Source organism: Microcaecilia unicolor, chromosome 1, assembly GCF_901765095.1.
Source record: "Microcaecilia unicolor chromosome 1, aMicUni1.1, whole genome shotgun sequence".
Classification (NCBI taxonomy): Eukaryota; Metazoa; Chordata; class Amphibia; order Gymnophiona; family Siphonopidae; genus Microcaecilia; species Microcaecilia unicolor.
Window position 1 is genome coordinate 643,964,088 of NC_044031.1, and position 144,179 is coordinate 644,108,266.

The 144,179-nt window shown below is 44.0% G+C and overlaps 2 protein-coding genes across 2 annotated transcripts; both read right to left on the reverse strand.

Annotated features, from left to right (window-relative positions):
• Positions 1-4,889: 4,889 nt before the first annotated feature.
• On the reverse strand, positions 4,890-5,834 carry LOC115461358 (olfactory receptor 6N1-like). The gene has a single exon (XM_030191111.1). It carries the CDS (start codon positions 5,832-5,834, stop codon positions 4,890-4,892), a length of 945 nt encoding a protein of 314 aa, XP_030046971.1.
• Positions 5,835-20,310: 14,476 nt separating this feature from the next.
• LOC115461366 (membrane-spanning 4-domains subfamily A member 15-like) lies at positions 20,311-113,993 on the reverse strand. The gene is made up of 7 exons (XM_030191124.1): positions 113,850-113,993; positions 97,981-98,100; positions 88,216-88,272; positions 79,814-79,930; positions 67,969-68,085; positions 43,771-43,815; positions 20,311-20,499 (listed from the first exon to the last, which is right to left on the reverse strand). The coding sequence occupies exons 1-7, from the start codon at positions 113,991-113,993 to the stop codon at positions 20,473-20,475; spliced, it is 627 nt and encodes a 208-aa protein (XP_030046984.1). The 3' UTR covers positions 20,311-20,472.
• Between the last annotated feature and the right edge of the window lie 30,186 nt (positions 113,994-144,179).

Genomic DNA, 144,179 nt, shown 5'->3' on the forward strand with positions numbered 1-144,179 from the left:
GAGCTTACTTCTAATTAGCTTGTGTTTTAAGTTGGGTGGCTGTCGGAAAGCCAGCACTGGTGGGGATGGGGATATCTCTTTCAGTAATTCATCCTCCTGGAGTAGAGGCTGCAGATCTCTTATGATTTTTCTTAATTTTTCCAGCTCTGGGTTGTATGTCACTATAAAGGGGATTCTGTCTGTGGCTTTTTTTCTTTGTACTGTAGCAGATTTTCCCTGCGTGTTTTGAGGGAGGAGGCAATATTCTTGGAGATTATTTTGGGGTTGTAGCCTTTCTGTTTGAAGGATGCATTCAGGGTTTCAAGGTGTCTGTCTCTGTCCCCTGGGTCAGAGCAGATACGGTGGTATCTTGAGGCTTGGCTGTAAATAATGGATCTTTTTGTATGTGAAGGGTGGAAGCTGGAGTTGTGGAGGTAGCTGCATTTGTCTGTGGGTTTCTTGTATATGGATCTATGGGACATTTTGGTTACAGACACGCCCAACTGATTTTCAGTTTTGCTATAACTTAAAGGAACCAAAGTTCCTGGCTCCTCAGTTTTTTAAATGGCTATGAAGCGGCTAGGTCACACCCCATTTGGGCACACACTGAAGGCCATGTACTGTGGTAGGGGCTGTGATTTAAAAGCGTAGGCTCACTCACATTTCTGGCTGTGCCTCTGTCCCAGACACTTCACTCATTTGGATTCCACCAAGGTTGTTCCTTGCTACTATATCTTTCTGATTCTGCCATAAAGGGGTATCTTCTTCTGCTGGTTCATTGAAAATTATGGGGGGGGGGTGGTTCTGGAAATCTGAGGTTGATTACTTCTACCTCTGCAGTAATGCCTAAATAGGTTTCCAACATGGATGGAACTGACAAACTGGAACAGTTGTGCTGCCTTTCTGGGGACCCAGTGATTACATTTAATCCTTTGGAATTGGAAATGGGAATGATTAATCATATCCAAAATAATAAGAGGCACAAATAGATCTGCTCAGATACAAGTGACAAAAAAAGCAGAACTCTCAACTGCATTGTAGTGTGAAGATTTTTGATAGTAACAATGGGGTCCTTTCAATGGGGCACTGAAAAATGGCCTGCGGTAGTGTAGGCACGGGTTTTGACCATTTGCAGAATCATTTTTCAGCGCACCTGTAAAAAAGGCCTTTTTTGCCGAAAATGGACTTGCGGCAAAATCAAAATTGTTGCGTGTCCATTTTGGGTCTGAGACCTTACCGTCAGCCATAGACCTAGTGGTAAAGAATTTGGGTGTTAATGACCTATGCATATCAGATGCCACTTGGCGCGCGTCTGCTATGCGCACCAGAAAAAAATATATCTTCCAGATGCGCATAGCAGACACGTGCCAAAACCTTTGGGTGCATTTAGACGCTTACGCGGCTTAGTAAAAGGACCCCAATGTTTTTAAGCTATTTAAGGACTACAAAGTTATGGAATCGCATGTCGCACGGAAAATAGCACTGCACTTTAGCTCCACTGATACATAATTACTTGTCTGTTCTATGTAAGTAAGAACATTTACATGTTATTTTCCCATATGATTTTATTATTATATGTATTTTGCTTAAATTATTGCTTGTTCTGTATATAACAGTTGAGTATGAGGATTTTTTTATATATGTTCTTATACTTGTTTTTATTTTGTAGTTTTACCCCTGACACAGCCTGAGGGTGAAACATGGCCACATCAAGTAACCATTTTAATAAACCACTTCTTTTTATCATTATTTTATTAATTCTGCTTTTTTTTGTCACAATGGGAATGATTAATGCAAAGATTCAATCAGTGAATCTAAGTGTAATGGAGTTAAATTAGTTCAAACTGCTCGGTAGGAGTAATTTTTTATTGGAAAATATGGTGGTGGGGGGGGGGGGGGGGAGTTGGAGAATACTAATCGTTGTAATAATTTTTGAATTTTCCCAAACCTGGTCCTGGAGGCACCCCAGCCAGTCAGGTTTTCAGGATAACCAAAATGAGTATTCATGAGAGAGACTGGCATGCAGTGGAGGCAGCGCATGTAAATATCTCTCATGAATATTCATTGTGGATATCCTGACTGGCTGGGGTGCCTCCAGGACCAGGTTTGGGAACCACTGTTCTAAATTAATTTTGCCTAATGAGATGTTAATGAGACATTTCTCTGACATTTTATGGTTGGACCCTTCTCTACATCTAGTCATTTCTAGAGCCTTTTTTTGTAGAAAGGTCATTTAAAAGGCTAAAGAAACTACAGGGCCCTTTTACAAAGGCGTGCTGAAAAATGGCTTGCGGTAGTGTGGACGAGTGTTTTGGGCGTTTGCAGAATCATTTTTCAGCGCAGCTGTAAAAAAGGCCTTTTTTTTTTCATTTTTGCTGAAAATGGACGTGCGACAAAATGAAAATTGCCGTGTGTCCTTACTGCCAGCCATTGACCTAGCGGTAAAGACTCACATGGTAACTGGGCAGTATTGACCTACACGCATCAAATGCCACTTGGCGCATGCCTGATACGCGCTTCAGAAAATAAAAATTATTTTTCAGACACGCATATCGGACGTGCTCCAAAAATGAAATTACCACAAGAGCAAAGCGGTAGCTGGGCAGTAACTCCATTTTGGTGTGTGTTGGATGCACAGAGACGCTTATGCGATTTAGTAAAAGAGCCCCTACCAATTCCATGGAAGTGTTTTCTTAAGCGTAAAGAGAGGAATGATGTGTTACTGAACCCAAACATCTGGAAGAGTCGATAAAGGTACAAGAGCAGAATTTGGATGAGGGTCAAGGGCATGGTTATTTAACTAGGTCCTTATAAACACTACTATCTTTTTCTTGTTTTTGTTTTTCCATTATGATTACTTTCCACCATGTTGTGGTTTCTAAGAGAATGATGCCTATTTTTTTCCTTTAAGTTTTGTATGATCATCTGCCTCTTAATTTGATATTCAATATAGTTTTGATTCTTTTTGTTGCTTATTATGAATTGAATAAAAAAATTTAATGGAAAAAATTAGAATCACGCAGGCTGATATTCAAAATGATGTAACTGGCTGGAAACAGCGGCCAACTGGTTGACTCATTCGTTTGCTTCTATCCGGTCATTTTCAGCTGCACTTGACCTCTTATCTTCACTGAAAATGACAGGTTAGTGCTGAATTCAAAAGCTAGTAATTTGTGGGCATTCTAGGGGCAGAGTTGGATTAAGAGCCTCTGCATAAATAACAGTCCTAGTTTTCAGCAGTTTGGCTTATGCGGCAAAGGCTGAATATTGACATAATAAGTAACATCAAAAACATTTTGCTCTAGAAAGTTAAGAAAGGAAACACTGGTAATAACTACTTATATTTAAATAAATAAGCCTCAACTGCCCCGGGAGTTATCCAATCCATCTGAGCTCAATCTCTTCGACTTAAAAGAGGGCCTGCAAAAACTGCAGTGGAAAACAACTCCTTCAAATGGAGAAAAAAACCACTACAGAAAAAAAGCAGTTCGAAAGGATAGAGCATTGTACGCCAAAACTGGTTCCACTTATCTTTGTATGACAATGTCCGGTTACATCAGCATCCACTTTGTAATAATCCAATATTGAAGTTCTGAAAACTGAAGGTTGCTACCTGCTCAAATCCCGAACCTCAACAAGGTGCAGAGAAGGGCAACGAAAATGATAAAAGTGATGGGACGACTTCCCTATGAGGAAAGGCTAAAGCGGCTAGGGCTCTTCAGCTTGGAGAAAAGACAGCTGAGGGGAGATATGATAGAGGTCTATAAAATAATGAGTGGAGTGGAACGGATAGACGTGAAGCATCTATTTACTCTTTCCAAAAATACTAGGACTAGGGGACATGCAATGAATCTACAAACTAGTAAATTTAAAACGAATCGGAGAAAAGTTTTCTTCATTTAATGTGTAATTAAACTCTGGAATTCATTGCCAGAGAATGTGGTAAAGGCGGTTAGCTTATCAGGGTTTAAAAATGGTTTGACTGGCTTCCTAAAAGAAAAGTCCATAGACCATTATTAAAATGGACTTGGGGAAAATCCACTGCTTATTTCTGGGATAAGCAGAATAAAATGTTTTGTACTTTTTGGGATCTTGCCAGGTATTTGTGACCTGGATTGGCCACTGTTGGAAACAGGATGCTGGACTTGATGCACCTTTGGTCTGTCCCAGTATGGCAATACTTACGTACTTATATACTTATGGCCCCCTTGTTTCACCAAGCTGCATCAGGAGGAGGAACTTTGCTTTTCCATTAAATACTGTTGTTTACATATGAATATTGTAAACTGCACAGTTCTAGCGCTTCCGAGCAGAGATGCAACGAACTACCGTACCCTGAAGCAGGTCTCTCGAAACGACGGCCATCGTAGGTCGGGGTTCGACCAGTCAAATTTTGACTCTGCCCGAAGCTAAGTAGCTAATTAAAACACTAGTGCTAGTTCTATGTTATAAGAAATAACGATATTTAACTATGATGCTTAAAAGAGGTTTTTTGTAAGCCGATGATGAAGTCCAGCTCTCCATAGTGAAATACAAAAACAAATAGTATTCACTGGAGGCTTCTAGAGGCTTTTTCCTCTTAATAAGCATTTTATCTTCATAAATGTTAAGACTAAATAAATAGAGTTGTTTGATAACGCCATATATAATTATCCCCCTATTGTTGATTTGATATAAGTTAAACTCAATTGATTTTGGGAGATAACTTCTTTCTATGATTTAGTTTAATATCTTACATATGAATATTGACATGGCCAGCTATGTGTGTTAGTTGGCTCAAAAAAAATCCAGATATTCAATGCCAAAGCCCAAACAGGGCCTTGAATATCTGGGAATAACGTTGGTGATGGGCAGCAAAACACTCACTGCCCCCGGCTGAATATCAGGGGAATAGAGATTAATAAATATCATCAGAAAATACTTCTACTCATATTCAGCAACTTTCTCAGGGCTTCTTTGATCTCCTTGTTTCTTAGGCTGTAGATAAAAGGATTTAAAGTGGGAACTATGACTGCATAAAGTACAGCTATCACTTTGTTCACACTGGACTCATTTTCTGTCTGCTTCAGGTACATACTGAATATGGTAGTATAGAAAATGATAACAACAATAAGGTGGGAGGCACAAGTGGAGAAAGCCTTGCATTTTCCATTGGTTGATGGGATTTTCAGTATGGTGACAATGATAAAGAAGTAAGACACCTGCGTCAGTAGGAAGGAGACCAGTATCACTGTAGAGGAGAAAATAATATCTACTGTTTCCTGAAGGTAGATTGAGGAGCAAGATAGTTTTAGAAGTGGTAAAGCTTCACAGAAAAAGTGATCTATTATATTGGGACCACAAAAGGGAAGTCTTGTTATGAGTAACACAGGAATAAAAGTAGTCACAAACCCCCCTGTCCAAGCAGCAACAACTAATTTGATGCAGACTTGACTCCTCATTATTGAAGAGTAATGTAGTGGGATACAGATGGCAACATAGCGATCTAGAGACATCAACCCAAGAAGAAAAAATTCTGTAGCTCCTAGGAAGGTAAAAAAATAGGTTTGTATCAAACAACCTGAATATGATATTGCTCGAGATTTGCTAAAGAAGTTGGCCAGCATTTTGGGCACAGTAACAGAGATATATCCAATCTCTAAGGAAGACAAATTAGCCAAGAGAGCATACATTGGTGTGTGAAGGTGATGGTCTATGATAACCAGAAGCACTATAGTAGCATTTGCCATTATTGACGTTATGTAGATGATTAGAAACAGAAAGAAATATAGAACTTGCAGATTCGGGGATCCCGGAAATCCAACAATGATGAATTCTGTCACTGTGCTTTGATTTCCTTTACCTGCATCACCCATGTCTTCCAACAGATTTTGCCTGAAACAAAAAAGTTTAAAATAGCAATTATGATAGTAATAATAGATCTGATCGTCATGCAAAAATATGCAAGACATTGAAGGCCTAGTTTTATTGCAGGGGATCTATGTGTCACCCAAAAAGTTGCCTATTTTAACTCTTGTAAAGGTAACATAGAGGGGCATTTTCCATATGACATCTAAGTCTGACTTTGGATCCTTTGAAAACGTCAAAAATCTGAATAGGAAAGAAGATCATTTTCAAAAAAGAAAAATGTCTATCTTTTTTTTTTTTCAAAAATACTGTTTAGAACAAGGTTTTGTGATTTGGTCCATTTTTGAAAAAAAAAAAAAAAAAGGTCCCAGTTCAAAACGTACAAAATCAAGCCATTGGGATGTAGGAAGAGTCACCATTTTTAGTACGCTGGTCCCCCAGCCATCCCAGGAAAGCAATAGGGCACCCTAGGGGGCACTGCAGTGGACTTCATAAAATACTGCCAGGTACACATCTCACTGTTGCTCCCTTATCTTATCTGCTGAGCCCCCCAAAACCCACCCAAAACCCACTACCCCTACCGTACACCACTACCATAGCTCTTACAGGTGAAGGGGGCACCTATATGTGGGTACAGTGGATTTCTGGTGAATTTTGGAGGATTCACAATTCCCTCCACAAATGTAACAGGTAGGAGGAGGTATGGGCCTGGGTCCACCTGTCTGCAGTGTACTGCACCCAAGACGAGACTACTCCAGGGACCTACATGCCGCTCTAATGGACCTGAGTATTACATCTGAGGCTGGCAAAGAGGCCGGCAAGTAATGTTTTAAATCACATTTTGGGGGGGTGGGAGGGGGTCTGAGAGAGTAAGGAGAGGTCATCCCTGATTTCCTCCAGTGGTCATCTGGTCATTCTGGGCAAGTTTTTGTGCCTTACTCGTTATAAAAACAGGTCTAGCTCAAAACATCTTAGTTTTAGTCCTGGACAGTTTTGTTTTGTTCCATTATGGCTGAAAAACATCCAAGTGTTAGGAACACCCAGATCCCAGCCTTAATACACCCCTAACACGCCCCCTTGTGATTTGAATGCACCTCTGATGGACTTCATAGAAAAATGTCTACAAATAGGTTTTGAAAATACCTATTTGGATGTATTTGTGAGAAAATCATCTAAATGCAGATTTATGCCACTTTTGAACGTTTTTCACTTTTGAAAATTAGCTCCATAGTCACTTAAGTATTTTTTATAAAACAATATTCAGAAGCAGACCCTGTGCAGTATAAATGGTGATACACACATTTACATCCTGCTGTACTAAAGTTTTCCAGATGGTTTTAAGGATAGCGGACTGAATGTTGATGTTCTCCATAGAGTTTTCCTGAACACTTATGTTCCACTCTAACTTCACCCTGACTCTATGCAAATATTGAGGTGGTCTCTAATGATTTTCATCTGCATTGACTGTGGCTGCTGTTATCCAGACAAGAGAATTTGAACACTGACCTGCTTATTGGCTGAATGTGAATGTAAAATGTTCCGTTCATTTACTTCTTTTTCAGTTTTCTGGATAGATTTTGAATGTGTAGAACTAGAAGCTATGATGAGCCTGTGTAATAAGGGTTAATGCACACCTAGGCTATTTTTTATGCATTTGGAAGACAGCACATACTAAATCAGTTCATCAAATAAATGAAGGAATATCAAATACAAATTATTCTCATTTTTACTGTTCCCACTCTAAGTGTGCACCCAGTGTACTATTATCCTTCATTCACTCAGATGTAAAAGATGAGAAAACAACAGACAGCATGGTTAAAAGGTGAAGTGAAAGAGCCAAAAGAATGGAAAAAGGACCCAAATGAAGAAAATAAGAAGCAACATAAGCACTGGAAAGTCAGATGCAAAACATAGAAAGAAGGCTAAAAACGAATATGAAAAGAAACTTGCCATAGAGGCTAAAACTCACAGTAACAATTTTTTCAGGTACATCAGAAGCAGAAAACCTGAGAGGGAATCTGTGGGACCATTAAGCCATAAAGGAGCAAAAGGGGCACTCAGGGAGGACAAGGCCATAGCGGAGAAACTGCATGAATTCTTTGCTTCGGTCTTTACGGAAGAAAATGTAAGAGATCTACCTGTACCGGAAATGGGTTTTAAGGGTGATGATGCAGAGGAACTGAAAAAAATCTCAGTGAACCTAGAAGATGTACTGAGCCAAATCAACAAATTAGAGAGTAGTAAATCACCAGGAATGATTGGCAATACATCCAATGGTATTCAAAGAACTCAAGCATGAAATTTCTGATCTGAAATATCTGCTGTTAGTAATACAGTATATAACCTGTCATTAAAATCGTTCATAGTACGTGAAGATTGGAGGGTGGCCAATGTAATGCCGATTTTTTTTTAAAGGGTTCCAGGGGTGATCCAGGAAATTACAGACCAGTAAGCCTGACGTCAGTGCTAGCTAGGTAAAATAGTGAAAACTATTATAAAAAATAAAATTACAGAACTCATAAAAAAACATGGTTTAATGAGATAGAGTCAGCATGGGTTCAGCCAAGGAAAGTTTTACCTTACCAATTTGCTTCATTTCTTTGAAGGCCTGAATAAGCATGTGGATAAAGGTGAGCCGGTTGATCTAGTGTATCTGGATTTTCAGAAAGCTTTTGACCAGGTTCCTCATGAAAGACTCCTGAGAAAATAAAAGAGTCATGTAGGAGGCAATGTTCTGGGGTGGATTAGGAATTGGTTATTAGACAGAAAGGGTAGGGTTAAATGATCATTTTTCTCAATGGAGTAGGGTGAATAGTGGAGTACCACAGGGATCAGTACTGGGACCGGTGCTATTTAAAATATTTATAAATGATATGGAAATCAGAACGACAAGTGAGGTGATTAAATTTTCAGATGACACAGAACTATTCAAGCTTGTTAAAAAACATGCGGATTGTGAAAAATTACAGGAAGACCTTAGGAAATTAGAAGACTGGGCTTCCAAATGGCAGATGAAATTTAATGTGGACAAATGCAAAGTGATTCAAATCATAGTTACCTGATGCTAGGGTCCACCTTGGGGGTCAACACCCAAGAAAAAGATCTAGGTGCAATTGTAGATAATACACTGATATTTTCTGCTCAGTGGTGGTGGCGGCCAAAAAAGCGAACAGGATGCTAGGAATTATTAGGAACTAGGAAAAAAGGCCCTTTTCTGACACAAATGAAATGGGCGCTAGCAAGGTTTTCCTCGGAGTGTGTGTGTTTTACAGTGTGTGTGTGAGAGTGAGTGTGTGATACAGAGAGAGTGAATGTGTGAGTGTGTGTGACAGAGAGAGCGAGAGTGTGTGTGTGTGTGTGTGTGTGTGTGTGTGTGTGTGAAAATGAGATTGTGTGCCAGGGGCCCCTCCCATGCTCCCACCCAGTTTCAGGGTCCACCCGCCCCCCCTCCAAGTTCCAGGGTCCGCCCTCCCTCCCACCCACCCAGTTCCAGGGTCTTTCCCCCCTCCCTCCCAGTTTCAGGGTCCGCCTGGCCCCCCTCCAAGTTCCAGGCTCCGGCCCCCCTCCCACCCACCTAGTTCCAGGGTCATTGCCCCCTCTCTCCCTCCCTCCCAGTTCCAGGGTAGTTGCCCCCACTCTTCCCCCCCTCCTCCCCTCCAGCCACCCACCTGCAACGTTGTGAAGCTGACTCCGTGGCTTCACTGAAGTGAAGGGTTCGTAAGGATCGTTAGGTTCGTTGCTCTGTAACCATCTCTCTCTGCCCCTCCCACGCGCCTCTGATAGGTCCGCCGCCCTCGACTTGTCCTCATTGGTTGGATGCTTATAAAAATTCCTGTAAGGACCTTGACAACCACTATTCATTCCCCCAGTGCCCATATTTATAATGGCTGCTCCACACAGCTTGCTCTTTACCATTTAGGAAGCACAATGCAGTCATATCAAGACTGGAGTGTAGCTGCAGCTTCATGCAGATTAACCTAGTGTGTCATTTCCATCCTTTTGCTATCATGAATCTTCATTGATCCCATGCTTTTTTTATGTTGCTGTTTATATCTCCACCACCACAACCTTACAATGGAAAATATTTTGACATTGTTTCTAAGTCTACCATCTTTGAGCTCTTTGTTGTGAACCCCTAATCCTAGAACTTTCTATTGAAAAAGTTTGCTTCTTGTGCATTATTAATATGTTTCAAATATTTAAATGTATCTACCATATCCCCTCCCCCTTTCCTTTCCTTAGAGTGGAGGAGTAGCCTAGTGGGTAGTGCAATGGACTTTTGATCCTGGGGAACTGAGTTCAATTCCTACAGCAGCGTTTTGTGACTCTGGGCAAGTCACTTAACCCTCCATTGCCCCTGGTACAAAATAAGTATCTAAATATATGTAAACCATAGTTGCAAAAACCTCAGAAAGGCAGTATATCAAGTCCCATTTCCCTTCCCTTAAATTATTAATTTTTACATCCTTGAGTCTCATATTTATTCTGATACATTTCACTCAACATTTTGGATACCTTTATCTGGACAACCTTTAGTCTTTTCTGAAATGCATCCTGTAGAACAACACAATTTTCTAAGTGAAGCCCACCTGTTGAGGAACATAATTACTTCCCATTTCTGCTGGCTGTACCTCTCCCTATATATCCTGGCAGCATTTTGGGTCAAGTGGTTACCTTGAGATCATCAAACACTATCATCTCAAGTGCAAAATATTCTCATTACTACTTTTTACTGTTTATCTTCAAAATAGGCCTATTTAAGTTGGAGTTATCAAAATTTGAATTTAATCACAATTCAAATAAATTCCTCATGCCATTTAGGAACCTTTTAAAAAGCTGTGCTGAAGGGTGACCTGCACTATTACTAGCATGTGGGTTTTCCACACACTTTGGCCACCTTTTAACATGGGGATGTATTGGCAAAAATGGCCACACACTAATTACCAAGTGAGCCCTTAACTACGCCTATTTTCTAAGTGGTAAGGGTTCACACGCTAAGCTCATGCTAATGGGTTAGTGTGTAGAAATCCCACATGTTAACCCATGAACTATGAACAAATCCCCTCTCCAGCTTCAAATATATGGGAAGCATGCGTACATGCCAAAACTACCACTGGATGGCTCAGCTTGCCCTATAGTAGGTGTTTTTAACCTGTGGTAAGCATTTTACTCTTTTTTTTCTTAAAGTCAAATTTTAAAAAGTGATATTAATTAAAATGTATTTATTGCCCAGTCAATTCTATTCTATTTCTTCTAATTAGTCCAATAAAAAAGGTATCATCTTCCTTTCTTTTTTGCTTTGTTTTATTTCTATTTATTTCTTCTAACAATACTGAGAACTGTTAGACTTACTGCACTGGTTAATTTAAGGCATGCTTCTTCTGCAGTTCCAGGATTATTATCTTAGCTGTATCAGCTGCAGCTTACTTTATTGAATCACCTCTGGGATATTTTCCAAGGAAAACCTCCAAGGTTATCCTACCAGCCAAACTATCATAGGACTAATTCATGACTCCCTATGATCTTAGGGGATTTGCATAATGCAATTTGAATTATCAAGTTTGTTCCTGTCCTTTCTCTTCAGACCAAAATGATTTAGAATTGTAAGACCATAATTGTAGTATTGTGAACGGCTTTGGTGCCCTTTGGGTAAATGTGATATATCAAATGAATAAATCAAATCAAATATGTAGAGGACTGTATACAGTGGGGGAAATAAGTATTTGATCCCTTGCTGATTTTGTAAGTGTGCCCACTGACAAAGACATGAGCAGCCCATAATTGAAGGGTAGGTTATTGGTAACAGTGAGAGATAGCACATCACAAATTAAATCCGGAAAATCACATTGTGGAAAGTATATGAATTTATTTGCATTCTGCAGAGGGAAATAAGTATTTGATCCCTCTGGCAAACAAGACCTAATACTTGGTGGCAAAACCCTTGTTGGCAAGCACAGCGGTCAGACGTCTTCTGTAGTTGATGATGAGGTTTGCACACATGTCAGGAGGAATTTTGGTCCACTCCTCTTTGCAGATCATCTCTAAATCATTAAGAGTTCTGGGCTGTCGCTTGGCAACTCGCAGCTTCAGCTCCCTCCATAAGTTTTCAATGGGATTAAGGTCTGGTGACTGGCTAGGCCACTCCATGACCCTAATGTGCTTCTTCCTGAGCCACTCCTTTGTTGCCTTGGCTGTATGTTTTGGGTCATTGTCGTGCTGGAAGACCCAGCCACGACCCATTTTTAAGGCCCTGGCGGAGGGAAGGAGGTTGTCACTCAGAATTGTACGGTACATGGCCCCATCCATTCTCCCATTGATGCGGTGAAGTAGTCCTGTGCCCTTAGCAGAGAAACACCCCCAAAACATAACATTTCCACCTCCATGCTTGACAGTGGGGACGGTGTTCTTTGGGTCATAGGCAGCATTTCTCTTCCTCCAAACACGGCGAGTTGAGTTCATGCCAAAGAGCTCAATTTTTGTCTCATCTGACCACAGCACCTTCTCCCAATCACTCTCGGCATCATCCAGGTGTTCACTGGCAAACTTCAGACGGGCCGTCACATGTGCCTTCCGGAGCAGGGGGACCTTGTGGGCACTGCAGGATTGCAATCCGTTATGTCGTAATGTGTTACCAATGGTTTTCGTGGTGACAGTGGTCCCAGCTGCCTTGAGATCATTGACAAGTTCCCCCCTTGTAGTTGTAGGCTGATTTCTAACCTTCCTCATGATCAAGGATACCCCACGAGGTGAGATTTTGCGTGGAGCCCCAGATCTTTGTCGATTGACAGTCATTTTGTACTTCTTCCATTTTCTTACTATGGCACCAACAGTTGTCTCCTTCTCGCCCAGCGTCTTACTGATGGTTTTGTAGCCCATTCCAGCCTTGTGCAGGTGTATGATCTTGTCCCTGACATCCTTAGACAGCTCCTTGCTCTTGGCCATTTTGTAGAGGTTAGAGTCTGACTGATTCACTGAGTCTGTGGACAGGTGTCTTTCATACAGGTGACCATTGCCGACAGCTGTCTGTCATGCAGGTAACGAGTTGATTTGGAGCATCTACCTGGTCTGTAGGGGCCAGATCTCTTACTGGTTGGTGGGGGATCAAATACTTATTTCCCTCTGCAGAATGCAAATAAATTCATATACTTTCCACAATGTGATTTTCCGGATTTAATTTGTGATGTGCTATCTCTCACTGTTACCAATAACCTACCCTTCAATTATGGGCTGCTCATGTCTTTGTCAGTGGGCACACTTACAAAATCAGCAAGGGATCAAATACTTATTTCCCCCACTGTAGATGAAGGGGAAGAGGGTTTTGTTTTGGTTTTTTTTAATCTTTGGGCTCATGTGATGCAGGGAAAGGAGGATTCTTTCAACTACACTACAGGTCCCCAGATTCAGTGGTGACACAAAAAGCAGAACAGACGAAGAAATCTATATGAAGATGAATTTATTCAACCAACAATGCCCAACACAGGCTGTGCTTTGCCCATACATGGGCTGCCTCAGGGGCAAATTATGTTGAGAACTGGATAGCTCTTCACATATGTGTTGTAATTCATATGACTGCAATCATATGACTGTTTCTCTGCTGTTTCCTTCTGTTCAACTATATTTTGAGGCAAATCCTTTTTCTTAGGTGTGGGATAGCACCCGATGGGTCTGGAGAATTCTGGTGACTGTGAATGGTTTTGCTGATCTTCTCCTGCTGCAACTTGGATTCCCCTCCAAATGTCCCTTCAGACAATGGGAAGCAGAAGAGTGTAGACAGCTCTCCAGTTCTCAAAATAATTTGCCCCTGAGGCAGTTCATATATGGGCGAAATACAGCCTGTGTCAGGCATTGTTGGTTGAATAAATTCATCTTCATATGGATTTCTTCGTCTGTTCTGCTTTTTGTGTCGCCATCTTGGATCTTGCAGATAAACTGCCCTGTTGTTTTCTGGGACCCCAGATTCAGTGAACACATATGCTGCACTCAGCCAAATGAGTCCACACTTTCAGTTGAAGTGTAAACTAAATAAAAACTAAACCCCTGGGTTCCATATACGACCATCTACCCATGTTGAAGAGCCATCTCTTCAAGAAAGCCTACCCTAATGACCCAACTTAACTTTTTTAGCCCACCCACACGATTCTTGTCCTGACGATTATTATACCTTAGACCATGTCTCCCAATCTCCTTATGCTCATCCCCCAATCTTTTCTTCTCCATCCTTCCTACACCTTACCCCTCCCAATCTCTTTTCCTTTTGCACATCCTATCTTTGTTTACCTCTCCATGTTCAATTTATATATCCTTAAAACCCCACTATTACTATGTTTACTACAATTTGTAATTTTCTCCTTCAAGACTTTGTAATTTTATTTACTATGTAAGCCGCATTGAACCTGCTATGTGTGGGAAAGTGTGGGGTACAAATGTAATAAATAAATAAATATATATATATATATGTCATCTAGCATTGCACACCTGATTTTGAGCACGCACCCAAGACACATGCAAATTAATTGAGTAAAGAGCACGTAACCATCAACAATTGGGTGCTAACAAACAATTGTTAATTAGCACTCATTAAAATTTACAAGTGCATCCAAGTACTTTATTTATTTATTTAAAAACTTTTATTCCACGCAATCCAAAGTTGTTGGCAGATTACAAATCATACATACATAAATAACTGTTAACATAACATAGAAACATTGTACGCACTATTCTCTAAGGCATGGCGCCTAATTCTATTAGCTTATAACTCAAAAGGGTGTGTGGCCATAGGTGTGTCGGGGCTGTAGGATGAAAATAAGTAATTAGGGCAATAATTATTCCCTGATAATACTTATTACAAGGTTCCCGCTCAGCCTAGGGGAAATATTATAAAGGAACCTTGTTGCTGGCACCCTGCCAGTGTTTTGTTCTTCACCAAACAACCAAAGCCACGTCACAGATGATAATTATTATTTTATTTATTACAGGTAGAAAAATAGACACTATGCAATAGCTTATATGCAATATATCTCTTACTGATATGCACACTAACAAAATATATTGTCTAACAACACTCTGATTATCCTGAGACTACGTACAGTAATGATTAGAACAGTACAAATGATATCCTAATGATCCTTATGAAAACTTATCACATCTTATGCAAAATACACATTAGCAGCTTTCCCTGACCAAGAGCTGACATAAACCAGTCGTACTTAGATAAAACCACTGCCTAACCCCAGACTAGGAAGTATATCACTGTGATCTCACTCACCACGCTGTCCTGATGACGGCTTCAGATGAGACCGGAGCAGAATCTCCCCAGACGCTATCTCAGCTGTCTGTGTCTTATGTAGTGCAGGTCTTTCTCAGCAAACAAGCAGGTTACCGTCTCTCCTTTGGTTATCAGAGCCAATATCTCTGCCACAGGTATTTGCACCAGTTATGCAGGTCACAAGGTTGGTATCATACTGTCTCTAGCTCACCCTGAGCTTTGCTGGATTTCTCAGTTCCTTCACAGGTACCCCTCCTCCGAGGGTCTCCGACTAACTCTCTCTTCCACCCTTCCAGCGTTCTTCCAGACCTCTCTGTCGGGTGATAGCCTGGACCAATTCTCTTCTTGTACAGTCCAGTGCATGGGTAAGAAGAGTTCTTTGTTTTGTGACCTTGAAGATGGTAACTTCTGGTGCCATGAGTATGACTCCCTTCCCAGCGTCTCAGAGATAGAAGGGGGATGGTTGGAACACAGAATGTCCTTGGCTTCAGCAAGCCTGTCAGTGATTTTCCACAAGCTGAAGCTGGATCTTGCTGACACAGAGATGTGCAGGTCAGAGAGTTGCAGCAGCCATCTTATTGTACCAAGATGTCATAGGCTTGTATAGGCCAAGACCAGCTCAGGCTAGATCACAGGGAAATACCCCTACAGGGCATTCTGAAAAGTTGCACGTGTAGTAATAGCATATGATCTCAGCACGTCTAACTTGGGTGCCAGCATTTATATCAGGTTTCAGCAGGCACAAGCCTGGCACCTAAAGTTAGGAGAGGGAATTCATGCTAAGTGCATTCTATGAACTGCACATGCCGTTTATAGAATCACGCTTAGCATCAATGCTTTTCTAGTGCTAAATTTTGAATGCCATTTATTGAATCCAGCCCAAAGTCTTTACTGGGTGTTGGCTGAGAGAGTCAGCACACTATTCTCTACATCTCCTGATCTCCTATGTGCAGGTTGATATTCAAAGCAATTTAACTGGCCAGAAATGGCTCCTGGCCAGTTACATCACCTGTTCATCATCGCCTGTTCACAAATTTTCAGTGGCACTTAACTGGTTAGTGCTGATGAAAATAACCAGTTAGCAACAAACTGAAAAGCTGGCTATTTTGGGGGCGTTCTGAGGATGGAGTCAGCACTTGGCCAGTTAAGTACTGATATGCCACCTCATTTCCACACATGCCTGACACCACCGACAACACCCAGCACAAGCTATGGCACAGGAACAAACATGTGGAGGGGCATTTTAGATATGATGTCCAAGTCAGACTTTGGACATTTTCTGATAAACGTTCCAAATCAGAATAGGAAATATGACCATTTTTGAATCCACAAAACATCTATCTTTTTTTTTAAATACCATCTTTTGCGCTCTGTGCATTTATCTTTTTAGGCCATTTTTGAAAAAAAAAATCTCCAAGATCAAAACATATATAATTAAGCCATTGGGATCTAGGAGGGGCCACCATTTTTAGTAGACTGGTCCCCCAGACATCCCAGGAGAGCAGTGGGGCTCCCTAGGGAGCACTGTAATGGACTTCATATAAATGCTCCCATGTATATATCTCACCTTGGCTCCCTTATCTTGTCTACTGAGCCCTCCAACACCCACTGCCCCCAACTGTACACCACAATTGCCCTTATGGGTGAAGGTGGCACCTATTTGTGTGTACAGTGGGTTTCTGGTGAGTTTTAGAGGGCTCAGGGTTTCCAATACAAGTGTAATAGGTAGGGGGAGATATAGGCCGGGTCCACCTGTCTACAGTGCACTGCAGTGACCACTGGATTACTCCAGGGACCTGCATGCTGCTCTAATAGACCTGTCTATAACATCTGAGGTTGTCATAGAGGCTGGTAATATTTTTCTCGCATTTTGGGGGTGAGAGGGGGATCAGTGACCACTGGCAGAGTGAGGGGGTCATCTTGTCATTTAGGGCACCTTTTTCTTCACCCTGGACGTTTTTCATTAGTTCAGTTATGACTGTAAATGTCCAAGTGTTAGGCACGCCTTAAGCCCACTCTAAGACTGCCTTCAAAATGCCCCTGACACCCCCCCCCCCCCTTGTGATTTGGATGCACTGTAGAGGAATTGCATAGGTTTGCAAAACAGATTTTGAAAATACAAATATTTTTACGATTTGAAAAGAAATTTGTCCAAATGGTGCTTTATGACACTTTTAGACATTTTTCTCTTTCGAAAATGAGACACGTGGAGGGGCATAATCGAACGGGGCGCCCAGGGTTTCCTGAGGGCGTCCTCGCAGGACATCTCTGCGAAGGGGCAGGGAAACCTGTATTATTGAAATAAGATGGGCGGCCATCTTTCGTTTGGATAATACGGTCGGGGATGCCCAAATCTCAACATTTAAGTTGACCTTAGAGATGGTCGATATAAATGTTGAGATGGTCGACCTTAGAGATGGTCGTCCCCAGTTTTCGGCGATAATGGAAACCGAGGACACCCATCTCAAAAACGACCAAATCCAAGTCATTTGGTCATGGGAGGAGCCAGCATTCGTAGTGCACTGGTCCCCCTGACATGCCAGGACACCAACCGGGCACCCTAGGGGGTACTGCAGTGGACTAACTGATGCACTAACTGAACGGAAAAAGCCCTTCCCTTACCGATCCCTTAGCAATTCAGAAAGGAACAGGAATGCATGAAGGAAATCACATGCAAATGAGCTGCTCACTGTTAGCTCATTTACACACGATTTCCTTCCTAAGGAGGGGAAGCCAGTGCAGAGCAGCCAAGCATTATGCGTGGCTGCTATGCACATGCCAAAGACGGCTTCGTACATGCAGACAAGCTGCGTGTATAATAGCCATCTACAACCTTAAATAAATTGCTGTCTACAACCTTAGAAAAATACAACCTTTTCTACAACCATATTAAAATGCAAGTCCAGGGGAAAACGTCCAAGTGTTCATCAGGGACATCTTTTTTTTTAGATTATGGGTGAAGGACATCCTTCTGCCGTTGCAGGGACGGAGGCATAGTGAAGGAAGTCCCTGCGATGGCAGTTGAGAATGTCCAAAATGTGGATGTTTCTGTGAGAAGGATGTCCTTGCCTTTGCTATGCCTCTGACACCCTCTTTAGTTGGATTTTGGATCACAAGTAGCTGCAGTGGGATTTGAACTGGCCACCTCTGGCTTGCAAGACCAGTGCTCTAACCACTAGGCCACTCCTATCCTTTGAAATTTTACCATCCCTGTGGGGGGGGGGGCAGTTCAGGACGTCCAAAATGTTTGAAAGAAGGACGTCAACGCCTTCACTATGCTTCCACTGACACATACATACCTCCCCCCCCCCCCCCCTCAGGGACCTGCATACTGCTGCAATGGACCTGAGTATGACATTTCAGGCTGGCAAAAAAAGTTTTGGGGGTGGGAGGTGGTTAGTGACCACTGGAGGAGTCAGGGGAGGTCATCCCCGATTCCCTCCGGTGGTCATCTGGTCAGTTCGGGCACTTTTTTGAGGCTTGGTCGTAACAAAAAATGGACCAAGTAAAGTCAGCCAAGTGCTCATCAGGGACGCCCTTCTTTTTTCCATTATCGCTCGAGGGCGCCCATCTGTTAAGCATGCCCCAGTCCCGCCTTTGCTACACCTCCAACACGCCCCTGGGAACTTTGGTTGTCCCCATGACAGAAAGCAGTTGAGGGCACCCAAAATCGGCTTTCAATTATGCCGATTTGGACAATCCTGAGAGAAGGATGCCCATCTCCTGATTTGTGTCAAAAGATGGGCGCCCTTCTCTTTCAAAAATAAGCCTGATTGACAAACAATGTCAAAGTGACACACTCAAACCCACATTCACACCCACACACAACTTGGCACAGAGAGGGAGAGAGAGAGAAAGAGAAGACAGAGTCAAAATGGGGTCTGGAGAGAGGGGATGGGTGAACAGGTGATTTGGGGGGTATTGAGGGGGTTATGGGGAGAAGGCAATATGGGATCAGAATGAGTAAAAATGGGACAACAGAGAGTTCCAAGAGGGCAGAGGCCGATGTTTAGAAGATGATGAAGGACAGACTATACACTGAGACACCAAATAGTGGCATGGCATACCAATAAATGCTTCAGGTCAGAAAGGACATCTTCTCATGCTAGAAGTTATAAATAGTACTACTACTACTACTACTATTTAGCATTTCTATAGCGCTACAAGGCATACGCAGCGCTGCACAAACATAGAAGAAAGACAGTCCCTGCTCAAAGAGCTTACAATCTAATAGACAAAAAATAAATAAAGTAAGCAAATCAAATCAATTAATGTGATTGGGAAGGAAGAGAGGAGGGTAAATGTAAGTATGTTCATTTAGTGACATTTGTGTGCCTGACATTTATGGAACCAAATTCACACTAGTAGAGGCGATCTCAATGCAGGGGCAATAATCACATCCAAACAATAATCCCAACGCTTGTAAGGTATTTCTTTCTTTATTATTATTATCAAGAAAGAACTACTCTACATGTGTGGTTTATAGAATAGCGCTTACGCCTGGGACTTGCGCCTAACTTTAGGCGTAAACATTGGGTGTGTATCCCCCGTATTCTATAACAACATATGTAAATGCTAGGCATGCCCCCGTTCTGCCCATGGCCCTCCTATTTCTGCGCCCCTTTTTTTTACTCACATGTAAAATTTAGGCGGGGATCCCATACCTAAATGTATATGCATAAGTTCCAATTGAATCTAATTGGTGTCAATAATTGCTTCTTAAAAAGCCAATTATTGGCATTAATTAGCTCATTTGATTGCATGCGCAAACTGGGCACATGTCCAAATTTGCATTGGCAATTTTTGGTGACTTTTCTAGCATTAGGGGGTTACTGTCTGATGGTCTGCTTTTCAGTTGAGTTTATTTTGGGACAGATGTTTTGTAGTATAGTATATTTATACTATACATGCCTAAACCTCCATGCTATCCAAGCTTTGCCCTGGGAATACCTACGATGCTTACAAAATATAAAATTAGGTTCACTACTCCAGCCTCAGAGCAGGAAGGCAATTTTATAAAGGTACACAGGCGTAGATATTGCCTTTATAAAATAAATACAACAGATGTACGTCTGTACCTCCCCTAACCTAGACACCTGTTATTAAACAACTCTGCACAGGATATGGTAAATCCGTTTTATGACACAGAGGTTCACAACTGTGGAAACAAATAGATATATTTTTATTTTTCAATAGTTCTGTTGTTTGGAAAGATGTTTAGGAAATCCTTTGACTGTTTCCAAAGTTCCCATTGTCACAGAAGACGTTCAATCTCAGGTTCCTTTTCATGATAAGATAGTGGTGGGGTGTTTACTGTAGCTGGAGCTGATGTTGACGCTAGTGCTGAGCTTCTGCTTATGGTGAACTCTGAGATCTGGATTCTAAACGCCTTGAACAACAATGACAGACTGTAAAACAAAACAAGCCTGTGTTATCCTCACTTTAACCAGCATTACCAAGAGGCAACAGGAAAAGAGCTTCCTCACCATCATCACAGTCAATATCAAACTCTTTACCGATATCACTAATCAAGAATTTATCATTATCATCAACTGGGAAAGTGCACAGCAAAATAATTCAGTTCAGTTTGTTTTCAGATTAAGCCTTCATTTGGTTCAGGGGCGTAGCTAAGGGTGGCCCTGGGTGGGCCCAGGCCCACCCAATCTCAGCTTAGGCCCACCCAGTTTTCCCTGCTCCTCCAATCAATGCACATAACCCCGCAGCTGACTGTGCCGACAGGAAAGAGCAGCTCTCCAAGTCCAAAATGCATTCTTCTTTCTTTCCTTCCAACATCGTGGCACCAGGTATGGCCCCCCACCCCCAGACCTTCCAATCCCCCGATTGGGGGAAAGCAGTACACACACTGCTTTAGACCTGCCCCCAGAAGCCTTCCTTTCTCCTTCAACTTCCTGTTCCTGTGTAGGCGGGAAGTTGTAGGAGAGAGAAGGGCTTTCAGGCAGGGACAGGTCTAAAGCAGTGTTTGTACTGCTTTCTCGATGAAGCTGCCGGCGACTCAAGGGATTGGAAGACTAGGGGGCAGGGATGATACCGGGTTGGAGGGAGAGCAAGAACTGAAGACTCCAGTGCTGTGGTGGCGGGGGCGGAGGAGTTGCTGGAAGGAGAGTGGGAGAGACGGGGCGAGAACAGCCGGCAAAAGGTTTAAAAAAAAATGAAACCACCGGGGGTGGAGGGGGAGAGTAAGAGAGAGATGGAAAAGGAGCAGAAGATGGTTGGGACTAGGGGGTGTGAGGGAAGGGAGAGGGAGCAGAAGATGAATGGAACTATGTGGAGGAGAAAGAGGGAGCAGAAGATGGATGAGACTAGAAGGTGTGGGTGGAGGGAGAGAGAAGAAGCAGAAGATGGATGTGGCTAGGGGTGTGGGGGGAAGGGGAACAGAGCAGAAAATGAGTGGGACTTGGTGATTGAATGGGAAAGGAAGACGACAAGAGGAAAGAGAAGAAATGGAAAAGAATTTAGAAGACTGACACATGGAAAGTGGAAGAAAGTGGGACCAGCCCAATCAGAAAAATAAAGTGCTCAGACAACAAAGGTAGAAAAGAAAAAAAAATATTTCTATTTAATATTTTTTTAAAGATTGAGATGTGCCTGCTTTGTGAAATGTACATTTTATTTAAAAAAAATTAGTTTTGTACTTTGCAGAGTACAGGAGAAAAAAAAATTTCTGTTATTGCCCTGCTTTTACAGACTGGCTTTCTTGGGTGGAGAGAAGGGGGTCTCCATTTCAGTTTTTGTCTAAATGGTATTTTTTGTTTTGTTTTGGGTTTTTTTTTTTTTTGTGTGAGTGTAATATTGGAGGTGGGCTCTTCAATGCCTAGAACAAAAAAGGTATATTTCATCTTTTTTCCCTAGGCAGTGAAGAGCCTACCCCCACCAATAATGTTGGGTTTTGGAGTGGGGTGGTCTCTGCAGTGCCCAGGTTTAAAATTAAAAAAAAAAACAAAACATTTATATTTAATGTAGACAGGTTCCTGGGTGGGGGTGGCCTCTGCAGTGCCCAGGACATTAAAAAAAAGGTTTTATATTTAATGCTGGTGTGCTTCAGGGTGGCGGGGGGGGGGGGGGGGGAGATGCCAGACTATGGAGAGGGGTGGGGCTGATGCATACCTATGGGATGGATGATGGGGAAGGTAAGGGCTGATGCTGGGCTATGGGGGGGGGGGGGGGTAGGGAAGCAAAGTTTGAAGGATATCATTTCTGAAATTATACTGTAGGATCCTGTCATGTGTGTTGAGATGTTTGCCATTATAGTAGACTTACGCCTGGTCAAGTTTAAGATGTGGGATAGTGTAAACTATATTTTAAAATATTGGTTTTTCCATATGTTGATGCTGGGCATACTACTTAGAAATTCATCATCAAGTGCATTCTAATGCATTATTTTGTAGCAAGAAACACTACTCATACCTATATACACAGTGCCCACCCATGTGAGCTCTGGGCCCACCCAAAATGTTAGGTCTGGCAACGCCACTGATTTGGTTTGTATTCAGATTCAGAATTTTTTTTGTTTCTTTATAAATCTAACAATAGGATTTACATCCATTTTCAGTGGCAAATGTGTTCGCAAGCATCTTCCCTGGAGGTACAGAGGGCCCAATATTCACCGCTATTTAACCAGCCAGAAATAGCTCCACTGAATATTAGTGCTTAGCAGCTAGCCACTAATTAGATATGGGGCTCATTTTCAAAAGAGAAAAACGTCCAAAAAGTGACATAAATCTGCATTTGGACATTTTTCTCACAAAAAAGTCCAAATTGGTATTTTCGAAACCAGTTTTTAGACGTTTTTTCTATTAAGTCTGTCAGAAGTGCATTCAAGGGGGCGTGTCAGGGGTGTGTTAAGGGTGGGATCTGGGCATTCCTAACACTGTGACATTTTTCTGCCATAATGGAACAAAATAAAACATCCAGGGCTATAAGTTGGACGTTTTGGTCTAGACCTGTTTTATTAATGAATAGGCCACAAAAACATGCCCCATATGACCAGATGACTACTGAATGGAATCAGGGGCCTTACTCCCCCAGTGGTCACTAACCCCATCCCAACCCCCCAAAATGTGATTAAAAACATTACATACCAGACTCTATGCCAGCCTCAGATGTTATACTCATGTCCATTAGAGCAGCATGCAGGTCCCTGGAGTAGTCTAGTGGTGGGTGCAGTGCACTGCAGACAGGTAGACCCAGGCCCATACCCTTCCCCTACTTGTGGTAGAAACTGTAAGCCCTCCAAAACTCACCAGAAACCCACATATAGGTGCATCTGTAGTGGTGTAAGTTGGGAGTAGTGGGTTTTGGGGAGGCTCAGCAGACAAGATAAGGGAGCAATGGTGAGATGCCTACCTGGTTCCCCATTACTCTCCTGGGATGTCTGTGTGGCCAGTCTAGTAAGAATGCTGGCTCCTCCTACATCCAGTGCTTGATTTTGTGCGTTTTTCACTTGAATTTTTTTTTTTTCAAAAATGGACCAAAAAGATAAATGTAGAGAGCACAAAAACATCTAGCAAGTAGCCATTTTCGAAAAAAAAGACGTTTTTCTGTTTTGAAAATGGCCAAATTCCCCACTTGAATTTTTGACGTCTTTAACAAATCGTCCAAATTTGGACTTAGACGTCATATCAAAAATGTTCCTCATTGCCATGCAACTTAGGTGGTTACGTGCGAATATTCAGCGCTAACAGGCTAAGTTTTATATTTAAGATAGGTCTAATATTATTATATTTATGTAGCCTATCTTTAACTGCTAAGCAGTTGATGCTGAATATCAACTTTACCAGCTAAATTGCAGCAGACAAAACTGAAACCAGATATGGCCTGCTATTAAATATCTGGGGTCAGCACTGCCAGCGCCAGCTGACCACACTGCCTGCCGCCACCTGAATATCAGGGAAAGAGATATCAAAACTGGCATGAAGACTGCACAGCATCAAAAGAAGTGAACCCAAGCTGTCCTGAAAAAGGCAAACTGGCACAACAGTAGAATGAAGACCCCAAGGCTCTGGGAGAGGAGCCCACTGGCATCACTATTGGTGGGAAAACCCTAAGACCTCTGGACGGGGAACAAAGAAGCACCAGCAGGGTTAGATTAGAGTCAGAATTTTGTGTTGAAATGAGCTCACTTGACAGGTTTGTGAAGAAGTAAATGATTGTCTCCATAGGTTTGCTTGGGAAAATTTAATGGCAAGAGCCAACTTTGTCATACTGGCAGAAAGATTAATAGTAGCTCTTTAGTGATACAGGACAAGTACAAATTAAACTTTAGGCTGCTTTACAAACTTCCTTACAAAGCAGGAGCCCTACTTTGAAAGGACAATTGGAAAGTGGCCTAAAATTTCATCTGCAGTGTTCCCCTGTCACAAAAGAACTGCTAGACCTGTTCCAAACAGTTTCTAAGAATGTAACATTGAAAGTGATGGAGTTTCTCTTCACAGTAGCTTTCCCACCGTTGCTACTTGGAGTCTAGGATAGAGTTCCAAGCCCTGTATTAGCACCCTCCTCTGAAACCAGCTCTAGTGGATGGCATTTGTGAAAATGATGGATTCATGCCACTGTTGGAAAGATGACTCAGTAGGTTTCCTCTAATAGCCATCTGACAGTAAAATACATTCTGCAAAATGCTGATTCCCAAGCACTGTAAAATGTCTCCATATCTTAGTTTTATTATGTGGTTCTCCCTGCATCCTGCTGCTTCTGGACCAGTAGGTGAGAGGCATGGGAAATCCCTTTCTACTACTACTACTACTTAACATTTCTAGAGCGCTACTAGGGTTATGCAGCGCTGTACAGTTTAACAAAGAAGGGCAGTCCCTGCTCAAAGGAGCTTACAATCTCTATCCACTGCCTGCTCTTTGCCATGGTAGTAACACGTTCTACCTCCTATTGCGGCTCTCCACCTGTCATGCTAGCAACTAGCTTATCCAACCCATTCTCAGCTTCTAAACATTTAGAGGTCGATATTTAAACCAGTTTACATAAGAACATAAATATTGCAGTACTGAGACAGACTGAAGGTCCATCATGTCCAGCATCCTGTTTCCAACAGTGGCCAATCCAGGTTCAGGTTACAAGTACCCGGCAAGATCCCAAAACAGTACAATACATTTTATGCTGCTTATCCTAGAAATAAGCAGTGGATTTTCCCCACGTCCATCCTAATAATGGCTTATAGATTTTTCCTTTAGGAAGATATCCAAACCTTTTTTAAACCACGCTAAGCTAACTGCTTTTACTACATTCTCTGGCAACAAATTCCAGAGTTTAATTATTCACTGAGTGAAGAAATATTTTCTCCAATTCGTTTTAAATTTACTACTTTATAGCTTCACTGTGAGCCCCCTAGTCCTAGTATTTTTTGGAAAGAGTAAACAAACAATTCACATCTACCAATTCTACTCCACTCAATATTTTATAGACCTCTATCATATCTCCCCTCATCCTTCTCTTCTCCAAGCTGAAGAGCCCTAGCCACTTTAGCCTTTCCTCATAGAGAAGTCATCCCATTCCCTTTATCATTTTTGTCGCCTTTCTCTGTACCTTTTCTAATGCTACTATATCTTTTTTGAGATGTGGTGACCAGAATTGCACACAATATTTGCGATGTGTTTGCACCATAGAGCGATACAAAGGCATTAAAACATCCTCATTTTTGTTTCCCATTCCTTTACTAATAATACTTAACATTCTGTTCGCTTTCTTAGTCGCCGCTGCACAGTGAGCAGAGAGTTTCAACAAATCTTCAATGATGACACCTAGATCCCTTTCCTGGTCGGTGACTCCTAGTGTGGAACCTTGCATTTGTAGCTATAGTTTGGCCTCTTTCCCATATGCATCAGTTTGTACTTGCTCACATTAAACATCATCTGCCATTTGGATGCCCAGTCTCCCAGGTTTGTAAGGTCCTCATGTAATTTTTCATAATCCTCTTGCGATTTAACAACTTTGAAGAACTTTGTGTCATCAGCAAATTTAATTACCTCACTAGTTACTCCCATCTCTAGATCATTTGCATTTGACTTGCCATTCCTTATGCTGTTTCTTATTATTTTCATTCGGATCATTCTTCCATATTCTGAAAGATTTTCTGTTAGCTGTAATAGAGGGGCATAATCGAACGGGGCGCCCATCTATAAGGGCGCCCATCTCTAAGGATGGCTCCGTAAAGGGGCAGGGCAACCCGTATTATTGAAACAAGATGGGCGCCCATCTTTTGTTTCGATAATATGGTCGGGGCCGGCCAAATCTCAACAATTAGGTCGACCTAAATGTTGAGATCGCTGACCTTAGAGATGGGCGGCCTCGGTTTTCGCCTATAATGCAAACAGAGGACGCCCATCTGAAAAATGACCAAATTCAAAGCTTTTGGTCGTGGGAGGTGCATGCATTCGTAGGGCACTGGTCCCCCTGACATGCCAGGACACCAACCGGGCACCTAGGGGGCACTGCAGTGGACATCACAAATTGCTCCCAGCTGCATAGCTCCCTTACCTTGGGTGCTGAGCCCCCCAAAACCCACTACCCACAACTTTACACCCCTACTATAGCCCTTAGGGATGAAGGGGGGCACCTACATGTGGGTACAGTGGGTTTCGGGTGGGTTTTGGAGGGCTCCCATTTACCACCACAAGTGTAACAGGTAGGGGGGGATGAGCCTGGGTCCGTCTGTCTGAAGTACACTGCACCCACTAAAAACTGCTCCAGGGAACTGCATACTGCTGTGATGGAGCTGGGTATGACATTTGAGGCTGGCACAGAGGCTGGCAAAAAATGTTTTTTTAATTTTGTTTTTTTGGGTGGGAGGGGGTTGGTGACCACTGGGAGAGTAAGGGGAGGTCATCCCCCATTCCCTCCGGTGGCCATCTGGTCAGTTTGGGCACCTTTTCGAGGCTTGGTCGTGAAAAAAATTGGACCAAGTAAGGTCGTCCAAATGCTCGTCAGGGACGCCCTCCTTTTTTCCATTATTGGCCGAGGACGGCCATCTCTTCGGTACACTGGCAATACGGCCCCTTGAACTTTGGTCATCCCCGCGACGGAAAGCAGTTGAGGGCGGCCAAAATCAGCTTTCGATTATGCCGATTTGGCCGGCCTTGAGAGAAGGACGCTCATCTCACGATTTGTGTCGGAAGATGGCTGCCCTTCTCTTTCGAAAATGAGCTGGATAGCGTCCTTCACTTTTTAACTATGCTAGCTGTCATTTGGTCTTCCTGCCTCCTTTTTTAATACATGGAATATATTTGGGCTGGGCTTCCAGGATGGTATTTTTGAACAGCATCCACCCCTGATGTAAATGTTTGACTGCAGCCGCTCCTCTTAAGTTTTTTTTGCCGGTCATCTCATTTTATCATAGTCTCCTTTTTGAAAGTTAAATGCTAATGTATTGGATTTCTTGTGTGTACTTCCTCCAAAGCCGATATCAAATCTAATCAGAAATGCTCTTAGCTAGTTAAATCACTTGTTTGGGGCTAACCACTCTACCAGGGGCACTTAACAAGTTAGTGTCGCTGAAAATGTCTGGTTAGTGCCTAACTGTCGGACTTGTGAGTTCTTGTACCAAGTAGAGCACTGCTGAGCCTGGTACTCGGACCAGGCTCTGCTTGGCAGCCAGACAGCCCCAGGTTTCACCTGCACTGACCGCTGTTCCCCAGAGGTTGAGCCCCTAGGTGCAGGCGGCCTGCAGGACTTACGAGACGGAGCAGGAAGCGGGATGGAAACATAACGACCAGGCAGCAGGCAAGTGAGTGATCCAGGTACTGGCAAAGTCAATAGGCAGGCAGCAGGCAGGGAAGTAATCCAGGGATAGGCAATGTCAATAGGCAACAACAGGCAAGAGAGTAATCCAGGCACAGGTAAAATCAATAGGCAGGCAGCAGGCAAGAGAGTAATCCAGGTACAGACAAAGTCAGTAGGCAGGCAGCAGGCAAGAGAGTAATCCAAGTACAGGCAAAATCAATAGGCAGGCAGCAGGTCAAGAGAGTAATCCAGGTACAGGCAAAGTCAGTAGGCAGGCAGCAGGCAAGATAGTAATCCAGGTACAGGCAAAGTCAGTAACGAGGGACAAAGTAGAGAAGAAGCACACTACTGAGCAAGTAACACCTATCAAAGTAGAAGCCGAAGCATGGAGTCCAGGAAGAGCTCAGCTGATAAAGTGCTGGCATCTTACATCAGCAGGAACCAGCAGGGAGAAGGAGCACAGCCATAGGACAAGAGCAGGGGAAGGAGGAACCGGAAGACCAATAGGAGAGAAGCAAGGGAAGTCAGGCACAGAGAGAGCAGACACAGGTGTGTGGAAGCAAAGCAATCAAGGTGCCTGGAAGCCAGGCAGAAAGAGAGCAGACACAGGTGCATGGAAGCAAAGCAATTAAGGAGCCTTCAGCCAGAGAAGAACTACACACACATGGCTCAGGGCTGTGCCAGTCAAGTGTGCGTGTCGACAGGACCCCGCGCAGCCTGAGAACGCTGCTTGCGTTGAGGTAGGGGACATGACACTAATGCAAAACTGGCTATTTTGTGGGTGTTCTGGGAACTGACTCAGCACTTGGCTGGTTAAGTGCCGATATTCAGCGCTTAACCGGCCAGGGTAACTGCATAAATTGGACTACATAAAAGTCAGTCCTATCTTTATATGGGTCATCAAAGCTGGTTAAGCGCTGAATATCATGCATAATTGGCTATGGATTAGCCAGTTCCAAAAAAAAACACAAAATTTCAATGCCGGAGCCTGGACATGGCCTGGCATTGAATTTCCAGGCATGACGCCAGCAGCGGTCAAGAAAACGCTGAGTGGTGCCAGCTGAATATTGACTCCTCTGTTTCTTCTGATTTTGGAAATAACTCACATGATAATTTGTCCAATTCTGTAATTTCCCAATCCTGTTCCATATACTTCTTAGGAAAAACTGTGTGTGCCTACTGTTGCACACTGCTAGCTTTACCTACTGGTCTCCGGCCCTTCCCATCCTGCACTGCCTCTGCTTTCTATTGCTCCTATGAGAAGATGAAAGTAAACAATGGGCATCTGAAATTTTCACTATCTTGGCTGGTAGACTAATAGTAGTGTTGCTTCTGGCCCTTGAGGACCATCAAAGGACCATCTTTCAGGATATCCCTAATGAATATACATGAAAAATATTAGCATATTTCCAACAAGGACTGAAAGTGAATACCAAGGCTCTAGAAGATTAACTACCTTTCCTCCTCTAGCTCTCTCAAACTTCCCACCTCTATTAAATACTTTGCTATTAATGTACATGCCCTACAGAGTAGAACCATTCCCTTTGCAGTCAACAGCCATGAGATTTAACAGAAGTTAAGTTTGGGATAGGTTTATTTGACTGCTTATCAAGCAGTTTTCATTTCTGTTTTTTTCTTGTCCTTTCTCAAGATGACTCCCCTTTGGTTCTTAGGATCACCAGGGACTGAACCCATGATCTCCAGAAACAGAGGCTGAAACCTCTGAAAGAACGAATGTAGAAGCCAGTGAATATCTACTATCTGGGCAGCAGAAGGTGAGATGTCCCTTCACTCCCCCCCCCCCCCTCAAAGAGCCCATTGGGCCAGCAAGGGGTATGTCCTTGATTAGTAGTTAAAGCTGCTCCAATGGGCTCCTTCAGGCATATCTCACCTTTTACTGCCCAGAGATAACTATTTATTGGCTTCTACTTTGAATATGCAGCTCCTCTGGCTTTAGCTACAATTCACTAGTCTCATTCAACAACTCACAGATTTGAGTCCAGTGAGTCTCACACTGACCATGTGTTCTTTCCTGGTCTCACACAATACTGTAACGTGGAGGGGCATAATCGGGCCATCTTTAAGGCCGGCCCTGTAAAGCAGCGTCCCAACCGTATTATCGAAACAAGATGGCCGGCCATCTTTTGTTTTGATAATACGGTCGGAGCCGGCCAAATCTCAACATTTGGGCTGGCTTTGGAGATGGCTGGCATTGGTTTTCAGCGATAATGGAAACTAATGGTGGCCATCTCAAACCCGGCCAAATCCAAGGCATTTGGTCATGGGAGGAGCCAGCATTTGGAGTGCACTGGTCCCCTTCACATGCCAGGACACCAACCAGGCACCCTAAGGGGCACTGCAGTGGACTTCAAAAATTGCTCCCAGCTGCATACCTCCCTTACCTTATGTGCTGAGCCCCCCAAATCCCCCCCAAAACCCACTCCCCACAACTGTACACCACTACCATAGCCCTAAGGGTTGAAGGGGGGCACCTACATGTGGGTACAGTGGGTTTTGGGGGGGAGTTGGAGGGCTCCCATTTACCACCACAAGTGTAACAGGTAGGGGGGGATGGGCCTGGGTCCACCTGCCTGAAGTGCACTGCACCCACTAAAAAACTGCTCCAAGGACCTGCATACTGCTGTCATGGAGCTGGGTATGACATTTCAGGCTGGCAAAGAGGCTGGCAAAAAAATGATTTTTAATTTTTTCTTTGGGTGGGAGAGGATTGGTGACCACTGGGGGAGTAAGGGGAGGTCATCCCCGATTCCCTCCGGTGGTCATCTGCTCAGTTGGGGCACTTTTTGGAGGCTTGGTCCTAAAAATAAATGGACCAAGTGAAGCCGGCGAAGTGCTCGTCAGAGCCGGCCTTCTTTTTTCCACTATCGGCCGAAGCCGGCCATCTCGTAAACATGCCCTCATCCCGCCTTCCGTACTCTGCTGAAATGCCCCCTTGAAGTTTGGCCGGCCCTGCGACGGAAAGCATTTGAAGCTGGCCAAAATCGGCTTTCGATTATACCGATTTGGCCGAGTTTAGGAGATGGCCGGCCATCTCCCGATTTGTGTCGGAAGATGGCCGGCCTTCTCGTTCGAAAATAAGCAGGATAGTAACATAGTAGATGACGGCAGATAAAGACCCGTATGGTCCATCCAGTCCCCCCAACAAGATAAACTCATATGTGCTACTTTATATGTATACCTGACCTTGATTTATCCTTGTCACTTTCAGGCCTTAGACTGTAGAAGACTGCCCGGCACTTGCCCCGCCTCCCAACCACCGGTGCTGCCACCCAATCTCTGCTAAGCTTCTGAGGATCCATTCCTTCTGAATAGGATTCCTTTATGTTTATCCCACGCATTTTTGAATTCCATTACAGTTTTCATCTCCACCACATCCCGCGGGAGGGCATTCCAAGTATCCACCACTCTCTCTGTGAAAAAATACTTCCTTTTTTTTTTTTTGAGTCTGCCCCCTTCAACCTCATTTTATGTCCTCTAGTTCTACTACCTTCCCGTCTCCGGAAAAGATTTGTTTGAGGATTAATACCTTTCAAATATTTGAATGTCTGTATCATATCACCCCTGTTCCTCCTTTCTTCCAGGGTATACATGTTCAGGTCAGCAAGTCTCTCCTTATATGTCTTGTAAAGCAAATCCCATACCATTTTTGTAGCTTTTCTTTGCACTGCCTCAATTCTTTTTACAACCTTAGCAAGATACGGCCTCCAAAACTGAACACAATACTCCAAATGGGGCCTCACCAACGACTTGTACAGTGGCATCAACACCTCCTTTCCTCCTTTCTTCTACTGGTTACACCTCTCTATATACAGCCTAGCATCCTTCTGACTACAGCCACTGCCTTGTCACACTGTTTTGTTGCCTTCAGATCCTCAAATACTATCACCTCAAGATCCCTCTCTCTGCCTGTACATATCAGAATCTCACTCCCTAACACATATGTCTCCCATGGATTTCTGCTCCCTAAGTGCATCACTTTGCATTTCTTTGCATTGAATTTTAATTGCCAAACATGGTGAAATTAGATCTTACCTGCTAATTTTCTTCCTCTAGACCCTCCAGACCGGTCAAGACGCGTGGGTTATGTCCTCCTACCAGCAGAGGGAGACTGAGAAAACACTAAGCTTTTGAAGCCTGTATATATAACCTGTGCAGAACCTCCACTAGCCAGTATACCCCTGACAAAGCAGAGAAACAAAAAACACTAACAACAACTAGCAACTCTGTACGTGGTCACAGTAAACTGCAAAAACAAGAAACATCTTCCGCTTGCTCTTACGGAAACATGTTCCTTTGCCTTTGATAAAACAGTTGGGCTTCTACAGGTGGACTATCAAAGAAGAGCCCCACCTGTCCCGGACTCCTATCACAAACAGAAATAAACAGTCTGCAATTAGAGAAACAACAATTTACAGCAGCCAAGAATTATCCAACAAACACACCTCCTGGCCTCCAATACAGACAGGGCGGGCTCTTGACCGGTCTGGAGGGTCTAGAGGAAAGAAAATTAGCAGGTAAGATCTAATTTCACCTTCCTCAGCGACCCTCCAGACCGGTCAAGACGCGTGGGACGTACCAGAGCAGTAACTAACTTATGGGAGGGACCTACTAAGGCCAGAGGTCAAAATTGCTGCCCCAAAGCGCACCTCGTCCTTTGCATGCACAGGAATCCTATAATGCTTCACAAAGGAATGCAACAAAAACCAAACCGCAGCCCGACAAATATCTAACAGAGAAATCATACTATTCTCCGCCCACGAGGCTGCCATTCCCCTAGTGGAATGAGCAGACCAGCCCCTAGGCACCACAGGACCCTTCACCAAGTAAGCAGATGCAACCGCCTCCTTCAACCACCGTGCTATGGTCACCTTAGGAGCCGTTGCACCCTTCTTTGGGCCACCATGAAGAACGAACAAACGGTCAGAGGCTCTGAAGTCCTGAGTTCCAGAGAGATAACAACTCAAAACTCTCCTGACATCCAGCTTGGCAATACCACGCTGCTCCGAATCTCCAGCCATATCACCCAACACTGGCAGAGAGATGACCTGATTAACATGGAACTCGGAAACCACCTTGGGCAAAAAAGGAAAGCACCGTCCGCAACGAAACCTTTCCCTCAGAAAGGACAAAAATGGTTCCCTAAAAGACAAAGCCTGAAGCTCTGAAACACTCCGTGCTGAAGTAATCGCCACCAACAAGACCGCCTTTAAAGATAAATCCTTACAAGATGCCGATACCAGAGGCACAAACGGAGGCCTGATCAAAGCATCCAAAACTAGCTTCAAATCCCACGGAGGCACCATCCGTCACTGAGGCGGACGCAGCAACTTAACACCCTTCAAAAAACGCACTACCTCAGGCACAGACGCGAAGGACTTTCACTGAAGCTTCCCACGAAAACATGACAAAGCTGCCACCTGAACCTTCAGTGTAGACAAGGCCAGACCTCTATCAACACCATCGTGCAAAAATTCCAAAACTTCCGCCACCGAAGAGTGAAACGGCCGAACTCGATGGTCTTCACACCAGTGCTCAAAGATTCTCCAAACCCGGACATACGCCAAGGAAGTGGATCGTCTACGGCAACTCAACATCGTAGCAAAGCCACTGGACGAAAGCCCCTTCTTCTTCAACTTGTGCCGCTCAAGAGCCAAGCCATAAGCGAAAACCGAGCCGGATCCGGCATGATTATCGGGCCTTGACACAGAACTGATCCCAACAAAGGCAGGGCCGCCGCCCCTGCCAACCGCACCAGGTCTCCATACCATGGTCGACGCTGCCAATCCGAAGCTACCAGAATCACCCGACCGGAGTGATGTTCGATGCGCTATATTACTCGACCGACTAACAGCCACAGAGGAAACACATACAGTCACTCCCGAAGCCAAGGCAACAGAAGAGTGTCAATTTCCTCCGCTCAAGGGTCTCTTCAGCGACTGAAAAAAAAAAAAATCTCTGAACTTGCGCATAGCGAGCCGTTGCCCTAAGATCACCGAAAGTCCCCAGACCGACACAACTCACTGGAACACTGACCGAAGAAAAGACCACTCTCTGGGATCTAGAGTGTGCCTGCTGAGATCATCTGCATCTATGTGACCTACCCCGGCCACATGCGCTGCCAAGAGAGCCTGAAGATGAGTTCAACTGCGCCGCCAAGGCTCTTTGTTCCCCCCTTGACGGTTGACATATGCTACTGCCATGGCATTGTCACAGAGCACTCGGACTGCCTTGTGGCGAACCACCGACGTCAAGGCCTGGAGCGCCACCCGAATGGCCCGAGTTTCCAGCCGGTTGATGGACCACTCTGCTTCTGCCCGAGACCACCGGCCTTGAGCTACCTGACTGAGACAATGTGCCCCCCAACCTTGCAGACTGGCATCCGTGACTATTACCAGCCCCTGTGGGGACTCCAACGGCATTCCTTTCCCAAATTGCGCGGACTGAGCCACCAGCGGAGACTGAGACGAGGGGCCACCGACAGCGGACAACACATTTCCAAGTCCTGCGACAGAGGGGACCAACGACTGAGCAGAGCTGACTGTACCTGACGCATGTGCGCCCTGGCCCACGGAACTACCTCTATGGTCGCCGCCATCAGGCCCAGGACCTGACGATAAGTACGGGCCGTCGGCGCCTTCTCTGCAAGGAACCGACGAATCGGACCCTGTAACTTGGAACCAAAAGGCTGCACAAAGGAAAGTGAAGATAAGCTTCCGTCAAATCCAGGGAAGTGAGAAACTCTCCTTTCCTGACCGCACCAGTGACCGACCGCAACATCTCCATCCGGAAAGAGGGCACCTTGAGTGCCGCATTGACCCTTTTGAGATCTAAAATGTGACGAAAAGTGTCCTCTTTCTTGTGGACCACAAAATAGATCAAATAGCACCCTGAGCGTTGCTGATCTGAAGGAACAGGAACCACGGCTCCCAACGCGAGCAGCCACCGCAGAGTGTCCCTCACTGCTGCCCTCTTGCTCCAAGACCGACAGAGGGATTCCAGAAACACTTCGGGAGAACAGCTTTCGAATTCCAGCGCACATCCGCCTCGAAACACCTTGAGAACCCACTGATCTGACCTGATTTGGGCCCAACTCTGGTAAAACAGACTCAGCCAAGCCCCAACATGCACCAGAGCCTGAGCCCGCACACCTTCATTGGGAATTGTGGCCTGAATACTAACCTCCCGCGGAAAAGCCACGCCCTCCGCGACGACTCTCACGAAAGAACTGTGTGCGCTGGAAAAACCGACCCCTAGAGGTCCTACTACTATTAAACATTTCTATAGCACTACTAGACTTATGCAGCGCTGTACAAATTAACATGAAAAGACAGTCCCTGCTCAACAGAGCTTACAATCTAAATTGGACAAACAGACAGCTAGGGGTAGGTCCCACTCGATCTGCCCGGCCTATACCGCTGAGCCTCCCTAAACCGTCCCCGAGAGGAACTAGTTCTGGCCCCTGCCTTGAACCGAAAATCTGGAAGCCATAGAACCTTGGTATCACTAAGACCTCACACTAACTTGTCCAAATCTTCTCCAAAGAGCATAGCTCCCTTAAGTGGCAGAGACCCACAACCATAGCCATATTTTTTGTCTGAAGTAGGCAACAAATCATAAAAGCCTCAGACAAAAAGGATGAACCCATGTCCAAGTCGGCTAACTCCTGACCCCCAGAAGAACCAACATCTACCGAATCATCCAGGAGCTTCTCGGCCCAATGAAAACATGCCCAAGCTACCAGACCCCCACAAACCGAGGCCTGCAGGGCTAGAGCCGACAAAACAAAACTACGCTTGAGAAAAGATCCCAACTTCCTATCCTGAGGATCACGGAGAGCCGTTCCTCCATCAACCGGGATAGCCGTAGCTATAATTACTGCCGTCACTACTGCATCTACCGTGGGAGCCTTAAAGGAATCCCTATCATCCTGAGGGAGGGGATAAAGCCTCGCCATTGCCTTTGCCACCTTACACGGCAAATCCCATTCCTGACAAATCATCTCCCGGAGATCCTTGTTCATAGGGAAGGATCACGCCTGACGCTGAATGCCCTTCACCAACGGATCCTGGACAGTTTCCCCCAACGCCACCTCAGGACCAAACTGAAGGGTGGACGACACCTGATCTATGAGTTCTGACAGCTCATCTCTATGGAAAATCCGCACTACTGAAGGATCCTCTCCAGGAATCCAACAATCCTGCTCCTGAGAGCCGTCAATTCCATCTGACTCCCCCAGATCACTAAGCGCAGCTTCTGCAGCTACAGGAGAAAAACATTGCCTGTCCTCTGACCACTCTAACCGTGGTCTCTCAGCCAAGACGGAAATAGCCCCCTCTTCCAATTGGGGGGGGGGAGGGAGGGGGTCCCGATCTCCAGGCCTGATACCGCGTCCAGACAAAATCTGGAGGAAAGCCCACCATTCCTGGACCGTCATTAGGCCCTTTTGTGCCAAAAACGGAGGCCGCAGGCCCAAAACCAGCCGGCTCCATGGGCCGCGTCAGACTCAAGATGGCGGCTGTTCCCGCCGAAACTGTTCCCGCTGACAGCGGCCCTGCCTACGCTCCCGCTGACCCGGAGACTCCCGACACCATCGATCCCTCCGCGGTCAAGTCGGGGGGTGCCGCAGCCACCTTTATAGGTGCACCGCAAAGCTACACTGATGCGCCCGGCGCCTCTACCCCTCGCCACGAGCACGCGCGACATCGGAGGAGCTGGGCCGCCATAAACCACGAGGGAAGGGAAAAGCTGTTCCGCAAACGCGCCAAACCAAAAACTCACTCACACTGCAAAAGCACTGGAGAAAGCGCTGCTCTCTCGTTCCAGCAAGGAATCAAAACCCCCGTTCGGTCCGCTGAAAATAAAGAAATAAATGCCCTTAAAGGCACAGTACTCCAACTCTGGCAGCTGGAAATTGTAAGGCACTCAAGGCTACAATACTGAGAAGCAGCGAGGCACAAAGCTGCCAAGCAAAACGAAATAGAATAACTGACCTTAAAGGCACAGTACTCTAATTCTGGCATCTGGAAATTGTAAGGCACTCAAGGCTACAATACTGAGAAAGCAGCCGAGGCACAAAGCTGGCAAGCAAAATGACATAGAATAACTGACCTTAAAGGCATCGTACTCTAACTCTGGCATCTGGAAATTGTAAGGCACTCAAGGCTACAATACTGAGAAAGCAGCCGAGGCACAAAGCTGCCAAGCCAACAGAAATAGAGAGCAGCACAGGGGGAGGGACCCAAACATAGGTGTAACACCCCAGGGGGAAAAACTGGGCCCCACCAGACCCAGGGCCCCAAAGCACTTTTTTTTTTTTTTTTTACACACACGTACAGGGTACTGCAACAGAATAAAGTTTGGAAGGAAAAAAATCCTACGACCCAATGACAAACTACCTCACCAGATTATTGGAGACTGCACAGGCTGTCAACTGCTACCTCTGCTGAGACTGAGAAAATACTGGCTAGTGGAGGTTCTGCACAGGTTATATATACAGGCTTCAAAAGCTTAGTGTTTTCTCAGTCTCCCTCTGCTGGTAGGAGGACATAACCCACGCGTCTTGACCGGTCTGGAGGGTCGCTGAGGAATAGACCATTCTTATAGCTTCTGTAGATCCTTTTTCATGTTTTCCACTCCCTCCGGGGTGTCCACCCTGTTACAAATCTTGGTATCATCCGCAAAAAGGCAAACTTTTAAAGGCAAACTTTACCTTCTAACCCTTCGGCAATGTCACTCACAAATATATTGAACAGAATCGGCCCCAGCACCGATCCCTGAGGCACTCCACTACTCACCTTTCCCTCATCTGAGTGAATTCCATTAACCACCACCCTCTGGCATCTGCCCGTCAACCAGTTCCTAATCCAGTTCACCACGTTGGGTCCTATCTTCAGCCTGTCAAGTTTATTCAGGAGCCTCCTGTGAGGAACCGTGTCAAAGGCTTTGCTGAAATCTAAGTAGATTACATCTATCGCACATCCTTGATTCAGTTCTCTGGTCACCCAGTCAAAGAATTCAATGAGATTTGTTTGGCACGATTTATCTTTGTTAAAACCATGTTGTCTCGGATCTTGCAACTTATTGAATTGCAGGAAATTCACTATCCTTTCCATCAGCATCGCTTCCATTACTTTTCCAATAACCGAAGTGAGGCTTACCAGCTTGTAGTTTCCAGCTTCTTTCCAATCACCACTTTTGTGACGAGGAACCACATCCGCTGTTCTCCAATCCCACGGAAACAAGTCTTTAAGAGGACCTGCCAGAACCTGTCTGAGCTCCTTCAATACCCTGGGATGGATCTAGTCTGGTCCCAAGGCTTTGTCAACCTTTAGATTTTCAAGTTGTTCATAAACACTCTCTTCTGTGAATAGTGCTGTATCCGCTCCATTCTCATATGTACTTTTGCCAGTCAATCGTGGTCCTTCTCCAGGATTTTCTTCAGTGAAGACAGAACAGAAGTATTTGTTTAGCACATTTGCTTTTTCTTCATCATTATCCACATAGCAGTTCACATCATCTTTCAATCTCACAATTCCATTTTTAGTCTTCCTCCTTTCACTAATATACCTGAAGAAAGTTTTGTCGCCCCTCCTTACATTTCTAGCTGTTTGCTCTTCTGCTTGTGCTTTCGCCAGACATATAGCTCTGTCTTGGCTTCTTTCAGTTTCATACGGTACTCCTCTCTCTATTCTTCTTCTTGAGTTTTTCTGTATTTCATGAATGCCAACTCTTTAGCCTTTATTTTCTCAGCCACTTGCTTGGAGAACCATATCGGTTTCCTTTTTCTCTTGCTTTTATTTACTCTCCTTACATAAAATTTGCAGCCATATTTATAGCTTCTTTCAGCCCGGACCACTGCCCTTCCACTTCTCATATGTCCTCCCAACCCATCAGCTCCTTTCTCAGATATTCCCCTATTTTACTAAAGTCAGCATGCTTGAAATCCAGGACTGAGTTTTGAGTGGCTGACCTCCACTAAAGCTGTTATATCAAAACAAACTGTTTGATGGTCACTGCTGCCCAGGTGGGCACCCACTCGGACATTTGACACATTTTCCCCATTTGTGAGCACCAGATCCAGCACCATTTGTCTGAGTAGAGCACTTTGAAAAGCACCCATGATCTCTCTACTTCTTTCCGATTCCACAGATAGAACTTTCTAATCCTCATCTGGTAGATTGAAATCTCCCAGCAACAGCACCTCTCTTTTCTTTCCCAACTTTTGGATATCTGTGACCAGATCTTTATCTAGTTTCTCTGATTGTGTCGGAGGTCTGTAGACAACACCCATGTGGACAGAGGTTCCATCATCTCTTTTAAGGTGATCCATATCGCTTCTACCTTTCCCCAGGCCCCTGTCATTTCAGTTGTTTCGATATCATTTCTCACATACAGAGCTACTCCTCCATCTTTATGACCATCTCTATCCTTCCTAAATAGATTATAGCCTGGTATATTTGCATCCCATTCATAGGAATCATTGAGCCATGTCTCCATGATTGCAACACTGTCTAAGTCTGCCTCTAACATCAGGGCTTGTAGGTCATGAACTTTATTGCTGAGACTGTGAGCATTTGTGTTTAAATGCCTAGAAACATATTGTCTAAATTTCTCCCTAAGGATTTTTTTTTCCTGTCACAGTGAGATGCAGCCCATCATTACAATATAGTCTTTTGTTTTTCCATTTATTGCCCCATCCTCCTATGTACCTAAAATCTTCTTTGTGATACCAAGCTTTGAGCCAGGTATTGAAATTTTCAGTACTTCGCAATCTTTTCTCTCCCTTTCCAAAGGTAGGTAGTACTTCTGCTCCATACAGGGGAATATGATCATTGTCTAGTTCTTCCAAAGCAGCCCAGCTAGAACCCACCCATCACCGCACATTTTCGCACCACCTTTTTATTGGAATTCTCTCCCACTTACTGTATGCTCAGAATTACCTCTCAAAAATTTGAAGACAACTCTAAAAATGTAGGCCCCCTTTCACTAAGGCGCACTCACGTTTTTAGCACAAGCTAAAATTGTGGGCGCGCTAAACATTAGATATACCCATAGAAATGCATTGGCGTCTCTAACATTTAGCGCGCCCACAATTTTAGTGCACGCTAAAAGCGTAAGCGCGCCTTAGTAAATGGGGGCCATAGTTATTCAAACAAGCATCAACTTGGAAGGTTAAAAGGGTTGAGAGCAAATTGTTTCATTTTTCACTGTCTGTTCCCTTCTCCCTTGTCCTCTTCCAAAATCCCCTATCCCTCCCCCTCCCCAGTTACCTTTTTCCGTCTGACCTTATCTCTGTTTGCTTTTCTGTTGTGGGTTGATTGTTCTGCTGCTGGGTGTTAAATCCTTTCCTATCAAATATTGTACTTCCTATCCCCCTCTTACAATTTTTGTTATTTTAGTCTGTAAACCACCCAGATCTGCAAGTTAGCTTGGGCAGTATAGTAAGTTTTAATAAACTATAAAGAAGTTGAGACACTGAATGTCTGCAGAACTTTCTACTCTAGTGGAAATCATGTCTACAAGCTTCTTTGCCATCTACAATGTTCCTGCCATACCTTAAACCTTGTGTTTATTACTTATGCCAACAATAATAAAAGTTATTTGATCCACAAGAAAATTTCTTATACTGAACATGTGAAATACCAAGGACTTGAGAATAAATATAGAAGATCTCCATTGGCTGCCAATAAAGTAATTGATTGGGATACACCCGAGGGTGCTTAAGGAACTTGGAGAAGTTCTGTCGGCTCTGCTGACGGATCTCTTCAATGCCTCCTTAGAAACTGGAGGGTCCCTGTGAACTGGAGAAGGGCGGATGTGGTTCCTTTGCACAAGAGTGGAAGTAAGGAAGAGGTTGGGAATTACAGACCTGTCAGTCTGACCTCGGTGGTGAGTAAGCTAATGGAAACGCTTCTAAAAAGGAGGATTGTAACATTTCTTGGACTACATGGAATGCGAGACCTGAGGCAGCATGGCTTCACTAGTGGCAGGTTGTGTCAGACGAATCTGACTGTCTTCTTCGACTGAGTGACCAAACAGTTGGATGTGGGAGGGGCGCTTGATGTGGTATACTTGGATTTCAGCAAAGCCTTTGACACAGTTCCGCATAGGCGACTGATAAATAAATTGAGTGCCCTCGGTGCGGGACCTAGAGTAACTGGAAAAAATTGGTTGAATGGTAGGAGACAGAGGGTGGTGGTTAATGGAGCTTGCTCTGAGGAAAATGAGGTCGTCAGTGGAGTACCGCAGGGATCGGTCCTAGGGCCGGCTCTTTTTAACACCTTTGTGAGTGATATTGCGGAGGGGCTGTCTGGTAAGGTTTGTCTCTTTGCGAATACTAAACTCTGCAACAGGGTGGACACCCTGGAGGGTGCGAATGACATGAGGAAGGACCTAGCGAAGCTAGAGGAATGGACCAATATTTGGCAACTAAGGTTTAATCCCCAAAAATGCAGGGTCATGCACTTGGGTCACAAAAATCCGAGGGAACGGTACAGTATAGGGGGTGTAGTGCATCAGTGTGCGAAGGAAGAGCGGGACTTGGGGGTGATTGTGTCTGACGACCTTAAAGCTTTCAAACAGGTAGAAAATGTGACGGCCAAAGCCAGAAGGATGCTTGGGTGCACAAAGAGAGGCATGACAAGCAGGAAAAAGGAGGTGATAATGTCGTTGTATAAGCTCTGGTGAGGCCTCATTTGGAGTACTGTGTGCAGTTCTGGAGACCGCACCTACAGAAAGATATAAACAGGATGGAGTCAGTCCAGAGGGCGGCTACTAAATTAGTAAGCGGTCTTGAATGCAAAAATTATAGGGACAGGCTTATGAACCTCAACATGTATATGCTGGAAGAGAGGAGGGAGAGAGGAGACATGATAGAAATGTTTAAATATCTCAAGGGCATTTATGTACAGGAAGAGAGCCTTTTTCAAATGAAGGAGAGCTCTAGAATGAGGGGGCATACCACAAAGTTAAGAGGGAATAGGCTTAGGAGTAACCTAAGGAAGTATTATTTCACAGAAAGGGTGGTGGAGGCGTGGAATGGCCTCCCGGTGGAGGTGGTGGAGTCGAGGACTGTTCCAGAATTTAAAAAGGCATGGGATAAGCATGTGGAATCGCTTAGGAACAGGAAGAATTAGGGGTTACAGAGGATGGGCAGACTGGAGGGGTCATATGGCCTTTATCTGCCATCATGTTTCCATGTTTCTATTTAGACTGGACCTCAAGAAACCAAACCAGACACGATGAAACTCTGTATATCTGCCTGTTGAGAGACTTATTCGATTGGCCCATCAGCATAGTGAACATTGAGTTGATGCTGTTTGCTCTAAAATGTTTTTGGGGATAAAAATGAGGAGCCAAGATGGCATAGGGAGCTCAGAAGCTGTGTCATGAGTTCTACAGTACTTGCATTAATGAAGAAGCAGACGGCAAGACACTTCCTTACCTGGCAAAGAGTTAACTTGCTGAAGCTCCTGTTATGGTTCAGGCTTCCATAGAGAAGTTTGTGATTTCAGTGCCAGAAGCTGGTTTGTACCAAATCCGGGACTGTCAGCAGAATGGAGGAGACACTGGTCATGGCAACTGTGAGATGTTGCTTAGCCCTGAATTATGCAAGATTCCTCCCCCCTCCCCCCCATTTAGGGTTGTCCTCAGTGAGTCAATCCAGAGCTGTTGTGGTGGAAGTCACAGTGGCAGTCCCCAATGTGGGCAGGTCCTCACCAATGCCAAGTGTTGTTCCTGGAGTCGAAGTATCTACTTTGGGTGCTGAGAGTTTGCCATCTTGGAGGAGGAAGAAGACAACAGAGGAAATAACACTGGATGAAGTTTGGCAGGCAAAAACATTCAGTACTAACTCGATAAAACTGTGGAAGGCTCCCTGGAAACCCAGGTTATCCAACAGGCTGAGTGTTTGACTATTTATCAAGTCAAGCTGGAAACTATGAAGAAATGCAGAAGTATCAGATTGAACTGATTAAGGATAAAAACTTGGTTCATCAGAGGTTGGAAGCAACTAATTAACTTTCCTAAGTCATCCATGCTTTCTGCCGTTACTTTTGATTTACACTAGCTCATTGTGTGATTTTACATTCTGACCGTATACTTTTTGTCCTAGATTTCTTCCTGAAGTAGGATGACTTGTGATTCAATTGTAGATGTCACAGACTTGCTTGGACTCCTGATGCAGGCAGGAATGATGAAGCACAGTCCTGGTCGAGTCCCGCATAGGAATTCAGTAGCATTGGTTTAAATAAAGACTGTGCCTAGGACTTTGGCATGCACATCTTTTTTGACAATTAGACATTGGTTATCTCTACTATTTGGTGTCTTTCCATTGACATGATTATGAAATATTTTGTGGAAGTTTGTCAAATATTTAAAGATTCTATTCCTTCATGAACTTTTTATGTTGCTATTGGTTATACTGGGGACACTACCTTAATTGTGACTTTTGTCCCCGAATCTATTAGAAATTGAATTCTTCAACTGTATTTACACTATAATCAACAGATTTTTTTGTAATTGTGTTTCCTGACTTACCTAGAGTTGAACAGTCCATATGTAAGGTCATTTTGGCCAAGTGCATGTATAATGTATTTCCTGCAATTTTCTTGTAAATGTATTGTGAAATATCAGGATAGTACTTACATTTTCTTTGATCTATTACACTTAGATAAACTTCTAGATTGTAAAGTTTTTGCTTCTATACTTGCCTTGTCCTAACCTATTGTACTCACTATAGTTAATAAAAGAATGTATCTTCCATTTTCCTTAGTTATTTCCTGACTTGAGGGGCTCTGTTTCCTTTTAGCTCTCCTGTGTTGTCTTGGAGTCTCCTTATTGTGGTTTCCTGGTATCAATATTTGTTTTGCCTTAAATTTGTTTCTTATTATATTACTTGTATTGATATATACCTTTTCTGTGTCAAGCGTTGGCTTGCTTATTTTCTTGTAAATTTTCTGAAAAGCATAAATAAAAAAAATGTTGGGATAACAATGTTAACAGTAGTTGCATTCATTATAGTTACAGTACTTTTACTTTCACTCAAAAATACATTAGGCAATAACTTTTTTACTTTCACTTAAGTTTTAAAACATGCATTTATTTTTACTTTTACTTAAATACTTTGATGTAGTACTAAGAACAACACTGACTATCTGTGTCTTTCCCCCTTTACGCCCCCACTGAGTGTACTAGTACTGCGCCTTCTGCCTTTTATATCTGGCTCTGCCTGCCCCTCAATAATACTAGGGTGGCACACACCACTGGGCACTGCCTATGCCTCAAGCTGAACTAGAAAGAAACAAATCACAAAGAGTACTGTGCCTGCTTCTTATGTAAAGAAGAAAGACTGCCACGGGTTGTCTTGAGTGGCATAAACAGCTCTAGTAGACTTCTCCCTTTCCATCTGCACTCCCACTGATGGGCAGATGATCAGAAACAAACGCGGGCACTAGAGGCTATTAGCACCATACTAGCACCTGCGTATCCTACCGCCCTATGATCAGAGCCCCCGAGCACTGAACGCAACTAGCATGGAAATGCATGCTAAACAGGGCTCTTAGCACAAGTAGCATGCAAATGCATGCTAAACTTATTCCTCCCCAATGATCAACGAGCAGCACACCAAACATTGGCGCTCTGTCAATGGCAAACCCTACACCAGCTCGGAGCTGGTGTTAAGGTTAGCAGACCATTGGGGAGGAATGGTGAGCTCTGTGCAGCATGCATTTGCATGCTAGCAGGACCCCCATTCCCCCCAATACAACCCCTCCCTGCAGAAGCAAAACCCCGACCCCCCTAGCCAGTGACATGGGGGCTGGAGGTCCAGTGGACCTTCAGTCCCACTGACACCCCCTGACACAAGTTTGGAGGGAGCTGCAGATCCGATGGGTCTCCAGCCCCCCTAACCCCCCTTGCACCCCCCACCACAAAAGCCCTGGTGGTCCAGTGGGCCGCAATCAAACCCCCTAAACCTGGTGGTCTGAGTGTACTTCTATTCTGCCTATTGCCTTCTATATCTGGCACTGCCTACCCCTCAGTAATACTACTGGGGTAGCATATACCATTGGACACTGACAGCAGGGCACTGCCTGAAGCTGAACTAGAAAGAAAAAGACGTCACACTGGGTGTACGCTGGCCTCCTCTTGTGCAAAGAATTTTGTTACTGGAGCAGCACTGTTAAACAGTTCCAGTAGATCTATCCCTTTCCACAAGCACTCCCACTGAGTATATTATTTGTAGTTATACTCTGGCTGCTTCCCTCTAGATCTGGCTCTGCCTACTCCTCAGTAGTACTACTGGAGGGGTATATATCACTGGGCAGTGTGGGCAGGGCGCAGCCTCAATCAGATCTAGAAAAAAAAAGAGACAAGTCACATTCCACGGATTTTATATATGGCACATAAAATTGTGTGTGCAAATTTGGACATGTGCCCAATTTACGTGCACAATTTAATTGAGTAACAAACAAATTAGTGCCAATAATTGGGTGGTAATCAATTATCAGCACTAATTGGCATCTTCCTAAGCACTATTCTAAAAAGATGTGCATGTAAATTCTTATGTGCTGATCCAAAAAGGGATCATGGCAATGGGAGGGGCTTGGGCAGGTCATACGTGTCCAGAGATTTGCACGTGGAGGGGCATAATCGAACGTTGCCGGCCAAATAGTTCGCTGGTGATCTATTGTGGTGGCAGCGCTACAGCTGGCCGGAACCATATTATCAAAAAAAATGGCCGGCCATCTTTTTTCCAATAATACAGTTTAGCCCGGCCAAATGCAAGGGTTCGCCGGGGTTGAGATGGCCGGTTTTGTTTTTCAGCGATAATGGAAAAAAATGCCAGCAATCTCCAACCCGGCAACATCCAAGGCATTTGGTCGTAGGAGGAGTCAGCATTTGTAGTGCACTGGCCCCCCTCACATGGCAGGACACAAACTGGGCACCCTAGGGGTCAGTGCGGTGGACTTCAGAAAACGCTCCCACATGCATAGCTCCCTTACTTTGGGCGCTGAACCCCCCAACCCCCCCCCCCAACCCAGTACCCACAAATGTACAACACTACCGTAGTTCTTAGGGGTGAAGGGGGCAACTACATGTGGGTACAGTGGGTTTTGGAGGGCTTCCATTACCAGCACAAGTGTTACAGGTAGGGGGGGATGGGCATGGATCCGCCTGCCTTAAGTGCACTGCGGTACCCACTAACAGTGCTCCAGGGACTTGCATACACGTAGGCCTCTAGGACTTGTTGCTGCTGTATAACCTTGGCACACCAGTTGATACCTGAAGACTAATCTCTTTGGAAAAAGTCCTTTATTTGAATAACCACGTTTACTCACAGTTAACTGCAGATCAGAGGTTGTGCCCCACTGGCAAAGAGTCTCCCTGGTACTGAGATTAGCAGTAGGTCAGAGCTGGCAGAATGGTGTACAATGCCCTCTTTCAGCAACATTCAAGGTAATAACTAAGTTCTCTAACATAGGTAACACATGAAAGGGATCTAAAACTGGCTTACAAAAATGGCCACTACCTCATGGACTACCGGAAACAAAACAGGGCACACTCTGACCCAGTTAGCAGGGGGAAAAGCACCGTGGGAGTAGAGCCCACTACCCTACACCCACCACAATGCATTGCTGATGTGACTCTGCAGTGCACCTAACAGAAAAGGTGTCACACTCACCCGAGAGCCACATCACAACCAGGGAAAGGCTGTCAGAGGATAGAACACATTCTGCTGTCATGGAGGTGGGTACAGCATTTGAGGCTGCAATAGAGGCTGGCAAAATATGTTTAGATTTGTGTTTTTTAGGGTGGGAGGGGGTTGGTGATCACTGGGGGAGTACGGGGAGGTCATCCCCAATTCCTTCCGGTGGTCATCTGGTCAGTTGGGGCACCTTTTTGAGGCTTGGTCGTGAAACTAAAAGGACCAAGTAAACCCGGCGAAAAGCGAATGCTACATACCTGTAGAAGGTATTCTCCGAGGACAGCAGGCTGATTGTTCTCACGGATGGGTGACGTCCACGGCAGCCCCTCCAATCGGAATCTTCACTAGCAAAGTCCTTTGCTAGTCCTCACGCGCTCGCGCGCACCGCGCATGCGCGGCCGTCTTCCCGCCTGAAACCGGCTCGAGCCGGCCAGTCCAGTATGTAGCAAGACAATACAAGGGAAGACACAACTCCAAAGGGGAGGTGGGCGGGTTTGTGAGAACAATCAGCCTGCTGTCCTCGGAGAATACCTTCTACAAGTATGTAGCATTCGCTTTCTCCGAGGACAAGCAGGCTGCTTGTTCTCACTGATGGGGTATCCCTAGCCCCCAGGCTCACTCAAAAACAACAACCATGGTCAATTGGGCCTCGCAACGGGCGAGGACATAACTGAGATTGACCTAAAAAATTTACCAACTGAGAGTGCAGCCTGGAACAGAACAAACAGGGCCCTCGGGGGGTGGAGTTGGATCCTAAAGCCCAAACAGGTTCTGAAGAACTGACTGCCCGAACCGACTGTCGCGTCGGGTATCCTGCTGCAGGCAGTAATGAGATGTGAATGTGTGGACTGATGACCACGTCGCAGCTTTGCAAATCTCTTCAATGGTGGCTGACTTCAAGTGGGCTACCGACGCAGCCATGGCTCTAACATTATGAGCCGTGACATGACCCTCAAGAGCCAGCCCCGCCTGGGCGTAAGTGAAGGAAATGCAATCTGCTAGCCAATTGGATATGGTGCGTTTCCCTACAGCCACTCCCCTCCTATTGGGATCAAAAGAAACAAACAATTGGGCGGACTGTCTGTGGGGCTGTGTCCGCTCCAGGTAGAAGGCCAATGCTCTCTTGCAGTCCAATGTGTGCAGCTGACGTTCAGCAGGGCAGGAATGAGGACGGGGAAAGAATGTTGGCAAGACAATTGACTGGTTCAGATGGAACTCCGACACGACCTTTGGCAAGAACTTAGGGTGAGTGCGGAGGACTACTCTGTTATGATGAAATTTGGTGTAAGGGGCCTGGGCTACCAGGGCCTGAAGCTCACTGACTCTACGAGCTGAAGTAACTGCCACCAAGAAAATGACCTTCCAGGTCAAGTACTTCAGATGGCAGGAGTTCAGTGGCTCAAAAGGAGGTTTCATCAGCTGGGTGAGAACGACATTGAGATCCCATGACACTGTAGGAGGCTTGACAGGGGGCTTTGACAAAAGCAAACCTCTCATGAAGCGAACAACTAAAGGCTGTCCTGAGATCGGCTTACCTTCCACACGGTAATGGTATGCACTGATTGCACTAAGGTGAACCCTTACAGAGTTGGTCTTGAGGCCAGACTCAGACAAGTGCAGAAGGTATTCAAGCAGGGTCTGTGTAGGACAAGAGCGAGGATCTAGGGCCTTGCTGTCACACCAGACGGCAAACCTCCTCCACAGAAAGAAGTAACTCCTCTTAGTGGAATCTTTCCTGGAAGCAAGCAAGATGCGGGAGACACCCTCTGACAGACCCAAAGAGGCAAAGTCTACGCTCTCAACATCCAGGCCGTGAGAGCCAGGGACCGGAGGCTGGGATGCAGAAGAGCCCCTTCATCCTGCGTGATGAGGGTCGGAAAACACTCCAATCTCCACGGTTCTTCGGAGGACAACTCCAGAAGAAGAGGGAACCAGATCTGACGCGGCCAAAAAGGAGCAATCAGAATCATGGTGCCTCGGTCTTGCTTGAGTTTCAACAAAGTCTTCCCCACCAGAGGAATGGGAGGATAAGCATACAGCAGCCCCTCCCCCCAATCCAGGAGGAAGGCATCCGGTGCTAGTCTGCCGTGGGCCTGAAGCCTGGAACAGAACTGAGGGACTTTGGGTTGGCTCGAGATGCGAAGAGATCCACCAAGGGGGTGCCCCACGCTTGGAAGATCTGGCGCACCACTCGGGAGTTGAGCGACCACTCGTGAGGTTGCATAATCCTGCTCAGTCTGTCGGCCAGACTGCTGTTTACGCCTGCCAGGTATGTGGCTTGGAGCACCATGCCGTGACGGCGAGCTCAGAGCCACATGCTGACGGCTTCCTGACACAGGGGGCGAGATCCGGTGCCCCCCTGCTTGTTGACATAGTACATGGCAACCTGGTTGTCTGTCTGAATTTGGATAATTTGGTGGGACAGCCGATCTCTGAAAGCCTTCAGAGCGTTCCAGATCGCTCGCAACTCCAGAAGATTGATCTGTAGATCGCGTTCCTGGAGGGACCAGCTTCCTTGGGTGTGAAGCCCATCGACATGAGCTCCCCATCCCAGGAAAGACGCATCCGTGGTCAGCACTTTTTGTGGCTGAGGAATTTGGAAAGGACGTCCCAGAGTCAGATTGGACCAAATCGTCCACCAATACAGGGATTCGAGAAAACTCGTGGACAGGTGGATCACGTCTTCTAGATCCCCAGCAGCTTGAAACCACTGGGAAGCTAGGGTCCATTGAGCAGATCTCATATGAAGGCGGGCCATGGGAGTCACATGAACTGTGGAGGCCATGTGGCCCAGCAATCTCAACATCTGCCCAGCTGTGATCTGCTGGGACGCTCGCACCCGCGAGACGAGGGACAACAAGTTGTTGGCCCTCGCCTCTGGGAGATAGGCGCGAGCCGTCCGAGAATCCAGCAGAGCTCCTATGAATTCGAGTCTCTGCACTGGGAAAAGATGGGACTTTGGATAATTTATCACAAACCCCAGTAGCTCCAGGAGGCGAATAGTCATCTGCATGGACTGCAGGGCTCCTGCCTCGGATGTGTTCTTCACCAGCCAATCGTCGAGATATGGGAACACGTGCACCCCCAGCCTGTGAAGTGCCGCTGCTACTACAGCCAAGCACTTTGTGAACACCCTGGGCGCAGAGGCGAGCCCAAAGGGTAGCACACAGTACTGGAAATGACGTGTGCCCAGCTGAAATCGCACATACTGTCTGTGAGCTGGCAGTATCGGGATGTGTGTGTAGGCATCCTTCAAGTCCAGAGAGCATAGCCAATCGTTTTCCTGAATCATGGGAAGTAGGGTGCCCAGGGAAAGCATCCTGAACTTTTCTTTGACCAGATATTTATTCAGGGCCCTTAGGTCTAGGATGGGACGCATCCCCCCTGTTTTCTTTTCCACAAGGAAGTACCTGGAATAGAATCCCAGCCCTTCTTGCCCGGATGGCACGGGCTCGACCGCATTGGCGCTGAGAAGGGCGGAGAGTTCCTCTGCAAGTACCTGCTTGTGCTGGAAGCTGTAAGACTGAGCTCCCGGTGGACAATTTGGAGGTTTTGAGGCCAAATTGAGGGTGTATCCTTGCCGGACTATTTGGAGAACCCACTGATCGGAGGTTATGAGAGGCCACCTTTGGTGAAAAGCTTTCAACCTCCCTCCGACTGGCAGGTCGCCCGGCTACGGACACTTGGATGTCGGCTATGCTCTGCTGGAGCCAGTCAAAAGCTCGCCCCTTGCTTTGCTGGGGAGCCGAGGGGCCTTGCTGAGTCGCACGCTGCTGACGAGAGCGAGCGCGCTGGGGCTTAGCCTGGGCCGCAGGCTGTCGAGAAGGAGGATTGTACCTACGCTTGCCAGAAGAGTAGGGAACAGTCTTCCTTCCCCCGAAAAATCGTCTACCTGTAGAGGTAGAAGCTGAAGGCTGCCGGCGGGAGAACTTGTCGAATGCGGTGTCCTGCTGGTGGAGCTGCTCTACCACCTGTTCGACTTTCTCTCCAAAAATGTTATCCGCACAGCAAGGCGAGTCCGCAATCCGCTGCTGGATTCTATTCTCCAGGTCGGAGGCACGCAACCATGAGAGCCTGCGCATCACCACACCTTGAGCAGTGGCCCTGGACGCAACATCAAAGGTGTCATACACTCCTCTGGCCAGGAATTTTCTGCACGCCTTCAGCTGCCTGACCACCTCCTGAAAAGGCTTGGCTTGCTCAGGGGGGAGAGCATCAACCAAGCCCGCCAACTGCCGCACATTGTTCCGCATGTGTATGCTCGTGTAGAGCTGGTAAGACTGGATTTTGGCCACGAGCATAGAAGAATGGTAGGCCTTCCTCCCAAAGGAGTCTAAGGTTCTAGAGTCCTTGCCCGGGTGCGCCGAAGCATGCTCCCTAGAACTCTTAGCCTTCTTTAGGGCCAGATCCACAACTCCAGAATCATGAGGCAACTGGGTGCGCATCAGATCTGGGTCCCCATGGATCCGGTACTGGGACTCGATCTTCTTGGGGATGTGGGGATTAGTTAAAGGTTTTGTCCAGTTCGCAAGCAATGTCTTTTTTAGGACATGGTGCAAGGGAACAGTGGACGCTTCCTTAGGTGGAGAAGGAAAGTCCAGGAGCTCAAACATTTCAGCCCTGGGCTCGTCCTCCACAACCACCGGGAAGGGGATGGCCGTAGACATCTCCCGGACAAAGGAAGCGAAAGACAGACTCTCAGGAGGAGAAAGCTGTCTTTCAGGAGAGGGAGTGGGATCGGAAGGAAGACCCTCAGACTCCTCGTCAGAGAAATACAGTGGGGGAAATAAGTATTTGATCCCTTGCTGATTTTGTAAGTTTGCCCACTGACAAAGACATGAGCAGCCCATAATTGAAGGGTAGGTTATTGGTAACAGTGAGAGATAGCACATCACAAATTAAATCCGGAAAATCACATTGTGGAAAGTATATGAATTTATTTGCATTCTGCAGAGGGAAATAAGTATTTGATCCCCCACCAACCAGTAAGAGATCTGGCCCCTACAGACCAGGTAGATGCTCCAAATCAACTCGTTACCTGCATGACAGACAGCTGTCGGCAATGGTCACCTGTATGAAAGACACCTGTCCACAGACTCAGTGAATCAGTCAGACTCTAACCTCTACAAAATGGCCAAGAGCAAGGAGCTGTCTAAGGATGTCAGGGACAAGATCATACACCTGCACAAGGCTGGAATGGGCTACAAAACCATCAGTAAGACGCTGGGCGAGAAGGAGACAACTGTTGGTGCCATAGTAAGAAAATGGAAGAAGTACAAAATGACTGTCAATCGACAAAGATCTGGGCTCCACGCAAAATCTCACCTCGTGGGGTATCCTTGATCATGAGGAAGGTTAGAAATCAGCCTACAACTACAAGGGGGGAACTTGTCAATGATCTCAAGGCAGCTGGGACCACTGTCACCACGAAAACCATTGGTAACACATTACGACATAACGGATTGCAATCCTGCAGTGCCCGCAAGGTCCCCCTGCTCCGGAAGGCACATGTGACGGCCCGTCTGAAGTTTGCCAGTGAACACCTGGATGATGCCGAGAGTGATTGGGAGAAGGTGCTGTGGTCAGATGAGACAAAAATTGAGCTCTTTGGCATGAACTCAACTCGCCGTGTTTGGAGGAAGAGAAATGCTGCCTATGACCCAAAGAACACCGTCCCCACTGTCAAGCATGGAGGTGGAAATGTTATGTTTTGGGGGTGTTTCTCTGCTAAGGGCACAGGACTACTTCACCGCATCAATGGGAGAATGGATGGGGCCATGTACCGTACAATTCTGAGTGACAACCTCCTTCCCTCCGCCAGGGCCTTAAAAATGGGTCGTGGCTGGGTCTTCCAGCACGACAATGACCCAAAACATACAGCCAAGGCAACAAAGGAGTGGCTCAGGAAGAAGCACATTAGGGTCATGGAGTGGCCTAGCCAGTCACCAGACCTTAATCCCATTGAAAACTTATGGAGGGAGCTGAAGCTGCGAGTTGCCAAGCGACAGCCAGAACTCTTAATGATTTAGAGATGATCTGCAAAGAGGAGTGGACCAAAATTCCTCCTGACGTGTGCAAACCTCACCCATCAACTACAGAAGACGTCTGACCGCTGTGCTTGCCAACAAGGGTTTTGCCACCAAGTATTAGGTCTTGTTTGCCAGAGGGATTAAATACTTATTTCCCTCTGCAGAATGCAAATAAATTCATATACTTTCCACAATGTGATTTTCCGGATTTAATTTGTGATGTGCTATCTCTCACTGTTACCAATAACCTACCCTTCAATTATGGGCTGCTCATGTCTTTGTCAGTGGGCAAACTTACAAAATCAGCAAGGGATCAAATACTTATTTCCCCCACTGTATCTGGGGTCTTCCTCTTCTTCCCACGAGGCCTCACCTTCGGTGTCAGACACAAGTTCACGAACCTGTGTCTGCAACCTCGCCCGGCTCGACTCAGTGGAGCCACGTCCACGATGGGGGCGTCGAGAGGTAGACTCCCTCGCCCGCATCGGCGAAGCTCCCTCCGCCGACGTAGTCGGGGAGCCTTCCTGGGAGGTGGCCGCAGTCGGCACCGCACGCGGTACCGACGTCGGGGACCTCACCCCGGGTGATGGGCCAGCCGGCGCCACGCTCGACGGTACCGGAGGTGCAAGCACCGCCGGTACCGGAGGGGTAGGGCGCAACAGCTCTCCCAGAATCTCTGGGAGAACGGCCCGGAGGCTCTCGTTCAGAGCGGCTGCAGAGAAAGGCATGGAGGTCGATACAGGCGTCGACGTCAGAACCTGTTCCGGGCGTGGAGGCTGTTCCGGGCTGTCCAGAGTGGAGCGCATCGACACCTACCTGAACAGAGGGTGAGCGGTCCTCTCGGTGCCGATGCCTGCTGGGTGCCGACTCCCTCGGCGACCCAGAGCTCTCGGTGCCGACGCGGGGAGGAGACCGGTGTCGATGCTTCTTCGACTTCTTCCGAAGCATGTCACCGGAGCTCCCCGGCACCGACGAGGAGGACGTAGAATCCAGCCGTCGCTTCCTCGGGGCCGAGGTCGAAGGAGGTCGATCTCGGGGGGGCTGTACCACAGGAGCCCTCAGGGTAGGGGGAGACCCACCCGAAGGCTCACCGCCACCAGCAGGGGAATGGACAGCCCTCACCTGCACTCCTGACGATGCACCACCGTCCGACGACATCAGCAGACGAGGTCCCGGTACCACCGACGTCGATGCAGCTATCCGATGTCTCGGCACCGATGCAGAGGGCCGATGCCTCGATGCACTCGATGCACTGGCGGCCGAGGATGAAGGTCTGGACGCTGACGACGTCGATGCACTCGATGACCTTGGTGTCGATGCCGACGAAGAGCCCGAGAACAAAACGTTCCACTGGGCCAATCTCGCTACCTGAGTCCGCCTTTGTAACAGGGAACACAGACTACAGTTCTGAGGACGGTGCTCGGCCCCCAGACACTGAAGACACGACGAGTGCCTATCAGTGAGCGAGATTACCCAGGCGCACTGAGTGCACTTCTTGAAGCCGCTGGAAGGCTTCGATGTCATGGGCGGAAAAATCACGCCGGCGAAATCAAAATCCGAAATGACGAATTTGAGCACCAAAACGTTTTAGGGAGAAAATCTCGACCGAGGCCGAAAAGAGGCCTACCCCGACGACGAAAGAAAACTTACCGGGGCAAAGACTGAAAAATACGGGAAGGGACAAACGAAGCCCGGGGGGCTTCCGGAGCACTTCCCAACAATTTTTTAAAGATTTTCCGAAGAAAACACACGTCAACGAAAAAAGGACGCGCGAGGTCGACTTTCCGGGGCTCGACACGGCGAAAACACGACCGTACCGAGTGCGGACAAAAGAAGACTGGCCGGCTCGAGCCGGTTTCGGGAGGGAAGACGGCCGCGCATGCGCAGTGCGCGCGAGCGCGCGAGGACTAGCAAAGGACTTTCCTAGTGAAGATTCCGATTGGAGGGGCTGCCGTGGACGTCACCCATCAGTGAGAACAAGCAGCCTGCTTGTCCTCGGAGAATACTGCTTAACGCCGCTTTTTTGTTTTCCATTATCTGCGAAAGCCGGCCATCTGGTAGCCACGCCCATGTCCCGCCTTCGCTAAGCCACCGACACGCCCCCTTGAACTTTTGCCAGCGAAGCAACGGGAAAGCGGCGATGCTGTCAAAAACGCCACTTTCGATTATACCGATTTCGCCGCTTTTAAGAAATCGCTGGCCATCTCCCGATTTATGTCGGGAAATGGCCGGCGATCACTTTAGAAAATAAGCCTAATAGTATTACAGAATACGCCAGATTGCACCTAATTTAGGTGTGGGGATTTACACCAGGTTTCCTAAAAATTATGCGCAGATTCCAGTGCTAGGCACTTTTCTATAAATGGTGCCCAAATTGGACTGTCATTTACAGAATAGCATTTAGTGCTCATTTTTTTTTGGTGCCATATATAGAATTTGGTCCAATGAGAGTAATTTGCCTGCTTCTTGTACCTAAGTTTTTCAACTCTGGTTTTTAAAGGGAAAATGGCATCAAACAACATGGGTTATGCCATTGACATTTTTCAGATTGTTTCTAAAAACAGCCCCATCCTTAACAACCAATATAAACACAAAGCTGTGGGGAGATATGATAGAGGTCTATAAAATATTGAGTGGAGTGGAACAGGTAGATGTGAATCACTTGTTTACTCTTTCCAAAAATACTAGGACTAGGGGGAGTGCAAAGAAGCTACTAAGCAGTACAATTAAAATTAATCAAAGAAAATATTTTTTCACTCAATGAGTAATTAAATTCTGGAATTTGTTGCCAGAGAATGTGGTAAAAGCAGTTAGCTTAGCAGGATTTTAAAAAGGTTTGGATAATTTCCTAAAAGTCCATAAGCCATTATTAAGATGGACTTGGGAATATCCATTGCTTATTTCTGGGATAAGCAACATAAAATCTGTTTTACTGTTCTGGGATCTTGCCAGGTACATGTAACCTGGATTGGCCACTGTTGGAAACAGAACACTGGGCTTGATGGACCTTCAATCTGTCCTAGTATGGCACCCTTTATGTTCTTATGAACACAAATATACTGTTCATTATCAACATTAGTAACAATGTATAGTTAGTTACCAATACCACTAGACTGCACAGTGGCATGGTAATTAACCATCCAAATCAAATCAATCTCAACTTTACACAGGCGGAAGCTACCAAGTAAAGCAGAGATACCTACCTGTAGCAGGTAGTCTCTGAGGAGAGCAGGCTTCATATTCTCACAAGTGGGTAGACACCCATCCATGTCGCCCAGTCTGGCATTTATGCCATAGTAAAAAGAGCTTTGTGAAGTGTGAGCCGCGCTCCACTGCGCATGTGCGAGTGCTTTCCCAACTGCCGTGTGAACGCGGTCCCCTTAGTTCAATATTAAAGCAAAAATCAAAAATAGAAATAATGGAGACAACTCCAAGGGGAGGTGGGCGGGATTGTGCGAATATGAAGCCTGCCGTCCCCCGATACCGATGCACATCGCTGCATAAGGCCATCCAGCAGCTCAGGAAGCAAGGGGGATTGTGAGAATATTTATTTATTTATTTGTTGCACTTGTATCCCACCTTTTCCCACCTATTTGCAGGCTCAAAGTGGCTTACATAGCACCGTGCTGGCGATTGCCAGTTCCGGTATGACAAATACATAGTGATATCATGATAGAAGTCGTGTGTGACAGACACATTATGGATAAGAAAGAAGGAAGAGTTATGTTATGTCCATTTCGAGTATTAGAGTTGTTGTGTTGCAGGACTCAGGCATTTAAGTTGGATCATTCAGGTATGCCTTTTTGAATAGGTAAGTTTTTAGTGACTTTCGGAAGTTTAATAGGTCTTGCGTTGTTTTCACGGTGTTTGGTAGTGCGTTCCACAGTTGAGTGCTTATATAGGAGAAGCTGGATACACAGGTTGATTTGTATTTGAGTCCTTTGCAACTTGGGTGGTGAAGATTTAGGTATGTCCGTGTTGATTTTGTTGTGTTTCTAGTTGGTAGGTCAATGAGGTCTATCATGTATCTTGGGGCATCACCATAGATGATTTTATGAACCAGAGTGCAGATTTTGAACGCAATACGTTCTTTGATTGGGAGCCAGTACAGTTTTTCTCATAGGTGTTTGGCATTTTCGAATCTCGTTTTTTCTAAATATAAGCCTGGCTGCAGTGTTTTGAACAGTTTGGAGTTTCTTTATGATTAGTTCTTTGCATCCCGCGTAGATTCTGTTAGAGTAGTCTAGGTGGCTTAGTACCATTGATTGTACCAAGTTGCAGAATATTTCCCTCAGGAAGAAAGGTTTAATTCTTTTGAGTTTCCACATTGAGTGGAACATTTTCTTTGTTGTAGATTTTGCTTGGCTTTCGAGCGTGAGGTTTCGGTCAATTGTAACTCCGAGAATTTTCAGGCTGTCTGAAACGGGAAGGGTGTAGTCTAGGGTGCTTATATAGGTGGGTTTGTTCATGTTGTATTGGGATGAGAGGATGAGACAGTGTGTTTTATCTGCATTAAGTTTTAATTGAAATTCATCCGCCCATGAGTACATGATTTTTAAGCTGAGTTTGATTTCATTAGTGATTTCTGTTAGGTCATGTTTGTAGGGGATGTATATCGTGACATCATCTGCGTAGATGTAAGGGTTGAGGTCTTGGTTGGCTAGGGATTTGGCTAGTGGGATCATCATTGAAAAGGATGAAAAGGATCGGTGATAGTGGTGATCCTAAATGATACGTTCGAGTGCGATTTCACTTGATATGTTCTAGTGGTTAAGAAACACTTAATCCAGCTAAGTACACTTCCACCAATCCCGAAGTATTCTAGGATGTATAGTAGTATTTTATGAAGTATTATATGAAGCCTGCTGTCCCCAATACCGATGCAAATCTCTGCATAAGGCCATCCAGCAAGGCCTGGATGCGCTTATCGAGGGCCAACATCGGGAAAAGCTGAGGTGCTGGCTGGGGCGCAGGTTGCAGAACCGCTGGGGCTGATATGGGAGCAGGATCTCAGCTGCATTGGCACCTCCTATATGGCGGGAGAGCGGTCCTCCCGGCACAACACTTCTCATGTGCCGAATCCCTCGACGCCCCGGAGCAAGCCTCGAGATTAAAAATGCAGCTACTCCTCACGCGGAAAGAACTAAGGGGACCGCATTCATGCGGCGGGCAGGAAGGCACTTGCGCATGCACAGTGGAGCACGGCTCACGCTTCACAAAGCTCTAACTTTTTACTATGGCATAAATGCTGGACTGGGCAATGTGGATCGGTGTCTACCCACTTGTGAGTATATGAAAGCCTGCTTGTCCTCAAAGAAATATCTTTTCCAATCCCAGAGCACATACTCTTAAATAAATACTCTTCTTGGTACAAGCAGTCTTAAACAGTCACATTCTTTTTATTAATAAATATTGGGACTTCAAGTAACTTCTCTTAAGCAATTACAACAAATTCAATCAGGACTAGCATCAGCATGGCCACGTTTCACCATAGCTGCAGCAGGACAACGGCTCTGAAAAAATACTGTAATACAAATATTAAAATATAATTTTTTTTAGTCTTAGTATTTTTATTGATTTAATTACAGAAGAACAACATAATATAAACCAGTAAAAGTATGTACATACTTTAAAAAGCGTAAAAGAAGGGAGGAGAAATGGAAAAAAAAACGCTTCTCAACATGCATCTTTAAAGTAAGTCAGCAACAAATACCACTTCTTCTTACACAAGATAAAATGAGGTGATTTTTTAGCAAGGAATTTTTCATATTTATAAGTTTGAAATACTAGATTCCACCAGTCTTGATGTGTGGCTTGGTTCAAGGTTTTCCAGTGCGCAAAAACTACCTTCAAGGCTAAAGTAAACATGGCATTAACAAGCATGCATTCATTAGATTTTAACTTAGGTCTAAAACATTGGTCTCTAAGCAATATATATTTATGCAATATGGGACCAGTAAAATGAAACACTTCTGTCAGAGTGAGCCATATGTCATTCCAGAATGCTTTAATACACACACACTCAAAGATAAGATATTTGATAGTACCTTGTTGGGCATGACAGGACCAACACAAGTTGGAAACGCCAGGGTTAATTGTATGTGACCTGAGGGGCGTCCATAAGGATCTATGCGTAAAAAAATAGAGGGGCTGTGTTATGGCAGCAGACTTGGAACATTTAAACAGTGATCTCCATATCTGCTCCCAACTTTTATCTGAAATAGATTGCTGTATATCCTCTTCCCAGCACCTACGCACACCCATACAAGTAATGGGCATTTACTTAAAAAGAAAGTATAAACATGTGATGCAACATGCCTTGTAGACTGAAGACTTTTAACTAAATCAATAAGCTCAGGGGAATGATGCATCTTATCAATTTGAAATTTGCCTTTTTTTCAGCATAGAACTAAGTTGTAGCCATTGATAGAACTGAGTATCTAATAATGAAAATTCAGCCTTCATAACTGAAAATGGTTTCCAAGTATGATTATTCAGATCTACAAAATGGCTAAGATCCCATATACGTATGCGTTGCCAATGAGACAAGGAAACTTGCTTTCTGCCAATTGTAAACTTGGGGTTGTTCAATATGGGCGTACATAAAGTAGATGACCAGGGAATGTTTAATAACTTATTAAAAGAGGACAATAATCTATGGGTAGTATTGATGATAAGATTAGAGGCAATACGCTTGGGGAGCTGCATACCCACTAAATAAGAATGCATTAAAGGATCTATAATGGATTGCTCCAATAGCATCCATCTAGGTGAGAGACCTGCGTTAACAGGGGCAATCCATTCTAGACCTTGATGAATAATAAACACTTTATGATAGGATAGAAGATCAGGGAGTCTCACTCCACCCTGCAATTTAGATAGTTTCAGCTTTCTTAAGGAAATTCTGGGCGATTTTGAATTCCATAAAAAACCAGAGAGTAACTTTTCCATCTTTCTGTAAAAAGCAGCAGGAAATAGGAGAGGAATCATACTTAAAGCATATGTAATTTTTGGAACTACCATCATTTTAATAGAATCAAGTCTACCCCACCAAGTTAAATTGAGTAGGGACCAGGACAAAAGGGAATTTTCAACCTTAGGAAAAATTCTATCAGAGTTCATTTTAATAGTAGTGTGAATATCTCTATCAAAAAGAACTCCCAAATACTTGATAGAGGAGACTACCCATTTAAGGGAGTAGCCAGGTATCATGAAAGGGGTACAGGCATCATTTAAAAGCATTAGCTCAGTTTTGTCCCAGTTAATTTTATAATCGGACAGTTTTGAAAAATGAGAAATTAACTGAATAAGTGCATTCAAAGATGCCTTTGGGTTGGTAAGATATAACATTATATCATCAGCATACGCTGAGAGCTTGAACACCTCCCTACCCACAGAAAAACCAGCGATATCATCAGAATTCCGAATAGCTACCAAAAGGGGTTCAAGCGCTAAGTTAAACAGTAAGGGAGAAATAGGGCAGCCTTGTCTGGTACCTCTATGCAATTCAAATGGGGCAGAAATCTCACCGTTGGCTACTATTCGTGCATTCGGAAGTGAGTATAAAAGGTGTATCATGCTCAGGAAACTTGATATGCTCAAGCACACCAAACAGATACTTCCACTCCACCCGGTCATAGGCTTTTTCAGCATCTAAGGAAACGGATAAAACAGGGAAATCCATAGACCCAGTGGAGTGAATGAGATGACACAGTAATCTGGTGTTATCAGCACCATATCTATGTTTTACAAAACCAGCTTGATCTCTATGTATGAGTGATTGAAGAATAACCTCCATTCTACAGCTCAAAATCTTCGCATAGATCTTATAGTCCACATTTAGCAGAGATATACAGTGGGGGAAATAAGTATTTGATCCCTTGCTGATTTTGTAAGTGTGCCCACTGACAAAGACATGAGCAGCCCATAATTGAAGGGTAGGTTATTGGTAACAGTGAGAGATAGCACATCACAAATTAAATCCGGAAAATCACATTGTGGAAAGTATATGAATTTATTTGCATTCTGCAGAGGGAAATAAGTATTGATCCCCCACCAACCAGTAAGAGATCTGGCCCCTACAGACCAGGTAGATGCTCCAAATCAACTCGTTACCTGCATGACAGACAGCTGTCGGCAATGGTCACCTGTATGAAAGCCACCTGTCCACAGACTCAGTGAATCAGTCAGACTCTAACCTCTACAAAATGGCCAAGAGCAAGGAGCTGTCTAAGGATGTCAGGGACAAGATCATACACCTGCACAAGGCTGGAATGGGCTACAAAACCATCAGTAAGACGCTGGGCGAGAAGGAGACAACTGTTGGTGCCATAGTAAGAAAATGGAAGAAGTACAAAATGACTGTCAATCGACAAAGATCTGGGGCTCCACGCAAAATCTCACCTCGTGGGGTATCCTTGATCATGAGGAAGGTTAGAAATCAGCCTACAACTACAAGGGGGGAACTTGTCAATGATCTCAAGGCAGCTGGGACCACTGTCACCATGAAAACCATTGGTAACACATTACGACATAACGGATTGCAATCCTGCAGTGCCCGCAAGGTCCCCCTGCTCCGGAAGGCACATGTGACGGCCCGTCTGAAGTTTGCCAGTGAACACCTGGATGATGCCGAGAGTGATTGGGAGAAGGTGCTGTGGTCAGATGAGACAAAAATTGAGCTCTTTGGCATGAACTCAACTCGCCGTGTTTGGAGGAAGAGAAATGCTGCCTATGACCCAAAGAACACCGTCCCCACTGTCAAGCATGGAGGTGGAAATGTTATGTTTTGGGGGTGTTTCTCTGCTAAGGGCACAGGACTACTTCACCGCATCAATGGGAGAATGGATGGGGCCATGTACCGTACAATTCTGAGTGACAACCTCCTTCCCTCCGCCAGGGCCTTAAAAATGGGTCGTGGCTGGGTCTTCCAGCACGACAATGACCCAAAACATACAGCCAAGGCAACAAAGGAGTGGCTCAGGAAGAAGCACATTAGGGTCATGGAGTGGCCTAGCCAGTCACCAGACCTTAATCCCATTGAAAACTTATGGAGGGAGCTGAAGCTGCGAGTTGCCAAGCGACAGCCCAGAACTCTTAATGATTTAGAGATGATCTGCAAAGAGGAGTGGACCAAAATTCCTCCTGACATGTGTGCAAACCTCATCATCAACTACAGAAGACGTCTGACCGCTGTGCTTGCCAACAAGGGTTTTGCCACCAAGTATTAGGTCTTGTTTGCCAGAGGGATCAAATACTTATTTCCCTCTGCAGAATGCAAATAAATTCATATACTTTCCACAATGTGATTTTCCGGATTTAATTTGTGATGTGCTATCTCTCACTGTTACCAATAACCTACCCTTCAATTATGGGCTGCTCATGTCTTTGTCAGTGGGCACACTTACAAAATCAGCAAGGGATCAAATACTTATTTCCCCCACTGTAGGTCTGTAGTTCTGTACAAGGGTACAGTCTCTGTTAGGCTTTGGAAGCAGTACAATGTTAGCGTCTAAAAAATTACCTGTTGACGATGAAGCCAGTAGCTCTTGATAGTAAGATAGCAAGCATGACGAGATAGAAACCAAGAATGAATTGTAAAATTCCACTGGTAGCCCATCAGGACCTGGTGCTTTAGATGAAGACAATACTTTAACTGCAGATATTATCTCATCTTGAGTGATGGGTTGACTAAGTTGACTTATTTGTTGCTCAGAGAGGCGAAGAAAACTCAGTGAAGAGAGGAAATTAGAGATTTCAGAGTCATGAACCACACATTCTGAAGAATACAATGTCGAATAAAAAGATTCAAAAGCTTTGAGAATTTGAGGAGAGGAGGTCAGGGAAACTCCTGTGGGTGACAGAATTGAAGTTATGCGTTGCTTAGTTTTCTTGCCTTTAAGGTAAGACACAAGTAATTTGCCAGCCTTATTTGATTCTGTATAGTATATAGCGTTTTGCCTAAATGTAATGACATTGGTAATACTTGACAAAATGGAGTTATACTGCATTTTGAGGTGCCTGAGCTTTTGAAATAAATCTCTAGATGAAGATGTGTATAAAGACATTTCAAGATGACGAATTTCCTCCTTAAGATTGGAAGATTGGTAATACGAATGCTCTTGGTTTTACAAAGATGAGCTGCATAACTAATTATTTCACCTCCCAGCCAAGTCTTGAAGGCTTCCCATAATGTTATATACGAAGATACAGAGCCCTCATTGTTAGCAAAAAATTCAGATGATTTCTGAGAGATGTGCTGCAGAAATGCTGAGTCTGAGAGCATTGAAGTGTTAAGTCACCAGAAAGTAGATTTTGTTTTCACATGAGACCAGTTGAAATCACAGGATACTGCTGCATGGTCAGAAATAGATAGTTCACGTAACTGAGCAGCAATTAGCATAGGAATCAAGTCTTTGGTACCCAGAAGATAATCAATTCTTGAATAAGTGTGGTGTGGAGCGGAGAAAAAGGAGTATTCTCTGGAAGTTGGATAAACTAGTCTCCATAGACCATCCATTGGATTTCATAAGAGTGCTGAGCGAGCTTCTAACCTTGAGTTTAGCAGGTCTACAGTTTGAAGATCTGTCTTTATAAGGATCAATTGGAAAATTAAAGTCACCTCCAATTATGGTATGACAAGCAAGAGCATTCGTTCTAGAAGTATTAATTTTGTAGAAAAAATTTGGATCATCAGTATTAGGAGCATAAACATTAATTAATATTATGGGTTTGTCCTCTAGAGTGCCTTCCAACCGAGACCAGCTACCATCACTATCAGTGACATGAGAAGTTAATTGAAAGCGTATGGATTTCCTTATAAGTGTGATTACACCGTTTTCCGGCCTTTTGCTGGACTAATGAAACATTGGTCAAACCATTTACTTAAAAGTTTTGAACCCTCTTGCACATCTAAATGAGTTTCTTGCAGAAAACAAATATCAGAGTTTTTCTTTTTCAAGTAGAGGAGAAGTTTCTTTCGCTTGATGGGATTAGAAATCCCTTTAATATTAAGGGATAAGACTCGTATCTTCAGCATTGATATTGCAAAAATTCTGAATTTAATTGAATGGGCCAGTGTATAATTGCATGAAGAGAAGACTGCAAAACGCTGCAGAGCTTGAGATCCTCAAAGTGAGTAAAAAAAATAAAAAGGGAACTAATCTTAAAAAAAGAGAAAAAAAGGAGAAATAAAATAAAAAGACTGTTTGCACAGTAGATAAAAAGGGGAAAAAGCACATTGTGGGGTACATGCGACCAGAGTACACTCAGATAGAGAGTCTGAGCCAGCCAAGAAAAACAATATATTGGCACACATAACAGCAAAATAAGTTATGAAGAACCATCAAAAAGCCTTTGCAAATGATATACTAAAAGTTTCCCTTAAATCTTAACAAGAAAATGAGAATGATAACAGATGCCATTAATACAGAACAAACCTGTATAATGAAATTCCTAATTTTAAAGGAAACACAAGAGGTAAGAAAATACAGTGGCAACACCTGATGCCAATTGCATTATCTCATGACACTCTCATCCAAAATCTTTTGCAGTTCAGCAGGATCTCTGTAGTGCTTGGTGTTATTCTGAAAAGTTACTCTCATAATCGCAGGATATAGGAGACCGTGCTGAGCACCAATAGCTTTAAGCCTGGGGCACATGCTTTGAAATTGCTGACGTTTTTTAGCTGTTGGTTTAAAATTCAGGCACCAAGAATATCTTCGCTCCAGCATACATCAGAGGAGATTTAGACCGGGAAGCTTTCAATAAAAGCAACAGCTGATCATGCCTATTGGTCTCAGATAATTTTTCCCAGGAGCTGGCCTGAACGCAACATGGAAAGCCCGTTCTATTTCAAAAATTGTGTCGGTTGGGAGAGCAACGATATTAATAACGAATGATTGTAGAAACTGAACAATGTCTTTACCCTCCGTTTGTTCAGGCAATCCTAGCATACGTATATTATTTCTCCTCATTTGATTAGACAGTATTTCCAGCTCCCGTTGTATAAGATCAATTTTATTTCATTTGCGATCCATTTCCTGATGAGTGTGTCATGAGCAGACATACGATCCTCCAGAAGTTCAATTCTGGCATTAAATTGGACTAACTGAGTAGCGATTGATGCTAATTCTGATTTGACCTTGCAGGTGGCATCGAGATTTTGTTTCATTAAAACGTGCAACGCTTTAATATCATCTCCGAGGAGATCCGCTTTTTCGCTGGGCAGTGGCAACTGCAGGGCCTTCTCAGGCACAGAGAGGTCAATTTTGTTTCTTTGCTGAGTGCAAAACAGAGCCCTCAATCCTAGTGGATTTAGACGACATGGTGCCACGACCCCAGAAGAGAATCGCTCAGCTGTTATAATGGTAACTCAGATAGATAGCTGGCAGGAGACAGCACTCTACGCATCCATACTGGAAACAGCCATGTTTAGAACCCCTAAAAAACAATTTTACCATCACACAACAATTATTAAATAGTATGTACATATAGACTGCGTACCTGTTCCAAAATGCTCCTCTTTCCAGTGTTTAGTATGTCAGTTCAAGATGGTGACCTAACGCCTTCATTTAATACTTAATGACCAACCTCCCGATGACGTGTACACGCTACTCCAATCAATTTCCCCACTCGCATCAAGGAAGCCCAATCAAGTTCTAGATTCACCCCCCCCCCCCCCCAGGTGTACCACGTCTAAAACAAAAATCCATTTCTGCCCTTTAAAATTAAAGAAGGCTCTCAATATTACCCCCTTCCTGAACCACCTGAATTTGTTCAAAAACATGCCATCGCAAATCTCCCAATATGTGCTCTTTCTCTACCCAATGAGAGCTGCCAAGGGGGCTGATCTGCGCAGCGGGAGATTTATGGCCACGAACTCCCTATCTTGTTTGCTTACCTCAATAAAAGGAATGTGACTGTTTAAGACTGCTTTTACCAAGAAGAGTATTTCTTTAAAAGTATATGTGCTGGGATTGGAATAGATGTCAAAACCATCAACATCACCAGTGATTGAATAGCAAGCAGCTTTCTTAGTACTGCTACTGTCACAATCATCAGTGTCACCAATACGAACATTAGCTTTGACATCTCCAGTGTTATCATTACTATCCATCCCATTGTCATTACCAGCATCACAGAATTCACTAATGACTTGGAGATTGACTCAGCCTTGAAGGTTTTAGCTTCTCCTGCATGAAGAGTGGTCAACTGTTATATTTTTTTAAAAATATTTTTAAAATTTCCACTAGGTATTCATGAATACCTAAATAAAGAGGCTTAGGTGGGCCAGAATACCAGTTATGATTTTCAGTTAGTAGTGCAATCCTTGGTCTTAAGCAGACTTGATTATTGTAAAATGCTGTATATGAGTATTGTGAAGACATGCCTTGACCACTGCCATACTTTCCATTATCAGGAATTTCTCTCTGTTCCCATTCCCAATGTGTTAGTCACCCATCTAAGAGGGTAGTAACTTACCTATGTTAAGGAAATAGCACACAATATTGACAGTTTACTGCATCACACAATAAATAATAATGAGATTCAAAGCATGCAAATGTATTTAAATCACCTCATTATTATGCAAGTTGAATAATGCAGCTTGTGTGGAATTTCACAAACTGTATTATTCATAGAAAAATAATGCTACTTTTGAGCTGGCATTACTTTTTCTTCCCAAGAACATTGGACCTCTAAACTTTGGGTACAATCTTAAAGAGGCCAGAGGTATAATAAGTGCCATGTGACCCCCTTCTCCCCTAGCAACCCCCAAAGACAGCCTCAGACCTCCCAAAACAGCCTCCTTCTCTCTTAGAACAGCACCCCTGGAATCATAGGACAGAACCCTCACACCCAGAACTGCCCACTAGACATCCAAAATAGGCCCCCAACCCCTATAACAGCTCCTCAGGCTCTCAACTCCAGAACAGACCCCACTCCTGAAAGCGATCCCTGGAGCAATTCCTCAGACCTATTGACCCTATCCTTAATGTCTAGTGGAAGGGATACAACAATGATCCCCAGATACTCCTGCTCCCTATGCTGCTGGGTTCACAATAGCACCAATAAACTCCTGTTAGATACTACCACTAGGAGTCAAAACTCTACTAAAAAAGGAGCACACCACTTTATCTGGCAGCTTGACTCCTAGTGGTGGTAACACAAGACTACGACTAGGGGTCAACTGGTACCATTTACCCAGAAGCTTAAAGGAGTAACTGGGGATCACTCGTATGCCCTCTTGCTAGGCACCAGCTCTCAGCGAAGGGACCAATCATTGATTGGGTGCAGTGATTACATGAATATTAAATGCTCCCATAGGCAGCAGGATAGGGTAAGCCACTGCAGCCATGGCCTCTCCAATATATCTACCCAACACAGCATCAGTGATTAAAGAGCTTAGAGGATGGAGCCAGAGATTGGTTTGTTTGGCCCTTCCAATCAAAAACTGTTATGCTGCTCCTGAGTGGTACAACTGCTGACTGTTGTAATGGTACTTAACATTCAGTCCACTAGCAGACTATCCTCCTCCCACTGGGTTCCAAGGAGGGTTCATGGGTTCTGTTTCTTGGGGGTTATGAAGGGGTTTGAGGAGAGGGGAGGCATTTGACACAATGTTTGTAAACTTAGCAGATGTAGGCACCTCAGCTCAGCCCCTAGATTTTTTTTTAATATCTGTAATCAAACTGGGTGTCAGGTACTACATATTTTTTTAATATTTAAGGGGGACAGTTGATTCACTACATTTTAAGATTTGCGGTAGGTCTGTGTTGTGTACATTACATACAGATATATGTGGGAGTAGATGGGAGAGGGTCAGGCTGTTTCCTTTATTTGTTTACATTAGGACTGTTTTTTAGTGGTATGATTTAAACAGGTAAGTTATAAGAATAGCAGCTAAATATCACTAGTTTTCAGATACATTTAGACCCATCCTTAGACCACCTCAAATCATGCCTTTAACTCAGAATGGATAACTTTGGTTTTCGAATATCAGTAGGGATTTCATAGACCATGCAAATTCACACTGAGATCATGGCCACACATGCTCAGTGCTGTTTTGCTGTAGGGGAAACTTTGCATGTACCAACATGGATAAAGAGATTCCTGCATGAAGACAGGATGCAGTTAATACATTCTGAACCTTAATGCTAGGTGGGCTCAAAATGCTATATTATTAACTGATATTCGACCTCCTGCATAGCCTCCACTGAGTTCTCTGTAGGGATTCATTTATTCATCAGCTTCTTGAAGAATTGTTCATATACAATTTTTTTACAAGCCATCAAACCGGGTGAATCTCCTTTGTAATCACTATCATGCTGAATATTATCACTGTTCGTATTATCACTAGTTATTTCCATACTGACCTCAGGCCTACGAGAAGAGAAGAGGTTATGACACACAGCCTGATATCCAAAGCAAGAAGCTGAAACTGCAATGCAAAACCCCAAGACTGCTGAAGTCAGAAGCAGAGACAATATATCCTAAAAAAAAAAAAAGATGGTTTGTGCATAATACAGTAATTAATAATTGATAAGGACATGCAGGACAAAAACTTTTGTTTCGGTATTCCTTTCATTTTGGTTTGATTGTTTTTGTTTCATTTTGATTGTTCTGGGGTTCCTTCTGTCTCATTTCATGGTGGAATGGCCACAAGGTGAATTCCTTGGTACTATCATTTTTTTTTTTTTTTAAATCATTTCAAAGCCCCTCGAGTCCCCTTTCCCCCTGTATACCGCTAGTTCTACCAGTGTCTCCTCCCACTCTCTCCTCTCCCATCTTTAAACCTCATCCCCAGACTCATAACCTCCTTTCTGGCTCATAACTCTGTTCCCATTGAATCTTCTAACCCTTTGTATCACCTACCCCTGCAACCCCAGGCCCCTCAAGGTTTCCCAAACCAGCCCACATCATTGTAGAGTTTGTTGCCAGAACAGAAGGACAGATTGGGGAATTGTTCCTGCCCTTTTCAACCAGGGGGACTCCTGGGGTAAGCTGGAGAAGTTGGGGGTGCAGGTAATGAGAGTGGGGATTGTAAATATTGGGTGGTACAGGGTTTGAAGACCAAGTGGCATTATGAGCTGGACAGTAGGTGGTTATGAGCTGGAGAAATTGAATTTGGAGCCTATGGAGCGTGGGTAGAGTGGGTCCTAATACAGGGAAATGATGTGCAGGGAAGCAACTGCAAGGGAGTTAAGGGGGCTAAACCTATAAGAAGCCATCTAGTTTTAGGCAGCAAGAAAGCATGTAAATGGTGATATATTACTCATTTACACGGATATCTCTTATAGAATAGTGACTAGCAGAAAGGGTGTGTGCATGGGTAGAGTCTGGATGAAGCATGGACAGTATGCACACACCCACACACATAAATTGTCTGTTCATGCATACATGCAGGATTTGGCATTTACACCAGCCATAGGTGCCAGTGTAAGTGGTCATGCCTAGATGTACGTGCTTTCTCTCTCACTTGTACAGGTATTCCGTAAAGCGAAGATACTTACCTGTAGCAGGTACTCTCCGAGGACAGCAGGCTGATTGTTCTCACTGATGGGTCGACATTCACTTATGCCCAAGCTGGGCTGACTCTTGAGGGTCATGTCACGGCTCATAGTGTTAGAGCCATGGCAGAGTCAGTGGCCCACTTGAAGTCAGCCACTATAGAGGAGATTTGCAAGGCTGCGATGTGGTCATCAGTCCACACATTTACATGTCATTACTGCCTTCAGCAGGATTCTCGACGCGACAGTTGGTTTGGGCAGTCAGTGCTGCAGAATCTGTTCGTGGTTTAGAATCCAACTCCACCCCCCCCCCCCCCCCAGGCCCATTTTTATTCTGTTCCAGGCTGCACTCTCAGTTAGCTGTTTCTTTGTAGGTCAATTCTTGCTATGTCCTCACCATTGTGAGGCCCAATTGACCTTTCTTTGTTGTTTTGAGTGAGCCTGGGGTGCTAGGGATACCCCATCAGTGAGAACAAGCAGCCTGCTTGTCCTCGGAGAAAGCGAAGATACTTACCTGTAGCAGGTATTCTCCGAGGACAGCAGGCTGATTGTTCTCACAAACCCACCCACCTCCCCTTTTGGAGCTGTTGTTGTTGTTCTTTGATATAACTGAGGCGGGAACGGACGCGCACGGGCGGGAAGATGGCCACGCATGCGTGGTGCGAGTCCCTTGCGCTCCAGAGACTGTCGCAAAGCTCTAGGATTTTTACTGGGAAAAATGCTCCGTTCCTGGGCTGCCGTGGACGCCGACCCATCAGTGAGAACAAGCAGCCTGCTTGTCCTTGGAGAAAAATAAGCAGCCACCTATTTTTCTGTCTAGAATAGACTTAAAACCAGTGCCAACAGTAGGTGCCCTATTTTCTCTAATATGAATTTATTTAAAAAAAAAAAAAAAAAACAAGAACCAAACTTGATCTAAGCAATAGCACAGTGCTGATAAACAATCGTTTTGCTTCCAAAAAGTTAGAAACAAGATTTTTACATAGTATCATCTTCACCCCCTCTTAGCCTACTATAAACATGGGAGGAATCCCACACCAAAAAACTGAGAATTAAGGGAAGGGGAAATGGGACTTGATATACAGCCTTTCTGAGGTTTTTGCAACTACATTCAAAGTGGTTTACATATATTCAGGTACTTATCTTTTGTACCAGGGGCAATAGAGGGTTAAGTGACTTGCCCAGAGTCACAAGGAGCTGCAGTGGGAATTGAACTCAGTTCCCCAGGACCAAAGTCCACTCCACTAACCACTAGTCTACTCCTCCACCAAATAGCTATATTATTTTTTTAAAAAGGTGGAATGGTAACCTAACAATTGTAGAACATCTCCTATTCAAGGGTTGCCAACTATCCTACCAGGAGAGGCACTAGATTTCAGAAAGCTACTCAGCTGTTTTGGATCCCAAAAAAACAAAACTTTTATTAGTACATTTCAAGCAACATTTGTAAAGAAAACAGAAATAAAATCTTGCACCCAAGTCTGAACACTCCTGGCATGGGGGGGGGGGGGGGGGAGGCAGAACAGGATGACAGTATGCCATGGGGATGATGGGGGAGAGGGCAGAGCAAGGTATGCATTCCATGGGGAGGAGGGGACAGAGCAAGGCAATAGTGTGTCATGGGGATGGTGGGTGGAGAGGGGCAGAGGAAGGTGACAGTATGCCATGGAGAAGGGGGAGCAGAGCAACACAGCAAGATAAGAGTGTGCCCTACAGTTTGGGGAGAGGCAGAAAAATCTGAGAATGTACCATGGGTATTGGGGGGGGTGGTAAGAAAAAAAAGAAAGGGCTAGAGAAATTTGAGAGTGTAGTATAGAGATGAAAAGGTGATAGAGAAAGTTGAGATTGTGCCACTAGTGTGGGGACAGATGAAGCTTGAGGATGTGCCATGGGAAGGGGTGGGGGAGTGAAACAATAATAACTGGAAAGGAGAAAGTATGAGAGCTTGAAGTGTGTGCCTCAGGAGAGGGAGGATGAGAGGTGGGGTATTGCATGCTGGAGAAGATTCTGGGGCAGAATTAGGGGTCTAGTTAGAGGGAGTGAGAGCTGCAGATGAATACAGAGGAGAATAGAGATGCTGAGAGGGCAGGTGCTGAACACGGAGGGAGGAAGGGAGAGCGGGAAAGGGACACAGAGGGAAGATGGATAGAGGATATGGTGAGAGAAGAAATATCAAATAGACAGGAGACCCTGAAAAGACGGGGAAAGAAACAGAGAAAAGCAGAAAAGAGACATCAGGACCAAAGAAAATAGAAAAATAAAATACTCGGACAACAAAGGTAGAAAAAAGTATTTTATTCTGAATTTATTAATTGGAATATGTCAGCTTTTAGAAATGCATCTCTCTGGTATTTTGCATTTGAGTTTCTATTTCTCTGTTAGTGCTGAGTGCAGAGTCCAACTTCCTGAGGTTCTCAGTTCAGTTTTTTGCCTTCATATCTCTATTACTGATGTATGGCCCCTTGTTTCACATTTGTTGAGGGTCTGCATGTGTTTTTTGTGTGTGACCATGGTATGGTATTCTGCTAGCATGTACAATCCGTGTAGAGACCTTGTTGCAGTCCTGTTTAATTTTTTTCACTAGATGGTGTATCAGTGTTTTAGGACATGGTGTAATATTTACAGTGCTGCCTTTTCATGCATAAGGTTATTGCTTTTTGAGTCCTGGGAGTTAGTGCTGTTGTGCAAACTCACATTCAGAATCATACCATACTATAAATTTGTATATAGTGTTTTGCAGTGGAGAAATTGTGTGCTGGCCTTACTGAGGTGACATCAAAACTTTAATTTTAGTTTGTTATAACATCAGAGAATGTTGGCAACTCTGCACTGTGGTCCAGTATATTCCTTCTCTCCACTACCCCCATGTCCAGCCAGGGCCGTGCTAACCCGGTAAGCGAGGTAAGCATGGCAGGGGGCGCTTCCCTCTGGGGGGCGCCGCCGTACCTTGCTCACCTCGCTCGCCCTCTCGCAACATCCTTTTTCTTTTTTGTTCTTTTAAATTTACCTCCGTGGTGGCAGTTCCGGCAGCGCAGCGTCAGGGAAGGAGGCGGCGCTCCCGACATCTCTAGCCTTCCCTTCACTGTGTTCCGCCTTCTTCTGACGTCATGACGTCAGAAGAAGGCGGAACATTACACAGCGAAGGGAAGGCTAGACGTCGGGAGCGCCACCTCCTTCCCTGACGCTGCGCTGCCGGAACCTCCACGGAGGTAAATTTAAAAAGAAAAAAAAAAAGAAAAGGGATGTTGGGGGGAGAGAAGAGGGTGAGCAGTTGTACAATGGGAGCGGGAGGGCAGGGGAGAAACGACAGCATGGATGCGAAGGGGGGGGGCATGGATGCGAAGGGGGGGGAGAAGAAGGCGGGCCAGGCTGGGAAATGGGAGAGAGAGAGGAGCATGGATGCGAGGGGGGTGTTAATATGTGTTCTAGCTTGAGACCTATCCACTGGAATAGTGGTGGGCCAAGCTACATGGCTTAAAACAGCTGAAAAGCACTAACTAGGCCTGATAACCAGCTGATGGCCTTATAGCAGAGAGCCTGCAAGAGCAGGACTGCTTGGTGAGTCTTATTGAAACCTGGTACAACTTTCAAATTGAGTGTAACACTTAAGATGTAGAAATTAATGACAAAAATGGTAAAAAGCTTGGTTCTTAAAATGGAGTTTGTCTTTATAAAATGGTTTCCAGTGTCACAAGATATAAAGACACAGATCTCTCTCAGTATTAGGAAAGAGGTTTTAAAAGTGTTGAAATTGGCACTATGAAGAAATCTTTGAGAGGAGGGGCAGGTGGGCACCTGATCTGCGGTTAAGTGTGATTCAGAGATGAAACAAGATTAGAGAAAAAAGTCCCTCTCCAATTGACTTGTATGTACTGAAAATGCTATATAAGAAGTGGGCACCAGAGCTATCGTTGGAACATTTTCCCCAACGAATCTCCGAAAGGCGAAGCTCTGGCCGGTTGAACCCAGAATCTGTCTGATGAATGTACCAAACTGAAGTCCTGATTTGGGTGAGAATAAAAGACTATTTCTTTCACTAAATTGTTTCAGTCTTTGTTTCAATCTATTCTCTCTCCTCCACCTGTTTCACAGAATACTACACACACAAGTAAGATTCTTTCTTTCTCACTCACATAGATTTATGTGGGAACATAAATGGCCAAAGATTCACTTAGATACAGTTAGACAGAAAGCTGTGGTCATGGGAATTAGATTTGAACTGCGCCTTCTGTCACCCCCCTTGCGCCTCCATGACCGGAGGTGCTCCTTAGAACCCCGTGACATAACACCATGGAATGGGGTGTCACTGGAATTCAGGGAGGGGGTGATTAACAAGATCTTAGAAGAGCAAACCCTCTGTACACCTCCGTGGGGAAGGGTCCTGCGGGGGTCTAGAGAGGGGTAAATAAAAACAGGGGTCATGGAAGGGAGAGAGGGGAATTGCTGGAAAAGGATGAATGGAGGGGGCAGGGGACAGAGGAGCATGGATGGGCATGGATTGGGAGGGCAGGGCTCAGGGAGAGAGGGGAATTGCTGGAAAAGGATGAATGGAGGGGGCAGGGGACAGAGGAGCATGGATGGGCACTGATTGGGAGGGCAGGGCTCAGGGAGAGAGGGGAATTGCTGGAAAGGGATGAATGGAGGGGGCAGGGGACAGAGGAGCATGGATGGGCATGGATTGGGAGGGCAGGGCTCAGGGAGAGAGGGGAATTGCTGGATAGGGATGAATGGAGGGGACAGATGGGCATGGATGGACATGCATTGCAGGGCAGGGCTCAGGGAGAGAGGGGAATTGCTGGATAGGGATGAATGGAGGGGGCAGGGGGCAGAGGAGCATGGATGGGCATGGATTGGGAGGGCAGGGCTCAGGGAGAGAGAAGAAATTGCTGGACATAGAGGGGAGGGAAGAGAGATGAAGGAGATGAAATGAGGGAAAAGGAAGAGAGGAGAAAAACTGCACATGGATGAAGAAAATAGGCAGAAGCTGAGGACCAGAAATGAAGAAGAAAGGAGGAAAGGAAAGAAATAAATGGAAAGGAAGCCCTGGAAACGGAGTTAAGAGGACAGATAGCAGCAGAATCAGATACTGGGCCAGCATGATCAGAAAAAGAAAGTCACCAGACAACAAAGGTAGAAAAAAAATCATTTTATTTTCATTTTAGTGTTTGGAATATGTCCACTTTGAGAATTTACATCTGCTACCTTTTTTTGCAATGTATAGCAATTTCTTTCTAAGAATATTGCTGACAATTCCTGTCAGTGTGGCAAGTGGTGAGCGATCATTTTCACGGGGGGGGGGGGGGGGGTGCCGCCAACTGATAGTCTGCGGGGGGGCGCCAACTGATAGGCTGCAGGGGGGCGCCAGAGACCCTAGGCACGGCCCTGTGTCCAGCAGTTTCCTCCCCCCCCCCCCCCCAAGTGTCTCCCAACTACACTGTGCAGCCATGGAGCTCTCAAAGCAACTTGAGGTTCATGAAGAACCTGTTGACCTTGTGGCTCCCAATCTCATGAGGTAGCAAAACCAACAAGCTCTCTGAAGGTGGAAATGGAAGGGGAAGATATGTTCGTGAGAGAGAGGCAGACTGGCTGTGGGGAAGTGGGAAATGAGAGAAAGGAGGGGGGGGGGGGCAGATGGACTTAGGCATCATCTAATGACACATCCACTTTAATTCAATTGCCTAAGAGATCTATATACTGAAGCTTGCACTGTTTAATTTTCTTTGCCACTTTATTCTCTGGTATTATCTAACTTTAATAAAAGGTATTATCTACAACTATTTTGCTGACCTTTCTATATGTTTTCAGACATTCTAATTGTAATTCCCATGTGATTGTCTTGGTTTTCTTTACTAATTGTAAACTGCTTAGAACCTTGTGATATTAGCAGTACATAAATAAAGGTTAATAATAATATTATGTATGAATTGTAACTTTTTGCAATTTTCTCCTGGAAATGCAGCTCTGATCTTTAAAAGGTAGCATTAGTGTGAAAGTGTTAGATACACCCTCAAAAAGGAGAACGTGTTTAACATTTGGTGTGACATTATCTCACAAAGCAAAAGAAGAGAGGATGTTCCTGTAGTTATCATAGTTCTCTGGAAATATAAAATAATTACAAAATGGCAAAATCGATTCTATAGGAAATAAAGCGAATGCTACATACCTGTAGAAGGTATTCTCTGAGGACAGCAGGCTGATTGTTCTCACTGATGGGTGATGTCCACGGCAGCCCCTCCAATCGGAAAACTTTACTAGCAAAGGCCTTTGCTAGTCCTCGCGCGCCGATGCGCACCGCGCATGCGCGGCCGTCTTCCCGCCCGAACCGGTTCGTGTTCGTCAGTCCCGTATGTAGCAAGACAAAGACAAGGGAAGACACAACTCCAAAGGGGAGGCGGGCGGATTTGTGAGAACAATCAGCCTGCTGTCCTCAGAGAATACCTTCTACAGGTATGTAGCATTCGCTTTCTCAGAGGACAAGCAGGCTGCTTGTTCTCACTGATGGGGTATCCCTAGCCCCCAGGTTCACTGAAAACAACAAACATGGTCAATTGGGCCTCGCAACGGCGAGGACATAAGTGAGATTGACCTAACAATTTATCCAACTAACTGAGAGTGTAGCCTGGAACAGAATAAACATGGACCTAGGGGGGTGGAGTTGGATTCTAAACCCCGAACAGATTCTGAAGCACTGACTGCCCGAATCGACTGTCGCGTCGGGTATCCTGCTGCAGGCAGTAATGAGATGTGAATGTGTGGACAGATGACCACGTCGCAGCTTTGCAGATCTCTTCAATAGTGGCTGACTTCAAGTGGGCCACTGACGCTGCCATGGCTCTAACATTATGAGCCGTGACATGACCCTCAAGAGCCAGCCCAGCCTGGGCGTAAGTGAAGGAAATGCAATCTGCTAGCCAATTGGATATGGTGCGTTTCCCCACTGCCACTCCCCTCCTGTTGGGATCAAAAGAAACAAACAATTGGGCGGACTGTCTGTGGGGCTGTGTCCGCTCCAGATAGAAGGCCAATGCTCTTTTGCAGTCCAATGTGTGCAGCTGACGTTCAGCAGGGCAGGAATGAGGACGGGGAAAGAATGTTGGCAAGACAATTGACTGGTTCAGATGGAACTCCGACACAACCTTTGGCAAGAACTTAGGGTGAGTGCGGAGGACTACTCTGTTATGATGAAATTTGGTGTAAGGGGCCTGGGCTACCAGGGCCTGAAGCTCACTGACTCTACAAGCTGAAGTAACTGCCACCAAGAAAATGACCTTCCAGGTCAAGTACTTCAGATGGCAGGAGTTCAGTGGCTCAAAAGGAGGTTTCATCAGCTGGGTGAGAACAACATTGAGATCCCATGACACTGTAGGAGGTTTGACGGGGGGCTTTGACAAAAGCAAACCTCTCATGAAGCGAACAGCTAAAGGCTGTCCTGAGATCGGCTTACCTTCCACACGGTAATGGTATGCACTGATTGCACTAAGGTGAACCCTTACAGAGTTGGTCTTGAGACCAGACTCAGACAAGTGCAGAAGGTATTCAAGCAGGGTCTGTGTAGGACAAGAGCGAGGATCTAGGGCCTTGCTGTCACACCAGACGGCAAACCTCCTCCATAGAAAGAAGTAACTCCTCTTAGTGGAATCTTTTCTGGAAGCAAGCAAGATGCGGGAGACACCCTCTGACAGACCCAAAGAGGCAAAGTCTATGCTCTCAACATCCAGGCCGTGAGAGCCAGAGGCTGGAGGCTGGGATGCAGAAGTGCCCCTTCGTCCTGTGTGATGAGGGTCGGAAAACACTCCAATCTCCACGGTTCTTCGGAGGACAACTCCAGAAGAAGAGGGAACCAGATCTGACGCGGCCAAAAGGGAGCAATCAGAATCATGGTGCCTCGGTCTTGCTTGAGTTTCAACAAAGTCTTCCCCACCACAGGTATGGGAGGATAAGCATACAGCAGACCTTCCCCCCAGTCCAGGAGGAAGGCATCCGATGCCAGTCTGCCGGGGTCCTGAAGTCTGGAACAGAACTGAGGGACCTTGTGGTTGGCTCGAGATGCAAAGAGATCTACCAAGGGGGTGCCCCACACCTGGAAGATCTGGCGCACTACTCGGGAGTTGAGCGACCACTCGTGAGGTTGCATAATCCTGCTCAGTCTGTCGGCCAGACTGTTGTTTATGCCTGCCAGATATGTGGCTTGGAGCACCATGCCGTGACGGCGAGCCCAGAGCCACATGCTGATGGCTTCCTGACACAGGGGGCGAGATCCGGTGCCCCCCTGCTTGTTGATGTAATACATGGCAACCTGGTTGTCTGTCTGAATTTGGATAATTTGGTGGGACAGCCGATCTCTGAAAGCCTTCAGAGCGTTCCAGACCGCTCGTAACTCCAGGAGATTGATCTGCAGATCGCGTTCCTGGAGGGACCAGCTTCCCTGGGTGTGAAGCCCATCGACATGAGCTCCCCACCCCAGGAGAGACGCATCTGTAGTCAGCACTTTTTGTGGCTGAGGAATTTGGAAAGGACGTCCCAGAGTCAAATTGGACCAAATCGTCCACCAATACAGGGATTTGAGAAAACTCTTGGACAGGTGTATCACGTCTTCTAGATCCCCAGCGGCCTGAAACCACTGGGAAGCTAGGGTCCATTGAGCAGATCTCATGTGAAGGCGGGCCATGGGAGTCACATGAACTGTGGAGGCCATGTGGCCCAGCAATCTCAACATCTGCCGAGCTGTGATCTGCTGGGACGCTCGCACCCGCGAGACGAGGGACAACAAGTTGTTGGCTCTCATCTCTGGGAGATAGGCACGAGCCGTCCGAGAATCCAGCAGAGCTCCTATGAATTTGAGTCTCTGTACCAGTACCGGTACCGGAGGGGAAGGGCGCAACAGCTCTCCCAGGATCACTGGGAGAACGGCCCGGAGACTCTCGTGCAGAGCGGCTGTGGAGAAAGACATGGAAGCCGATGCAGGCGTCGAGGTCAGAGTCTGTTCCGGGCGTGGAAGCTGTTCCGGGCTGTCCAAGGTGGAGCGCATCGACACCTCCTGAACAGAGGGTGAGCGGTCCTCCCGGTGCCGATGCCTACTGGGTGCCGACTCCCTCGGTGACCCAGAGCTCTCGGTACCGATGCGGGAAGGAGACCGGTGTCGATGCTTCTTTGACTTTTTCAAAAGAAGCATGTCACCGGAACTTCCCGGTACCGACGAGGAGGACGTAGAATCCAGCCGTCACTTCCTCGGGGCCGAGGCCGAAGAAGGTCGGTCTCGGGGGGGCTGTACCGCAGGAGCCCTCAGGGTAGGGGGAGACCTACCCGAAGGCTCACCGCCACCAGCAGGGGAATGGACAGCCCTCACCTGCACTCCAGTCGAAGCACCACCGTCCGACGACATCAGCACTAGTGAAGGTCCCGGTACCACCGACGCCGACGCAGCCTTTCGATGTCTCGGTACCGACGATACAGAGGGTCGATGCCTCGATGCAGTCGATGTAGTCGATGCCGAGGTCGAAGGTCTTGAAGCTGTCGATGTCGATGCACACAATGCCCCCGGTGCTGTTGCCGACGAAGAGCCCGAGAACAACACGTTCCACTGGGCCAATCTCGCTACCTGAGTCCTCTTCTGTAAAAGGGCGCAAAGACTACAGGCCTGCGGGCGGTGCCCAGCCCCCAGACACTGAAGACACGATGCGTGCCTATCAGTGAGCGAGATTACCCGGGCGCACTGGGTGCACTTCTTGAAGCCGCTGGGAGACTTCGATGACATGGGCAAAAAAATCACGCCGGCGAAATCAAAACTCGTAATGGCGGTAAAGGCACCAAAAATAGGGAGAGAAAAAACCCGAACCGAGGCCTCAAAAAGGCCTACCCCGAAAACGAAAGGAAACTTAGCGGGGCAAAAGCTGGAAACAGGGAAAAGGGGAAAAGTCCGTAAAGGTCTTCTTCTAATTTTTTTTTTTCAGCAAAAAACGCGAAGACGCGCGAGGGTCAACTTGAGGGGCGCGAAACGGCGCAAAACACGACCGTCCCGAGCGCGGACAAAAGAAGACTGACGAACATGAGCCGGTTCGGGCGGGAAGACGGCCGTGCATGCGCGGTGCGCATCGGCGCGCGAGGACTAGCAAAGGCCTTTGCTAGTAAAGTTTTACGATTGGAGGGGCTGCCGTGGACGTCACCCATCAGTGAGAACAAGCAGCCTGCTTGTCCTCGGAGAAAGGGAGCTATACAGCTACAGAAAAACTGAAACCCTGCAAATATCGAGACCGATTTGCCAAGTAGTGCTCTCATAGGAATAGAATAGGGACGGAATTCAAAAAGGCGTGAGATAAACAGAGAAGTTCCCTCTAAGGCATGAAGCATTTCCACTCACAGTAAAACTTAACTTTTATACTTTAAAGAAAAAAAGAGACATAGAAGGGGATAAAATTGTATTGGGTGTCAGTTATGACCCTAAAGACAAAGGAGGGATAACCCACATGGAGTCGCAGGTACAACCTTGGCCACCTCTCTAGGCAGACTTGATCAACCATGCTGGTCTTTATCTGCTTTCATTTACTATGTTACTATGAAATGGAAAAAAAACTTAAAAACTGAGGGAGATTCCCAAGCTTACCTTGTAAGGTGAACTAGGTTTCTCAGGTATGCTGAGATTGTCAAATTGTACCTCAATACATGTCATACTAGTTTTGTTTATAGTATAAATCCAACATAACAGAATACATACAAACAAAACAGCTTCAAAACCTTGGCCAGTTAATAGATGGATGTCAGCTGAGATGGCAATTATAGCACTAGCTGCAGTCAGAGCTCCAACAGTGTTCAACCACAAACTGCTTCGCACCTGAACAGAAAGTAAAGAGATTCAATATCACTGTGAAGGATTCCGTTCATAGATTTGCTATCAATGTTTCTGTTTGTTTTTTGATCAGATAAAATCAGTGGAAGAATCTAGAGTCTCTTATTTTCTATAAAGTATCAGATGGCATGGTATATATATCTATAAAACAAAGAGGGGCATAATCGAACGGGGACGACCATCTCTAAGGGTGCCCATCTCTAAGGACGTCCCAGCAAAGGGGCGGGGAAACCTGCATTATCGAAACAAGATGGGCGTCCATCTTTCGTTTCGATAATATGGTCGGGGACGCCCAAATCCCAACATTTAGGTCGACCTTAGAGATGGTCGTCCTTAGGTTGTCCTTAGAGATGGTCATCCCTGGTTTTTGGCGATAATGGAAACCGAGGACGCCCATCTCAGAAATGACCAAATCCAAACCATTTAGTCGTGGGAAGAGCCAGCATTCGTAGTGTACTGGTCCCCCTCACATGCCAGGACACCAACCGGGCACCCTAGGGGGCACTGCAGTGGACTTCACAAATTGCTCCCAGGTGCATAGCTCCCTTACCTTGGGTGCTGAGCCCCCCAACCCCCTAAAAAACCCACTCCCCACAACTGTACAACACTACCATAGCCCTAAAGGGTGAAGGGGGGCACCTACATGTGAGTACAATGGGTTTCGGGTGAGTTTTGAAGGGCTCACATTTACCACCGCAAGTGTAACAGGTAGGGGGGGATGGGCCTGGGTCCGCCTGCCTGAAGTGCACTGCACCCACTAAAACTGCTCCATGGACCTGCATAATGCTGTTAGGGAGCTGGGTATGACATTTGAGGCTGGCATAGAGGCTGACAAAAAAAAAATTTTAAGTTGTTTTTTAGGGTGGTAGGGGGTTGGTGACCACTGGGGGAGTAAGGGGAGGTCTTTCCCGATTCCCTCCGGTGGTCATCTGGTCAGTTTGGGCACCTTTTTGAGGCTTGCTCATCAAAAAAATGGACCAAGTAAAGTCGGCCAAGTGCTCGTCAGGGACGCCCTTCTTTTTTCCATTATCGGCCAAGGATGCCCATTTGTTAAGCACGCCCCAGTCCCGCCTTCGCTACACCTCCAACACGCCCCCGGGAACTTTGGTCATCCCCTCGACGGAAAGCAGTTGAGGGCACCCAAAATCGGCTTTCGATTATGCCGATTTGGGCGACCCTGAGTGAAGGACGCCCATCTCCCGATTTATGTCAGAAGATGGGCACCCTTCTCTTTTGAAAATAAGCCTGAAAGTCACTGATCTGTAGCAGGTGTTCTCTGAGGACAACAGGATAGGAATCCTCACACATGGCTGACAGACTCCACATGGGAACTTGTCTCCAGCACTTTTTCCAGACCCTTGAGAATGTCTCACTTCACATCAGTGGCATGTCATTGGGGGGGGGGGGGGAGAACTATGGTAACCATGGGTGAGCAATAGGGTATCCGGCGAGGTCCTACCTGATCAATTCTCACCGACCAATTACCCTCTGGAAGAAAGAAGTCACAGTAAGAACAATGATGGTCATTGGGTGAGAGACAGAAGCGCCGGCAGAGGGCGGGGCAAGAGTGTTATGTGGGAAAACGGAGGGGGAGGGCAGAAGTGGAGGGCAGAAGCCAGAAGTGCGGGTCTAGAAGAAGAAGGAAAATGGCTGTGGTGTAGCAAACTCACTGCCATGGGCCTATAACAAAGGGTCAGACTATTAAAATTGAACATCGAGTTCCACTATACATACTAGATTTTAAAATAAATCTAGAGATACATCCAATTCAGCCTTCTTACTGTCTACACCTCTTCCTTCTTTCTAATGATCAACCAAGTAACATTTTTCTTTACATATACACTGTCTTTGAAGAATATTTGGCAACAAAGTTATGGGGGGGAATGGATCTCAGTTGGGGGGGGGGGAGAATTAGGGGGAAATTGACCTAGTTGGGAATTGTCCAGAGGGTAATTGTTGAGTGGGAATTGTCCAGATGGGAACTGGCCTAGAACTAGGCAACAGGCATCCCACTCCTCTACCTTTCCTTTCCTCTTCCCTTCCACCTCCCCCTTCCAAAATTACCTTAGCTGGCAGAGATCTCAAAAGCCCTGCCAGCTGAAGAAATCCAGAGCAGACCCCGAACCCCTTAACCACAGCAGCTCAAAATGCCATTACTGATGCTGGCACTGTGTTCCATGCATGAAGTAAGAATTTACAGAATGGAATTTGCGCAAGGTGCTGGCATCTGCAGTGGCTCTTTGGGCTGCTGACATCCGGGATTTAGGGGATCAGGGCTAGCTCTAGATTTGTACAGCTGGTGGGGCTTGTGGATCCCTGTCAACAGCAAAAATGTGTTCCCAGCTTCTGGGTAGGCCTGACACAAAAGTGGATAAGTACATAAGTATTGCCATACTGGGATAGACCGAAGGTCCATCAAGACCAGCATCCTGTTTCCAGTCCAGGTCACAAGTACCTGGCAAGATTTTATGCTGCTTATTCTAGAAATAAGCAGTGGATTTTTCCCTAAGTCTATTTTAATAATGGTCTATGGACTTTTCCTTTAGGAAACCATCTAAACCTTTTTAAAACCCCGCTAAGCTAACTGCTTTTACTACATTCTCTAGCAACAAATTCCAGATTTTAATTACACGTTGAGTGAAGAAATAGTTTCTCCAATTCATTTTAAATTTACTACTTTGTAGCTTCATTGTGTGCCCCCTAGTCCTAGTCCCAGACCCACCTATGGCTATGATCCTGCTGCACATATGCTCCTATTCCTGCCTGCATGAACCTTTTCAGTTCATTCTACCTTAACCCTTCATTTACATGTTTAGATTAATTAATTGTAAGTTGTATTTTTGGTTTTAATTTGATCTTTTTGCAATAGATGGTGTTTTTGTCTGTATACTTGTAATATAGAATTATCAACAAAAAAGTAATAAGGGGATCTGCAATGGAAAGCATGAAAACTCATGAAGCATTAAGAGGAAAAGGCCTCGAGAAGCCTCCAGCTATAATAATGCTGTTAGGGGCTGGACTTCGTCATCATCGGCCAAAAACCTCTAATACAATAACATTAATTCTTCTTTGTTTTCTGTTTTTTTTCTTTTTTATCTATTTTATCCCACTATCAAACTTGAAAATAAGAAAAACACCGGATTGTACTTATCTTTATCCGGTATGGTATCATGCGGATTCTTCCAACACAACGACCACGACCAACGGTGTCCCCCGTTTCGTGGACCTGCTTCAGGGTCTGTGGTCCTTGTGTTTTCCTCCGCTTTGAGATCTATAGTTGTAATAGACACACTGACCATTATCAACTCAGATTGGTATGTTTCATTCCTTTTGATACTGAATTTTATGTATGACTTCTTTTATGTACTGTTTTTAGTCAATTATGTATAATAAGTGAATTATTCAGGGGTCCTTTTACAAAGGTGCGCTAGCATTTTTAGCACTCGCTAAATGTTAGAGACACCCATATATTTATATGGATGTCTCTAGAGTTTAGTGCACACTAATCATTAGCGCACCTTTGGAAAAGGACCCCTAAGATTTTTAGTGATCATGTATTATTTATTGTACATATGTTTTGGTCCTTTTTATTAGTTTTTAAACATCTGGTCTTTTAAATGGGTTTTATTATGTGAGTACAAAATTGTATATTTGTTTTTGAATGTTTCATTTATTTATTCTTTGCAGAAATACAGACTCAAGGAAGGCATGCTTAGGGCTCTGTTTACGAAGATGCGCTAGAGGCATGTTAGCGTTTTTAGCACACACTAACCATTAGTGCGCACTAACTATGTAGATGCCCTTATGGGCGCCTACACGGCACGCGCTAATTTTGTACAAACACTAAAAATGCTAGCACACCTTAGTAAACAGGGCCTTTAGTGCTGAAACGCAGAACTGCGTAAAAAAAAAGAGTCTGTTTTATACAATTGTGTCTAGAGTTGATTTTAATAAAAATCCCTATGTTGGAACCTCTTTGGTTTTCCCCCTTTTTGTCTTTTTGTGGCTTATTTGATTTTTCAGGGGGTTTCTTCTGTTTTATCTGGAAATATAGCCCAGTGAAATCAAATGACTCTATGATGGAATAAATATCTAGATGGGAGCTCAAGGCCTAAAACAGCTGAAACCAAACAGCCAAGAGAAAATAAAACTTAAACATGACCACAAAACTTAACTAGGGCAGCCTACTGAGAAATATAACCACATGACAGTGATAGAACTTACACACAAGGAATATATTTTTTCAGATAAAATTACGTGCTGAGATGACTAAAGCTAAAGACATTTGACAGGCTCCACAGAAAACTAAGGACAGTGGCAGGCCGAAATAGGCATGCATGTGAAGTGAGACATTCTGAAAAGTTCTGAAAAACATTTTGTTGACAGATTCCCTTGTGGGTCCCATCAGATGACATCACCCATGTGTGAAGATTCAACTATCCTGCTTGCCCGCAGAGAAATCTGTTTTCAGCATTAGTTGTAACATGGTGTGGGCATGTGGGGGAGGGGGGGGGAGGCAGCAAATGTTACAAATACTAATGCTAAATTGGTTTCACACATCCTCACCCACTGCCAATATGATTTCCTTGCCCTTTGCTCTCCTTCCTCCACCCAAAGTAAGCAGACAAACTACACTAATGGTTCATAGCTTCCTGCAAAGTTCTTAGATATCCTATATAATCAAATCCATATATAAATAATAAAAATAGTGTTAGATATATAGTCATTTCTTAAAGTTAAAAATTCTCATTAAATATTAAGGCCTAATTATTTTGTACTAATATAATTACATTTTGATATACCATCCTTCCTGCAAGCATTACAGAGTGGTGAATATAATGAAATCAAATATAAAAAGTAAGAAAAGGAACTCTATTGTGTGATAGGAAAGTAGTCAGTCGCACAAAGACAGAGCCACTGTCATAACTTCCTTTTAATCCAAGCTTATTTATTCAAGTTTTCAACATGATACATCAAAACAGATAACAGATACTAAAAAATTGATGCTTATACATAAGAGAAAATGATTCCTGTAATACAATGCAACATGGAAAGAAAACCTAACCCCCCTTTTACAAAGTCACACTACCGACTGTGCGGTAATGCCAACACAGCCCATTCAAAGTGAATTGGCTTTCTAAAAGGGGGGGAGGGTAAATTAACTTAAATTAAACCAAGTTATGTCCTGAACAAGACCATGTAGCTTAATATCCAAAAAAAAGAAAGAAACAGACATGGAAGCTTATATTCACAGTATCTTAATATGTGAATATCTGACAAACTACTGACAATTTGACTTTAGGTAAATTTCTACACTGGACCATAACTTTATTTTAAATGTTGTATTGCCAACTTTATCTGCCATAAAAAGTTCAAACTTATGTATTTGTAAGACAGATTGCCACCATGCTTGTAAAGAAAGTAATGTATTGTCTTTCCAGTTATTTACCACAGATTTGATAGCAATCACTAATAGAAAATTAATAATCTGGAGTCCATTGAGCAAAGATCTGATTCTATCGCTAGGGATCCAAAAGAGATTACTTTTATGGATAATTGGCTATTGATTTGGAAAATTGAAATTATTTTATCTCATACCTGTGACAAAGTTGAATGTATAGTGGCATTCGTAGACTAAGGGCCTGATTTTCGAAAATGATCGCCAGCCATCTTCCAACACAAATCGGGAGATGGCCGGTGATCTCCTGAAGTCGGCCAAATCGGTATAATCGAAAGCCGATTTTGGCCGGCTTCAACTGTGTTCCATCGCGGGGCCGGCGAAAGTTCAAGGGGGCGTGTCGGCATGGTAGCGAAGGCGGGACAGGGGCGTGCGTTGAGATGGCTGGCTTCGCCCGATAATGGAAAAAAAAAGCCGGCCTTCACGAGAATTTGGTCTGCTTTATTTGGACCCTTTTTTTTCAGGTCCAAGTCCCAAAAAAGTGCCCGAACTGACCAGATGACCACCAGAGGGAATCGGGGATCACCTCCCGACTCCCCCAGTGGTCACTAACCACCTCCAACCCTCAAAAAAACAACTTTCAAACCTTTTATTGCCAGCCTCTATGCCAGCCTTAAATGTCATATTCAGGTCCATCGCAGCAGTATACAGGTCCCTGGAGCAATTTTAGTGTGTGCAGTGGACTTCAGGCAGGCGGACTCAGGCCCATCCCCCCCTACCTGTGGTGGTAAATGGGAGCCCTCCAACCCCCCCCCCCAAAACCCACTGTACCCACATGTAGGTGCCCCCTTCATCCCTTAGGGCTATGGTAGTGGTGTATAGTTGTGGGGAGTGGGTTTTTGGGGCTCAGCACTCAAGGTAAGGGAGCTATGCACCTGGGAGCTATTTTTATTTATTGTTTTACTTTTTAGAAGTGCCCCCTAGGGTGCCCGGTTGGTGTCCTGGCATGTGAGGGGGACTAGTGCACTACGAATCCTGGCCCCTCCCACGACCAAATGCCTTGGATTTGGTTGGGTTTGAGATCGCCGGCTTCGGTTTCCATTATGGGCAAAAACCGAGGCCAACCATCTCTGACATTTGGGCGGCCCCAACCGTATTATCGAAAAAAAAGATGGTCGGCCATCTTTTTCGAAAATGTGGTTGGCTCTGCCCGTTCACGGCACCGTACTCGGAGATGGCCGGTGCCGTTCGATTATCCCCCTCTAAATGCCTAAATGTACTTTATGAGACCAACAGTTATTAGTTTGAGATAGATTAGCAACTGCCATTTTTTGTGTGGTCCAAATTGCTCTATGATGGAGGAAATAAAATGTTTGTAGAAAATTAGCAGAAGATAGCAGTTTTCCAAGCTTGGCCCAGAACTACATCCATTTTTTTGGAGAAAATGTATGTTGTACTTCTTCCTCCCTGATTTGCATAAGTCTAGGGCACATTTGAGCATTATTAGATTAAAAAAAGCCTTTTATAGGTGTAAGACCATGTGGCCAATGACGCCATACAGCATGACAAATACAGGATTAACAATGCACTATATACAACGGTCCAATCAGTTCAGGATGCCACATCTACAGGAGGTAGGTAATCACCAAAGGCCTTTTGAAACAGAAAGCTTTCAGAGTCTTCCTAAATTTTGGGTATGACAGTTCTAGGTGAACCTGAGGGGAACTACATTCCAAAGGGAGGGAGCAACATAGTAGAAAGCATTCGGGGCAAAGGGATTTGCAACTGGTGATCGTTCAAAGAGTGGAGAGGTCTGGGAGGTGCATAAGGGACAACAGAAGAGGCAAGGTAAGGGCACTTTTCAGGAACAAGGAAAAATACATTTTACACGTTGTGTAAACAGTATTTAAAATTATATTAAATGGTTTCAAACCTGTCATGAGAAAATGTATACATGTGACTGGGTAGAGTGTTTTTAAATGTAGAACTCTGTGAATATGTGCAAGGGAGAGTGTGGTTTTAAATTGTCTGGATAGATGTTCCCTAAACCCCACCACCACCTTTGCAAAGCCCATTACAGCAAAACCTACTCATCACCCTCCCTTCTCATACTGTGTGAGGGGCAAGTTTCGGAACTGTTTGAATGGGCTTATCACATCAGAACATCACAGATCCCCCTCTCTGGCATATCTCACCTCCCTCCTAACAAAAACTGGTTACTATTTGTGTGTGTGTGTGTGTGTGTGTAGTTCTTTAGGGTCATCTCTGTACACACAATAAAATATCCTGTTTTCAGGTCTGTGTGCAAGTGTATATCTCCTTGCAGCAACCTAGGAGAAAACTTTATAAATTCCATTCAGATGAATAGTAAAGATTAAGCCACAACAGAATGGTAAGAACAGAGGATGACATTTCAGATCCATTTACACTCATACTAAAGTATGAATTAGGCAACAAAGAGCTAGAAATTAATTGGAGCAGGACTGTTCCTAGACAAAATAGTGCCTTGGGCAAGGGTTACTTGTGGTGCCCTCTTCCCTTTCAGGTTTACCTTTTTCCAGTTGGTTGCATAGCCCTTCTGTAGCTCCAACATTGAAGCAGGCTGGGCAGCTGTTGGTCAGTCCACAGAGCACGCAGGCACATCGGGGGAGAGAGTGAAATATACAAAGAAAGAGACCAGGTCTGTCCTAGGAATGGTTCTCCCAGTTGTGCACCCTTTCTGACTGCTTTGACTGAATGGTCATGAGTATTGTAGGCAACCCATGAGTGGGAAGGGTAATATTAGTGAAAACGACAATTATATGAGATGCCTTCACATATTTTACAGCGAGAAGAAGACAGGAAACAGAAATGAATATTTGAAATCACTCACCAGACACCAATAGCCTGTCCTGTAAGCGGCAATAGACAAAGATCCTGAGATAATGAACTGTTGGATAAAGAAAAGGATTATCACATCCCTTTATATATGGGAACAGTCTTTTCTTTTTTAAATAAAACTTCTAATGCCTTCTAGAACACTAAAGTTGCAGGATAATTTGTCTTGTACACATGTGGAAGGTATAAACCATTTCTGTGGGTGAAACACTGATTTACCCATATAAATGTGCTCTTATAAAGTACAGACTGGCGTAAAAGTATGCATCATGGCAGGATGTCACATATTTTGCAAGTAGGCATGTACAGGGGTAGATTTTGGGCAGATTTGCAAGAAGAAGTAATGCTAGCTTAAAGTCAAAAAAGCAAAATTGCTTACTTTTCATAGGGGCTCTCCTTGGATAGCAAGGGAATAGAGCCACAGGTCTAGATGATGTCATTGGCACTGCCCAGATCTGAACTAGATGCTCTCCAGTTATACTCAGAAGAGCTTTATAAGCCCCCCTGAGCATGTAGGGGATCTCCTGTGCTCATGACAGCTACTTTCCTGCCTCAGGTCACAATACAATTTAGATATTGAAGACTTAAGAGAGATTGGTCTTCCTATTCTTCCTAGAAGAATAAGAAATTATAAAATGTTTAGAAAAGTTTTTAAAGCATTTCTTTTTAAGAATTATTTACAAGTATGATATTCTTACTTTTTGATTTACCATTGCTTATACATTCCCAGGGTTTTGCCTGGTTTTCGTGAATTATTACCTCATAGAAATTCGCAGTATTTGCGGAAAGAATATTTGTAATGTAATGTAATTGGTGGCTGGGATTGTGTGGCTCCATTCCCCTGTTGTCCACTGAAAATATCAAGTTTCTTACATGTGTAGGGTGCTTGAGAATTCAGCAGTAAGTGAAGCCTGCTTGAATTCATAAGACCACTACTTTAAACCAATACAATAATACGTTTGCTATGATCTCAGGTCATAGTAAAAGTATTATTGACAGGTGCATCTTCTGCTCTTTCCAGGAAGAGGCAAAAGCTGACAGAAAATGGAAGAACATAGGAGAGTCTACAGTAATCAGTGGGAGGAACTGGTAGCAGCAGAACCTCACCCATGCCACCCCCTACTCCCAACTATAGAATTGGAATTTAATACTGAAACTGTGTGTAGACCACTGCTGCCTCATGCCTGTATTGATGACTAATATTTACCATTGTTTGTAGTCTTCTTCAGCTGCTTACCTCAAGTCAAACAATCCCAAGTAGCAGAGCACATTAAACTAACCACGTTCTCTTAGTTCAAAACAATGAGAAAGAAGGAAACTAAAGGATCGTGAGCCAAGAATCAGACAGATGTTACAATGGTAAATGTGAGTTTATTACTAACAAGTCTGGAATTTTTTAATTAGACTAATAATTTCTTTGAACAACTTCACTTTCAATTCTTCACAATAAACACTTTTTCTTTTACAGGTGCAACTAAATGTTTCTGGCTGCAACAGTGAAACAGGATATCAGACAAGTATTAATATTCAAATAATTTCTCTTACACTGTTAACTTTCTCTAGAGGAAATACCATTTTTCTGAAAATGACTCTGTGTCCAATTTTTGTCTTTCAGATATCCTGGGGACTTGAACCATCTCTATCAGGTAAGTATGGTTTTAATGGTTTTCCCATCCAGAACTCCCACCTTCTATATATAGTCCCACTGTGTTGACGTGATGAAGTTTCACTTTTTGAAGCAGTATTTCTTTTGAGTAAAGCGACCCTGGCGGAAGACGAGACGGCAGCAGAGTTTTGAACCGACTGGAGAGGGAAGAGGTGACTAAGTGGGAGGCCAACAAGAAGCAGATTGCAGTAGTCTAAATGAGAGGTGACAAGGGTGTGGATGAGGGTTCTGGTAGAGTGTTCAGAAAGAAAGGGGCAGATTTTACGGATGTTATAAAGAAAGAAACAACAGGTCTTGGCAATCTGCTGGATATGAGTAGAGAAGGAGAGAGAGGAGTCAAAGATGACCCGAAGGTTATGAGCTGAAGAGACAGGGAGAATGAGAGAGCCATCAACAGAAATAGAAAATGGGGGGAGCGGGGAGGTGGGTTTGGGGGGAAAAATGAGAAGCTCGGTTTTGGTCATGTTTAATTTCAGGTGGCGTTGAGACATCCAAACAGTAATGTCAGACAAGTACGCTGATACTTTAGTTTGGATGCAAGGTGAGATATCAGGGATAGATAGGTAGATTTGGGAGTCATCAGCATAGAGATGGTAGAAAAAGCCATGGGATGAGATTAATGAACCAAGGGAAGAAGTGTAGATAGAAAAGAGGAGGGGACCAAGACTCCTCCATTAGCTTCTGCACCAGCTCCTGCTGTTTCTGAAATTGATGGGTCATGAACGAGAATAAATCCTTGGGATCCATGCTGTCATCTCCCCTTGACGTTTCCTGGAAAGGAAACAACAGAGAACACACCAAGTGTGGCCCTTAAACAGTTCCCCTTCCCTTGTCTGGGGACCAAGAACAGAACCCTGCGGTACGCCGACAGGCAGAGGGATAGAAGTAGAAGAGGATCCACCAGAGTGAACACTATCCTGTGCTTTAACAACCCAATGAAGTAAAACCTTAACTTCCTATTCCCTTAATTATCACACTGACTTACTGTGACATCATATACTGTACAGGGGATTCACTAACTATAAATAAAATAAAAATAAATTAGGCGTCCCTGTCTTCCAGGCCTATTCTCATCATTTTCCCCTGTTATTTTGAAGAGCACTGCTTAATTGAGCTTATTCACTCAAACAGAACCACATCCAATCCTCATATTCACTATAGTCAGATTAAGGACTCCTATTCAGATTTCACCCTGTTCATACCAGGATCTGAATAAAATAAGAGCAACTCAGATGTCACTCACTCCTAGTCACTACCAGAGTTACTCACATATGTGCTTAAATAACAATCTCATAGCAACCTCTCAGCATACCCAAAACTGGTGTATACAAATTCTCACACTTTTTCATTAAAACTGCCACTCACAACTGTCTCTGATCCCTGGGCAGACACTGGCACCATTAATAGAATTTTAATCAGTGAAGCAGAGACTGAACTCAGGTGTCCCTGAGACTCACTTCAGTTATCTTCTGAACTGCAAGTGAATACAATCATTGACTTCCAGTAGGAATTATAGATAAGGAGACTTGTGTGTAATCCCAGCCACTCTCAATGGTAGGATTCAAGGGATAAGGAGATTGGACCATTCAAGGTAATAGACTGGACACAAGTACCTAAGGGATTCACCGGCTGATATTCAAAGTGATTTAAGCGGGCAGGAATCACCTGTGGTGTCACGTCTGTGGCCGTGACCACCCTCAGACTTACCTTATTTCTGGGGGTCAGCTTCTTAGCTGGTTTCTGCCTATCCTTTCTGGAGTAGTTTTCCTTCTGTGTGCTGGCTGCTTCCAGCATGGCTCTAATTACTCCACTCTACTGCACCTGGGGGTGCTGCCTGAGTTAGCTCTACCTCTGTTTCCAGCCTGGAGCTGTTTGCTCCTCTGTGCTGCACCTAGGTATTCTAAGTCTCTCTATGTTCTGTGTGCGCTCTGCCTGCTCCTTGGTTTGTGCTCCTCTCACCCGCTGGTAGCCAGAGCCAGTGGCAGCCATAGTTTGTCTTGCTGTTCCTACCTGTTCCAGACTTTAGCTTAGTCCGGTCTGGTTCTTCCAGGCTGCCGGACTTTTCTCTCTTGTTTGTGCCTGGACAGCCTCCGTAGTTGCTTACTGATGGCTGCAGCTGCTCCTCAGGTGTTGAAGGGCTTTATTAATCACTTAGAGACTGCAGCCTTTGCCTTTGCATCGTCTAAGGTCCCTGGTATGTTAGAGTGCTCTGTGCACTGCTACCTTGTCCAGTTCAGTGTGAGTTTCTAGTGTATGACTAGTTAGCTTGGGCATAGCTTTGCTTGTTAGCTTGTGTACAGCTTTACTAGTTCTCCTGTGTGTTGTGTTGTGTGAGTTCCTAGCGTGTGACTAGTTAGCTTGGGTATAGTGTGAATGTTTAAAAAATGTGCAGAATGCAAGAGAAAAATCAATCTCACACTGGGTTTATCTATTGAATTTGAGTCTATTTTGGGTAGTGTGGGGTATAAATGTCATGAATAAATAAATAAATATTGGCACACCAAATATGCGTGTAGGATAATGTGAGAACAAGTATGCAGGAAAATGCATTAAGCATTAATGAAACTAGGAGATACGCCATATGGATATTATAACATTATCATTTATAGTTTATCATTGTGAATTTTATTTTCATACATTTTCTTTGATATGCATCATGGCTTCAAGAGGTTTTCCCTTTATTAGAACCATCTTAAGAGCAAACAACCTTATGAGTGACTATTACTGTCAGTTTGTTCATTTGTTTTTTTTTTATACAGTTTTTTTCATGTGTTTCAGTTAGTTGTACGTCTTTTTATCAGTACAATACACTGTATTTGGACAAATTCTATGCACATTTTAATTTGTAAACATTGTGAACAGCATGTCATATTCCATTGGGACATTTTTATGTATCATTTATATTTAATACATTCACTTTTTTTAGTATGTTTAATAGAATGCTACAATGGTAAAATGCATTTCAGATCCTCCAAGATAGCGCTAGGAAAGTTTTTTTCTTTCCCTGAAAAATTCATGATTTACTAAGATGATTACAAACATCCCATAGTATTTCTTTAAAAATTATGTAGCACATTTTTACTGATACTTAATGTTTACATTTTTGACTTTTATTATTTATTCACACTCATTTCATATGCCCTAATAAGCATACCTTAAGTATGGCTTATGCCCACAGCTGTGATTTCAATATCCATTCGCACATGTTTATTATGCCTTGTTTAGAATACATTTAGATTGGCTTGTGTTTATAATTGGTGGTGTTTTCATTCTTCATTTATCATTCAACAGATTCAGTCCATTCATTTTGTTTTACTCACATTGTATTGATATTCTTACCCCATACAAGACTGCCCATATGTAAGGTTCATATCTTCTTACTTTTACTCTTTCAGAGCAGTTATGCTCATATTTTAAAGGAACATTGCCGAAAGTATTTGTGATTGTCGAATATTTTTACCAAAGTTAATTTGCCAACATTTTAACCTGTACAACTCTTGATTTTGCCTCTTACCTTGATGCTGGTTTATAAGATATTAAACTTTATTTATTTATTTGCCTTTTTAAATACTATTTTAGATGACATTTATTTGTCTCACTTGCTTTAAGCACTTAAAAAGATGTTATACCTGTTAATTGTCCTTTACAACACATTTCACATTACTTAACTTTTTAGTCTACGATCTTATGTTGATTACCTTTACACCATCATTTAATCTTTTTATTACATATCCTTTATATTGATTTTTTATATTGATTATTTATATCTGTGCAGACTGCTGAAGTAGGCACGCATGTGCCAAAACATGGTACCAAATTTTTAACTACATATCGAGAGTCCTTGGTCTGTTTTGAAGAACCTGAGCTTGCTGTTTATTATAGACCATGAGGGGGAGTGGGGAGGGGACAGAAACATGCGTGGGATAAACATCAAGGAATCCTGTTCAGAAGGAAGGGATCCTCAGAAGCATAGATGAAATTGGGTAGCGGAGCCGGTGGTGGGAGGTAGGGCTGGTGGTTGGGAGACGGGGCTAGTGCTGGGCAGACCTCTATGGTCTGTGCCCTGAAAATGACAGATACAAATCAAGGTAAGGTATAAACAAAAAGTAGCACATATGAGTTTCTTGTTGGGCAGACTGGATGGACCATGCAGGTCTTTTTCTGCCATCATCTACTATGTTACCACATTACTATGAAACTGCAATATTTTTTTATATAGGTTTCAAGTTGATATTCTCTGGGGCCCACATAACTGTCTTATGCGGATCCCAGTTGAATATCGGCCGGGACTCACATAAGCTCTGCTGGCCAGCTCCACTGAACTTACCATCTGATTTTCAATGCCGGTGCCCACACATGACCCAGCACTGAATATCTGGGGCTAAATTAGCTGGCCGCGGTCAGTGTTTTAAAAATGCTGACTGTAGCCAGCTGAATGTCTGGGAGTTTGTAAAGATCTTTACTGCCTTTTGACTATTCGCTACTATCGCCTCTACTACTGTTGCCATTACAAGTGACTTTAGTAAATCATTGATTCAGAACAAAGTATTTGGAGTTGTCTGGGTTATTGAGTGAAGTATTTTAAAATTCTGTAAGTGCTTATTCAGCCTCCTTGTATGCATTAATAGATCGCCTAGGCAATTGCACAAACCCAGGATTACACCTGTAAGAGGTATTCTTCATGAACAGCAGGAATCAGCTCCTTACAACATGAGTGATGTCACCAACAGAGCCCAATGTGGGAACACTACTCCAGCTCAGGCTTCTAGAAATTTTGAGCAGGTTCCTCATGTATGGGAACCTCTTCCCATCTGCTACTGTCATACAAGACCATTTCAGTCTATTTCATAGCTTAGCATAGCATGAAATACAACTCCTTGGGGACATGGGATAGTAAGTGAAGACTTGTATCTTGCTGTCCATAGAGAACCCCTGCCAAGGGGATTTCTCCAAAGACTAGCAGTATACTAATTCCTCACAACATGCCTTCAATGAAAAAGGGGAAAGAAATGTGTGTTGTAACACAATTTTTATTTTTTTGTTTGTTTGGATTTTTTTTCTTTTTTTAGAAAGGCTGCCTGGAACTGAAAGAAATAGGCCTGGGGAGGGGGGTAGAGTTAGATTCTAATCCCCAAATAGATTCTGAAGTTCTGACTGGACAAACCTACTATCATGTTGGGAGTCCTGTCTTTCTCTATACAATAGTCAGACCCAGCACACCAAACCCTACCCCAATCCCTATCCTTGGCCTTAACAAGCTCCCTAGTGTCTAGTGGTAGCAGTAGCAATACGCACTCTTTACTGTTCATACAGCCCTAGATTTCAAAATAGCTGCCACAACCCCTAGCAGTAATTTCACAGTATTACTGCTAGTACAAAGGGCACTCAAGAATGGAACCAGTACAGTTTATCAGTGACCTGACACACCACGCCTTCCTCAGGGGTCAATCTAAAATGTAAACAAAAGTAACATAGAACACTATCCCTCCCCCCCTGTTTACTAAGCTACGCTAGTGGCTGCTGCGCAGCAATGCCAATACAGCCCATTCAAAGTGAGTAGGCTGTGTCAGCATTACAGCACCACCAGCCACTAGCACGGCTTAGTAAACAGAGAGGTATATTCAGTAATTTAAAAGCTATACATAAAAAATACAATAAAATGAACTAAGAACTGTACTTTGACCAAAATAACATATATTAAATTCAAATGTCATATAAAATACAATAATGAACCAAATCAGAGACTTGTAAAAACAAATGTTTGCCCAATTTTGATTTGATGCCTGCTCATGTAAGATACTAACTGAAGTGATGTGATAAATTAAAAGTAAAAATGAATTTAATGGCATGCAAAGATATGAAGTATGTGTTGTAATGAAAGTGAGACATTGTGAAGACATAAAAAAAAGTGCACCCATAATGTAAGTAAAATAACAGAAAAGATGATGAAAACTTGTGGCTTACCAATCAAGCACCACTAAATACTAGATTTGCTGCTCAATATATAGTGGTTCAACACAGCAAAAATCCACTCTTGCGAAAGATAAAGATGAGCTCAGAGTTAATAAAAGTACTAAAAATGCATATTGTCATCTAAACTGACAACAAAGCTACAGATGAAAAAATAAATATGATGTTAAGTGTATGTGAACCCCAAAGGGAACTTAACAACCTATTTATTTTTTCATCTGGTAGCTTTGTTTTCAGTTTAGATTACAAGATATATTTTTAGTACTTTTATTAAGTTGGTAAGCAACAAGTTTTCATCATCTTTTCTGTTATTTCACTTAGGGGCCCTTTTACAAAAACTCGCCAAAAGCTGGCCTGTGGCAGTATGGGCGTGTGTTTTTTGCGCACACCAGACCCTTATTGTACCACGTCTGGAAAAAAGAGATTATTTTAATGGCCCAGAAAATGGACATGCAACAAAATTAAAACCAGCACATGTCCATTTTTGGCCTGACTGAGATCTTACCGCCACCCATTGACTTAGCGGTAAGGTCTCATGTGCTACCCGGGCGGTAAGCATGCAGCGCACCAACTGCCATTTACTGCTGGATAGGCGCCCCACAATAGAAAATATTTTCTACTGTGTGTTTTGGCGCACGCCAAATTCAGAATTACCACCAGGGGCATGTGGTAGCCAGGTGTTAATTCTGATTTGGTATGCACTGGACATGCATAGGCCCTTACACACCTTTGTAAAAGGGTCCCTTAGATTATGGTTGCACTCTTTTATGTTGTCTTCACAGTATCTCAATTTCATTACAACACATATTTTATATCTTTACAGTCCATTAAACTCATTTTTACTTTTAATTTATCATATCACTTCAGTTAGTATCTTACATGAATAGGCATCAATTCACAATTGGGCAAACATTTATTTTTACAAGCCTCTCATTTTTTTCATTATTGTATTTTATATGCCATTGAATTTTAATATATGTTATTTCAGTCAAATTACAGTTCTTAGTTCATTTTATTGTATTTTTCATGTATAGTTTTTAAATTACTGAATATAATGTTTTATGTCATTTTTGTTTACATTTTAGATTGACCCCTGAGGCAGGCATTGGTTTATGCTGAAACACGGCCCATGTCGGGTCACTAATAAAGTGTAGTGGTTCTATTCTTGAAAGCCCTATGTGCTTCTTTTTAGTCTGTTTGTGCTGTGTACTTTTTACCCTCTCCGTTGTATGTTGTGTTACAGTATTACTGCTAGCATTCAGACTGCCAAATAAGAGCAAAACTCCCTTATTTGACAGCCTAACAGCTAGCAGTAGTACAGCTAGGGGCTGTGGTGGCCATATTGGAACCTGGGGCCGTACAAACAGGAATGAGTGGGTATTGCACCTGCTACTAGTAGGACTAAAGGACTCCAGTAAGGCTGGTGATGGAGATTGGGGGTAAAAGATAGAAGGGTCTGACAGGGGAGCCTCATAGGAACTTTATTTTTGCTGGGGGTGGGTTCATGAGGGGGTCTTCTTTCTATGTTGTGGTGCCTGAGGAAGATTTAATTTATTTCTTTAAAAAATTTCTATTTCGCACAATCCTACAACTCTTGGCAGATCATAACATTATATACACAATAGAAATAGTAACAAAACATACACAATTCAACATAACAAGTGAATGCTTTAGGGGGGAAGTGGGAAGGATTGGATATGGTAGGGGGTGGGGTAATCAGAATTCAGCAGGTATGACTGGGGGTGGGGATCAGGAGGGTCCAGACCTTAGCTTTGGCATCTGCCACTTAGAGCAAGCACTTGTGTGATTTGGGCTTACTTGAACTGTACACTACCTATCTAGTTGGTTTTTTTAATCTTTCCAGTGTGAGAGCCCCTGATGCAGCCTACAGACATGTTAGGTTTTATTTCACATCTGATTTTTTATTAATTTAATGATATTAAAGTTCATTTATATATAAAGCAACATAGGTTTATTTTGTTTGATATTTTAATTGATTTAGAAGTTTGTTTATAGTTATTGTATATTTAACCTTATTTATCATTTCTTTTTTTAAATCTCCCTTGTGGTACCTAGTTTGCTCATCTATGGTAGTATATAACTGAAATTCAAGTTTTTACTTACAATTAGCCCACCCCAGAATGGTAGTCCGCTGTGTATAGTAAAAGTTTCCAAATATCTAGTCAAATAAGCCAAGAAAATGCCAAATCCAATCAGTAAGACACCAACCAGGATCTGCAGACTCTAGGAGAGAGAAACATAAATTAATGCATTTAATAAGCACAGGAACAAAATTAACCTTTTCACCAAGGTAGGAAATTTAAAAGCTAAAATTTGTCTGGTTTATTCCCCCTAGGCTTTTCATCTGAAAGTACAGACGCCTGTAAATTTACAATCACAGGGGTCCTATGACCAAAACTCATCCTCATCTACCACCATACTTTCTGTACATTATATGTGACATTAAGGGCAGCTTAGGATGGCATCTGGAGCCATAGGATCCAACTTTTGAAAATCATTGGGGGTGATGAACTCATGATCTCAACACAAATTTACCCTTGCCCAAAAAACAAAACAAAGTATTGCTGGTTGTGAGTAGGCAGCCTGTATCTACATTTCAAGAGTAGGGAGGTAATGTGGGCATGGGGAATCCAATCTAATCTAATCTGGAATGTATACTCTGCTGATTCCCTTAAACTACAAAGTAGTATCAATATACTACATGAGCCAGTAAAATAGATTGGGAATTACAAATAAAGCACAAGTGAATTAGCATACATTTCTGAAATGAAAAGGTTTTAAGAGCATGGATGAAAAAGGAAATATGATTTCAAACATCTAAACTCTATCGGAAGGGACATCCAACACTGAACAGCCTAAAAACCAAAAGAACTTTTAAAAATCCTAGTGTAACGTTCACTTCTTAGTGAAGAAAAATGAATAACAAGCAAAATGTGAGATTTTAGTTTTAACTTTTTCCGGAAAGAAAAATTGAATCATATGCTCTGGTCCAATTCTTTCAAAGAGTTTAAAAACAGTACAAGTTGTTTTAAAATAAAATCAGGCTTGTACAGGAAGCCAGTGTAACCGTACCAGCAAAGGAGTGGCTCTAACAGTTTTATGACATTTAAAAATCATACATGCTGAAACATTTTGTAACATCTGAAGTTTTACAATTAACTTGTTTGAAATCCCAAATATAGACCATTGCAGTAATGAATGTGAGAAAACTATAACTAAAATAATATTGAGTAGTGCTCTTCCAGTTTGGTCTTGTCTTTGTTCAATTTTAAACGATGCAGCCTGAACCAACTATAATTTAGAAAGAGTCTTATCACAAGTACCAGCATGTCATTTGCATACAAGTAGCGTAAATCATCCAAATTTTGTAAGCTCTTCTCCAAAAGATGTCATATATATATATTAAATAAATTGGGGAGAGTGGAGAACCCTGAGAAACTCCATATAGAGGGTTCCAAGCAGTTGATAAAAGAGTCTTTCATTTTAAGTTGATACGATCTATTAATGAAAAATTCCTTAAACCACCTCAAAACTACACCCAATATGCCCTAAACAACTCAATCTGTAAAGAAGCACCTCATGAACTATGGTATGGAATGCAGCTGTTTTTTTTAAAGATATTTATTTATTCATAAAATTTGCATAAAATACAATATACAGTGAAAGAAAACCAACCGTGCTGCAAACCCATACAGTCATACCATTACTCTGCAGTACAAGGCAAAACAGATCACAGATCCTCCCAAAGCCAAACAGCAAAGGTGTATGAATTGAATAAAGTCACAAAATGGATGAGTCAAACTGCTGTCCATTCTTTCCATTTAACCTAGGGGTCCCAGATCCGAATGAAATTCACCAGCTGATTCCGACATAGAGCAGTAAGATGAGACATCTAGCAAATAAAATCCAATTTAGCCACATTGCAAACAAGATAGCAACAGGGGCCACTTCCAGACTGCAACCAAAAGTACTCTAACAGCAGTAGTGATATGAAAAACCAGCTGAGCATACTTTCCTAGTAACTCCACAGGCTTGACCTGAATAAGACCACAGCCCATGGACTTTGGAATTAGTATGCCAATGATATCTGGCATCAAAACAAAAATCATGTCTCAATAAGTTTGTGCATGGAGGCACGTCCACCAAATATGAAGGAACATGCCCCTATTCCCACAGGCCCACCAACACAACTCAGAGATTGTACCATATATTCGCTGTAGGTATGCTGGTGTCAAGTACTGCTGATACAACATTTTATAGCCATTCTCTACCAAATTGCTCACAATAGAGAGTTTAAGTAAACATTTAAATATTTTATCCCATACTTTGGAGTCATACTTACATCCTAGGAGGCCCTCCCAAAGTGAAATATATTTAATAGAAGAGTATAGCTCTTGTACCAGAGCTCGACAGAATCTAGAATAGCCCCGACCACTACTCCTATTCACTGCCCACTCCAAAGTTGTCTCATCTTGCTTCAACTCTGACAAGGCTAGTCTTCAAATAAAATCTGACACCTGATGATAATGAAATAAATCCTTACGGCCCAACCCAAGTTCCTTCTTGAGATCAGAGGAGGCTGCCATCAAGAGCAGAATAGTTTGAAAATATTGTCTTCCTTTCAGCAGGCATGAACAAACTTGGATCCAAGACTCCAAGAATGGATTAATGGTCCCTCCCAGAGCACACAGCTCCCCCAATGGCAGCAAAGGTAACTTCTTGCAAAAGGAGCCTGTTGTATCCGGACGCAGCTTTTGTGGCTATCCTTATACCAAGCTAAAAAAAGATTTCAGCTTGGCTGCAGTATAATAATGTTGAAAATGTGGGACTGCCATAACTTCCTTGTTGATAGGTTAATAAAGAACCAAGCACTGTACCTGTGGGGGTTTATGTCTCCAAATGTATTGAAAAACTCTCCAGGACAGAGTGAATAAACCTAGTGAGTAAAGGGATCAGAAGAGCTGTGACAAGATAAAGCAGCCTAGGCAACACCATCATCTTGATTCCCTGAACCCTACCTAACCAAGAATCATGCAAATTTTCCCATCTTTCTAAATCAGGCCAAATGGCTTGCAAGATCAGAGGATAATTTGCCTCATAGAGAGGGTTAATCCCCAAATAGAAGATGGATTTAGCTACCCAACGAAAGGGGAAATGTCCTTGTAACCAAAGACATTCCTCTTCCCCTGTCGTGATATTCAGAATTTCCAACTTGGCCATATTGGCCTTATACCCCAACACCACCATATTCGGCAAGCTCCTTAATCACTCCTTACAGGGACTCCTGAGGGTTAGTCAATGTCAACAACACATTATCTGCAAAAAGCAAGATTTTATTATAAATCCCCACACACCTGATACCCTGAATATCCTCCAGTTGACAGATCCTCTAAGCTAAGGGTTCTATGGCTAAAGTCAACAGGAGTGGTGAGAGGGTGCAGCCCCATCTGGTTCCCCTTGATAATTCAAAATTGTCCGTTTATCCCCCATTGATCTGCAAGCATGCTAAGGGTTCATTATATATAGTGTGCAACCAATCCAGAAACCGCCCCATTACCCCAACCTTCGACAGGGTGCCCAGCAAATATGACCAAGACACCCTGTCAAAGGCTTTTTTTCAGCATCATTCCAAGGAGCACCACAAATGAACCAGCCCCCTAGGCAGACCAGAGACGATGAAGCACACTCCTGATATTGTCAAAGGTCTACCCACCTTCAATGAAACCAGTTTGGTCATCGCCCACTAATTTATGCATGTAAGTTTGCAGTCTGTAAGCCATAATTTTAGTAAAAACATTATAGTTGGTGCCTAACAACAAGGTAGGCCTATAAGAATCGCACTGGGTGGGGTCCTTGCCCAGTTTTAAAAGAAAGGTTACTCCTACAAGATGTCATGAATGTGGCGAATGTAGCTGTTAAATCAAATTGAAGGATTGAATCCATACCCTTTGATTAAAAAAATTATTGCATCTGTTGTTAATGATAGCAATAACGATTCTGTACTTTGTGAACATCTGAAACCAAATTGGGTCTTATTCGAGTTATTATAATCATAGAAGCATACATAGAAAAATGCAGGCAAATAAAGACTGTATGGCCTATCCAGTCTGCTCATCCATGCTCTCTACTCTCCCTATCATTCCCTTAGAGATCCTATGTACTTGTCCCAAGCTCTCTTTAATTCAGATACTGTTTTTGTCCCCACCACTTCAACCAAGAGGCCATTCCATAAATTCACTCGCTTTCCATGAAGTAATATTTCCACAGGTTACTTCTGAGTCTATCCCCTTTCACCTTCATCCTATGTCCCTTCGTTATTTTTTGTTACATTTGCATCTTTGCTTTCCTGACTATTTTCTTAGCTTTTCTTAGCTTTTCCAGATATTGTCACCTGTCTTTCTCTTTCTGCGACTTCTTGTAGTTTTATAAAGGCTAACCTCTTTTTCATTACCTTTTCAGCTACTACTTTTTTTTTATTATTATTTATTTATAATTGTTTTACAACACTTTTTACAAGCCATACACTTGTCGAACAGAAACACAGCAGAAACTAGCACACAAATGAAAAAAACATCATATCACAAAATTAAAGTCAGCTTTCTTAGACCACATTAACTGGGAAGCGTGACTAAATCATATGACATTTATTATAGGTAACTTCAAATATATTAAAGGCTACGTGTGATACCTCACCTATATTACAGTTGCCAACATTATTTTAACTTTTTTAAATCAAGAAAAGCTTTTAATTGCTCAGGTGCATAAAATATATACTTCATCTCTCCAAATCGAATCAAACATTTACATGGGTAAGCAAGGAAAAAAGTTCCGCCGAGTTTCAATATTTCCTTTTTCATAGCCCCAAAATGTATAAAATTGCACTGAAGTGAGTGCCTTTGTGGGCACCTACCCATGGTGCCCTGTTATAAAACTGCCCTACTAGGAGGTAATTCTATAAAGTCATTTCTACACCTATGTGGCTATATGCACACATGAGTAACTCTTACCAACTGCATAAGATGCATACTTTGCTGGTAGATGAACACATGAGCTGAGTTTGGATGGTGATGCACACAAGTTTATGCTTAGATTATAAAGTGCTAGAATTTATGTGTACTTGCAAAATATAGGCATAGATATCAACACCAGCTCTAGGTCTGGAGTAAATATCCATGTCTGCAATGTAAATTTTGTAAAGCCCAACACTCTTAAATATCAATCAAAAAATTGCTGCATAAACTAACAAATGTAAATTGAAACTTGAAAATTTAAACCCCAACTTCAGTGGTGACTCTTTTCACATGGACATACTCAACCCATGGCTCGCCTGCCTACTCATCGGTCATTCCCAAGTTATTATTTAATTCGTAAAACATTTCTTTGTATATGCTTAACTATTCCCTTTATCCATTTTGAATAGTGAATCGACCACTCAAATATAAGAAAATAAAACTTATCTTAAGTTCTCAAAAGACCCACTGCCAACATGGGCCATGTTTTGCCACCAGCTTCATAAAGGTGTGGTCCTAAGGTTTCAAAGTATTTATTTATTTATTAATTACATTTGTACCCCGCGCTTTCCCACTCAAAGCAGGTTCAATGCAGCTTACATAGTAATTGGGATTACAAAGTATTGATGGAGAGAAATAAGTTGAGTATTATCGGAGTAATAAAAGAAATAGGAATGTAGAAATGCAGGGATGAGGGGAGTAGGAGCAGTAAGAGCAAGGGTAAGTGAGCAATTGGAGGGTAGATGAGGCGGAGGGGAATGGGCAAGAGTGAAGGGAGTAGGAGAGGTGTGAGTAAGGGTAGGTAATCATTCGGGGAGGGGTCAATGAGGCTAAAGGGGATAGAATAGGGCAGTGGTGTGCTGGTAAATTTTTAACAACAGGCTCTCTCCCCGGTCCACCTCGGCGCCCCTCCGTCCACCACTGCGCCCCCACCCACCTCTGTGCCCCCCCATCCACCTCTGCGCCCCCCCAAAATTGCAGAGCTGGCTATAGCCGGGGAGGGCAATGCATTACTCTCTCCAGGAAAAAAAATTAAATGATCCCAGGTTCCAATCTAATTCATGTTTAATATGGGATAAAATGCCATAAATAAGTAAATAAATATAAACTTTTAACGTTCAGCACCTGATTCTCAAAGTGGACATATTCCAAACACTATAATGAAAATAAAATTATTTTTTTCTACCTTTGTTGTCTGGTGACTTTGTTTCTCTGATTATGCTGGCCCAGTATCTGATTCTGCTGCTCTCTATCTGTTCCCTTGACTCCGTATCCAGGGCTTCCTTTCCATTTATTTCTTTTCTTTCCTACTTTCTTCTTCATTTCTGGTCCTCCGCAGACTTGACTGTACAGTGGATCCAGCTTCTGCCTATTTTCTCCATCCATGTGCAGTTTCTCTCCTCACTTCCTTTTCCCTCATCTAATCTCCTTCCTCTATCTTCCCTCCATGTCCAGCATTTCTTCTCTCTCCCTTCCCTTCCCTCCCCTCCATCCATGTCCTGAAACTCTCTTCTCTCCCCTGTCCCCCTCTATCCATCCATACCCAGCAATTCTCTTCTCTCCTCTGCCCCCCTCTATCCATCCATGCCCAATTGTATTCTCTCCCCTGCCCCCTCTACCCATCCATGCCCAGCGATTCTCCTCCCTCCCCTGCCCTTCCCTCCCGCTCCCATCCATGTCCAGCGATTCTCCTCCCTCCCCTCTCACTCCCATCCATGTCCAGCGATTCTCCTCCCTCCCCTGCCCTCCCCTCCGGCTCCCATCCATGCCCAGCAATTCTCCTCCCTCCCCTGCCCTTCCCTCCCGTTCCCATCTATGTCCAGCGATTCTCCTCCCTCCCCTGCCCTCCCCTCCCGCTTCCATCCCGCTCCCATCCATGTCCAATGATTTTCCTCCCTCCCCTGCCCTCCCCTCTCGCTCCCATCCATGTCCAGCGATTCTCCTCCCACCCCTGCCCTCCCCTCCAGCTCCCATCCATGCTCAGCGATTCTCCTCCCTCCCCTGTCCTTCCCTCCTGCTCCCATCCATGTCCAGCAATTCTCCTCCCTCCCCTGCCCTCCCCTCCCGCTTCCACCTCATGTCCAGCAATTCTCCTCCCTCCCCTGCCCTCCCCTCCCACTCCCAAACATGCCCAGCCATTGTCCTTCACCCCCACTGTCCCCTCCTGCTCCCATCCATCTTTTAAAATACCTCATCGCCGTTGAAGCGCCGCTTTAAAGTCCTGCTATGTCTCTAGCTTTCCCTCCCTGTTTGCTGCAGTTCGCGTGAACTTCGTACCCTTAGTCCCGCCTTCTGACGTATAGAGATGCAGCAGGACTTTAACGCGGCACTTCAACGGCGAGGAGATATTTTTAAAAGATGGATGGGAGCGGGAGGGGCCGGTGGGGGCAAAGGACAATCGCTGGGCATGTTTGGGAGTGGGAGGGGAGGTAAGCATGGCGCCCTCCTGCCATGCTTACCTCCTGCAATGGAGCCGGCTCGCCCCGAACAACAACCGGCTCGCAAGAGCTGTCAAAATTTAACAAGCGGCTCTTGCCAGCCGGAGCAAGCCGGCTCCAGCACACCACTGGAATAGGGGATAAGCATCCGTTTCCGTATACAATTCAAGCTCCTCTTATTGACCTATAAGTGCATTCACTCTGCAGCCCCTCACTACCTCTCCACCCTCATCTCTCCCTACACTTCTTCCCTAGAACTCTGTTCATTAGGCAAATCTCTACTAGTTGCACCCTTCTCCTCCATCACTAACTCCAGACTCTGCTCCTTCTATCTCGCCACACCTTATACCTGGAATAGGCTTCCTGAGCCATTACGTCTAGCTCCATCCCTGGCTGCCTTCAAATCCAGGCTAAAGGCATACCTGTTTGATGCTGCATTCGACTCCTGACTTGTCACTTTTATCTTATCCTTGTGTCCTTCTGTCTGTCCTTCCATTATCCTTATTGATCCTGTCTTTTTGTCCTGATTTAGATTATAAGCTCTTTTGAGCAGGGACTGTCTTTCTTCATGTTGAATTGTAAAGCACTGCATATGACTGGTAGCGCTATAGAAATGATTTATAGTAGTAGTAGTAATAAGCAGGGGAAAATGAGGTGCGAGATGTAGTCTAGGTCGTTGTCATTGTCTCCTGAATATGTGATGAATAGATGGGTTTGTGGAAATTAATCTGGATCGTTTGGGTAGGCTTGCCTGAACAGATGGGTTTTTAGTGATTTCCGAAAGGGCAGATGGTCACTGAGTGATCGGATTGGTCTGGTGAGGGCATTCCAGAGTTGGCTGCCTAAGAAGGAGAAGTTAGATCCATAATAGGTTTTGTACTTGAGTCCTTTGCAATTGGGGTAGTGTAGGTTGAGGTAAGTTCGTGAGGTTGTAGACATGTTCCTGGTGGGGAGGTCGATCAGGTCGAGCATATAGCCTGGAGATTTACCGTGGATAATCTTGTGGATTAGTGTGTGGACTTTGAAACTGATTCGTTCTTTGATAGGGAGCCAATGAAGTTTTTTTTCGAAGAGGTGTTGCACTTTCAAATCGTGGTTTGCCAAAAATGAGTCTAGCTGCTGTATTTTGGGCAGTCTGAAGTTTTTTCAAGATGTGTTTCTTGTAGTCTAAGAAAATACTGTTGCAATAGTCGGTGTGGGTAAGTACTGTGGATTGACCCAAGTTCCGGAATGTATAAGATTAAAACTCATAATTAATCACTGTCGATGTTCATACTCAATTCCTATCTCTAATAATTAAAATCACTATGACATTATCTCATCTAACACCATTAACATCTGCCTTCTTTCTTGCAAATATGGCACCACAATGCCGTTCAGCATCTTTAAAGAGTTTTCAAAAAACAATGTGGTATTGGGGAACCAATAGCAACAAAATTATTAAAGCAACATGAAGCCCAATCAAGTTCCAAATTTAAACCCTTTGGATGAACAGTATCAAGTACACAAATCCATCTCTGCTCTTTCTAATTAAGAAATTGATCAGAATTACCACTCTCCCTCCCTAGTTCCACTTTTTCCAAAGTCTGCTAGCATATATATGTAATCAAATGGTTCTTTACAATCCAATGTGCTACTAAAAAAAGTCATTACAACCTGATTTTTAATTCTAGACTTATGCTCTGAATTTAATAGATCTGATAAATAGACATTGAGGGGCATAATCGAACGAAAACGTCTATCTCCATGGGCGTTTATCTCCGAGAACGGGTCCGTGAAGGGGCGGACCAAACCGTATTTTCGAAAAAAATAGACGTCCATATTTTATTCGACAATTTGTGAGCTGGGCGTTTTTGTTTTTCAGCGATAATGGAAAATGAAAGCGCCCAGCTCAAAAACGAATAAATCCAAGGCATTTGTTCGTGGGAGGGGCCAGGATTTGTAGTGCACTGGTCCCCCTCACATGCCAGGACACCAACCGGGCACCCTAGGGGGCACTTTTACAAAAACAAAAAAAAAGGTAAAAGAGCTCCCAGGTGCATAGCACCCTTCCCTTGTGTGTTGAGCCCCCCAAATCCCCCTCAAAACCCACTGCCCACAAGTCTACACCATTACTATAGCCCTAAGGGGTGAAGGGGGGCACCTACATGTGGGTACAGTGGGTTTGGGGGGTTGGACGACTAAGCATTAAGGAGCACAATTGTAACAGGTGGGGGGGGTGGGCCTGGGTCCACCTGCCTGAAGTCCACTGTATCCCCTAACAACTGCTCCAGTGACCTGCATACTGCTGCCAGGGTATGACATTTGAGGGTGAAAATAAAAAGTTGTGAAACATCATTTTTTTGTGGTGGGAGGGGGTTAGTGACCACTGGGGGAGTCAGGGGAGGTCATCCCCGATTCCCTCTGGGGGTAATCTGGTCATTTAGGGCACTTTTTGGGGCCTTATTCATGAAAAAACAGGGTCCAGGAAAAGTGCCCTAAATTCTAGCTACAAACGCATACTTTTTTTCCATTATCGGCGAAAGGCGCCCATCTCTGTTCGGGTGATAACCATGCCCCAGTCCCACCTTCACCATGCCTCCAACACGCCCCCGTCAACTTTGTACGCTTCCGCGATGGAGTGCAGTTGAAAACGTCCAAGTTTGGCTTTCGATTATACCGCGTTATTCGTTTTTGTGAGATAAACGTCCATTTCCCGATTTAGGTCGGAACTTGGGCGTTTTTCTCGTTCGATTATAAGCAGGATTGTATCTTATAGACCACATTACCACTATTACAGTTAGTGTTTGCTCTCACCATGATGATTAGTCGAGGGTTAGGTGTCATCCACCATAATCCTTCAATAGTGGGCATTCAAATTCTGGTGGGGAAGATCATGGAAGAAGAGATAGGACACAGTATGGACAAACTGATCATGAATGTTCTTTTCAATTGGGTTGGAGGCCCAGAGGTTGGAGCAAAGTGAACACACAAACCGAATATTTCAATCCATAGAATCACAGTCCACAAATTCAAGCACAGATGCAGCAACAGAATCAGTAGTGGCAACTACTGCAGATTGCAATTTATCAGTGTCCCAGTTGGAGGTATTGCAATTGGGATTGGGTTTTGTTCCCATGGTTCGATAAGATTCCTTTTAAACTAGGGTTGCAATTCAAAGATTTATCTGCAGAACAGTTACAAGAAAATAAACAATTAATTTTGGCAGCTGACAAGGGGGAAGCAGTTACTGTTCAATATTGAATTAGAATTAGAATTTTTTATTTATAAACCACCTTTATGTAAGGTGGGTGTACAAAAAAACCCCATATATAATAAAAACACTCAAAACAAACAGTACAGGTCTCCATAAATAACAGTCAACATATAAGCACAAAACCTGCTACACAAAATAAATATCTTTCAAATTCTTCTTAAAGAGGTACGCTGTGGGTCATTCTTTAAGTGCAGAGGCAGTTTATTCCATTCTGTTTGTGCCATGTGAGGGAGTAGATGGCATAGTGAAGAGTACTCCTTCACTAATGATGCAGTTCAGCCACCTTGCTTCAGATGGTGCCAATCTGCCAAGGCGGAGGCCGAGTCTGAGTTAGAGGGATGGGACTCAGGCCAGAAGAGCATTAAATGCCCCAATTCAGTGAGAGAGAGGCCCTGGAGAAAGAGATCTCCTAGAGGAAGGCTATGAGAGAAGGAATCCTCACAAGGAATTGGATGGGCTATAGTACCTGGGGGATGCTCATGGAAGCAGAGTGGACCTTAAGCTAATATCTCCAGAGTCTATGTGGGAAAGACAATGAAAGTAGGAAGCTTCTGCAATTACCTTGAAGACTCATATGTTGTGTGCCCTGAAGGAAAGCTTGTGTTGGACTGTGCTTGTTTGGAACAGTAACATTGTATTTAGGGTGTGGAAAAAAGCCAGCCCTAGTAAGATTGATGGGTTTGACAAGAACACTGATATCACTGCAGTCCTTGTCTGCTAGTGTCTGAGAAATCGTGTAGCCAACCGCCAGTCACACACACCACTACAGAGGATGCACCAGTTCTAGTCAAATCCAAATGGAAACGGCAAAGATACTTAAACAAAGATAAATATTTATTGGAGATGTTTAATCAACTGACTGACATCCAAAATTATTGTACCCTAGATGAAGATCCACTTCTTGAGCTTCAGCAAGAAATTTTGCACAGATCGAGTGAGGCATTTTTTGTTAAAATGATTACATCTAAAGAAATTACAACTACTACTACTATTACTTAACATTTCTAGAGCACTACTAGGGTTACGCAGCGCTGTACAGTTTAACAAAAAAGGACAGTCCTTGCTCGAAAGAGCTTACAATCTAATGGGCGAAATGTCGAGTTGGAGCAGTCTAGATTTCCTGAATAGAAGTATGGTGGTTAGGTGCCGAAGGCGACATTGAAGAGGTGGGCTTTGAGTAAGGATTTGAAGATGGGCAGGGAGGGGGGCTGGCGTATGGTCTCAGGAAGTTTATTCCAGGCATGGGGTGAGGCGAGGCAGAAAGGGCAGAGCCTGGAGTTGGCGGTGGTGGTGAAGGGTACTGAAAGTAGGGATTTGTCATGAGAGCGGAGGTTACGGGAAGGAACGTAAGGGGAGATGAGGGTAGAGAGGTAAGGAGGGGCTGCAGATCGAGTGCATTTGTAGGTTAATAGGAGAAGCTTGAACTGTATGCAGTACCTGATCGGAAGCCAGTGAAGTGACTTGAGGAGAGGAGTGATATGAGTATATCGGTCTAGGCGGAAGATAAGCATGTGGCAGAGTTCTGAACGGACTGAAGGGGGGATAGATGGCAAAGTGGGAGGCCGGTGAGGAGTAGGTTGCAGTAGTCAAGGCTAGAAGTAATGAGAGAGTGGATGAGAGTTTGGGTGGTGTGCTCAGAGAGGAAAGGGCGAATTTTGCTAATGTTATAGAGGAAGAAGCGACAGGTCTTGGCTATCTGCTGGATATGCGCAGAGAAGGAGAGGGAGGAGTCGAAGATGACTCCGAGGTTGCGGGCAGATGAGACGGGGACGATGAGGGTGTTATCAACTGAGATAGAGAGTGGAGGGAGAGGAGAAGTGGGTTTGGGAGGGAAGGCAATAAGCTTGGTCTTGGCCATGTTCAGTTTCAAGTGGCGGTTGGACATCCAGGCAGCAATGTCGGATAGCAGGCCGATACTTTGGCCTGGGTTTCCGCAGTGATGTCTGGTGTGGAGAGATAAAGCTGGGTGTCATCAGCGTAAAGATGATATTGGAAACCATGAGAGGAGATTAGGGAGCCCAGGGAAGAGGTGTAGATTGAAAAAAGAAGGGGTCCAAGGATAGATTCCTGAGGAACTCCAACAGAGAGCGGGATTGGGGTGGAGGAAGAACCATGAGAGTGTACTCTGAAGGTACGGTAGGAGAGATAAGAGGAGAACCAGGAGAGGACAGAGCCCTGGAACCCAAATGAGGACAGTGTGGCGAGAAGTAAGTTGTGATTGACAGTGTCAAAAGTGGCGGATAGGTCAAGGAGGATGAGGATGGAGTAGTGGCCTTTGGATTTGGCAAGGAACAAGCCGGATTGAAGCAGATCGAGGATGGCATGAGAGGAAAGAAAATCAAGGCAGCGGCTGTGAACGGCGTTCAAGTATCTTGGAGAGGAAGGGTAGGAGGGAAATGGGGCAGTAGTTGGAGGGACAGGTAGGGTCAAGTGATGGTTTTTTGAGGAGTGGTGTGACTACAGCATGTTTGAAGGTGCCAGGGACAGTTGCAGTGGAGAGAGAGAGGTTGAGGATATGACAGATGGTGGAGTGACAGTAGGAGTGATGGTGTTAAGTAAGTTGGTGGGGATGGGGTCTGAGGAGCAGGTGGTGCATTTCGAGGAGGAGAGAAGATGGGCAGTTTCCTCTTCGGTGATGTCAGGAAAAGAGGAGAAGGAGGCCTGGGTTGGTTGGTTGAGGGAGTGGATTATAGGGTGAAGAGGAGGAGATGGTTTGGTGGTGAATTCGAGGTTGATCTTCTGCACCTTGTCGCGAAAGTAGTCAACTAGTGTTTGAGGAGAGAGTGAGGGGGGGGGAGCAGAGGGCACTTTGAGGAGGGAGTTAAGGGTGGCGAAGAGACGACGAGGGTTAGAGCTGAGGGAATTAGTCAATTGGGTGTAATAGTCCTGTTTGGCAAGGAATAGGGAGGACTGGAAGAAGGATAGCATGAATTTGTAGTGAATGAAATCAGTATGGGTGCGAGATTTCCTCCAGAGGCGTTCAGCCAATCGGGCGCAGGAGCGAAGGTATCGGGTGCAAGGGGTCAGCCAGGGCTGGGGGTTAGTACGCCTTGTGGGACGGGAGATGGCGGTGCAAGGGCGTCCAGAGGACAGAGTGGCATTGTAAGTGGAGACAGCCTTGTCTACAGACTCGGAGGACATGATGGAAGGGAGGAGATCAGAGATACTAGAGGATAAGGTAGGAGGGTCGACGGCCTGGAGATTCCTGGAAGTAGTGGTTAGTGTTGGGCGGGACTGAGGGGGAGGATGATGAAGTGTGAAAGTGATCAGGTGATGGTCAGAGAGAGGAAGAGCTGAGGTGCAGAAATTGGAGGGTGAGCAGGTAGAAGAGAGTACGAGGTCAAGACAGTGGCCATATTTGTGAGTAGGGGTGGTGGAGCTCAGTTGGAGGTTGAAGGAGGAGGTTAACGTGAGGAACTGAGAAGCGTATGAGGCATTTTTTGTTCAAATGATTACATCTAAAGAAATTAGGTATTTTTAAATGTGAGTCTCACCTGAAGTCACCTAGAATGTATTTTATACCTAAAATACATGAAGATATTCATCAACTGCCAAGACGGCCAATAGTGACATTAAGTGACACTATTAGAACTGCTCAGTAAATTTATAGATTTTTTTTTCTTAAACCTGAAGCAATGAAAGTTAGGTCATATATCCAAGACACTACTCATATTTTTATAGAAGGTATGTAATGAACAACTAATGGATCACACATGGTTTGTATCCCTAGATATTATTTCCTTGTATACTCAGATTTCAGAAGAAAAAGCATTGAATATTATAGAACAGTCATTGGTAATTAGGGGTTCTTCAGTTTGTTTCTTGATGAGATTGGCAAAAATGGTCATGGTTTTACAGACAATTTTATAAGCAGACACATGTGGCTATGGGAGCTTCTTTAGCACTTTCTACGGCCACACTATATGTCGCACAATTTGAGGAACAATATTTGTACACTTCGAGATGGTTTTTATTTATACAACAGTGGAGATGATTTGTAGATGCCATATTTTTCTTGTGGGATGGAACTAGGGAGCAACTAGATGTCTTCATATTTACAATTCACTGCTACTTATAATAAATAACAGATTGATTTTTTGGATGTTCATTTATTCAGAGTGGGAATGGAGATCCACACCACATTATACTGTAAACCAGAGGCAAGAAACACATTCTTACAGTCTGGGAGTTTTCATTTTTATCGAAGTTTAATTTACCTACTAGTCACATTTTACGAATCAGGCACATTTGCTCTACTGTTGAAGATTTTGAACAACAGGCAATTCTCCTTAAACAACTCTCTTAAGCAGGAGTACCAGCGGCATGGAATAAGTACATGTGATCGCTTAGAAAAAGGAAGAGTTAGGGGGTTACAGAGGATGGGCAGACTAGATGGGCCATTTGGCCTTTATCTGCTGTCATGTTTCTATGTTAATGATGTGAGATAATATTGCAGCAATTTTAATATTAGAGAGAGGAACTGAGTTTGAATATTGACAGTGATTAAGAATGAGTATTAATCTTATACTTTGAATTTGTAGGACCATACCATGATGAAGCTGGTGGCAAAAAAAAGTCAATGTTGGCAGCGGGTCCTTTGAGAGCTTAAGATAAGTTCTGGTTTCCTATATTTGAGAGATTGATTCACTATTCAAAATGGCTAACGGATTAGTTAAGCTACAAAAAATATTTTACGAATTAAATAATAATTTGGGAATAACCAATAAGGATGCAGACGAGCCATGGATTGAGTATGTCCATGTGAAAAGAGTCACCGTTGAGGTCAGGGTTTGAATTTTCAAGTTTCAATTTTCATTTGTTGTTTAATGCTGCAATATTTTGATTGAAATTTAAGAGCGTTAGCCTTTACAAATTTTGAATAGATTACCCCCACTACATAAGAAATTCATGACCGTATTAAATTGATTCATGTCTGCACTATAGGCATGCTTTAGGTGACTGACACCAATGTTCTTTCTAAGCTGTGCAGAAGTCCTCCAACTGCATTCCTGCCAGTAGGTTTCAGTAGTGAGGGACAGATAAGCTCTACAGGATTCCAGGCCTTCTATCACAATTGGCAACATGATATTGAAGTACCACCCTCACTGGCAGGAATGCAGTTGGAGGACTCCCACACAGCTTAGAGGGAACATGTCCACAGTAAAGTGACTGAGGCACCTTTCTTGAGAGCGTAATGATCTTTGCGTCTAGTATTGAAGCTTGGTATTGAAGCTTCTCTTTAAAAGAATTGTATGAATCCAAGCTCACCCCAAGTACTCTTGGATGCACTTTATTGAGTTTTTGAAGCACCACTGTACACCGACTCCTGGAGGTTGAATATCCTGGCTGGGAGGTCCCGAGGCTGTTGGCAAATGTTAGTGTAGTACCAGCTTTCATATCAGATGATTCCATTTTGCTCTAACGACTGTGAATAAAATAGAAAATCCACAATTAAAAAAAATCTGGTTATAAACATCACTAATGATAGGTCTAATCACAAAATCCACCACATAGTAATATCAAGTCCATTTCCCTTGATCTGTCTACCTTGTTGCATCTCTTACATTACTCTGTGTGAGAGTATTTTCCAACTTTTATGAGGCTAACTTTTATAAAACTTTTTCTGCATGCTATGCCTGCTTTACATGTAGAAAAGGGCTTTTTATGAAACTGAGTGGTCACACACATGCACAAAAAGGGGGCAATTCAATAACTGGACACTCTCTTCTAGGTGAAATGTCAAGTAGTAGTAGTAGTAGTAGGTGCCCCGATGCTGCATGGTAAGAACCTATAATAGCATCAATTGTGAATATAACTTATAGAATTCTGTAAATGGTGCATGTGCCAGCATTGCCCATGTCTCTTCCATGTTCCGCCCATGTCAATGCTCCCCTTGTAATTATGTTCTATGCCACATACAAAATAGCACTTAGGTGTTTTACTGCCACATATGCATGGAAGTGTACGCATACCCACAAAAGTGACAGTATTCTCATTGTTTAGTTACCCAGGTAGCATGTAAATGTGCATACCTTGTTATAGAATTAGTGGGAAAGTACATACACAGATTCTGTCTACATGATCTGCACATGGGTATACCTGAGGTTGTAGATTGGGCTGAGATGAAGTTACAATGTACATACATTTTTTTAATTTCCTCATTATTTATACATACATAATATAAAGGATATGTAAGAAACAAATATAAACAAGAACAAAAATTTAGAAAGAATATAAATCATATAGTCCACATCATGGAAGATCTCAGGCAAAATCAAGTCAAATTGACTTTCATTTCACAAGCAAAGAAAACAATTAAGCAACATTTTCTTGAAGAATAGGTTTGTCTAATAGAAAAGTATATGTACAACTGTACATTTTTAAAAATAAATTACAAAAATACACCCTAAAGAAAATATACACATCTATTTTTAAAAGCAAGTATAAATTTATACATGGGCATGTTGGTAGGGCTAGTTCTGAAAGCCTAGTTTATAAAGGCATGTGATAAGCACTTTATAAAACAGGCCTAACATAAGCATCTTTTTGGACTTGTCACATAGGTGCTCTGTTATTTACCCCCCCCCCCCCCCCCCCATGAAGTAGATTCTATATATGGCGCATGGAAAATTGGCGCTGAGAAAATTTCCGCCTAAGCATATTCTAAAAACTTCGCCTAGATTTAGGCATAGTTTACAGAATACATTTAGGCATTTTTATAGAATATGCCTAGCGACATGGTAGCACCTAACTCCAGGCGCATCCATTTATGCCAAGTAAAACTGGGTATAAATATTGGCACCTAAGTTAGGCATGGAGCAGGTGCATTCTATAATCCTACACGTAAATTTTCGGAACACCCAGTCCACACTCATGGCCATGCTTCCTTTTTTTACAATGTGCATTACAATTTATGCAGACCACTTTGCAGAATACGCTTAGCAAGTAGTGTGTGTAAATTCTAATGAATGTCAATTAGTGCTGATAATTGCTTGATAAGATCCAATTACCAGTGCTGATTGGCTTGTTAACCAATTAGATTATGCGCATTGTTATGGAATCTGCTTAGATTTTGACACAGAAATCTGGTCATGATATATAGAATCTGGGGGTATATGTGTACATCTGACCACCTTCACTGCTAAAGCTGTGGCCCTGACCATTCTTTAACTTTAAATCACTCCACTCACTGAAGAAAAAATAGCAAATACAGTAAAATAGAGGGTTCAAGACAATGTTTTTGATATGCTACTGATAGGTGAAAGCGAAAAATCTGGTATTGTGAGTGTCAAGGGTGAAGGGGAGGAATATATATTAGCTGATAAGGATAAGGCGGAGAAGGGCCAGAAGACAAACACAAATAGACCTTGATAGATTTTCAGAAGAGTGTCATCATGAGAAGGCAGCATAGTTTGTTTGTTTGTTTTTAATTTAATGTTTTTATTTATGTAGATTATATACTTTACATTCAAAGAGTAAATTTATGAATAATAATGGAAATAGAAAAAAATAGAAAAAACAATCAGGAAAGCAAATCACTCTATTTAACAAAATAAATAGGAAACTAACTCTCAAAACTTAGACCCATATGGATTAGGCCGAGACACAAGGACAATTATAATAAGAAATTGAAAATTAACTAGGCAAAGTGAGGAGTAGCACTCACAGCCAACCTTACAGCATTCCTATCAAGCAGGACGACCCAAGGTGGGAATGGGTGCAGGATCCATGGTGTCTGCTGAGAAGAAGTGCAGGATCCATGACTTCAGGTAGGAATGAGTGCAGGATCCATGACTTCTGGTGGGAATAGATTGGCCACTATTGGAAGCAGGATACTGGACTAGATGGACCATTGGTCTGACCCAGTATGGCTATTCTTATGTTCTTATATAAGGTTACAGGCCCATCTCCCTCCTTAGCAATAACAATTTTTTGCAATTTGGGTGGATTAAAGAAAGCATGTTTAACAACATTTAGTGACACCATACATCTACAGGAAAATTTTAAGACAAAAGAGCCTCCCAGAAACAAGACTCTAGAATGCAAGGTCAAAAATTCCCGTCTTCTTCTCTGAGTGTCTCTAGAAAGATCAGAACAAACCTGTATAGTTGAACACTAAAACTTTGCATCCATATGGTGAAAATATAAACAAAATATATTAGTCTTATCCAGTTCCAGGGCAAAAGTCACCAGAAGTGTGGTATGTTCAATAATAACTTCCAGTGAGCTTTCCAGAAACTCCATGTGGTTCAGGTCAGATTGAGACATCATTTGAGCTCCTGAAAATACCAGAAAGGTATTGGGCTCTGACTATTGATAGAAGGCCCTCAGCAGGGACCCCCCCCCCCCCCCCCAATATCTCTTGGAAATATTTTTTAGCATATCCAATACAGGAATTAAAGAAGATTTTGGAAAATTTAGAAATCTCAGATTATTCCTTCTGACAGTTACCCAAATATTCACAAGCTTACATGCCTGAATATTTCTCTCTTTAAGAGTTGCAGAAGAAAAGCTCTAACTTCTTTACCACCTCTTCTAACAATCCAATTCTAATCACCTGCTGCCCCAAATTCTGAGACAGGGTCTGATAGGATCCTTTTAAAGACAATACATCAATTCCAAAGGAATTTGATACCTAGTGGAGAGCACACTACACACCCTGGATAGCGTCCAACAAGGACTACAACGTCACCACTTCCAGCTTCTCAAACCTTTGCAGGCCCGCGAAGAGGCTATCCCCTCAAGCAGGACTGCTGGACATACTCCAGCCTTCCCTGAATTCAAAGCTGGCAAAATAGGAGAAGAGACAGCAAGCAGATCCCCTCACTGCCAGAAGCCCAAGCGCCTCCATTGGCTTCCCTTACTCCAGCATCTCCGTCAAGCTACTTCTGGGTCTAGGACAGGCAGCCTGTAGTGGAGGGTTCAGTGATGTGTCCTCCATGCTCCAGTCTGAAACAGATCCCACGGATCTGACTGAAGCGGGTACGACCACCTCTTGTGTCCAGTGTAGTTTGCGTTGAAGTAAGACCTCCTCCAGGGCTGGGGGGACTCCAGGTTTTAGTTTTCCATTTCCCCATAGAACATGGGAGAAAACGCCCAAATAACCAGTCAAACTTCCAGAGTAGAAGGAGCTCAGGCACATGTGACTGCCTCAAATGCCACCTTGGCAGGCAGCATAATTTTATTAGAGGTAGGTCTTGTCAGACAAATCTGATTAATTTCTAGGTATGGTATACTTAGATTTTAGCAAAGCCTTTGATGCAGTTCTGCTTAGGTAACTTATAAACAAACAGAGTGCCCTCAATATGGGTCCTAAAATGACTGGGTTAGTGGAATGTAGCAAAGTTTATGGTAAACAAAGTTCACTCTGAGGAAAGAGGCATTACAAGTGGTGTGCCACAAGGATTGGTTCTTGGCCCAATTCCTTTTAGCATTCTTCTAAGCAATACTGTGGAAGGGCTGTCTGGTAACGTTTGCATCTTTGAGGATGATACCAAAATCTGCAATAGGGTAGACATACCTGATGGTGTGGACAACACGAGGAAGGATTTAGTGAATCTTGAAGAACAGTCTAGAATTTGGCAGCTATGATTTAATGCTAAAAATGCAGGGCCATGAATTTAGGCTGCAAAAACTGAGAGAGCAGTACAATTTAGGTGAAGTATTTCTGTGCATGAACAAAGAGCAGGATTTGGAGGTTATCATATCTAATTATCTTAAGGTGGCCATACAGGTAGAAAAATTATTTTTAAAAAAGTCAGATGGATGCTTGGATACATAGAAAGAGGAATGGCCAACAGGAAAAAGGAGGTGATAATACCCTCTGTGTACAGTTCTGGAGACTGAACCTTCAAAAAGATAAACAGGATGGAGTCTGTATAGAGGGTGGCTACTAAAATGGTCAATGGCTTTTGTCATATACTGTACAAGGACAGACTTAAAGATTTCAATATTTATACTTTGAAAGAAAGGCAGGAAAGAGGAGATGTGATAAAGACATTTAAATACCTCTGTAGCATAAATGAAAGAAAGCTCTAGAACACGTTTCTTCAATGCAAGGCCCGGGGGTCAATGGCAACCCTTGGAGACCTCTGGGGCAGCCTCCATTGTCTTTGTGGGGTTTTTTTTCTGATACTCTGCCTCTCTACCCCGGACAGAAAGGGGGAAATGGATGTGGGGAAGAACTGCATGCTTGAAGGACAAGGCATTTCTCAATAGACAAAAGAGAATGCATTTGGAAATGTTCACAACCTGATACCCCCCCCCCCCCCAATGAAGTTTGAAGGTGAGCTGGTGAGGATGCATGACATTGACTGTTTAGCAGTGTCGTGGCCCTGTATTGGATGATATTGGTGGCTGTTGTTCAGATCATTAGAATCAAAAGTGGCCCCATCTTCTCCCCCTCATTCTAGAGCAGTGAAGGTGAAAAGGGATAGACTCAGGAGTAATCTAATGAAATACTTCTTTACAGAAAGTGGAAGCATGGAACGGCCTTCCAGTGGAGGTGGTGAAGACAAAGGTTGTATCTGAATTCAAGACAGCCTGGGACAAGCATACGGGATCTCCAAGTGAGACAAAGGGATAGTAGACGCTATAGTGGGCAGATTGGATAGACTATGGTCTTTATCTGCCATCATTTTCTAATTTCTATGTTAAGAATGTCTTCCGGTTGGCAACTATACAACTTTGATTTCCTGCAGAATATTGTTCCCTCTCCCTAGACAAGAAGTGTAGTCAAATCATTCTGCAGCCTATGCTAGGAAATGTACTTCTTAGTTATATGTTAGAACTGGGGTTCTCACCCAGACCTTGAGACACACCAACCTAGTCTGGTCTCCACAATGAATATACATGATATGATAAATTTGCAAGCACTGCCTCCACTGTATGCAAAGCTATCTCTTGTATATTCATGTGAATATTCTGAAAACATGACTGACTTGGTATGTCCTGAGGACTAGGTTGAGAACCCCAGTTCTAACATGAAATAGGAAAATGTGAGAGGGAGGTTCTGAAAGGTAGTCTGTTAGGTAGAAAGCTGAAATCCAGATCCTCTAGGATAGCATTTTCGGAAATGCTCCCCATTCCATGCGCAGGAGCCAAGATGCAGGCAGAGCTCTGCGGTCTCAATGTGAAATTCTATAAGCCTAAAAATTAAGATGGAAGAGTTGGAGTTTATAGTACTAAACAAAGAGGTAGATATAATAGGAATATCAGAGACCTGGTGGAAGGTAGACAATCAATGGGATATTGTGTTATCAGGGTACAAATTATATTGCAATGATAGAATGGATCAAATTGGATGGGGGGGATCATGCTACATATTAAAGAGGAAATTGAGTCAAACAAAATAAATATTCTACATGAAATAGATAGCAGTGTGGAATCCTTGTGGATAGAAATTCCATGTATGAAAAGAAAGAATATACTGGTAAGCCTACTACCATCCACCAGAAATTAGAAAATCTGGCAAATTGGGCAATATTATAATAATGGGTGATTTCAATTACCCCACTATTGACTGGATAAATGTTAGAATAATCTAAATCTCAAAATAGAGCTATCCTGGATATCCAATAATAAGAATTTCAAATAGCAATATATGATACCCCAAGATAATCCTGATGTGTGTTTATAATAGGAGGAAAAAAACTCAAATTCAAAGGGAACACTCCGTTGTTAGACAACTAACATAAGGGAGGACCCTTAAATCATCATGGGTATCTTGGCAGTCTGACACCACGGACCCTGAGGCAGAATGTGAAACTTGGGCCGAAGTCGGACCGTGGACGGTGTCTGTAGGACTGTAAAATTAAAGATAAGTGCATGATGATCAGGTTTTTTTTTTTTTAAGTATAAACGGTTCATATATATTTTCTAAGAGTTTTGAGCAGTAGCCATATTAAAAGAAGGAGGGGTTTTTTTTACCCGTGATGATTTAAGGGTCCTCCCTTATGTTAGTTGTCTAACAACGGAGTGTTCCCTTTGAATTTGAGGTTTTTCCTCCTATTATAAACACACATCAGGATTATCTTGGGGTATCATATATTGCTACTGGATAAATGTTAGATCAGGGAGCGCAAGGAAGATAAAATTCTTAGATGTAATAAAAGACTGCTTCTTGGAGCAACTGGTCCAAGAACTGACAGTCTCTGGGCATTCCCACAGAGTTAACAAGTTTTTAAAAAATGCATTAACATAGATGGAAAGAAGAGCAAACGACAGACTGCATGATTAAAAGGTGAAGTGACAGAGACGATTAGAGTGGAGGAGTGGCCTAATGGTTAGTTCAGCAGGCTTTGATCCTAGCGACCTGGGTTTAATTCCTACTGCAGCTCCTTGTGACCTTGGGTAAGTCACTTAACCCTCCGTTGCCTCAGGTACAAAAACTTAGATTGTGAGCCCTCTAGGGACAGAGAAAGTACCTACATACAGTGTGTACAGTGTTGCGTACATCTAGCAGTGCTACAGAAATGATTAATAGTAGTAGGGAAGCCACTGCTTGCCTACAGATTGGTAGCATAGAATGTTGCTACTAATTGGGTTTCTGTTTGATCGTGTCACTCCCTATTTCCCATTTGAATCACCTATAAAATACTTCTATTAATATTCAAAACTCTTGCTGCTTCTGAATCCCTTTATCTCCTACAATATCTCACCCCGTACACACAATCAAGGATGCTTAGATCAGCACAACTTAATCTTCTGGTTATTCTGCATCGTGAACTCTACCACAAACATAACAAACACACTATATTTTCCTTCCAAGGCCCTAATTTATGGAATTCTCTGCCTTCTCATTTAAGATAATACACCACATTACCCCTTTTCAAAAAAAAAATTTGAAACTTTCCTCTTTTAGGATGCCTGAACCTAACTCTTCCACTAATAATTTTTTTAATTACATTTGTACCCTGTGCTTTCCCACTCTTGGCAGGCTCAATGCAGCTTACATATTGTATACAGGTACTTATTTGTACCTGGGGCAATGGAGGGTTAAGTGACTTGCCCAGAGTCACAAGGAGCTGCCTATGCCTGAAGTGGGAATTGAACTCAGTTTCTCAGGACCAAAGTCCACCACCCTAACCACTAGGCCATTCCTCCACTGGTACCTAGCATTCACACTTCCCTGCCTTTTTGTTTTTTCCACATTACCCCTCTTTCCCTCTATATGTAGTTCTACCCTGGTTCCTTGTGTTTCATGTCAGTATTGTATGTTAGCTTTTCTTTCCTCTTTTTTTAGATTATATGTCACCCCAAATGGCTCACTGTTGGGTGGGATAGAAAGTCCTAATAAACTTGAAACTTGAGAGATGGACTAGAACAAGGGCAGGCATAGCAACTCACACCAGGCAAAAGCTAAGAGACCTGTTACAAAGGCAGAGTAGAAGAGTCTCAAGGTTCCTTATATGGGCCCCAGCTCATGATGTCATCATCAGGCCTACAGCGTGCATGTACCTAGGAGAACCGATGTTGGCTGGCACCAGAGGGAACAGTGAGGAAGCGGCACCCTGAAGCATTGGAGGCATCAGCTCAGGCAGCCCGCCAAGCAGAAAAAGCAGTCGAGCCCTGGAACAAGTCACAGAAACCACCCCTGACACCCACTGCTGGACAAAGGCAAGCTGTGGTGCAGGGCACGGCCACGGCCGTGACATTCTTGGGGGTAGGTAACATAGAATCTTGCTAATTTGGGGGATCCTGCCAGGTACTAGTGACCTGAATTGACCACTGTTGGAAACAGGAAACTTGGCTTGATGGACCTTTGATCTGACCCAATATGGATATTCTTAAGCTGTTGTGTTCCTATTTACTTTTTACTATTTACTGAAGAGTGGAGGAACTGGGGGCAGCAGAGTCTGGACCTGGCTGACCACATGTGAGGATTTTATTTTGAAATCCCTGTGAATGATTTATCCCTGCTGCAAAACCAGGTGCAAAGTCTGTGGTTACTAATTGCAGAAATGCCAAGTTACCCAGATCCTGGAGACTTTTTGGCTAGTCCTGGTTTTGAACTTAGAGCAATGTGAGATTTTTAGTGCTCAAACCTGTTCATTGAAATCACTGCTGCAGGTCCCCTAATGCACTAGAATGGGGTGTCAGAAATCAAGAATATCCCAAAATCTTCAGCCTGGACTAGGTAATTTAGCATCTCTGCCCTGGCACAGTCAGTTCCTTCATTTTCAAAGGGAAATCCCACATGGATTTTCACTTTGATAATCAGTTTGCAATCCCTGCAGGGTTTCGGTATTTCCCCAACTAGAAGTTCTCACCCTTACTTTAGGGATTAACAGTTATATTGGGAGGACAATTTTAAAAGTGACTTATGAAGTTAAAAAGCATTTCACCTATGTTGTATAAGAACTTAAGATAAAACATGCTGAGTTAGGCTGAGCTACTTTGAGCCCAACATCCTGTGTCTGACAGTAGCAAGTCTGAGACACAATAGCTGGCAGATCCCAAAAATAGTAGAACTAGGGGGCATGTGATGAAACTACAGTGTAGTACATTTAAAACAAATAGGAGAAACCTTTTCTTCACCCAATGCGTAATTAAACTCTGGAATTCGTTGCCGGAGAACGTGGTGAAGGCGGTTAGCTTGGCAGAGTTTTAAAAGGGTTTGGACGGTTTCCTAAAGGACAAGTCCATAGACCGCTACTAAATGGACTTGGGAAAAATCCACAATTTCGGGAATAACATGTATAGAATGTTTGTACGTTTGGGAAGCTGCCAGGTGCCCTTAACCTGGATTGGCCGCTGTCGGGGACAGGATGCTGGGCTTGATGGGCCTTTGGTCTTTTCCCAGTATGGCATTACTTATGTACTTATGTAACTCATTCACAGGGCTAAATGATGGCTGTCCTAAGTTTACCTGACTAATAATTTGTGTATAAACCTTTCCTCCAGGGACTTATTCAAACTCAAAATCATATGTATTATATCCTCTAATACAAAATAAAAGAATAGGTAATATTTTCTCTATTTGTGAGCAGTGATGCAAATGTGTAGAGAAAGATAACCAACAGTTATCTTTCTTGAATTGGTTCAGCTAAAGAGTTAGTGATCATTCCCGTAAAACCATTTCAAAGCATTGCCACTTGGAATCATTAGTGAAGTTTATATTCCATGCCATCACTTTAAATTAGAATGTCCTTTACAGCCTATAGGATATTCATGGCAGTTAAAGGATCAGTATTCACTTGTCTTCTGTATTCCTTCCTACTAATGACCAAATCAGGATGTCTAATATGAATTTCTCTCTGCTTGAGATTTCAGCAGTGCCTCCTTCAGTCAGCTCTATTTTTTGAACTCGGACAGTTTTCCCTCAGGATTCCACTGCCATTTTTTAAACTTCTTCTTTCTCTAAATGGACAAAAAGTATACAACCATCAATAGGGTCAGTCAGGACAAGGAGTGGCAATGCTTCCTGAGTTTTATTATTTAAATATTTATAAATGTGTTCAATGTACTGACAGGTTGGGCTAGCTTTATAAGCTTTCCACTTTACAGCAGGATAGTAAATGATGGCAGATCATATACCATATAATCTGCCAAAAAAGCCCCCCCCCCCCCCACACACACACACAAACGCGTTTTTACAGTTGTACAATCATTTTATGTATGTGTGTGTATATGTAAATATATTTTCCTGACATAGACTGGATTAAAAATGTTCTTAGTTGTCCCTTGTTTTCCCACCCTTACCAGACGCATACCAAAAACAGATCAAATTTCTCCATTCTTTCATTCATATATTATTACAATTTATCCCAAAAGCCCCTCACCCCTTTAAAATTGTTTTGGTGATTCCCAATACAGACCAGTGCTTTCTGCATCGGTTCCTTTCCCTACTCACCGCTCAACTGCTATGAAGCAACCATTTCTCACTCTCCCTGCCCTGGGTTGCTAGGCAACTGTCATTTGACTGGTCCATTATGTGTCACCTGACCTGCAAGCACTGCATCATGAGCCTTCATGGCTCTCTTCGAAGACAAAACTATGAGACATTACCAGTGTTGCCAGGTGGGCGGTTTTACCGCCCAATTGGGCGGTTTTCCGCGACCCGCCGCGGGAAATTTTTGCCCGCGGCGGGTTGCGGTTTTTTGGGCTGGTTTTTGTGCTTCGGGCGGTTTTTTCGGCCGCGGGGGGGCGGGGTTAGTGACGTTTTTGGGTGGGGTTAATGACGTTTTGGGCGGGGTTAGTGACGTGGGAGGCGGGGCCGATGACGTGGGAGGCGGGGCCGATGACGGGGAGGCGGGGCCGATGACGGGGAGGCGGGGCCGATGACGTGAGAGGCGGGGCCGATGACGGGGAGGCGGGGCCGGTGACGTGGGAGGCGGGGCCGGTGACGGCGGGGGCGGGGTTGATGACGCGGGGGTGGGGGTGTCAGGGGCGGGGTTTGTGTTTGGGCGGTTTTTGGGCTGTTTTTTGGGCTCCAGTGGGCTGGAAAAAAATTTTCCACCTGGCAACCCTGGACATTACCTTCCTATTCTTTATTTATTTATTCAAGACTTGGTATATCGCTTTAGCTGACTAGCAGGACAAAGTGGTGTACAGACTAATAACAAATATACTGAAAGGAACTACAACTGGAGATAGGATAAACATTCAGTCAAAAAAAAAAACAAATTTGTGACCTCAGGTCTCCTTCCATGAGATCCCTAACTGCATAAGCTAACTAACTGATCAGGCTTTTCCTACCATCTTATCTCCTCTGTTCTACAGGCTCTAGGAGGTTAGAGGGATTGGAGGAGTATGCAGTCGGGGGGGGGGGGGTGAATATTATAAAGGTTGGAGGGGACAAGAATTGAATCATGGAAATGTTGGGGTGGGGGAAAAGGATAGAGGGGGGAGGATCAGAATGAGGAAGGTCAGGAGACAGTGGAAAGGGCAGTGGCCACACTAACTGCCAGTGGCATAGCTACACTTACCTCCTGGAGCTGGCTATCAGCATTAGTGACAGCTAGTACACAGTACTGAGCCATGTGCTAGCTGTCACTGATAGCCACACCTCTATACTGCCTTGCCTCACCCACTCAGCACATTAAGCAGCAAGCCCTTTTAATGTACATGAGAGGTTGGCGCAGATGCACAGTAGTGTCTAATGCATGGTAAAATCTGTGCTACCTGCTTAACACAGCTTAGTAATAGGGCCCCTATGTAAATAAGCTTGCATTATATAACATGCATCAACTTGCATTAAGTTTAGAAAATGAGGCTACAAGTATATATACCAGAAACAATAAAGAGCAAAGTAACTATTTGAAGATTATGAGGAACATCAGCAGGGGAAAATATGATTTGGACCCTGGTTTAACTGGTTTCTACCCTGCTGCTCTATCCACTAAGCTGTGCCTCAGCTCTGCATATACCGAGCCATGTGAAATTTATGGTGATGAGTTTTCTGTGGTGAAATGGTACAAAAAGAATTTTTAAAAAATTTCAGAAGTTATTTTTAACAAATATTAGTGGAATTTTTCAGTGAGAGAGGTCAGGATACCATCGTAGAGCTGAGAGTATGTTGCCACCTGCCAGCCTAGATATGCTACAACAGGGATTTATTGTTTTATTGGTAACATTTGTTTTATTGAAGCAGTGCTGAGCAAGTTGTTGCTCTCTTTGTAGGCATGGGATAGATTTGTTAAAAGGAAAGGTTGCAGGATCCTAAGGTATTGTAGTCTTTAACAAACGTTGTGTTCTTGGCTTGAATTGTTTTCCAGAAGGACTTCACCTTATGACAAGCCCATCAGGTATGTCCCATGGAGGCTTGCTCTCCACATCTCCTCCAACAAAGCGGCGAGGTATTAGGAAACATATGACTAAGGCGGACTGGGATCAAGTACCATCGGTAAAGGACCTTTATACTATTTTCCTGAAAACTGCAATAGAGACATGTGGTAGAGCAGCTTCCATAGCATCCCATTGAGAATCGTCATATGTAAGACCCAACTCTGCTTCCCACTTTTTGCGATGACTCGCATTATAAGGAAGCTTATTGTGAAGGAAGCAAGAAAGAGCTGAGATCAAGTATTTGGTTCCTCAAAAATCCTCACAAATTCCTTCCAAGAAGGTTTCCTCACTTGCAAATCTAATCTTAATCTCTTTAGATGGCAGGAAGTGAACTATTTGGTTATAAGCAAACTGGTTATGTTGCGGAAGCTGGTAGAGCAAATCCAAGAAGACAGGAGGAGCCTCTGTTAGAGGGGCAGCCTTCTATACCAGTTTTTCTTGAGAAATCCACCTTTTTTACAGATTAACTGGCTGTGCTGCAGATCTGTCTGTACATTTTAGACTTAGATCCCTCCCACCCACCCCTCTACCCACCCACCCCTAGGGTGATAGTTCTTATATACCCTCCCAAGCAACCTAATCTGCCTGCAGATAACTGCTCTGTCTCTGTGTTCAGGCTCTTCACCTCCTTTCCTCCCACATTTTTCAAACATAGTGGGTGTGACTTGTTCTTACTGGGCAGTGCCTACCTGCCTGCTGCCTACCATTCCAGTTTTAAGCCTCTAATCCAGCTCTGCCGTTCTATCTATCGCTTAACACCTCAGTCACTACATATATACCCGTAACACCTCAGTTACTACTTATGGCCCCTTTACACATTCTCTTCCTTGCCCTGTCCCTTCCTAATCTTTTTCCCCTCCCCCTACCGCTGTCTACCACTGGAACTCACTGCCCACCCATGTCCTCTCCCATCTTGCTCACTACTGCAATACCCTACTCACCCCCGTCCCTCACCACCTCACCATCTCTCCTGTCCCCCTCCTCCTTCCTAGCTCTCAACCTTCAACACTTCCTTCCTGCCATTAACCCATCCCCATTCCTCCTAAGCGCATCCCGTCTTCGTTGCCTTCGTCGCCCTACCTCCCCCACCCTCCTCCGCACTCTCTTGCTCCTCCTCCTGCTATCCGCAGGAGACATCAATCCCAATCCAGGTCCCCCACACCTGTCCTCGTCCTATCCATGCAAACGTTTCCGGGATGTCTCCAATCTCATATCTATTCCCCTCCTCCCCCCCTCTTCCCTCCCCTTCTCATGTGCACTGTGGAATGCCCACTCGGTCTGCAACAAACTTCCCTTCACCCACGATCTCTTCATCTCTCATTCCCTTCACCTGCTTGCCCTAACTGAAACCTGGCTCTCCCCTGACGACTCTGCCTCAGTTGCGGCTCTATGCCATGGAGGCTATCTCTTCTCCCATACTCCCCGCCTAGTTGGCCGTGGAGGAGGCGTCGGGTTACTACTCTCGCCCTCCTGTAGCTTCCAACCCCTCCTCCTACCACAGTCTCACTGCTTCTCATCCTTTGAAGTCCACTCCATCTGTCTATTCTACCCGTTGCCACTCAGAGTGGCAGTCATTTACCGCCCCCCTGATAAATCCCTCCCTTCCTTCCTCACCGACTTCGATGCCTGGCTTTCTGTTTTTATTGAACCCTCATCTCCATCCCTCATTCTCGGAGACTTCAACATACACGTTGATGACCTGTCCAACTCTCACGCTTCTCAGTTCCTCACTCTAACATCCTCCTTCAACCTCCAGCTATGTTCCACCACCCCTACTCACCGTGATGGCCATTGCCTTGACCTCGTCCTCTCCTCTTCCGGCTCACCCTCCAATTTCCACACCTCAGCTCTTCCTGTCTCTGATCATCACCTGATCACCTTCACACTTCTTCACCCTCCCCCTCAGCCCCGCCCAACATTAACCACTACTTCCAGGAATCTCCAGATTATTGACCCTCCCACCTTATCATCTAGTATTTCTAATCTCCTCCCCTCCATCATGTCCTCTGAGTCTGTTGACGAGGCTGTCTCCGCTTACAATGCAACTCTCTCCTCTGCTCTGGACACCCTTGCACCATCCACCTCCCGTCCCACAAGGCGTACTAATCCCCAGCCCTGGCTGACCCCTTGCATCCGTTACCTTCGCTCCTGCGCCCGATCTGCTGAACGCCTCTGGAGGAAATCTCGCACCCATTCAAATTTCCTTCACTACAAATTCATGCTATCCTCCTTCCAGTCCTCACTATTCCTTGCCAAACAGGACTATTACACCCAATTGACTAATTCTCTCAGCTCTAACCCTCGTCGTCTCTTCGCCACCCTTAACTCCCTCCTCAAAGTGCCCTCCGCTCCCACCCCCCCCCCCCCCCCCCCCCGTCACTCTCTCCTCAATCACTGGCTGACTACTTCCGCGACAAGGTGCAAAAGATCAACCTTGAGTTCACTACCAAGCCACCTCCTCCTCTTCACCCTTCAACCCTCTCCCTCAACCAACCAACCCAGACCTCCTTCTCCTCCTTTCCTGATATCTCCGAGGAGGAAACCGCCCGCCTTCTTTCCTCCTCAAAATGCACCACTTGTTCCTCTGATCCCATCCCCACCAACTTACTTAACACCATCTCTCCTACTATCACCCCCTCCATCTGTCATATCCTCAACCTCTCTCTCTCCACTGCAACTGTCCCCGACACCTTCAAGCATGCTGTAGTCACGCCACTCCTCAAAAAACCATCACTAGACCCTACCTGTCCCTCCAACTACCGCCCCATCTCCCTCCTACCCTTCCTCTCCAAGACACTGGAGCGCGCAGTCCACAGCCGCTGCCTTGATTTTCTCTCCTCTCATGCCATCCTTGATCCGCTTCAATCCGGTTTTCGCCCTCTTCACTCGACAGAAACAGCACTTTCTAAAGTCTGTAATGACCTGTTCCTTGCCAAATCCAGAGGCCACTACTCCATCCTCATCCTCCTGGATCTATCCGCCGCTTTTGACACTGTCAATCATGACTTACTTCTTGCCACACTGTCCTCATTTGGGTTCCAGGGCTCTGTCCTCTCCTGGTTCTCCTCCTATCTCTCCCACCGCACCTTCAAAGTTCACTCTCATGGATCTTCCTCCACCCCCATCCCCTTATCTGTTGGTGTTCCCCAGGGATCGGTCCTTGGACCCCTTCTCTTCTCAATCTACACCTCTTCCCTGGGCTCCCTGATCTCATCTCATGGTTTCCAGTATCATCTCTATGCTGATGACACCCAACTGTATCTCTCCACACCAGACATCACCGCGGAGACCCAGGCAAAGGTATCGGCCTGCTTATCCGACATTGCTGCCTGGATGTCCAACCGCCACCTGAAACTGAACATGTCCAAGACCGAGCTTATCGTCTTTCCACCAAAACCCACTTCTCCTCTTCCTCCACTTTCTATCTCAGTTGATAACACCCTCATCCTCCCCGTCTCATCTGCCCGCAACCTCGGAGTCATCTTTGACTCCTCTCTCTCCTTCTCTGCGCATATCCAGCAGATAGCCAAGACCTGTCGCTTCTTCCTCTTTAACATCAGTAAAATTCGCCCTTTCCTCTCTGAACACACCACCCGAACTCTCGTCCACGCTCTCATTACCTCTCGCCTGGACTACTGCAACTTACTCCTCACCGGCCTCCCACTTAGCCATCTACCCCCCTTCAGTCTGTTCAGAACTCTGCTGCACGTCTCATATTCCGCCAGAACCGATATACTCATATCACCCCTCTCCTCAGGTCACTTCACTGGCTTCCGATCAGATACCGCATTCAATTCAAGCTTCTCCTTCTTACCTACAAATGCACTCAGTCTGCTGCCCCTCACTACCTCTCTACCCTCATCTCCCCTTACGTTCCCGCCCGTAACCTCCGTTCACAGGATAAATCCCTCCTCTCAGTACCCTTCTCCACCACCGCCAACTCCAGGCTCCGCTCATTCTGCCTCGCCTCACCCTATGCTTGGAACAACCTTCCTGAACCCTTACGCCAAGCCCCCTCCCTGCCCGTCTTCAAGTCTTTGCTTAAAGCCCACCTCTTCAATGCTGCGTTCGGCACCTAACCCTTACCGTTCAGTGAATCCAGAATGCCCCAATTTGACTGCCCCTATCGGACCGGCCGTTCACTTGTCTATTAGATTGTAAGCTCTTTGAGCAGGGACTGTCTCTCTTTGTTAAATTGTACAGCGCTGCGTAACCCTAGTAGCGCTCTAGAAATGTTAAGTAGTAGTAGTAGTAGTAGTAGCCTCCACGGAAAGTCAAAGCAAAACAGCAAAAGTAGAGGCTGACAAATGCGCAATAGGGAGATAATATCAAAAACCAGTTTATTCAGAATATTCATATCAAGGACCCGACACAGTCCGTGTTTCGGCGCCAAAGCGCCTGCCTCAGGGGTCACAATCAACTTTCTCTGAGAAGAAGCTGATAGGCTTGAATAATTCCTTTATGTATGCAAGTTAATCCACAGAGAGAACAAAAGAACAGCCAACCGATCAGCAAACACTTGTCACATGGGCATTTTTGAGCTGGGCGCTATCGGTTTTCAGCGATAATGGAAACCGAAGGCGCCCAGCTCAAAAACGAACAAATCCAAGGCATTGGGTCGTGGGAGGGGCCAGGATTTGTAGTGCACTGGTCCCCCTCACATACCAGGACACCAACTGGGCACCCTAGGAGGCACTTTTACAAATAAAAAAAACATTTAAAATAGCTCCCGGGTGCATAGCATCCTTCCCTTGTGTGCCGAGCCCCCCAAATCCCCCCCCAAAACCCACTGCCCACAAGTCTACACCATTACCATAGCCCTAAGGGGTGAAGGGGGGGCACCTACATAGTAACATAGTAACATAGTAACATAGTAGATGACGGCAGAAAAAGACCTGCACTGTCCATCCAGTCTGCCCAACAAGATAACTCATATGTGGGTACAGTGGGTTTTGGGGTTTTTTGGAGGGCTCAACATTAACCACCACAAGTGTAACAGGTAGGGGGGGATGGGCCTGGGTCCACCTGCCTGAAGTCCACTGCACCCACTAACAACTGCTCCAGGGACCTGCATACTGCTGTGATGGAGCTGGGTATGGCATTTGAGGCTGGCATACAGGCTGGCAAAAAAAGTTGTTAAAGTTGTTTTTTTTTTTTTTGTGGGAGGGGGCTAGTGACCACTGGGGGAGTCAGGGGTGGTCATTCCCAATTCCCTCCGGTGGTCATCTGGTCATTTAGGGCCCTTTTGTGGGACTTGTTCGTAAAAAAAAGTCCAAAAAAGTGACCTAAATTCTCGCTAAAAACGGCCATTTTTTTTCGATTATCGGCCGAAGGCGCCCATCTCTGCTCGGCCAATAAACACACCCCAATCCCGCCTTCACCACGCCTCCATCAACTTTGTTCGTTCCCACAACGGAGTGCAGTTGCAGGCGCCTAAAATCGGCTTTCGATTATACCGATTTGGGCGCCTTTGCAAGATGGGCGCCCATCTCCCGATTTGGGTTGAAATATGGGCGCCCATCACTTTCGAAAATAAGGCCAATAGTGTGCACATATATCATGCAGTTGCCAAAGGAGGTGGAGAGAAGGTGCAGCTGGCTGAGGAATCGGCCCATTTAATTCTCTCCACCCCCTAACCCTGTCCTTTTGTAATTACAAAAGCTGTCTTGTGTTTCTCTGCTTGCTAAATAAACCTGAAAAGAATTGTGAGGAAACCTCCGGAGTGTAAGTGTGTTACTGCAAGGTCATCCCCTCCCCCCCCAACAGTGAGTGGGGGGGGAAGGTAATCCTCCACCAGAATGAGTGTGGGTGAGATTAGGGACAACCCTTGCTGGCCCAGGAACCCCAAAATCTTCCACAAAAGGCACGTGATAAGCTTGGTTAAATAACCAGGTTTTTAGGTCAGCTTTGAAACTCTTAAAATGACGGGTTACTACGGAGGTTCAAAGGTAGATTGTTCCAGGTGAAGGGGCTAAAAAATAAAAGCAGCATGTCTGGTGGACTCAAGTTGTGCTGCTTTACAGTGGTCAAAACTAAGTGGTGATCGTTTAAGTATCAGAGGAGTGTGCTAGGGCAATAAGGTATAGTGAGATTTGATAGTCTGGAATTCCAAACCTCAAAGCTTTGAAAAGGGCTAAGGAAGCTGTGCCGCTGAACTGGGGGGAAGGGGGGGAACCATCCACAAAAGTTTGCCCAGGGCCCCATAGGTGCTTAAAATGGCCTTGGTGATAGCACAAGGAAAGCAAGTTTGGTCCAGCTGAGCTCTAGTATTACCATATTGAAAATGCAACCATACCATGCCTTTATGGTTATGTTCCACTAATAAGTTAAATGATTAACTGGTTTTCTTGAAAGGATTATATAACCTTTGGATGCACGACTAGGGCAAAAACATATACTTATATATTCAATATCACAATTCCTCATGTACAGCCACAAAACAACCTTTTAGGGTGGCTAGTAGCCTAGAGGAGTAGCCTAGTGGTTAGTGCAGCAGATTTTGATCCTGGGGAACTGCGTTCAATTCCCACTGCAGCTCCTTGTGACTCTGGGTAAGTCACAACCCTCCATTGCTCCACGTAAATTACTTTGACTGCAGTTGCAAAACCACAGAAAGGTGGTATATCAAGTCCCATTTGTTGGATTATTTGTAGTAAATAATTAGCAGATTTTATACACACAGCTTCAGCTTTAGAAATGTTAATTTCTTTTCTTCATCTCTCTCATACACCCCAGAATAATTCACTGCTGAGTCACTTTAAAGTTGAAGTAACAAAACATCTGTTTACTCACAGTTTGTAGTTAGATTATATTCAGACAGGCTTATATATACATAATACTATACATTTGGATTATCAGCTCTTTCCATGTGCTTAGATGGTAATGGATGCTCACACCACCATAGATCCTCAGCTTAGGAGAGATCATGAGCTCCATGTGCTGTGCCTAACCCCCACAGGAAGTTGCATGGGTGTGACCTCTCTAAGTAATTCACATCAGAGGTCACAGAGTAATCACAGAGAAAAACAATTTCTGACAGGCAATGCATGTAAAATACAATACATTCCAACAAACCCCTTCTCATGCATAACTGTCATGCAATTATTAATTCACACAAAGTCCAAGCTTTATACGCAGATTCTCAAAATGTTCTCTGGGTAACGGTTTGGTCATGATGTCAGCTGTCATCTTACTGGTGTGACAATAGTCTAGCCTGATGACCCCTTCTTTCGCCAACTCTCGCACGTTGTGGTATTTCGTTGCGATGTGCTTGGTGCGTGACTGAACCTTGTCATTCTGTGACAGTCTGATGCAGCTCTGATTATCTTCCATTATCTGGATTGGTCTCTGCTCAGCTATTCCAAAATCCAGCAAAAGTTTTTCAATCCACATCAGTTCTCTGCATGCTTCTGATACGGCCACATATTCAGCTTCTGTAGAAGACAGACTCACAATACTTTGTTTATGACTGGCCCATGAAATTTTTACATTTCCATACATAAACACATATCCACTTGTGGATTTATAATCAGAATGATCCCCTGCCCAATCTGAATCACAGTAACATATTAGTTTTGGATTACTATTGGCTGAAATCTTTAATTTACAATCAATGGTACCTTTTAAATACCTTACCATCCTTTTAACTGCAGTCCAATCTGATTTGGTAGGTGAGCTGACCCTTCTGCTCAAAATTCCTACTGCATTTCCTATATCAGCCCTGTATGTGGTAGTCAGATATAAAAGCTTACCTATGGCTGATCTATATTGGATGTTATCTGGTAAAGGTTCTCTTACTGTTTCATCCTTCAGAAAATCAGTGATCATGGGAGTGCTTACAACTTGGGCATCTTGCATACCTAAACTTTCAATAAGCTCATTTATTTTCTGCTTCTGGCTTAGAAGATAAGAACCATCATTTTGTTTCTCAATTTCTATACCAAGATAGTATGACACATTACCAAGTTCTTTTATCTCAACATTCAGGTTTAAATATTTTACAATGTCCTTGTACTCTTGCTCACTTTCGCTTGCAATGAGCAGATCATCAACAAAAGCTAAAATGTATGCATATTGTCCATTTCTGCACCTAGTGTACAAGCATTTATCTGCTTCACCTTGCTTAAATCCTAAATTTGTCAATATTTCATGCAATTTGTCATTCCAACATTTTGCACTTTGCTTTAATCCATAAAGACCTTTGTTTAATTTACACACTAGCTGTCTTTGTTTTGTATTTATGAAACCTGTTGGCTGTTCCATGTACAAGTCTTCAGTTATATCTCCATGAAGAAATGCTGTTTTCACATCAATGTGGTTGACTTGCATGCCTTTTGAGACTGCAATGCTCAGAAGTGTTCTAATTGTCGTGTGTTTCACTACAGGTGCAAACACTTCATCAAAATCTTCTCCATATTTTTGAAGATATCCCTTTGCGACTAATCTGGCTTTATACCTTTCCACTTTTCCTTGTGCATTCCTTTTTAACTTGAATACCCATTTGCATCCTATAGCTTTCTTGCCAGGAGGTAATTTTGTAAGAATCCAAGTATTATTTTTATGCAATGCATCAATTTCTTCTTGTGCTGCTTTATGCCATTCAGCAGCTTCTTCTGCTGGCATTTTCTCAATCTCATCCCATGTTAAGGGCTCTTGAGCTTCTGCTGACTTTGTTAGGTAAGACAGTCTTGGGGGTGGAACACCTTTGTTTTCCCTGGATGAGCGTCTGACAACAGGTTGGTCTGACCTTTCCGAATCCTCTAAATCTGAGAGTACTTCTCCAATTGATTCCCCTTCTCCAACTGTACTGTCTCCTGCGATGATCCTTTCTGTGTCTGCTTCCTCTGCCTGTTCCTCGTTAGATGCAGATGAGTTGCTTTCAGACATCTGCCTTGGTATGGCATTTATATACACTGGCATGTCTATTATGGTTCTAGTTTCATATTCTGGATGATAAGGCTCATCTGGGATAATCCAGCCTTTATCAACCCTTTTGTTTTCATCAAAATATGTAACATGTCTTATGCCAACAATGCCAGTTTTCAGATTCAAAATTCTATATCCTTTGTGTCCTGGAGCATAGCCAACTAAAATGCCCCTTTCTGTTGTGGAATCCAGCTTATGCCTTCTTTGCTTTGGTACATGAGCATATGCTGTACTTCCAAATGTTCTTATGTGTGACAGGTTTGGCTTCCTACCATGCCATGTCTCATGTGGTGTGCGCTCAGCGCCTTTAGTTGGCATTCTGTTTTGTAGGTACACTGCTGTGAGAATGGCTTCCCCCCATAGTCTTTTAGGGAGATTGCTATCTGACAGCATACATCTGGTCATTTCCACAAGTGACCTAAATTTTCTCTCTGCAACAGAATTTTGCTCTGGTGTATAAGCTACTGTTGTGATATGCTGAATGCCTTCTTGTTCTAGAAATGTGCGCATGCTTTGTGAAGTGAACTCACCACCATTGTCGGTCTGAAGAACCTTTGGTTTTCTTTCAAATTTATTGCTCACCATGGCTACGTATTTCTTCAGCATGTCTGTGACTTGACTTTTTTCTTTCAGCAAATAGGCCACACAGTATCTAGAGAAATCATCCAAGAATATTAGCACAAATCTGTTATTTCCCAATGATGGGATATTAAATGGTCCACATAAGTCACTGTGTATTAAGTCCAGTACTTTATTACTCCTATTTCCTGTGTATGCAGGAAATGAGGGTCTCACACCTTTTTGAGTAACACAGTCTATGCATTTCTCCATTTTACCAGCATCTGCACTGATTTGAATGCCGGTGGCTAGTTGCTTACTGTAAAGATCCTGGATCACCTTAAAATCACGATGTCCCAGGCGGCGATGCCAGATTTCCAGACTACATTTACCATCATTCTTCCTTACTTGCGCCATATGTGAGGCTTCACCTGAAATGCTCAGTTTATAAATATCATTATGCATAAAAGCTTCAGCATACAGTTCATCATTTTTAGAGATTGTGCACTTACTGTTTTCAAAATGAATCACAAATCCCTTCTTATCTAATGTAGATACACTAAGCATATTGCAAACTGCTTGGGGAATATACAAGACATCACTTACAGGAATTTCTTTAACTTCATTAGACACTTTGCATTTTAAGAATCCAATGCCTTTTGCTTGGATCTTAGCAGTCCCTGCGTTTGCAGTTTTAAGAATACCTTCTTCTGGACACATTTCCTGAAAGAAATCCTTAGAATTGGTTAAATGGCATGTGCTCCCCGAATCCAAAATCCAAGTACTTTCATTTGAATTATTATTTACCATAGTCAAAGATTTTTCTGCCATTAGAAAGCTCTTATGTTTATTATTGTCTTTCATACATTTCCTGGTTGGAGAATTCTTTTGTTCCATTGGCTTAGGTGAGCTAGAGGGAGTGTTTTGTGTTTCCTTACACCATTTAGATACATGTCCCTCCTTTCCACATGAGTAGCAAATCAGCTTGCCCTTGGGTGGAGTTTTCCCATAGCTCCGCCTTCCTCTGTTCTTTGCCAAGAAATTTGTTTCATTTCTCTCTGACTGACTTTGAGAACACATCTCCTCAGAATCATTAATTATGCATTCCTGCCTCAGTTTTGATGCTGCCTGTTCAAAAGATTGCCCTTCAATGGCTTCATTTACAGACCTAAAAACATCAAACTTCTTTGATAGTGAGGTAAAAAGAAATGCTCTTTTCAATGCATCACACATGGGAATTCCAGAAAGTTCTAACTTTTGAAATGAAGACATAAGATGCATAATGTGATCATTACACTTACTTTTATCCCTTAATTTGGTTTCATTCAACTCTGCCAACCAAATTGGTTGCTGTTTTGCATATGTAGTTGCATACATAGTTCTCAGTTTATGTAAAATGTCCTTTGGTGTATCTTTTCCCTCCACTAATATGGCTTGTTTCTCTGAGAGAGCTTCCAAAAACATGCACTTCACATAATAGTTTGCATTGTCCCATTCAGCCATATTTTCAGCTGTTCTGTTTTGGTCTAAGCATATATTTAATTTCTTTGCTTGAAGGAGACATATGAATCTTAGTTCCCACTGCTGATAATTAAATTCAGTTAATTTAGGCACCTTGAGAGAGTAGAAAAATGGTGAATTTCCTCCCTCAGCCATTTTCTTAGCCTTCTGTCTGCTGTGTGGGGGGAGAGAGAGACAGACTGAATCTTTCCTTTAAAACTTAAGAGAAAAATGTGGCTTTTTTACTGCCTGGTAATATTTCTCTTCTTTTTCAATTCCTGGGCCTGGGCCCATAACCCTTTTGTTGGATTATTTGTAGTAAATAATTAGCAGATTTTATACACACAGCTTCAGCTTTAGAAATGTTAATTTCTTTTCTTCATCTCTCTCATACACCCCAGAATAATTCACTGCTGAGTCACTTTAAAGTTGAAGTAACAAAACATCTGTTTACTCACAGTTTGTAGTTAGATTATATTCAGACAGGCTTATATATACATAATACTATACATTTGGATTATCAGCTCTTTCCATGTGCTTAGATGGTAATGGATGCTCACACCACCATAGATCCTCAGCTTAGGAGAGATCATGAGCTCCATGTGCTGTGCCTAACCCCCACAGGAAGTTGCATGGGTGTGACCTCTCTAAGTAATTCACATCAGAGGTCACAGAGTAATCACAGAGAAAAACAATTTCTGACAGGCAATGCATGTAAAATACAATACATTCCAACACCATTCCCTTTCATAGTGTTCACCGTGAGCGTCTTTTGTTATCAACCATTTAGAAGAGATAAGAGTCTTCAGTTCTAGCACAGTATAAGTCAGCACAAGAACAAAATATAAGAAAACCAATGTATTGCATTAAGGGTTTATAGCCCATTTAGTTATGTTTAAACAAATAAGAGATCTGCATGAAACAAAATATTTATTTTTATTTTGTCTGATAAAACCACTTGTCCCTGAAATATACTCAAAACTGAATAATCCATTTGTGTATCTAAAATGTAAACTTCTACAAAACAGATGAAGTGAAGATGTGATTCCATGTTCCCAATGAAAGGAGAGTTTAATTTTACTTCCATTTAATTTCAATATATTCCAACTTTATAACACCAGGCTTCCCAAGGCAGATTACAACAGTTAATATGAACCCATCAGGAAACAAGATGTCCTCACTAAAATTTGGCCATCTATCTTATACAGAACAGTGTAGAAAAATGAGCACAAAATACATAATTTATAACTGCTGTTTCTACCAGCTACAATAATTTTAAGCTGTTTATATTCAATTTTTATTTCATGACTAATAAAAAAGGCCCGTTTCTGACACAAATGAAACGGGCGCTAGCAAGGTTTTCCTCGGAGTGTGTATGTTTGGGAGAGTGTATGTGAGAGTGACTGTTTGAGAGTCAGAGTGAAAGTGTGAGTGGAATCCATGCTCCTCTGTCACCTGGCCCCTCCATTCATCCCTATCCAGCAATTCCGCTCTCTCCCTGAGGCCTGCCCTGCAATCCATATGCATCCATGGCCATCTGTCCCCTCCATTCATCCCTATCCAGCAATTCCCCTGTCCCTGAGTCCTGCCCTTCCAATCCATGCCCATTCATGCTCCTTTGTCACCTGGCCCCTCCAGTCATCCCTATCCAGCAATTCCCCTCTCTCCCTGAGTCCTGCCCTCCCAATCCATGCCCATCCATGCTCCTCTGTCCCCTGCCCCCTCCATTCATCCCTTTCCAGCAATTGCCCTCTCTCCCTGAGCCCTGCCCTCCCAATCCATGGCCATCCCCAATCCATGGCCATCCATGCTCCTCTGTCCCCTGCCGCCTCCATTCATCCTTTTCCAGCAAGTCCCCTGTCTCCCTTCCATGACCCCCCCTCGCATCCATGCCCTCTCTCTCCCATGTCCCAGCCTGGCCCACCCTCTTCTCCCCCCCCCCCCCTTCGCATCCATGCTGTCGTTTCTCCCCTGCCCTCCCGCTCCCATTTTTGTACTTTAGTGGCCACCCTCTTCTCTCCCCCCAACATGGGTGTTTTTTTTTTTTTCTTGTTTTTAAATTTACCTCCGTGGCGGTTCCGGCAGCGAAGCGTCAGGGAAGGAGGCGGTGCTCCCGACGTCTAGGTTTCCCTTCGCTGTGTTCCGCCTTCTTTTGACGTCATCCTTGACGTCAGAAGAAGGCGGAACACAGCGAAGGGAAGGCTAGACGTCGAGAGCGCCGCCTCCTTCCCTGACGCTTCGCTGCCGAGCGATGCGATTGGTTGAGTGTCATTGCTCCGCCCTCGACGTCATCACGTTTGACGCGTGGGCGGGGCAGACACAATGCGATCTCACCCCCTTCACTTAGAATGTTGGCTAACAGAGGCTTCATTAGAACGTTGGAGGTGCGTTTTATATAGAGAGATATTTATATCTACATATGGGAAGCTTTCAAATAAATTAAAAAGCTGCCATATAAGTAAAAGAAAAAAAAATGTTGTCCTCCACCCTTTAAGGCACTGTCTATCCAACTGGAACAGCTTTTAACTTTTTATAAGCCTAGCACTAGCATCAGGCCCTCCTTGGAGGTCGGGCCTATGGAATCTTGCCCCACCCCCACCCCCCTTTCTCAGTGGCCCTGCTTGATGGCAGACCAGGTCAAATAAGAAAAGGGGAAAGGGAAATGGGACTTGATATACCGCCTTTCTGAGGTTTTTGCAACTACATTTAAAGCGGTTTACATATATTCAGGTACTTATTTTGTACCAGGGGCAATGAGACAACAGCTGCGCCTAATCTGACAATATTTACCAGAGGAGAAGGTTACTGAGGGAGAAGAAGAGGTTGGAGAGACATAGAGGGAGTTTAGGCTGGAAAGGCAGCCATGAAGGATCAGGAACCACAAAAGGACTATGGATTTAGTTCAGGTGTACCTGCAGGTTCAGCTGTCCTAGGAGTGTTTTTTCCTCAGGCAGCTGAGTGGGTCAGAAAAAGGTGTTTCTATTAAAAAAAACACCAAACATTAGGCACTAAGCACTGTTCCCTGTAAGCTGAGCGGGAGTCCTCCACCTACAGTCTTGCCGTGAGGGGTGCTGTTTCACTATCACATCTTCAATAGTGAGGACAGGCAAGCTCTGCAGGGCTCCAGGGAACCTGCCTGTCCCTAGATATTGTAAACCCCCTAGTCATGGAGCAGGTGAATTACAACAATAATTAAAGAAATAAATATATGAATGTCACAGTTTGAAATAGGGTTCCCAAATAAACTCCACACAACCAAGGGATTTAACAAGAAAAGAAATATTAAAGGTTTTATTAAAAGGTAAAGTAAATAGAAACACTGGGATATGTTTCTTAAAGTTGGTACCAATTTTCAAGCTTTGATGGTATTAAATAAAGCTAGTGCAAGGTGTTAAATACTTTGTGGTAATTTACAAAGAGAATAAGGTGGCAGCTTGTTGGTGGGGAAATCCATACCAATAGAACTGTGGGAGGAGCTGTGGATTGATCGAGGGGGAACAGGAGATGTAAAGTTTCCTAAAAGAGAGTTATGGATGGATGAGAAAAAGAAAGAAAACTGGTTGAACTCATGCTAAGTATGCAGAACTGAGTTGAAGAAAATTAGATAAAGTTGGTAATAGGCAATAGGCCCTAAAGAAAAATGTTATAGATTATGTTGTGGAAATGATGGGAACTGTTGGGGGTTGATAAGAAAAAATTGATGTGTCAAAATTGTTAATGTTGAATACAGTTTCAATTGCTGAGTTCTGGTGACCAAAGGCTGAGCAGGGTGCCTCCTTTGGCAGGATCAGAGGATCCTGGCTCAAGCTGGTTGAGAAAGGAAGTAAACAGAATCCAGTTTAAACAGGCTGGTAGCACTGGGATTTCTGGAGAGGCACTATTTAAGGGGAAAAGATTAGGGTTTACCTGACCACAGTAAGAGTAATCTTCCTGTATGAGGAGACTGGGTGTGTGTTTGACAACTTGTCCAATGAGTGGGGTAGAAGAGGGAGAAATAGGACTCTCGTGGTGTGTGGTGGAAAAAAAAAGTGTGGTACTGTTTCTCTCACAGGAGACAGATTTGGGTTTTAATGTGAAGAGAAAGAAATGTTCTCTTGCAGTGTGTTTCCATTGATAACATGTACAATGGGTAGAGTGGGAGAGATGAAAAAGTCTTCCTTGGTGGAGTAAAAGAAAAAAATAGTACAGATTCTCTCACATGGGACAGTTTCTGGGTTTTTAATGTAGAGAGAAAGGAATGTTCTCTCATAGAATGTGAAGTGAGGAAAGACATGATGTGCTGGGTTGCTGTTGCTCCAGAAGGCTAGGGTTACCATATTTGCCTTAAGAAAAAAAGAGGACACAACTGTATAATTCTGCCCAGCACTATCCCCGCCTCCCGCCACCGGCTCTGCCAACCAATCTCGGCTAAGCTCCTTAGGATCCATTCCTTCTGAACAGGATTCCTTTATGTTTGTCCCATGCGGGTTTGAATTCTGTTACCGTTTTCATTTCCACCACCTCCCGCAGGAGGGTATTCCAAGCATCCACTACTCTCTCTGTGAAAAAATACTCCCTGACATTTTTCTTGAGTCTGCCCCCCCTTCAATCTCATTTCATGTCCTCTCGTTCTACCTCCTTCGCATCTCCGGAAAAGGTTCGTTTGCGGATTAATACTTTTCAAATATTTGAACGTCTGTATCATATCACCCCTGTTTCTCCTTTCTTCCAGAGTATACATGTTCAGGTCATCAAGTCTCTCCTCATACATCTTGTAACACAAATCCCTTACCATTCTCGTAGCTTTTCTTTGCACCGCTTCAATTCTTTTTACATCCTTCGCAAGGTACGGCGTCCAAAACTGAACACAATACTCTAGGTGGGGCCTCACCAACGACTTATACAGGGGCATCAACACCCCCTTTCTTCTGCTGGTCACACCTCTCTCTATACAGCCTAACAACCTTCTAGCTACGGCCACCGCCTTGTCACACTGTTTCGTCGCTTTCAGATCCTTAGATACTATCACCCCAAGATCCCTCTCCCCGTCCGTACCTATCAGATTCTCCCCGCCTAACACATACATCTCCCAAGGATTTCTATTCCCTAAGTGCATCACTTTGCATTTCTTCGCATTGAATTTTAATTGCCAAACCTTAGACCATTCTTCTAGCTTCCTCAGATCCTTTTTCATGTTTTCCACTCCCTCCCGGGTGTCCACTCTGTTACAGATCTTAGTGTCATCCGCAAATAGGCAAACTTTACCTTCTAAACGTCTAAAGCTATGCGCCTCCATTTATGCCAACGAAAATGTGGCGTGGGCCATATTTTATAACTATGCCCTTAAATTTTGGAATGTTCACAAAATGGCCATTTCTTCGCCCATAGCCATGCCCCTTGTGAACTGCGTACATTAGCATTAAGGCGCAGTACATTACAGAATGCACTTAGGGATTTGTGTACGTACATTCTAATTATTGCCAATTAGTGTTCATTATTGCTTGTTAAGTGGTTATAAAATGGTGATTAGCTTAAGCCAATTAAGTTACGCGCATAGTTAAAGAATATGCTTGGATTTTGGCGTGGAATGCTAGGTGCATTATATAGAATCTGGCAATAAGCGGCCAGGTATACTGCATAAATAAGTCTGTCTTATTTTTATGCAGTAACCCATGGCCCCTTAAGTGCTGAATATTGGCTTAAGCGGCTAAACCAGCTTAAAAATAACCGGATATGCAAAGCTGAAGCCCACGTGGGTCCCAGATTTGAATATCTGGGAATAATGCCATCAGTGGTGAGCAATGGTCAGATAGGCCAAGTTCAACTTGGGACCTTGCAGAACTTTATCTTTGACCCGGCTGGATACCTGCTGGCATATGTTATTTGCTAAAGACTGTACTGGTAACTCATTTCAGGGAGAAGCACTTACTGCCACCCATTGAGGTGGCGGTTAAGGGCTCCTGCGCTAACATGGTGGTAACAGGACAGCACGCGGCACTGCACGATTACCACCAGGTAAACATCAGCACTTCAAAAATAATAAAAAGTTTTGTAGCACCAGAAATGGTGCACGCTGGATGTGGGAACTACTGCTGGGCTGCTGTAGTAACCTGGCAGTAGTTCCAGAATAGCGAGCGGTAAGCCCGCTGCTTACTACTACTACTACTATTTAGCATTTCTATAGCGCTACAAGGCATACGCAGCGCTGCACAAACATAGAAGAAAGACAGTCCCTGCTCAAAGAGCTTACAATCTAATAGACAAAAAATAAAAAATAATCAAATCAATTAATGTGAACGGGAAGGAAGAGAGGAGGGTAGGTGGAGGCGAGTGGTTACAAGTGGTTACGAGTCAAAAGCAATGTTAAAGAGGTGGGCTTTCAGTCTAGATTTAAAGGTGGCCAAGGATGGGGCAAGACGTAGGGGCTCAGGAAGTTTATTCCAGGCGTAGGGTGCAGCGAGACAGAAGGCGCGAAGTCTGGAGTTGGCAGTAGTGGAGAAGGGAACAGATAAGAAGGATTTATCCATGGAGCGGAGTGCACGGGAAGGGGTGTAGGGATGGACGAGTGTGGAGAGATACTGGGGAGCAGCAGAGTGAGTACATTTATAGGTTAGTAGAAGAAGTTTGAACAGGATGCGAAAACGGTTAGGGAGCCAGTGAAGGGTCTTGAGGAGAGGGGTAGTATGAGTAAAGCGACCCTGGCGGAAGATGAGACGGGCAACAGAGTTTAGTAAAAGACCCCCTCCCTAAAATATTTTTCTAATACTTTTGCGGAGAGGAATGTCTGGGGGATGGAGAGTTGGCGTGTCTGCATTAATCAGTTAGTGCAGGTATGTTGCTGTGTGGTAA

Excerpts from the sequence above, each read along its gene's own strand:
- LOC115461358 (XM_030191111.1), bottom strand. The coding sequence starts at position 5,834 with ATGGGTGATGCAGGTAAAGGAAATCAAAGCACAGTGACAGAATTCATC.
- LOC115461366 (XM_030191124.1), bottom strand. The coding sequence starts at position 113,993 with ATGGAATCATCTGATATGAAAGCTGGTACTACACTAACATTTGCCAAC. Across the intron at positions 88,273-97,980 it reads CATTCTGGGGTGGGCTAATT|TTCATTATCTCAGGATCTTT; the intron begins GTAAGTAAAAAC and ends TTTATCCAACAG. Across the intron at positions 43,816-67,968 it reads TCTCTTCTCGTAGGCCTGAG|AAAATTTACAAGAAAATAAG; the intron begins GTCAGTATGGAA and ends TATGCTTTTCAG.